Source organism: Cryptomeria japonica, chromosome 5 (genome assembly GCF_030272615.1).
Source record: "Cryptomeria japonica chromosome 5, Sugi_1.0, whole genome shotgun sequence".
NCBI classification, from domain to species: domain Eukaryota; kingdom Viridiplantae; phylum Streptophyta; class Pinopsida; order Cupressales; family Cupressaceae; genus Cryptomeria; species Cryptomeria japonica.
Genome location: NC_081409.1, coordinates 686,464,442 through 686,608,620, shown reverse-complemented (window position 1 = coordinate 686,608,620; position 144,179 = coordinate 686,464,442). Strand labels below are relative to the sequence as shown.

General features: G+C 36.6%; 1 protein-coding gene across 1 annotated transcript; it reads right to left on the bottom strand.

The window, feature by feature from the left end:
* Positions 1–44,197: 44,197 nt before the first annotated feature.
* Positions 44,198–114,975, bottom strand: LOC131040742 (uncharacterized). The gene is made up of 10 exons (XM_059221622.1): positions 114,909–114,975; positions 114,334–114,516; positions 113,161–113,253; positions 102,997–103,031; positions 102,329–102,446; positions 98,317–98,405; positions 44,919–45,033; positions 44,645–44,778; positions 44,495–44,543; positions 44,198–44,399 (listed from the first exon to the last, which is right to left on the bottom strand). The coding sequence occupies exons 2-10, from the start codon at positions 114,514–114,516 to the stop codon at positions 44,322–44,324; spliced, it is 894 nt and encodes a 297-aa protein (XP_059077605.1). The 5' UTR covers positions 114,909–114,975; the 3' UTR covers positions 44,198–44,321.
* Between the last annotated feature and the right edge of the window lie 29,204 nt (positions 114,976–144,179).

Sequence of the window (144,179 nt, the reverse complement as noted above, 5' to 3'; positions counted from 1 at the left end):
CATGATGAATGAAGGAAATGTTCCACATATCTATTGGAGAGAAGTTGTGAGTATTGTTGTATACACTCTTAACTAAGAGCATTTCAAAGGTGATATCGGTAAGACTCCTTATGAGTTATGGTTTGGTCATGTTCCTACAATTAGATATTCTAGATTTTTTGGAAGTAAATGCTACATTAGAAGAGATGAAGATTTAGGAAATTTTGATGCCAGATGTGATTAAGGAATCTTTCTTGGTTATTCTACTAAGAGCAACACCTACCGGTGTTATAAAAAGAGATTGAGAAAGACAGTTGAGAGTGCTAATGTGAAAGTTGATGAAAGCAATGTGAGATAGATCAAATCTTGTGGATATGATTCAGATGATTGGGATGTTAGTTCAGATAAAGGAAATCAAGTGCAAAACCAAAATCAAATTCAGATTAATCCAAAAAATCTTGAGAATGAATAAGGTACAAGTGCTAGTGCAAAAGAAAGAGCTCAAGAGTATAAATCAAGAAAATCCTAAGACTCTCAAGTATGTAAGATTGAATCATTTAGAGAATTAGATCATAGGTGATAAGAATAAAGGTGTGCAAAGTAGAAGAATAATTGCTAAACAATATTGCTTGATTTCTAAAATTGAACCTAAGGATGTTAATGAATAATGTAAAGATGAAAATTGGGTTAAAGAAATGGAAGAAGAATTAAACCAGATTGAGAAGAATAATACATGGATTCTTGTTCTTAGACCTAAGGATAAAAATGTGATTGGAACTAAATGGGTCTTTCGAAAAAAAATGAATGAGGAAGTTGAAGTGGTTAGGAACAAAGCTAGACTTGTTTGTAAGGGATATTCTCAGATAGAAGGAATTGACTTTGAGGAGACTTTTGCTCTGGTGACAAGAATTGAAGCTATTAGATTATTTCTTGCTATGATGCTTACAAAGATTTCAAATTTTATCAGATGGTTGTCAAGTCAACCTTTCTTAATGGTGAGTTGGAAGAAGAAGTTTATATTGAGCAACCAAATGGATTCCAGTTGACAGATCGGGAAGATATGGTTTGTTGATTAAATAAAGCACTGCATGGACTCAAGCAAGCCCCAAGAGCTTGGTATGCCAGATTGGATAAGTATTTGCTGAAGCTTGGATTCAATAAAGGTACTGTTGATAGTAATTTGTTCTTCAAGATTGACCATGATAACATTTTAATTGTTGAGGTACTTATTGATGATATTATTTTTGGTGGAGATGATAGTTTGTGCAAGGAGTTTACTAATGACATGCATAATGAGTTTGAAATGGTTATGATTGGTGAGACGAATTATTCATGGGATTGTAAATTACTTAGTTAGATAATGGCCTTTTTATATCTTAGTCCAAGTATGTTAAGGAATTGTTGAAGAAGTTTGGTTTGGATGACTCGAAGCCAGCTGGTACCCCTATGGTGATTGGATGTAAGTTGACTAAGGATGATGATTCTTTGAAAGCAAATTAGACTAGATATAGATCTATGATTGGTGGATTGCTTTATTTGACTCAGACCAGACTGGATATTATGAATGTTGCGTGTCTTGTTGCTAGATTCCAAGCCGACCTAAGGAATCTCATGTCACTAAAGTTAAGAGAATTTTCAAACATTTGAAAGGGACAATTGATTTTGGCTTATGGTACTGCAAAGATGATGACTTTACCTTGAGTGCTTTTATTGATGCTGATTGGGCATGTGATGTTGATGACCAGAAGATTACTATTGGTGGTGCATTTTTCTTGGGAAACAGATTGGTTTCATGGATGAGTGAGAAGCATAATGTTATTTATTTATCTATTGCATAGGCATAATACATTGTTGCTGCTAGCAATTATACTCAGGTGATGTGGATGAAGCAGATGTTGAAGGATATCAAATTTGTTTATGATGAGCCTACTACTATATACTATGATAATTCAAGTGCTATCAACATTTCTAAGAATCCAATGTTGCATTCAAAGACAAAGCATATATCGATCAAGTTTAATTTCTTGAGAGAAAAGGTGAATGAGAAGGAAGTCAGATTGGAGTATGCATCTACAAAGGAACAAATTTTAGATATCTTCACTAAGCATTTGCCTAAAGATACTTTTGAGTATCTCAGAGAGAAGCTAGGGGTAATTGCGCCTCCTGATGAGAACTAATATGCATTGAGTTGCATCAGTATGATGAATTTCACAGAGATATCTTGTGATCTGGATTGATGTGTGGTGGCTCTACTTAGAGGGAACGGTCAAATTTTTAGATATTTTATGATCAGTTGTGGGGAGAGAAAGTTTTGCTAAAGGGAGAGAAATGTGTGCCTTCAACATTGATGTCAAAGGGGGAGAGAGAACTATGTGAAAAACCTGTGTTGAGCTATGTACACGATCTAAGGGGGAGAGATGATTTTATTTCTTTGAATTGATTGTTTTTCACATTCATATGTTGCCATCAATGCCAAAGGGGGAGATTGTTGGAATGATGTGTTGTCATTGATGTCAACATATTCCTCTGTGTGTTTCAGAGTTGCAGTCAGATTAAGTGAGTTGGTTTGGTCAGTGTGTTGCAGCTGAGTTGTTATGGATCAAAGGGTTTTGAGATAAGTATCTCTAGTTAATTTAGCTCAAGTTTTAGAGGTTCACATGGAGATTTGCTTGAGTTATGAGATCTAGTATTGCGGTTGGTTTTTTCAGTTGTTTAGTGTTGATCAATGTTTTGGATTTTTCTTTGCATTGCAATATCTTATTTTGCGGATTTGACAGAGTGTTTGGGACATTTTAGTGTGTCCTCAATTTAGATGGTTCATGATTTGAAGGTCCGCAAGTGATTCTTCTAAGTTGACAGTCAGTTCAATTAGTGTTCTTGGAGTTCAGTATGATGATGATGAAGATTCTAGTAAGTGGTGTTGGTGCAATTGTTGTTGTGGTAATTCATGATGCTTGTGGATGTTTCTAGATCATGTGATATCTGTGTTGATGGTCTGCATTGATTGTTGTGCTCGTTATTGATGATTTTCCTTGATTTGGTGGTGTTCTTCATGTTTTTGGCCGACATGTTGATTGTAGCATGTTGCAGATGTTAGAGGCATAATTCTTGGAGGTGTTTCATATTTGAGGTGGTGATTTAGGTCCATGTTATGTCTTAGTCGACATTTTTTTGATCCGCATGTGATGTTGTAGCGTGTATAGTTATATCTTTGTAATTTGTGATGTGTGTTGAGCCGACCTTGAAAGATAGGTTGATGATGTGTATAAATAAATGTAATACTCATGCGAGATTATGATTTGTGTGTGTGAATAATGCTTTGATCTTTCAAAAGTAGAGAAGTAGTACACAAAAGTGTGAAGAAGTGAAAAAGAGAAAAATATTTGTTGTGTGCTAAACGAAAACTATAACCAAGCATGAGAAGACGGTATTCTATCAGTTCATGATCTTCCAGATGCAATCCGAATATGTTTGTAAGACATTGAGTCTTCCCAAGGGTTGTAGCCCTCCTTGTTACATGTTTTGAGCAATGAGCTCTAGGTAGTGTGCCTGAATGCACGTGCATTCCCCATTATAAATATTTCATATACTTCTAACAAGGTATCATCATATTGTGGGTAGGTTCCCGTAGACACCTAAAATTAATTAAATCAATATTTAATCAATTAAGCCTATCAACATAATTAATTGATTTAATTGTGTTATCCTTATTCCTCTTGGCGTTAATTAAATCTAATTTCATTAATCATGACACTATTAATTAATTTATAAAAAAAAAATAATTATTCCCCTATTCTTCTAAAGTACCTCCAATAATTATTTCCTCTAAACCCACTAAGTTAGTTAATTTTAATTAATTAACCTACTCATGTGATTCCTACAAATCACTTTCCCTAATCCCCACTCAACCTAATTAATTCTTCTAGAAACTCTCATAATCTCACTTATCATTATTCTCCAATTTTAAATTCCTTCACTCATGTCACATCAATCTTGAAACTCTTTAAGAAATTCAAATTTATTTGAATCCCCCTATGCATCCTTATTTTGAAATTCAAATCTCTTTCCCCCCTTTTCCCAAGGAATTTTATATTCCTTTTTGTTTCTCCAATGCATCCTTGATCCATGTACACTATCTTGACTCAATCTTGGCCCTCCATTGGCCTCCTCCAATCTATAAATTGGAGCCTCTTTTCCTCACAAAGAAGTCTTCCATTCTTCTATCATCATGCTGCTAATTTCTCCTCTCATCCTCTTCTATCTTCCTCCTATCATGCCATCATAATGTCCCCATAATACTTCATCCAAATCAAATCCTCAATCCTCATCCATCAATAATCCATCAACCCAAATCATATCAAATCCTAATCTTGTTGAGCAAAGGAGAATGATCCACATCCACATCAAGCAAGGAGCACATCAAGTGGAGCATCAAAGGGGCACCTTCACTTCATCAAGCTCAATCCAAGGGAGAGGTGAAAGACAAGGTATAAATTTGGTTATTTGCATTTGTATTGTGTCTTGTTTGATTTCTTTGCATTCTAGCCTCCTTTGTCCCTTCTCTGTCTTTTTCCCCTCTTCAGTTCCCACCATGGTTTTTCCCTTAATTGGTTTTTCCATGTCAAAAATATTAGTGTTATGCGTGTTATTGATGTGGTGATGATTTGTGCTTTCATTGTTAATTATTAGATCTAAAATTGTGTTTGAGTTAAGTAAAGTTTTTGATAAAAATGATTCACCCCCCTCTCAGTTTTATGCCTTGTTGCCAACAATAGGATCATAGCCTAGGCCAACACAACTATGTAGAAGTTGTGAAGATGCGACTTGACATCCATCTAATTGTCACTGACCAATCACAATATCATAGGTAAAAATAACAATTGTTCTTGATCACCGTGATGATGCGGCCTAGCATCCGCAATACCCTTTAGCAGTCCATTGCAACAATGCAAGGCTAATTGGTGGTTAACCTTAACCATTGCGAACCCACAATATAACATCCCTTGATAACCACCAATGGTCCATCACAACATTGCAAGGTTAAGCGACAGTTAAAATTAACTGTTGCGAACCATGCGGTCCGACATCCACGGTAACCCTTCTCATCGATAGCAAATAGGACGAGGCCAAAAAAAGTACGCATAAGTCCCCCTCCAGCCGGTAGCACTTAAGTGACATGACCGCTAAATTCGGTAAATGAAGGAAAAGAACAAGGCCGAAACCTTAAGGGTTCATGGTTTTAGGCCTTAGGGAAATATGTAGGGTTTAGCCATCGATGATTTTTCGGATCGGTTATTTGCATGGCTAAGGTTGACACAAAAAATGTCAATAGAGACAAAGGAGATATAAAGAATTAAAAGAAGAAGACTTTGATATCCTAGAGTGGACATTCAAATTTCTTGAGACAATGAAGAAGGCAAGAAAAATCTTGGTGGTAACAATTGATACTAATGGCCACCAAAGAGCCTAAATAGATGAATGAATCTTGGAGTCCAAACCTAGAAAGGCGAAAAACATTCATTAAGACAGGTAGTAACAACTATATTATGAAGAATTCAAAAATATTATATTACCAAAGAGGAATGAAGAGCACAAATCGAAGAGCTAATTAAATACATTGTCCATCTCCTAGGTCCTCTAGACTCAGTTGCACCTTCTACAAGCTTGCAAGTTGCATTGGCCCTAGAGGCTAGGTTCCATGGTAAAGACACTTTTGTTGCAACTATTTTAGAGTAGTGTCAAGATATTGAGACCATCGGTGAAGAGATAATCAGTAAAATCCTTAGCTTGTACCATTCTATAATAGGCGACTTGAAGATTTTGCATGACATGTAACATGAGAGGGAGATGGAACTAGTATAGATGAATGTATCCTCATATGAGAGGAATATCTTCCTATACTTTTCATCATCAAGGCTATAGGTGAAGACAAGCTACTGAAGAAAGTCATACTTGATTCAATTCAAATAGGAAAATGCCCAAGGAATGGATAAGAGCCATTAAGATGGTAATCAAGGGATAAAAAAGGGCTAAAAACAAGATAATAGAACAACATAATGTTGCAACTACATTATTTCAAAAAATAGAGGAGTGTATAATCTCTTTCATGTATATTCTGAGATACAAAGACTACGGTGAATGATGTTTAGAGTACAATGTGGTAATTTAGAAACAACCTTCACAAGGAGTGCACTAAGGAGATAATTGACCGCACATAGGCAAGAAACAAAATTCAGAATATGAAAGCATAACTTCCTCAATTTGAGTATAAGAAGAAGAAGTTAAAAATCTTTGGGAAGAGTCAAGTATTCAAGTTGAAATACATTAAAACGCCTAATTTAGAAGAATTAAATGGTATGGTCCAAGTTTTCAACCAGGCATTTCCCAAGGCCATGACCCATATTATAATTCTACTTTTTTTTCCAGCATTTAGTAAGGTTTTGCAACCAATAGATCGAAGCATTCTAGAATCATAAAAGTGTTTGGTTCACACTAAGTCTTTGCCACACAGATGAGGAAGAAACGTCACTTCCATCTTGATTTGGAACTTTTCCATGCAACCATTGTTTTTGAAGAAATTTTCCTTTGATGCAATAGTTAACTCCAATCTTTTGGCATAAAAATAGGGTCAAAATAAGCCATGTTATGCTTCCAAGAGTCACACAATAGAGAATCATGATTGAGTCCTAGTTTGACCCACAATAATAGGGAACAATTTTTCTTTTTGGCATGGGAAAAAATGGCCAACTCTCTTGCACATGGTGTAGTTCCATTTGTTTCCAATTTAGAAGCAAATTTAGTTTAGTTTCCTTTAGTTTCATTTCCAATTAAGTTAGTCATATTCCAATAATCATGCCAGTAAACCCTAGTATGGGTTGGTAGATTCAAATTGTAAAATCTATTTAAACACTTCATTTTAGCTTTGTTAAGGGTTGGGAAATTTATATGCAACCATTATAGTCAAATTGTATTGTAATTTTAGTGTGTAGTTTTCTATTGAACATTGTGAATCTTGAATACAAACATCACATTCAAAACATTTTGTTGTGTGCATTTATTTTTTAAAAATTCGTAGTTGGTATCGATGATTTTATATTTACTTGGCTCAAATTGATAACTTGGTTAGACCTCGTTTCAAAGTACTTAGAAAATGATTCATCTCATATGTGTGCATGGGTAATGGCCCTGTGATTTGATGAATTCTATAAATCAATTTTAGTACAATCTTCCTTTGGTGATTGCACTATATGTGCATGAATTGTGGTTTCTTGATTATGCATGTGTTGATTTAATATAATCATCAAATGTACCAAGTCATTGTGTAAATTTATTTTATTTTACTTCTTGTAACACTCTCCTCTTTTTCTATTTATTTCATGATCAATGTTAGAATAGGCTATTAGAATTGAATCATTTTGCTTTTAAATTTGGTTTTGTAGATATATAATAAAAAATACCAAAAAATATATTGTTTATTCGAGAGAAAGATTTGATACCGAGTTTTTGGATTAGACAAAAGTTTGGTGATACCAACAATGCCCTTTGTTAAACAATCATATTGGTTCCAATTGATTTATTCCACATGGCTAAGACTTGGCCTCATGTAACGTTGTGGTTAGTTTCACTTTTCAAGAGAGGAGGTTCATTTTTGAATCCCTTGTTGTTTGTGTTAACATCATAGTCAACAAGATTATTCCTTCATCGTTGCTGCAAAATGGGTTGATTGTTATGTAAGCTTGTATTTACTTATAATTCCTTCTATCTCCTTTCCATTGACCTTGAAATTGGATTTCACATAAAAACAATCCATCAAGTACAATAAATTATTATGAAAATATTTCAAGGATCACACCTGACCCAATAATTATGTTGTCATACATGGATTCTAATAGTTTATCTTGAGGGAATTGAAATATAATCTCTATTGAAACATCTCTCATAATACTCATTAAAGTAGTTTTTATAGAATTGAAAATATCATTAAAACCTTCCCTTGTAATATGTATATCTCTCAATCTTGTAGAGCACTTGCCAATAGATGTGGTATAGTGGTGCATTGGTATCTCACATCCATGTACACTGGAATTTAACTCCTTACTATTATTAAACTATGGAAAATTATGAGGTTTGTCCACAACTGACATTAGATGCCAACTACTAAATTTTGGATTCACAAATGTGCTGATAGATATAGATTATTGAGGGTCATGATTGTCGTTCTACATAGACCACTATATTCTCGAATATACACAGTTATTTCTTGGGATTTTTTTATAAGCACGCTTATTTCCTCTAACAAGGGCATAATACTAGCCAAAGTTAAGTGTGTCTCTACATCACTTAACCTATGTAAAAGCTCAATAGATTTGTCTTATGAGTCAATTGTTTGTATATTAGACCATCAAGGATTTATATTCTAAGAAAACTTGTTGCGCTATTCCATGCAAGGAGATCCATCTAGCATCAACATCCTTAAGAAGCTTATTTCCATTGGTTATTCCCTTGACAAATTTTTTAAATTCTACAAACCATTTAGGACTTTGGTAGAAGTATGAGTAGATCTTGTGAACAAGATTTTCAACTGTAGCTACTGAATCAAACTTGCTCACAATTTAAAATGCTATATCTAGTCTTTGGGTCATGTAGTGAATGCTAATCACGTTTGGTGAAATAGTAGTTTGTAGCTTTACATAGACCGTTCCTACGACCTTGCATCACTACAACTCCACCAACTTTTTAGAAATTGTTGTCATTCATACCACCAATTTCATTATTAAAATTCTTAACTAGCTCAAATAAATTTTTTGCTATGAAATTATCCTTCATTTTAACAACACAAAGTAGATAAGGTTGGCAAACATGTTTCTGTACAATATACACATGGATACATATTCAAGAAGTATTATCTACCACTATAACTTCATTTAAAGATAATGCAACAAAGTTTGACTCTTTTAGTTTATCTTGTACATCTAGTTTTTTCACCTCAACAAAACAATTGCCCATTCCCATCCGCTGTTTATTGATCAATGCGTCTAAGGATATCTAGGAACACTCAATTTTTTTAATAAATTAGTATGGTCAAGGTAGTCTATCATAGGACGACCTCTTCTCAAAATACGAAAAACAACACTCAATTGAAATGTTCTGGCCTTGTATGTTTTCATCATGATATGTTTAAATTGAGTTTCAATTGAACCTCCACTTTTAGCAATCTTTTATTCTCTTTGAATATGTTGTTTATATTCATCTTCATACCTAAGATGAAGACATTATTCCTTTGTCATCTAATCATTGATTATTCCTTTCCATCTATGATTTTTTTCATTACTTTAGCGATATGCTTTTCTATGGTGTCCAATTCAACTGCATCTTCTTGTCCTTATTAAATTTCCAACTATAGATTGTACACTTGCATACTGTTAGAGGTTCGTCTTTGTTTGGATTTGGCAGTTCTACAATGAATGGTACCTCGACATCCAATCTAATTGAAAATTCCAATTCATATCCTATTCAAACCTTGATGTTGATTTTTATTTTCTTTTTCCCTTCTGTGTACTTCGAGCAACATCATCTGTGGTTGTAGACACCTAAAAATGTCCTTAATTAATTAAATATTTATTTAATTTTTTTACCATCTTTTCTTCTATTAATTAATTACATATTTTAATTTATTTAATTAATTCACTAAGCCTTTTCTTTCTAAATTAAATAAATGTTTATTATTTATTTAATTTCACCTTCTTCCTAAATTAAATAAATATTTTTATGTATTTAATTTATCAACCCCTTTTTCCTCTATTAATTAAATAAATAATTTTATTTATTTAATTAATACGTTTATCTTTTTCCTCTTAAATCCCGACCATCCAACTTGTTTACATGGATCATAATCTAAATTCGTAGTCATGTGACAAGTGTCAAAATTCTCTTCACTCACCTTTGTCCTTTTTCCAATGTCCAAATTCATTGAATCTAAAAGTCAACCCAACACTTAATCATATCCCTCCATTTCAAATTAACCTCTTAATCCTATTCACTCTTATCTTGTTCCTTTCCACCTCTTAATCTCCTCCCTTTATCTTAGCCTACCCTCAAATCTTATTGATTCTCTTTCATCTATGTGATATAGGTCATTCACAATTTAACCTCCTAATCTAAGCCCTCATTTTTATGGCGATCTCTATAAAAGAGGCTCCTTCCTCTCATTCTACAACACACATAGCTTGAGCATACCTATACTCTACCAAAATTATCCTAGAGCCATATATCATCACAATCGTAGCCTTAAATCATCACAACCACCATACATTCCTCTTTGAGCTCTTGTGCAAGTGCATACAAATTTGAGAGAAAACACCATTAATACAAGATCATGGAGGATAGGAGACCAGTGTAGACAAGCCTCTCTTGCATGTGAAGGTATATTTTAGGTTTTGATTTATGTCATTTGCATGTGTTTGTAGTTCTCCATTGAAGGTTTTGTTGAATTAGTTTGTAGATATAGGTTAGTGGTTGGATTATTAGGGTTTACAAATAGATTCAAAATTCAACATACACAATGATATTGTCATCCAACTCAATTGAATTATTACGAATACCTTGAGTATCTATTGGAGTAGAATCTTTGGCATTGGCATCTAAGTTAATTAACTTATTTCAATCTTTCTCTGAGGTATGTCCTTCTTCATTAATATTTGGTACAACTATTGATGTTGTAAATTCGTCTGATAGATCACAAACATTGCCAAAGTATGACATTATATTTATTTTTGTGTTTTGATGGCCTTCCTTCAAGACTTTTAGGAGTCTTGTTGCTCGACATTTCTCACAAAATAGAAACTGCAAAAACAATGTCTTCTTGTTTAAGAAGGAATCATAGTGATAGTCTAAGAATATATATCATTGTTCCTTGGGCACCGAATGTCTCCCTACTAAATAATCTGTAACAATGAACTAAAAATGGAAAAGGCTATGAGATAAATAATCTTATAACACTATAAAATACAATTGTCACTTACCATTAGGATTTCACAAAGTTTTTTATACAACAATGCTTACAGTTGCAACTTGTCTATGATCTGAATCAAGAACCTCAAAATCGAACACAATGCGTTAATTTTTTTTTCTGATTTTCAATTGTATATAGCAATCTATATTTGGTGAGGTCCACTACATTTTAAAATGAGATATTAAAAATCTGGTGAATTTAGGCGAGGTTTTTACATGATAGGATAAAACTTTGGCATTTCCCCATGCTAATAAAATGATATGTTTCAATTTTCAAGACAATTATGGACCTACGATTACCGTTCACTTCTAAATTGATTAGTGAAATGGGCCCTCCTCCATGATTGTGTCATTGGTGAAATGGGTCCTCCAACGTGCGGAAAAAAATCAATATTTTTAGCAAAATTGGTCCTTAAAAATAGTGAACCGTTTGTTAGGTATTGATGAATACATAGGTGGACTAATATGCACATCTAATATTGTAGGCAAAAATATTAATTACAACATTATAACTATTTAGTCATTGCTAGCAAAAAATATTAAATAAGTATGATTCATCAAAAAAATCAATGGTGAATTCACTTGCATTGGGACAAAGTGCGTAAAAATCTAGTGATTGGACCAACATGCGGTGTTGTACGATTCACCAATTTTGAAATTCCCGATTCGAACTATTCACCGATTGGTGAAAATTTGCCACAAAAAAATTTGGTTCACTTTGTCTCTTGCCTATCTTATTGAGGTAAAGACTTCTCCTATTGAGGTGGAGATTGTTTGTGTGCGAAAGGTTGGGAGTTGCTACCCTTATTCTAGAATTATTTCCTCTCTTTCTTATTGAGGTGGAGACCAAGGAAGGAAAAGGGACCTTTTTTTGTAACTTTTGAAGGTTATTCTCGAGCCTTTTCAAAACCCATTGCTCCAATTTTTTAATTATTTTTTCTTTAGGTTGTTGGAGGCTTGACCCCTTTGTTTGGTTGTTTGGTTAGTTGGTTAGGGCCTTTGGCTCTTGTTGTTTGGATCCTGCCTTGTGGTAGGATGTTTTCTTGTTGTTATGTTGTACATTTTTCCTATTTTTTCTTTTGTTGTAGCTGTCCCAATATGGTCTCTTGTAAATGGTTTCGGCCCCCCTTCAAAACTTGTTTACCCCCTAATAAAAAACAAACATGGAGATCTCAAAGCAATGTTAAGTCACTTATCCCTACCTATTAAGATTGAGAAGTAGGTACATCACATAGAAATAGTTAATTCATGGATTAAAAAAAATAGTACTTGTATACTTTGACAAATTTGGGTTCTGGACATTTTCTTTTGGTTTTTCCTTTTATTTGGTACGAATTTCGAGAAATTCATAAGAAAAATCATTAATTTTTTTTAGAGTAGTTTGGGCCAAAAAAAGACCTCATTGTTGGCTTCCGAAGGGCGTTTCTAATCATTTTGATATATAATTTGACTTATTTCGGTGACAAGGGAATCTGGGCCATGATTTTTTTCATTGGCATGCTTTACAAGGCACAAAAAACCGTATAACTGTACCTGCAAATGCATCAAAAAAATTTTGGCAAAAAAAAATAATTTTTTTTTTTTACCCTCTTTATGCCCTAAAAGAAGGGTTTTTTTTCTTTTGGCCGTAACGTGGTCATATAGAGGCGCTTTTAAAAAAAAATTTATATTGGAGGAAAGCTCTTGTTGAGCTTTCTTCAAATCTGGAGGTTTGATCTTCTGATTTTTCTTTTTTGATGGTGTTTTTTGTTGTCAAAGCCAGAAGTTCCTTTTTGCACTTCGGGAGACATAACTTGAGCATCCGAACACCATTTTTTGAAAATTTTATATCGTTGGAAAACTTGTTCTGTTTTCTTTCCAGTCATATAAGTTTTCTTTCCAGATTCTACTCCAGGTACATTTTATTCAATTTTTTGGCTTTTCAGCACTCTTGTGAACATCTTGGATGTTTCAAGTCCTGGGATTTCCTTCTTTGAGAAGGATGTCTCATCTTTGGTTGTTCTTTTTGTATTTCCAACCTTATGTCTCTTCTGATCTTTGTATACATCATTTTGTAAGCATTTCCTTTTTTGCAAATGCATAGAGATAAAGTGCCACTATGCATTGTATACTTGGGATCTTGCACATCTTGTGCCTTATTGTACATGCACTACATTATAAAATGCCATGGGGGGGTTGATGTTTGCCTTTGTTTTCCATCTACCTTTGTCACATGAGTGTTCCTTCCATGATATTAGCCTCATGATATGTGTCAAGTGAGTGTTCCTTCCACGACACTATGTACTTTCTCTGCACCTTCGATGTTCCTGGTTCTTCGTCATGCAATTCTTGTTGCCCGTCCTTTCCAGTGAACCTGTCCCTCACCCTTGCCCGCATTATGGGGGGGGTTTCTCCTGTTGTTCTAATGCTTCCTTGGTTCGTTGGATCAACTCTTTAGGCTTTGGTGTTTTATGCCATCTGTATCTTCGAGTTCAGTTGTTTGCCTTTGTTTCACATCTGATTCGAGTAGTGTTATTTGAGGGCACTCATGCAGATTACAGTCTTCTCTACCTGATCATCTTCTCTTTCAGTGGAGGTTATTTAGATCGACAGTTATTCTTTGATAGTGTTTGCAGGTTCTTCATGCTTTAGCAATTCTTCTGCTCTTCTTTTGTTCCTATCTTTTGGAACATTCTTGTTTGGAGGCTTCTCCAGTCCTTCTCTTGCTTTTTCCATCTCTTTTTGGAGTAGATTTTTTTCCCACGTGGTTTTCTCTATTTCTCCGGTTCATAAAGATTTGGTTGTGCTTGGGCCTCATCAGGCTTTCTTGCCGGGACCCAAATTTTTTGCCTTCATCATGTAGTTGCATTTTTTGCTTAATGCATTTAGTTTTTTAGCTACTCCCTAAGTTCATCTTTAGGGGGGGCGGTGTGTGTAAGAGTTATCTTGTATTAGATAATAATTATTTATTTAATTATTAGTATATTATATTCTACGCTTAAGCTGAAATTAGGCATTTAATAATATTGTAGGTATTTAATAATTATTCTAATTATTAAATACACATCATCCTTTTAGGGTTTCTTTAGGGTTGCACACCTTTTAGGGTTGCTAATATTCTTTTATAAGGATTGTATTGTGCTTGTTCATTTAATTAATTCCCTCTCTGAATGATAATCTTTTTCTTCACAACCATTATTTCTTTTTGCCTCCATTCTTCTCTTGTGAGAGGTATTTTGCTTGCAGGTGTTCTTGGGATATCTGAAGTTGTATTTCTCAACTTCTTCAAAAACATAGCTAGAACACTTATAAAAATGTAAAGGCTTAGTTATGTGGTATATTGGAGTAATATACTTATTGGTAGAAGAAATAGGGATAGATTATTTGATGAATGTTTACATGATTTTAGCACAATATTTCAAGATGTAAAAACATATTTTGATGGTCATCATCCCACTTCTCCCAATATGCCATATTGGCATAAATTTGAACAAGAGAAACTTGTATTGTTGATAGCTCCACTTGTTGCACTTAAATGTGTAGTTAACCTCTCAAGGAGAGAAGAGAAATAACTCTTTTATTAGGGAAATTATATTGAGTAATATGAGCATAAATATGATCAATATGATGCATTTGAGTATGAATCTATGGGAGAAGAAATTGAATATGTTGATTATGATTCAACTAATCAAAGATTTCAATATAAAAATAATGTTGGTCTAACTAAGTACATGAGTTACTCACTGTATATGGTGAAAATGGATAACAATAATAACAAAATTGAAAGGCCAAATGAATTCAACCACCAAACCCTAGCCTAACAACAACAAAGATCCACCATAACATATGAAGATTACCTAAGACAACGCAAATCAAATGAAATCACAAAGATTATACCATCACATGTCCAATAGGGTTTTGATCTCCATTCTTCCTATCTCCATTGATCTTGTTCGATATATTTGCTCTCAGATTTTATGTGCACAAGAGCTCAACAAAGAACGGAATGTGGTTGCAAGTAGGATCGTAGTGTAGTCGAGTCCTCAAGATTGTCAATTAGGGCATTAGGGTTTGATAATGAAGGAGGCATCTCCTTAAATAGAAGACACTATATGAAATGGAGGGATAAGATTGAGAGGTGTAAAAAGGAGGTCGGCTAGGATTAGAGGGTAGGTAGAAGAAATAATAAAATAATGAAAGAGGTAGGTAATGTAAGAATTAAGAGATGAATGACATGTGTCATAAGTAGAAAAGGTTAATGAATTAATTAAATAAATAAAGATTTATTTAATTAATAGAAGAAATGGGATCAACTAAATAAATAAGATATTTATTTAATTTAGGAAAAGGATAATTTAAATAAATATATGTATTTATTTAAATGAGAAGTAAGGCTAGAAGAGGATAAATGAATTAATTAAATAAATAAAGATGTATTTAATTAATAGAAGAATTAGGCTTAGATAATTAAATAAATAAAATATTTATTTAATTAGACATGACAATTTTGGGTGTCTACATTTTGCCCCTCTTTGAGACAATGCGGCTTGTCGCGTTGTTTCAAAGAAGATAAGATGAACTGATACAGAGTTGCCCCAGGATGGGAATGATATGCCCCCTCGAGAGATTGGATGAAAATGTCTGAAAAGATCGCAGACAATCTCTCGATAAGAAAGATGGGATAGAATGGACCGACCGGATAAAGTGACAGAGTCACGGGATAAAGAAGACTGACTCGGGAAACGAGGGCGAGGGCTAGGGTAGGCTATAAGATAGACCACGAGCAAAAGACATCCTCATTGTCATCCACACATCCACGAGAGCAGAGTGCAGAGCAAAAATAGAGCAGTAGCAGTCAGCAGCGATGGCTTTCGTTCACAGATTCGACCGCATTCGCCAATTCCAGAGGCCAACAGAGGCAGGAGAGCCAGTAAGTACCACAAAACCTCCTTGTACTTTGATGCATTTATTGTTGTCATTAATGCATGGTAGATAATGTAATAAATGCATGTTTATGTCAGGAAAGCGCGTTTGTGTCCAAAAATGTGAATTTGTGTCTTCTAGGTCAAATCGACAGTTCTGTGATGAACGTACGCTGTCGATTGGATAAGCTGCTGAGAGGATACACTCAAATAGGTCCTCTAGGGAAGACTAGGATAGATCAAGGCACTTTGTGATGAACAGTGAGTACCAAGATAGAGTACTTTGTGATGAACAGGGAGTACTAAAATATGAGCAGCACTTTGTGATGAACAGTGAGTGCAAATGTTAGGAGCACTTTGTGATGAACAGGGAGTGCAAAACACGTAGTACTTTGTGATGAATAGGGAGTACCACTAGGATAGATAGCAACACTTTGTGATGAACAGTGAGTGTCACTGGGATAGATAGCCATATGCATTTAGATAAAAAGTAGCATTTTGTGATAAACAGTGAATGCCACTATGACTGACACGATTGATTTGCTTGACTATAGGAGTATTTGCTGATGCTAGAGTCACAGGAGAGATTTCCGTCGACACAGAGATTGCAACTTGAGTTGACACTTGAGGACCGAGCAGCGATTGAGGCTATGGGATTGAGACATGTTCTGTATGTGCCTGAGATTCGAGCGAACATGGGTTTGCTGACTACGCTTGCTGACAGATGGCACTCTGAGACATGCACATTCCATTTGCCGATGGGTGAGATGACAGTAACCTTGGAGGATGTATACAAGATACTGAGGATACTGATCAATGGGGAGTTAGTACTCTACAATCGAGATGGAGACAGGGATGTACTGAGACGAGTGTTCTAGGATCCGGGACTGGAGATGAGGGTGGGACATGTGGCATGGGATACCATGACATGGACAGGATTAGCACTACCAACAGTGTTGGCAGGAGTTATTAGTGGGTTCCTCTATCCGGATAGGGCGACACGAGGGGTGGTTGTAGGGCACACTGGGGCCAAGAGAGATGATCTTGGGGCGGGTCCTTCTAGGGCTCAAACTTCGTCGAGGCCAGCCGGCTCTGAGGAAGGGAATTCATCATAGCCGTAGAGGGCTCCCTATGTATCAGTATTGTACCGTTTTGTATGATGATGTAGACACCTGCGGGTGATTGTAGCCATATGATTTTGACATCATTGTATCATGACACTTTATATATATATATATATATATATGAGATGATTCATCTTTGCAGAAGCTATATGCATGCATACCTATGTGATGTATGTTTCTATGTGATGCTTATGATATGGATGCAAATATGTATATGATGCAATGCAATATATTTTTGTTCTTTTATGTTTTATATGTGTATGCATGATGCAAATGTGAATGTATGTAATGCAGATGAATATGATAATGCAAATGTAAATTGTGCTAACAGGTGTTGTGTGCAGGATGTGATGCAGTTGTGATATCTATATGTATGTATGAAATGCTTATATGTGGTAATGCACGTGCAAACTACATGAAAAGCAAATGTTTTTGGTGTGTCATTATATTCAGTCATGTGATAGCAGGCTACGCGGACTCAAGAAGGATGATGGAAGTCAATCAAGAAAGGGGGATGAAAGATAGAAGATATGAATGTGAAAGAGCTTCTTGTGCGTTATCATCATTGAGCTTTATTATGACAAGTAGGTTATGACAATCGAGGCATATGTTTGACCCAGAAAGTCATTGTACCTGTTTGCATGGAGATAAGACAATCACAAACAAGGAATGCCCCAATTCATACTAGACTCACAGTGTCCTCATATCCTTGGACAAGTCATAGCATTACTAAAAGACAATCCACAGACAACAAATACAAATAGGTGACGATACCCCATCCTCGTCTTTCTAGTCAAAGACATCCTGGAGATAGAATCTCTAGTCAAAGACATCTCAGAAAAGCTAAAAGACATGTCACCAGCAAGATAAAATCAAAAGAAAACCAAGACCCAACACCAACATTCACTGTAGTCCTCAAGTTTAGTGTCTCTTGTCACTTGTATAAGTCTTATTTGATTGTGGTCACAATGTTTACTTTCACAAAAATGATAGATAGCACTAAACCATATGTTGTCTGAGTCTGTTGAAAGATTTGATTTTGTTGAAGCCCATTGTTGTTGCTGTCTCATCTGAAACTGACTGAATCCATGAAACTGATACTTTATTGCGGAGAAGATGAAACTTTATTGCGGACTGGCAATGCAGATGTTGTTTTATTGCGGATTGTGCACGGATAGACTGAAGGAAGCTGGAAGAAAAAGTACTCCTCGAAACCTGTGATGCTCTCAGTTCCACACCCATTACTAGACGTAGGATTTGCCTTAGCCACAGATAGGATCTGACTTATTATGGATGGAAAGGGAGGTTTATTATGAATGGCTAACCAATCTTGGGTAGATCAATAACAAGCCATGATGGGAATGGGTAAGTTTATTATGGATGAATTGGTTATGAGTGTGTGCGAAGTGAAGTGATGAAAGAGAATCCTGAAGGAGGGAGGAGCAATGTCTCTACGCATGGCGCTGGTGACCCAGTTTTCACCATGGTACTTGCCCAGGGTGCCACCGAAGTGGTTTTCACCATTGGACGAAATTATTTCTCTTTACTTTTTTTGATTTTTCAATTTTTTTGTGTCACAAGGCGCCTATTTGCCAGGTTTTCACCAAGTAACAATTTTTTTTGTTTTTATAATTTTTTGTGTATTTTTTATGTAAGGACCAAGCCAATTTGGTTCGAACTTACCCTTCTTCTCTCTGTCTTGCTGATTCTTGGGGTTTTCTCTAAGAACCAAGTCACCTACCTCAAATGTGCGAGGCTTGACCTTGTGATTGTAGCTGCGACTCATTCGTTGTTGGTAAGCCTTGAGATGATTAAAAGCAGTTTGTCTCCGTTCATCCAGTAGTTCCAGTTCTTGTAAGCGAGAGACCCTATAGTCTTCATCATTGATAATGTTTTGCAAAGAGACCCGTAAAGAGGGTAACTCGACCTCAATAGGTAAGATGGCTTCAGCGTCGTAGACAAGTGAATATGGTGTAGCTCCTGTAGGTGTGCGAACACTTGTGTGATAGGCCCAAAGTGCAGGATTAAGTTGGATATGCCAATTACGGCCAGCGTCGTCGACTGTCTTCTTGAGGATTTTAAGGATTGTTTTATTAGACGCCTCAGCTTGGCCATTACCTTGGGGGTAATATGGTGTGGAGAAACGATGGGAAATATGGAAGCGGTCACATAGTTCATGAACATCCTAATTTTTGAAGGGACGCTCGTTATCAGTGATAATGGAAACAGGAATACCGTATCGGCAAATGATATAGTTAAGGATAAATGTAGCAATCTGTTTTCTAGTGACTTGTGTGAGAGGCACGACTTCAATCCATTTTGTGAAATATTCTATGGCAGTGATAATGAATTTATGACCATTAGAAGAAGGAGGGTGAATCTTGCCTATGAGATCGAGTCCCCACTGACAAAAGGGCCAAGGAGACGCAAGTGGTTGTAGTTCTTGTGCTGGCGCATGTATGAGGTCTCCATGAATTTGACATTGCTTACATTTCTTGACAAACTGATATGAGTCTTTTTCCATGTTGGGCCAGTAATATCCAGTCCTAATGAGTTTCTTGGCCAAGGTAGGACCACTAGCATGTGGACCACATATCCCTTCATGCACTTCACATAACGCAATCTGAGCTTCGTCACTTTCTAGACATCTAAGAAGAGTGCCATCTAGACCTCGCCGGTATAGGATATCAGCTAAAATGACATATCGAGAGGATTGGCGAATGAAGGTGCGACGTTGGTTATTTGATAGATCAGGAGGTAGGGTATTGTCGCGAAGGTATGTGAAAATGGAACCATATAACTGGGACTCGGGACCGACAACACATATCATTTTAGTAGGAGTGATCTCATATGAAGGAACCAAAAGGTTGTCCACCAAGAACTCATAGCCGGTCTCATTTTGAGGTAGATCAATCAATGGAGCAATTGTAGCCATGGCATCTGCGGCACGATTCTGCTCTCTTGGTATCTGCTCAAAATCTATCTTTGTGAAGTGTTGTTTCAAATCATCCACCATTTGCTTGTAAGGCATTAATTTTTCATCTTTTGTTTGGTAATCATCAGTTGCTTGACGGATGACAAGTTGAGAATCCCCAAAAACACGAAGTTCCTGGATCTTCCACTAAACTGCAATCCGTAATCCAATTGTTAATGCCTCATATTCTGCTATATTGTTAGTGCAAGGAAATGATAAGCGGTATGATTTTGGTATAGAATCTCCTTGAGGAGTTATAAAGAGGATACCAGCTCCTGCCCCATGCTGTGTGTATGAGCCGTCAAAGTATAGTTGCCATGGCTTTGTATGTGATATTGTTAAAATGGATTCATCTGGAAATTTTGAATTTAGAGGAACATCATCAATCATGGGGGCATCTGCTAATTGATCTGTGATTGCTTGTCCTTTTATTGCTTTTCTGTCCACGTACTTGATGTCGAATTCACTCAGGATCATTACCCACTTGGCTAGTCGCCCAGTAAGTGTTGCTTTATTGAGGAGGTATTTCAACGGATCTATCCTTGCAATCAACTTAGTCTTATGAGTGAGCATATAATGTCATAATTTCTGTGAAGCAAAGACCACGACGAGACATGCACACTCGATTGGTGTGTAGTTTAGCTCATATCCCACCAATGTGCGACTGATATAGTATACTGCCTTTTCCTTGCCTTCAATGCTTTGTTGTGCTAAGAGTGCCCCCAGTGCTGTTGGAGTGGCTGATATGTATAGTAACAGTGGCTGATCTGGAACTGGTGGCATCAAAACAGGCGGATTTAAAAGATAATCTTTGAGCATCCGAAAAGCTTGTTGACAGTTATCATCCCATTTGAATTTGATGTTTTTATGTAGCAGGTGTTGGAAAGGATTACACTTATCTGCAAGTTGCGCTATGAATCTCCTTATAGACTGAAGTCTTCCCTATAAGGATCGAAGTTGATTGATATTTCTAGGTGGTTGCATCTCCAAGATGGCCTTGACTTTTGCTGGATCAGCTTCAATTCCTCTTTTAGACAATGAATCCTAGGAGCTTCCCGAAGGTTACTCCGAAGACACATTTCTTGGGGTTTAATCTTACGTTGTGTTTTTCCAACCGATCAAAGACGACTGAAAGTATGTCCAAATGTGTATCTCTATCTACTGATTTACCCAAGAGATCGTCAACATAATCTTCCACCGTTACGTGCATGAGATCATGAAAGATAGTAGTCATGGCTCTTTGATATGTAGCACCTGCATTTTTTAGCCCAAAGGGCATGACATTCCAATAGAAAGTTCCCCAAGGACAAGTGAATGATGTTTTGTGTTGATCCTCGGGTGTAATCCTTATTTGATTATAACCAGAAAATCCATCCATCAATGATAACATCTCGTGACCTGCCATGAGATCAACAATCAAGTCAATATTTGGTAATGGGAAGTCATCCTTTGGACAAGCTTTGTTGATGTCTCTGAAATCTGTACATATTCTGATGCTGCGATCTGGTTTACTGACAGGTACCAAATTGGAGATCCATTCAGGATAATCAATTGGGTGTATGAATCCGACATCCAATAATTTCTCAAGTTCTGCTTTGACTAGTAATGCCACTTGTGGATGCATTTTTCTTAATTTCTGTTTCACTGGCTTTGCCCCCGGTTTGACTATCAAATGATGCATTACCAAATCCGGATCCAGTCTAGGCATATCAGCGTATGACCATGCAAAATTGATTTGTCGTTCCTTGAAGAAGCCTATGAATTTTGACCTTTCTGACTCTGTCAATGATTGAGCCAGGAATATGTTATGTGGAACCTCTTCTGTACCAATGTTTGTCTTGATAGTCTCCTCTACCAACATGGATGACTTTTCCTCATATGATGCTAGGAGAATGTCAAGCCTTCCATCTTCGGGTGCCTTAGAGAGGTTTTCGCCCTCAGATACGTCCTTTCTTTTTACTTTTTTGGGATCAAATAGTGCCACAGTGTGGTTTTCGCCATAAGACCCTTGATTTGTTCTTATTTTCACATTTTTGCGATTGGAAGGTCCGACACCCTCACCAAAATATGCCATGTTGGTGAGTTCTATAGTGTATCCTGCTTTGTGGTCCCCAGGGGGAAGATCATCTCGTATGCCAAGATAGTCAATAATAGCTTCATCATTTTGGAATGTGTCAAATTGTGCTGGTCCTTCATGATCCCAGTCAATGAGTTGGTGGTGAACAAGGGGAAGGCCTTTAATGTCTTCGGAGTTTGCAGGGCTAAGAGTGAAGATGTGGTTATATTCGGGTATATCAAGGTAATTGTCGAGGTCATCGATGGCACTCTCCTCATCAGTTTCGATCGCGAGCGAATCCAAATTGTCATCACTAGTAGCACATTTTGGGACAGGTGTTCTCATCCTATGTGATTTCAACCTAGAACCTTGAGACAAAGACTGTGTGGCCTCCTTATGGGTTGTTTCTTGACCAACTCTGAACTTTTTATAAAATTCCTCTTCTTCTGTGGGTTCATCTGGCTCTCTGAATGTCTCGGTGAGCTCGTAGTCGCTGGAGGATTTGTCTGAACCCCATTCCCATTCATTGGAGTCTGTGGAATAGCGATCCTCTTGTTGAATTTTGGCAACTTTGATTTGTGATGCTTTTTCTGTCCTTTTAGTGTGGATCTTGGAAGTTAGGAAACCAAGTCCCTTCGAACGTTCCCTTTTTACAGTCAATTCAGGTTGTAAAGGTTCAATGACACCTTCCTTTCGTAACCCAAGAGGGCTCTTTCCATCATACCCGAATTTTTGTAGAATCTTGAAGCCTTTACCATATCTGTCATAGGGTATATTGATGTGACCTTGTGTGTCATCTTCAATGTCTTTGTATAGCATTTTGTATAAACCTTCCTCTTCCAGTTCGCCCCATCTTTGAAAGGTAGTAGGGTCCCATTTGAATACCACAATAGATATTTGCTTGTTAGGATGTGGTCTTCCATATTCTTTTGGAGAGCTCATGACTTGTCGTAAGTACATGGTCTGATTTAAAGTGTATTCTCCCATGCCTTTGTCCTGAAATTTGCCTTTAAGCTCACCTTGTTTTGATGTCGAAGGTTTCAATGACTCAGGATCAATGTATGCCGAAGAAGGAACAACTTCACGATTACTGGGAATAATGGTCTCAGTATGTGATCTCAGGTTATTGCAATATATGAATGGATTAGGATCACCATTAACTGTTACCTCAACTCCATTGTGAGGAAACTTAATGCATTGGTGATATGTCGATGGGACTGCCCTCATTTCATGAATCCAAGGACGTCCTAGCAATATATTATAAGTGAGATCCAGATCCAAGACTTGACAAACCACATCCTTTGTAACTGGTCCAATTCTTAGAGGTAAGGTGACTGTGCCCTTGGATGAGCGTTCTTCATCATCATACGCCTTGATGGTGATTTGATTTGTTGAATTCACAGCTTTATCAGAATATCCCAATTGTTTAATGGTGCTGAATGTACAAATGTTTAGACCATCTCCTCCATCTATCAGGACTCGTTTGATTCTATGTTTGTGTATGAAGGCTTCAATGTGTAATGGTGCATTATGTGGTTGACTTACGGAGGCGTCATCGGCTTCTGTGAATGTAAGGGAATGTGGAACGGAAAGGTATCCCACCATGGCTTGAAACTGGTCCACATTCAGATCAGTAGGAATGGCAGTATCTCTCAAGATTTTATCAAGAATAACTTTATGAGCGGGGGATATGCGTAAGAGCTCAAGTATGGAGATGAGCGCGGGTGTCTTCCCTAACTGTTCTACAAGGTCATACTCAGGTTTGGTTGATGAAGAAGTGGTATTTTTAGTGGAGGCACCTTGAAAAGTGATTTTACCTCGATGAGTTGTAACATGACATTCAGAGGTAGGTTCGGAAGAAGATCCAACACCTCTTAGGACAATCTTGGGTTGCTGGGTAGAACCCTCAGGAGTTTTGTCCTTGATGATAATAGTAGAGACATGATTGTCCATCGAGATATGATTGATAGTTGAATCATAGTTGTAAGGTGCTCTAGTATAGTTGGCTTGATCATCTGTGACTTTAGCTTTTCCCTTGTCATGCTTTGGGAATGGTTCCTTAAACATCTCATGTTCTTGGTTGGATGAGTGTCCCTCAATCTCAATGTCACCTCTATCAATGAGATCTTGTACGATGTTCTTCAGTCGATGACAATTTCCTATTTTATGACCCTTGCTCTTATGAAACTCACAATACTCATCATCATTCCACCAATTTGGTTTAACCTTTGGTTCATATGGAGGAAAATCTGGAACTATGATCACTTTGTTTGCCACAAGCGTTTTGAAGACTGACTCAAGTGGTTCTCCCAATGGAGTGTACTTCCTTCGTGATCTAGAAGTTGTTTGAGTATTCACTTGATTGTTTGTAGAACTTGATCCTGAAAATATGAATTTGGGTCGCACTGTGTTGGCATCAACAACACCATCATTGACTGTGTTCTTGTTTTTATTCCAAAATTTTGGCTTGTCTTTTCCTTTAAAGTCATCTTTGTTTTCCTTGAATATCTTAATGACTCCTTGCTCAATTAGAACCTTTTCTGTTGCTAAGCCTTTTTCAATGACGTCCTTGAAGGTGGACAAACAAGATTTTCTTAGATCATAGCCAATGTCTTTGTTAACATTCTGGGTGAACATTTCTACCATTTGTTTTTGTGGAATTTCACAAGAGCATCTGCTGGCTAGATTTCTCCATCTTTGTAAAAATGATGCTAAAGACTCTCCCTCTTTTTGCTTGGTGTTGCACAAAGTAGTGACTGATATGTCTGTCTCTATGTTGTAGGAGAAATGTTGAATAAATGCCTCTGCTAAGTCACCCCATGACTTAATACCAGGTGGGAGTTGGGAGAACCATTCCATAGCTTGATCACCTAAGCTTTGTGGGAATAATCTCATCAAATATGTCTCTTCTGAAGCTACCTCAATGCAACTTGTGAAAAACTGTCTTATGTGTGCCTTAGGATCCCCTTTTCCTCTATACTTATCAAATTGAGGCATCACAAAGTGTGTAGGAAATGGGGGCATTGGAATGCTCTTGTCGAATGGATAAGGACATATGTCTCTCATTGTGTATGTTGGCTTCGGTGTATTTATGTCCTCCATTTTCTTTTGTAAGTCCCTGATTTGTTGTTCCAAATTGCTCTTAGGTGGCGATTGACTTCTTGGACCATACCCCATGCTTGAGGCACCAATTGGAGGAGGAGCATGTTGCATATATGGATGATATTGATCATACACATGTTCATATGGGGGAGGTCTATAATGATGTTGCGTATATGGACCACTTGGTATAGATTCATGTTGAGGAACACCATATCTATTTTGTGCATGTATACCATATTCTACAGGCATGTCATGTTCTAATGTGTTGCCCCCAAATTTGACACGGGGTTTCCTTGTGTCCAAATTTTGAGCATGCCTTTGAATATCCAATTGTTTTGGTTGATCCGTAGCTTGAGTATGTGATTGAGCATATCTATCTGCATAAGACTTCCATAATGGTCTACTAAGGTGAGTATCATATACTTGACCATGTGTACGTGGGACCTCTGGTTTTTGAAGCAAAGATGATGGTGATTCAGGTACCATATATGGTCCTCTATTTCCTCCACTATTAGGTCTCCTTTGATCCATGTTGGAGTGAGTTTGTTGCAAAGTCGATTTTCCATTATTTGAGACATGTCAAAATCATGAGGTATTTTGGCTCCACTTTGTGCCATCATTTGTAAGAAGTATTGTCTATCCCTCCTCGTTATTTCCTCAACCAACCGATTGAAATGGGGATTCATAATGGATTCTTCCACATCTACTGAATGTATTGACAAGTTGTCTATATTGTCATTGTGTGTAGCATTGTTGTTTGTAGTGTCCGTTTTCTCAACATTTGGAATGTTTCTATAGACATCCATGTCAGGTAATGTAGTGTGATCAGTATTAAAAAAGATATCATTATCATACTCATAAGAACTCATGTTTGCGGACTCTTGAGCCTCTTTAGTTTCTCTCCTAGATTTTTGAAGACAGGTTTCAACCATGAACTAGGTATTGACCAAGATGTGTGAGACTAGATGAAAATGGAAAAAGTATGGAAGACCAAGAGTTGGATGGAGTGTAAATGAATCTGAGGTGTACTTGCAATGTCCAAAGTGTAAGACCAAGTATGTATGTAGTAGAGTAGGTGTGGTTTCCAAAGAGAGGATAGTTTCTCTTGATGAGGTAAGTTGACCTTGACTCTAAGTAAGACCAAATGAGACCCAAAGGTAAGAAACCTTGATGAGGGACCACTTAGCAAAGTGTAATTGTATGTAGTGTGTTGACAAAGTATAGTGAGGACAAGCAAGTGACCTTTTGACTCAAGTTTAGACAATTGTGAATGTAATGAGAGATGTAAAGCAATGATGGACTATGTAAGACCCAAAGACAGGTTGAATGCTAAATGAAACCCCAGAGAAATGACCTAGGAAGCTCAAGAATTCCGAAACTGATTTCTTTTGTTTGCTGGACTGTGAATTTTTTTTTTTTTTTTTTGCAATTCTGGACACAGACGCGCCTGTATACTTCACAGACGCGGTCTCTAGACACAGACGTGTCTCTACTCAACACAGATGCTATTAGAAACACAGACGCGATTATGCCCTTCGCAGACACATTTAGATGACCCAGACGTGATTAAAACAAACACAGACGTGTTTCTGCAACTTTTGTGCAATTTTTCCAATCTGTGAAGTTGTTTTGTTGTGACCAAATCTGACTATTTGACTGTTTTTCGTGACAAGAGGACACAATGTTGATGAGGACTCAATGTTTGCAATTGTCTAGACTCAAAATGACTCCAAGAAAAGTGTGTTGTTTGACGTAAAATTGTTTTGCATACACTTGAAGACACAAAAAGACACAATGTTTTGCTGTTTGGTCTTGAATGTTTGAATGTTTAAAATAAGTCAAGCACAATTCTTATGGTTGGCTAAGACAATAGTTGTTGATCCCACATGGGGTTTTACCCCCAAGGCTATGCTATTCAGAGCGGATACTTAGATGCTTGACCTCATTGGCTCCACCCTCGGCACTCACTTCTCGGGTCAGCCAAGCATCAGTCCCCATGAAAACTCCCCATGGCGAACTTTGTATCTCTACTAAGAACCGTATGTGTGTGGGCCACTACCAGAGGTCTGACCTCCTGCCCCAACAACTAGAAGGATTTGGGCTTCTAAAACAAAAAGGTGCTAGTAAGGGCATCCGCTCATGTGGCCATACATGCGGCACTTTCAGCTCTGTAAATACATAAGGCTCCCAGCCGATAGGGGTTACGCCCTACAAATGATCAAATAAATTTGATCAAACAAGTTTATGGGGAGACATAGTGTCGGTATGAACTAATCAGCACATGTTATTCATAGTTTTCACCATGAATACATTTGATTATAGTGGTTCGGAAGAGGTGGGTTTTCCTCGCTACCACTTGGGTCGTTCTCTTCTCACTAGTAGTCCTAATGACCACACGGGAAGATAGGCCCTCTAAAGATTAAACAAAAAGAGCCTATTGCTCAAGACACAAAAGACAATGATTCAATTTTAGTGCACCAATGGAAGTGTTTGCTAGTCTATGAAAACAAGGCACACAATAAAAATCCAAAAAAAATACCCCTGCCGAGGACCTGCAACAAAAGGTTGTTAGTAGTTTGAATTGTTTCAAATGATCACCCCTTCCTACAAACACACAAGTTAGGTAAATTTTAAAACCCAAAAGACTTTGTGAAATAGGGGCCTTCAACCAAACAATTTAGCTTCCAAGGCAAGCTGCACCAATTTTGTTAGCTAGATCTGAAAATGTTAGCTCCAAATAAACCAGATCTGAAACCCTAAGTGCAAAATCCGAAAACTGAATCAATAAAACTTCAAAATTTTGAAACAGGTGATACACAGACGCGATTACCCTCTGCACAAATGTGACTCGGAGACACAAACGCGGCTCTGTGAGACACAGACGTGGGTAAAAACCACAGACGCGCTTTGCAGACCCAGACGCGAATAAAAATGACATAGACGCGTTTCCGTAACACAGACGCTCTTTTCTGAAACCTACAAAATAAAATTTTGTCAAGAACACAGACGTTGATCCAGATATCTCAGACGTGCCAGAAAATTAAAAACGCGGTCCGAAAGTGCGCAGACGCGGAAATACCAAAAAAATGCTGTCGAAAATGTCCGATCTACAACTTCAAAAACGCAAAATCTGCAACAAAGAGGTTAAATGCAAAGGGACAAGAGTCCCACCGGGCGTGCCAAAATGTATATGGTGAAAATAGATAACAATAATAACAAAATTGAAAGGCTAAATGAATTCAACCACCAAACCCTAGCCTAACAACAACAAAGATCCACCATAACATATGAAGATTACCTAAGACAATAATCAAATGAAATCACAAAGATTATACCATCACATGTCCAATAGGGTTTTGATCTCCATTCTTCCTATCTCCATTGATCTTGTTTGATATATTTGCTCTCAGATTTTATGTGCACAAGAGCTCAACAAAGAACGAAATGTGGTTGCAAGTAGGATCGTAGTGTAGCCGAGTCCTCAAGATTGTCGATTAGGGCATTAGGGTTTGATAATGAAGGAGGCATCTCCTTAAATAGAAGACACTATATGAAATGGAGGGATAAGATTGAGAGGTGTAAAAAGGAGGTCGGCTAGGATTAGAGGGTAGGTAGAAGAAATAATAAAATAATGAAAGAGGTAGGTAATGTAGGAATTAAGAGATGAATGACATGTGTCATAAGTAGAAAAGGTTAATGAATTAATTAAATAAATAAAGATTTATTTAATTAATAGAAGAAATGGGATCAATTAAATAAATAAGATATTTATTTAATTTAGGAAAAGGATAATTTAAATAAATATATGTATTTATTTAAATGAGAAGTAAGGCTAGAAGAGGATAAATGAATTAATTAAATAAATAAAGATTTATTTAATTAATAGAAGAATTAGGCTTAGATAATTAAATAAATAAAATATTTATTTAATTAGACATGACAATTTTGGGTGTCTACACTCACAATTTCAAACATTCAAGGGAACTCATAAAATGGAGGAACCAAAAAATACTAGTCCCTAAAGGAATAATGTCTAAACAAAGAGAAGAAGGAAAAAAAAGAAGAAGAGGTTAACCAACACAATGAAGATAAATTGTTCCACATTGTTGAGGACATTACATATAAATGAAGCACCATGCTTGGATATTATGATGAAAAACATCATGGAATCGTTTATTTTCTCTTTTTTTTTGCTTCCATTTAGAATATGATTTTTTTTAGTCACGTGGAGTGATGAACCAACTTAAAGAAAATGTGGAATCCCTTCAAGAAGCCCTAGTCATTATAAGTCTAGATCTTTTTGAGCCTTTCCAACTCTTTCCCTTTGATCCACTTTATACTATTAATGTTTTTTTATTCACAAAAAAAAGTATGATATGAATAATATGTTGCATTCATCAACAAGTCCTTACATGGTGGCAAATGGAAGTACAAACCTTGTGTTGATAAGATAATATCCAAAGAAGCTATTTGTAAGATATCATTTGGGTTATTTTGTGTAGTATATTGAAAGATACCAATCAACTTATGACTACTAGTGCATATGATACTACACGATATTGAAGGAGAAGGAAATGATGTAGTCTCTTCAAGAATGTTGGATCAAGTTTTTACCATTTAAGGCATATCCACCTAGCATGAAGCTTCAATAAAAAGGTGTAAATGGATCAATGTTTGATCCAAGAACATTGATATAGAGCTACAAGTTGCAAGGTTGGTTAGAGGTCAACACCTTAATTGATGGTTATAAGGATTAGGTGTTGTACACCTTGCATAATGTTTAATTTCTTATTATTTGTGGTTCACCTAGGGGACCTAGGGATATGCATATCACTAGGAGTTAACATTCTTGGGGCTAATTTATGTCTTGTAGATAACGTTGGTAAATATTTTATCTGGGGCCTCACATGGAAAAAGTGTTTAATTTAATATTGGAGGAATACATTTAATAAAGTGAAAACTTAGTTCCCAATATTAAATGAGGGGTTAATGCTTTTGTAATCTCATGGTTTTAGTCACATGGTTTTATGTAATACCACTTGGTGGTTTTATGTGAGCTTGTTTCTATAAAAGGAAACATGAGGGTTATCTAAGGTTGGGGTTTTTAACTAAGTTGCCATTGTATTGAGTCTTTTTCTATAGAGTGCATATGTAAAGTATAGCATGGGATGTGTGGATTCATGCACGAACACATGGAGGATGCATTGGAGAGGCTTGATGTTTTATAGGTATTCATGGAGGCTGTGTAAGTATATTATAATATCTTATTGTTGAGTAATATATTTAGCATAGATGCTTTTGGAGGATGGGTTTTTCCCTCTTGAGGGTTTTCCCAAGGTATATATTGTGTTATCTTGTGGCTTGTCTATATGATATTTGCATAATTCATATTTTATAATCTTCTATGCATGTTTTTCTCTCATGGGTTATCTAATATGGATTAAAGTAGCTAGATATTGATGCATTATTTCCTAACAATGGCAAGTGCAAGTTTGGATACGATAGAGGTCAATGAAGTATATTCTAATTGTCCATCCACTTTTTGTCACCTCAAGGATCATCTAGGGTATAAGAATGATATTTTTTTTGTGGAGAACATGAATTGTCCTTGGAATGAATGATAATCAACAAGGAATACCTTAGTTGTCATCCCAAAGTTTTGTGTTGATACATACTAATTTATTGTGGAAAAATCATAGTGGGTTGCCATTCAAATGCTTGAATTAGAGAAGAGTATGGCTTATGACATTACAATATAAATTTGTTGAAGAGTATGATCATAGTGCATGATACCTCAAAAGACTAACCAGAGAACTCATGGAGCTATTGGTTTATGAAACTTTAAAAATTGAGCATTACTTATTGTAAGTTATGTTGACATTATGTGAACCGGTATGAGGACATGAACTAGTATGAGGACATGATAACATTGTATGTTGTCATTGATGTCAATATGCTAAAGAAGAGAGAACCGGTATGTTACCAAGAACCGGTATATGTGAGAACCGGTATAACATTGTGAACCGGTACATGTGCCAAAGTGAAGTGGTATGTTTGTTCAAGGTGAATCAACATGTTGATATGAGAACTGGTACATGGAAGCTTTGTATGACTACTAGTTGGTAGTCTCAACTTCAGGGTTTCCGGTTGAAGTGCTTCAAGCTTGTGTGACTCAACCGGTGACTTTATGTGATGAGTTGGCATTGTAATGAAGAACAGATCATGTTGCCACGTCATCCTTGTGCGTGTGAAGGATCTTGCATGAAGGAGATCATTCCTATCTACCTCGAGAATGTGCAAAGTCCGTAAACGGTGAAAACGCGTGATGGGTTATCAGCCATCATGAAAGTGGTGGAAACTGAATGATGAAGAACGTCTTGAGATCGGTTCAAGACTGTTGCATTTAATGCAATGTGCTCAATGGTCAGGATTGAACCGTTTGAATTGCTTAACCTAATAGGTTTAGGTTTAGGGTTTATGATACCGACCAATCTATTTCCTATAAGGTCGATGGTGTGTTTCTTTTCTGAGGTTGTTGGCAAAAGTTGTGTGTGTGTATCCAAGTGAAGAGATACGTGATTCTTGCCAGACTAGAGGAGAGAAGTGATACCTGCAGAGTGTAAATGCAGAAGGTGAAGAGGAGCTAAAGCGGATCTGCATTGGCATTGAGTGCTGTTACTAGATCATTGTAATACCTATTGATCTCTAACCACTTCAATAGTTGGGAAATCCCTTAACAGGGTAGCTTTAACCGACTTATTGTAAATCGTTTAACAGGGTGACTCAAATTCATTGAGTTCTTGAAATCCTCTAATAGGGTAACCTTTAACAGGGTTTAACCCTTAACCGGGCATTCTAGCCATCCCTTAACCAGGTGATCCCTAACAGGATTGGTTCCTAACAGAACCTATTGTATCAGTCTTTAACCGGACAAGGCTCCTAACAAAGCGGACTTCTAAAGAGTTCAAAAATAGCTTGTGAGTATTCATCCCATCGTGGTTTTTTCCAGTTGGGTTTCCACGTAAAAAATTTGTGTGTCATGTGTGATGTTTTCATGTGATGGTTCAGTGTCTTATGTCTGTCAGTAAAACATGTTGAACTAGCTGTTATTATGTTTTTGATGATAGATTACTTGTTCATGCACTAGGGTGAAATGGAAATGAAGTATTGGATTGTATGAAAAGATAAGTGTCAACCGGTTTATGCTTATCTTAGTTATTCTGGGTTTTGCTGGTTGTACTTTGTTTAAGACCGGTGTTACTGTTTGTTTGTCAAAGCGCAGTGTCTATTGACAAACCGATTTTAGGAATGTGTTTTTGTCTGTACTGATTCACCCCCCCCTCTCAGTACCGGTTTGGTACTATCCGTTCATCATTGAGTTATCAAGTTATGCATTTTTTCCTATATATAATTTATTGTGTATGTTTTCCTCTTGAGATATTTGGATTCTCATTGTTCCTACATGAGGCACACATCTCCAATTAGGGCTAATGTTGGGGACTCAATGTAACAATGCAAAAAATTTCTTGGATCTCAACCCCCTAGTGTAGTAGACCTCATTTTTCCTATCATGTATACTTGATTTGAGAAATATTTAAATGGGTATGCATAGGTAAAATTCACTCAAATGTTGTACCTAATCATCCCTCATGTTCCTATAATATGTTGAAATTTGTGAAAAAGTTTGAAGTCTAGAAGGGTTTTGTTCATTTTCTTCAATTTTTGGAGTTGAGGAATTTTACTGGATTTCCAGACTTTTCTATTCATCCAACAACTTGTTTTTACTGTCAATATTGAATTATGTTTTTGCATAATATATCAAGTACCTTCTCTTTGTTTCCTTCATTCCATTAGTTTGTGGGTTTTTATGGATGTTCAAACTTATATTTACTTTTCATGTATGAACCTCTCATCCTCCTCTACATTACCATATTTCTCCAACTTGGACCTAAACATGACCAAAACCATAAATTACCATAGGAAAAACCTAGGACTAAGGAAAAATAAATATGCCACTAGGAAAATAAAAACCTTCACTTACACCCCCCTTTAAGTGTAGCTTAGGTGGGTGAAAAGATTATGGATCCTAACAAGTGAAGCCATGTTAGGTACCCATTATCTTTGTCTCAACCCTTGCCAAAACTTAAAGGGGGGTGTAAGTGAAGGTTTTTATTTTCCCAGTGGCATGTTTATTTTCCCTTAGTCCTAGGTTTTTCCTATGGCAATTTATGGTTTTGCTTGTGTTTTGGTCCCAATTGGAGAAATATGATAATGTAGAGGAGGATGAGAGGTTTAGACATGAAAAGTAAATGGAGATATGACAGATCTTGCATGGCCCTTGGTAGAGGTCTAAAAACTTGTTTCGGATCTTGGTGAAGACAATTTGGAGATTCACTGGCGCTGAGATAATGGATTTTATATTCGGTATCATATGTCGACATGCATTAATGTCAATAGGAAATTAGGGTTTTGCAAAATAAAAGGGAAATGTTGGTTTATTTTCAATCACATGACATTCATAGGTGTGCCTCCTTTGTCTAAATACTTTAAAAGAGAAAAATAATCTACTCCTTTGAATGAATATTTGCATAGCATTATGTCTAGGTTCATTCCATTAGTTTGTGGTTTTTTATGGGTGTTCAAACTTATATTTACTTTTCATGTCTAAACCTTTCATCCTCCTCTACATTATCACATCCTCTTTTCATTCTTTCTCTTGAAAGAAATATAGGTGTGCCTTCTTTGTCTAAATACTTTAAAATAGAAAAAGAATTTACTCCTTTGAATGAATCTTTGCATAGCATTATGTCTAGGTTCAATCCATTAGTTTGTGGTTTTTAATGGATGTTCAAACTTATATTTACTTTTCATGTCCGAACCTTTCATCCTCCTCTACATTATCATATCCTCTTTTGAAAGTTTGTCCTTAAATTCAAAAAAGTGATCTTTCACTATGTAACTTTTATACTCAACGAAAAGACCATGCAATATTAACAATTGACTATGGTTGTATCTAAAATGGCAAAAGAAAATCAGAAGTTGAGCTGCCTGAAATTTATAAAATGCTTCTGATTTCTCTCTCAAAAATGTCACCCACATCATTTTAGAATAGTCATCGGTGAAGATCATGAAATACCTATCACCGTAATAACTCTTTGTTCTCATAGGGCCACAAATATGAGTACCTATCACCGTAATGACTCTTTGTTCTCATAGGGCCACAGAGATCAATATGTACCAAATCTAAAACATTCTCTGAAATACAATTCTTGCTCTTGAAAGAAATAGAGGTCATCTTACTGATGACTATTCTAAAATGATGTGGGTGACATTTTTTAGAGAGAAATCAGAAGCATTTAATAAATTTCAAGTAGCTCAACCTCTAATTTTCTTTTGCCATTTTAGATGCAACCATAGTCAATTGTTAATATTGCACGATCTTTTCATTGAGTATGAAACTTACATAGTGAAAGATCACTTTTCTGAATTTAAGGACAAACTTGCAAAAGAGGATATGATAATGTAGAGGAGGATGAGAGGTTCAGGCATGAAAAGTAAATATAAGTTTGAATACTATATAAAATTTGACAAATGAAATTCTCAAATTGGAGATTTCTTTTATATTGAAAATATCATATGGATGATTACACCGAGTAGCATGAAATTATCAGAAAGATGATTACAATGGGTAGCTCAATTTATAGGACAAACTTGGTTAAGATAATCAAGTCAAGTGTTGTAAGAGGATTATCCCAAGTTGTCAAATCAGATAGTGTGATATGCAAAGATTGTCAAATCGGTAAGATGAGCTCTATTTCTTTTAAGAGAAAGAATTGTATTTCTGAGAATGTTTTGGATTTGGTACATACTGATCTCTGTGGCCCTATAAGAACAAATAGTTATTACGGTGATAGGTATTTGATGGTATGATGAAAGAATAAGGATCCTGTCAACTATTGAGAGGGGGGGGGGGTGAATCAGTAGATAGAAAAACTGATACAAACTTTCACCTAACTCAGAAACAACCTCTCAAAGTAAACTTTAAACTGACAAGTTAAACCACTAAACTATAAATGCAATATCACTGTTAGAATAAACTGTCAAGTTAAACTGGTTGACTGTTACAACAGATAACTAGTAAACAACTTGAAACTCACAAACATCCAAATACTTTTACTTGACATACGTAAAACCTTATTTCTAATTTCTGCCTATTAACATAACTTATCAAAGTGGATTAAGTAGTTAAGCAATTCAACCATAGAAAACACAACCACAAAAACATTCACCACTTGACACAATATTTTTGACGTGGAAACCCAAATGGGAAAAACCACGGTGAGATGAGACTCACAAGATAACTTTCTGAACTCTTCTGAAGTTTGCCTTGTTAGGAGCCAAGCCTTTTAAAGCTTTTACAAAAAGTCCTGTTAAGAATAGATCCTGTTAGGGACCACTCGGTTAAGGGATTGACTATAATGCTTTTTTAGAAGCAATACCCTATGAGGAGTAACCTCAGCAGAGGATTTGAAATCCAAACTAATGGACCACCTGGTTATAGGATTTGAATAACACTAAGCTTGTTAGAGCTTACCCGGTTAGGGGATTCTACTACTGTAATTGTTAGAAAACAACAGTAGTTTCTTGATCTGTTAGAATAGCACTACACTTGCTTGTTCAGATCCTTTTCATGCTCTTCTCTTCTTTTACACAAACTGCAGATACATCATCTGGTTCAACAACCACACACTCAATTACAACTTTGCCAACACTCAAAACAAAACAACTCATCGACCTTATAAACAAATCAATTAGGTCGGTAACACAACAAAAACCTAATTCTCTCTCATAGAGATTACAAACAAGTCGGTTCAGGTATGACCGTTGGATTACATAACAATCTATGCACATCATTCAAGAAAGCCTTGACCGCTCCTTGATCACCACTTCATCGAACTCAGTAACTCATCACGCGCTTTGTATTACATGTAATATACTTGCTCATTCACAAGATTAAAACCATTATCTCAATGCACCAAAAAACACTTTGAAACTCTCCTCATACTATATGCATACATGTCATAATCATTAATGCTCATCATCATATCATAAACCAATATAACCAATTCACCAAACTTAATCGGTTAGGGTTTATCAAGTCAACAGGTAGGGTTTACCGATTCAACTCTCCAATACTTAGCAATACCAGTTCACTCCACAAACTTACCTACCGGTTACAGTTCCCTTCACTAGCTCTTCCTACCGGTTATAAAATAATATTATAACAATATCATTACCGGTTAATTGACATCAATGACAACATAACAAATCATTAATGCAATCTTCATGCAAATGCCAACAATCGCCCCCTTTGGCATTGATGACAATAGAAATATCAATACCATTGACTGCTATGATTGTGAATAGGAATCTTGGTTTACATTTTACCATGTACTCTCCTTGTCTTCAGCTGGTAGCTGGCAATAGAACAATCATACAATTCTTGACCTCAAAAATCACATAGTTCTTCTCCCCCTTTGACAACAATGCCAAATCAAAAGTAAAACATGCAATGTCAAACTCACTGTTCAGCATCAATAGCCTACAACTTGATGCTCCCCCTATGGAATAACTCCACTTCTACACCAATCCTACTGTAAAATTTTGCAAGTAGCTTCGGGACTGATGTAATCTACATCATGCTCAATTGACCTCATGAAGGGGTACAACCCCTAGCCGACTTCTAAGATACTCAAAAGTAGTCTTAGGCAAAGGTTTAGTAAAGATATCTGCAAGATTCTCCTTGGTAGAAACATGCTCCAAGATCACATCTTTACTCTGCACTTTTTCCCTCAAGAAATGATACTTCAATTCAATATGCTTGGTTCTTGCGTGCAAAACAGGGTTCTTGGAAATATTTATGGCACTAGTATTGTCACTTAAGATCTTTACAGGTTCTGTAAACTTCATCTTGAAACCTTCCAAAATGTGCCTCATCCATATAGCCTGGGTACAATTCATATAAGATGCAACATACTCAATAACTCATTACATGCTTTGCATTACATGCAATATACTTGCTCATTCCCAAGATAAAAATCATTATCTCAATGCACCAAAAAACACTTTGAAACTCTCCTCATACAATATGCATACGTGTCATAATCATTACCGCTCATTATTAGATCATAAACCAATATAATCAATTCATGAAACTTAATTGGTTAGGGTTTATCAAATCAATAGGTAGGGTTTACTAGTTCAACTCTCCAATACTTAGCAATACCGGTTCACTCCACAAAATTACCTACCGGTTACAGTTCCCTTCACTATCTCTTCCTACTAGTTACAAAACAACATTATAACAATATCATTACTGGTTAATTGACATCAATGACAACATAACAAATCATTAATGCAATCTTCATGCAAATGCCAACAATATTTCATGATCTTCACTGATGACTATTCTAAAATGACATGGGTGACATTTTTGAGAGAGAAATCAAAAGCATTTAATAAATTTTAGGTAGCTCAACTTCTGATTTTCTTTTGCCATTTTAGGTATTTAATGATTACAATGAGTAGCCTTCAACTTGCAAGGCTTGGGGATTCTCGTCTTCTTTCACAATATCAACTTCATCAATTTCAAGTAGCTCAACTTCTAACTTTATTTTGCCATTTTAGATACAACCATATTAACAAAATATAATAAGGGCATTTAATGTTGGCTATAGTGGGAAGTGCTATATATATGACAAAAATGCAAGTTCACATTTGATTTAGTAGTTTTTTTGTAATCTATAGTTGCAAGAAGACAACTTGTTTTTTACTGTCAATATTGAATTAAGTTTTTGCATAATATACCAAGTGCCTTCTCTTTGTTTCCTTCATTCCATTAGTTTATGGTTTTTTATGGATATTCAAACTTATATTTACTTTTCATGTCTGAAACTCTCATCCTCCTTTACATTATCATATTTCCAAATCTCAATCAAGTCTCATGTGCTTCGTATACTTGTAGGTTCATGCAAACTACTTCCCATTCCTTTCCTTTGATATTTAGTCCTTCTCCACTCTTGATTATTGCAACCCTTCCTTCCCTCCAATATACTTGCATATGTCATTTGGAATTCTTCTAATCCTTTTCTATTTCTAAATTTGTTGAGCTCCTAACAAGTGTCACTTTTCATCCTTGTGCTTTGTTTCCTTTTCAAGCTCATGGAGTTATGACTAACATATTCCTTCATCCATTTTTGCATCTAAGCATCCCAACTTCTAGCATTTTTTACTTTTTTCATTTCAATATTTTTTGGACCTGTCAATTTCTAACAAACTTCTTTCATTTCACATCCACCTCTAGACCTCTCAAACTTTGGTTCCCTGATCATTTTGTATGTTATTTCTAGTTCCACTTTTTGTAGAATTGTTGCACTTCCAGTCCTTTGAAATTTCTCTAGTTCTACCTCCATTTGCCTTCATTAGTTATGCATGTTTTTCTAACATCCTTTCTAATCCCTTGTCTAGACTTTCAACCCACTTCTTTCATTTTCTATTTGCCTCCAATCTCTAAACCTCTTTTCCTTCCATATTTTACTACATTCCCTCTAATCCCTTTTAAATAAATTTCAATGGAGTTTTCGACTTCTATTCCAAAGTCTCATTTAACTTCCACTTTCAATCCCCAGTTTTGCATTGAATTTCCATAAAGTGTTCCAATGCCTTTGCCAATTTTTTCCTATGCAAAGTTCTAGTTGACTTCCAAAATTCCATTCTTCAATTTAGATATCCAATCATGATCTCAAAACTTGCAACAAAATCCTAAATCTCCCATGCTAACCTCTCATCCTACATTATATTCTCACATTGCTTCTATCACTTGCTAGATCTTCCTAGGATACCATTAATGACTAGATTTGTTTTTTACAACTATTCCAATGACTTTCCTAACTAAAAACCTTTCTTCATCTTAGGGATGCAAATACACATAGAATTTCTACGATGGATTATGAAATAATTCCATTTCTCCTTGAATGTGATGGTTGAGTTCCAATTGTTGATGATCTTCATGTATGTTCCAAATCTTCCATCTCATGTATTTTGTGGAATTTCACCATTCTCACATGCCTCATTTAGTGACTTATTATTCTTAGTTGAATTCTCACAAGCAGTTGAGAAATAAGTAAACAGATATAAATACTACTCCCTTTTTATCTAAAGGGACTGTCATTTATGCATTTCCACATGACTACATGTGTAAAGGATTGTCTAGGGTTTCAATTCCTACAAGTCTAGTCACTTTTAGAGCAACGTGTTTTGTAAATCACAATGAGATCATAAATTTATAAATGTCTCCTTGACCATTTTTAGATCTTTAGGAGATCTTCTATGTGATGAATTGTGATAGGCATTCTAACATATAGTTTCCTTTTTCCACATTTGTTGGTTGTAATAAATTTAATAAATATCACATTATAAGTCTCTGTGATGGTCTCTTCTTTATTTAAAATGGATTTTTGGAGTTTGGAGAGAGATAATTAAGTAGTTCAATTTCTTGATATCATATCTTTGGTGTATGTGTATGCATAGCTTATATTTAATTGTGATTTCAATGTCTTGTTTCTATTTAAAAAGCATGACTATAACCTTGTGGATTAGGCATCAGTCTTGAAAGTTTACGGTCAACAAGAAATTCAATGAAAATCATCTTTACTAGTAATTTAGTAGTTTGTATGTACCTTATGATTCAATGATTCATCTAGAAAAGTATCCATAGAGAGCCACACAAGTTTTTATCCTAAAGAATCATATTTTTCATGCCTTCATCTTGCACTTGTGCAATGATGTCTTTATCAACTTAAGAGATTTATGTATAGTAGGTTAGTCTTTGGTCTAGTGACAGCCCTTGAGGACAAGCATATGTTAAATAGTATCACAACACTCTTAGTTTTCTTATCTTTGGTTGCGATTAATCATGTTAATGATATCCCTAAAAACACCCTCTTGAGTCTAGTTGAACTCAAAGTGGAGCGAATGTTCACTCTCAACAATTGGACTTAAATCACTTGCATTACATTGATAAGTTGATCATTCCCTCTTCAAAATGACTTTTATCAGGCCTTAAAGTGTATTGATTCCTTTAGGAGTGTGAGAAACAATTTGTGACCCATCAATGTATATGATGTTCGACCTTATAGAATCATCATCCAATTATGCAATAGAAAATACAAGATACTAGAAGTGACAACCATTAAGCTATTGTATTTGATCAACATGAAACAATGTCCAAACATAATTTGATCAAACTTTCATCCCACTCATGATCGACTCTTAGAAATGGAAGCTCATAAAAACTACATATGCAACAAGACCCATTCTAACTATACACCAAAAGGAGATGAATCCCCATATGTCAAGATGCAATATTATGTTCACTTCATTGACAAGTGCACCTCTTACATTTTTAGGCCAAGATTTTGATAAATCTCATCCCTAGTACCTCATTGACAAATGAACCATTATATAGAAGATTACTTTTGGAGATATAATATCAAGCATAAAATTAAAGAGTTAATCTAGAAAGGTAAATTAATTGGTCAAGTGCCTCACTGTTTTAAAATTCTTATTGTACTCAACCCAATTAAAGATGGAACATGGAATTTTTATTGAATTTCAAGTATGAGTAACATCATTATAAAAATAGGCATTGAATCCATTAGATTGATGATCTTTTATGATATAAAATGATTGTTTGTTCCCAAGTTGGTTTGACCACACCAATCATATTCTCATGAATGATGAATTCAGTTAGGGCCTTAATAGTTTTTTTAATTTTTTACTTCGATAGAATTCTTATCTTTAGTAAGACATAGAAAGAGTACTTAGAATGTATGTTCAATATATTCATCCCATTCCATGCTAGTGTAAGCTCTATACCAATATAGATTAGTTATCTTTTAGAATGAATAGGATCTAGTGCCTTGGATACAATATTGGTAAAGATGGTGTAGATTTTGACCTTGAGAAGATACAAGCCATTAGACACTTAACAATTCTATAAACTCACATCTTAAGAATTTATTGGTTCTAAAATAAAATACTACAAATGTTTTGTACATGGATTCTCTCACATTGCATGGCCTCTAAGCCAAGTCGTAAAGAGAGCCAAGTTAAAGTTTATACAATAGAGGACCAACAATGGGCATTCACCCAACTAAAACATAAGCTGTATTTGGCACCAATCCTTAATTTTTCTAGACTTATTGGATAGTCATTTGAAATGGAGAGGAAGAGGATGCCTTGAAGGACATTCTCAGTGTGCTCCTCACCAAACCCTTATACTTGCTTGCATAGTGAGATCTTCTTTGACAAAGTGCATAGGTATCCAAGATGACAAAGATCTATAATATTGTTAATCCTACATGTCATGAAAGCATTACATTTTGGGCAAGGAGACAATTATCCATGTGGATCACATGCCTCTATAATTCATGTAAAATGAAGAAATGTTTGATAAGGACGAGCACCAAAGGTGGTCCCCATACCTACAATATTTATACCTCTACAATCAACAAAAGAGAGAAAGTACTAGAAGTAAGTCAACCTCCAATTGTAGCCCCAAAAACACTACTTGATAGTAGTAGGCACGAGACATGAAAATAGCTTCAACTATAAATTAAAGATCTTAAAACATTGACAAGTACAAGAGATTAGTAGTTTGATGATAAATTTTTGATCACCAATTAGGGAATGCATATCTATTTTCCCACTAACATGCAACACAAGATGATATGAGAATCTCATTACAATTGGGTGGTAGGTTACTTTGGGCCAAAAAGGCTACGGTAATTCTACTAGCCAAAACTACATCATGGTTTTGAAGGATATGTTAGCATTGCAAAACTTACATAATTGCCAAGCTAGCTAATTGAAAGCATATCACTTATACATCTCTATCAATACCTAAAAAAATTTGAGAAGTTTTTTCTCATTGAATTTATTTAGGTCTCTTGATGACCATGATATTTATTGCGTATATGTTGTGGTGGGCAAGTTTTAGAAAATGAAAGTTTTATGTCCCATAAGAAAGGCTCTCTGAGGAACACATTACCAATTTACTCACAAATGTGTGGATCAATTTTGATGTGACAAATAGGGACAAAATATTCCCAAACAATTTTTGTTCTACACTATGGTCCTTAATGGATGCAAAACTAAGAAAGTCACAACATTCCATTTGCAAACATACAAATAGACAAAAGTTGTAAGATGGGTGATTTCACATATTCTCCAAAGGTACTATAGTTGTATTAGATGTTTGCTTAAAATTCCATCCAATAAATTAACAATGATGTTTGCTTAAAATATCTCAAAGAAAAAGTGAGATGTAGGATATATAAGAGATCCATATTATTATTCTATGTAAATGTATCAAGAACAACATATATTTATTAAGAAGATACCTTCTTTCTTTAACTAAAATTAAGCTTTATACTTAACACTTAAGTCACAAGGTTTGTCAAATTTTGGCCATGAAGTTCAAAATTTGATGGACCTCAAAACAATATCAAAATTCATTAAAATTTGTCAAATGCTTATATGGATGAAGTACACTATGTTTTTATTAAATTATATTAAATAAAATATGTTTTCTTGGGTTTATTTTGAATTTATATAGCATCACATGTTTAGCTTACATGAGTTTGGAATTACATGAAGTATTCATGAGTTTCAGTTTGTACGGCATGGTCCAAATCTCTCACTTCCTCTTTTGCTTTGACATCGACAACTTCCTTACCCTCGATAACCCTTGGGACCTATGATTTATTATTTTTAATATGTTCTTAGTATCATTTATTTTATTATGTTTTTATATATAATATGCTATATTTATTTCTATGAATGTTTTTTATTTTATTAATAAAAAATTATGAATCAAATTAAAAATAATAAATATAAATATAATATTATAAAACTATATTTATATTCAATAAAATAAATAATAATTTTCGAGTGACAAAAATTAAGAAATGTTATTGTGGAGGGACCCTATACTCTATTTTAAGTCCAAACTCAACATTTTTAGATGCCACAAACTCCAAGCATTGCTTTGTCAAAGTTTGGCACTTTATTTGCTCTAGGTTTCTTAAGAGACTTTATCTAGAGCTCATAGAGTGCAATGATTGGGATACTTGGGATAGAAAACAAATGTCCTAACCACCTTGACATGTTGATGTAATTAGTTAAGCCTCATGAGGCAAATGAACAAAAAATATGGCTCTTAACAAGGTTATGTCACACACACAAACACATATGGTTAAACAAAAAATTGTCTTAGTTGAAACTTATTTATTCAGCAATGTTAAACTATTTTGATAATATTGTGGATATATTACTTATATTTAAAAAAAAATTATATATATATATGTCAAGGACATAAGGTTCTCAAGATAAAGATCCATGTTTGAATCTCCAAAGTAACATCTAGTTCCATTGTGGCTTCTAAGTCAATATGAGTTGATTAAGTGGATTCTAAGTTGAATAAGTGGCTTCTTAGTCTAATATGTTGATTGAGGAGAAGGTCTTTATACACACTCACAAACTCACATACCTAAACAAAAAAACTGTCATACATAAAACTTAATTATTTAGCAATGTTAAACTATTTTGATTATATTGTGGATATATTACATTTATACAAAAATCAAATTTATAGAAGACATTAGGGGGGCCACCCCCGCCAAAATGTCACGGCCGTCTCCCCTTTGTCTATCCATCCTCGAACAATCTTAGAATGCATACATTCAGTGCATCAATGGGTTCATTCTAGTCAGATTCCGGAAATAGATGAATCTCCTTTTAATGGTGAATTTATTTTCAATTTTTTTCCATTGTCCAACTTCATTTATTGTTGCCGAACACAAACTTGAACTCATAGCTTACACTGCAAAAAAAAGATAAGTACTTGAACACTTCCAGAGGATTGATTCCATATGATCATGATATTTGCACGATTTTAGAACCCATGCAAAGAACCCAAAAACAATAAATAGGCAGAAAAATATTAATAATTAAATAGTTAGCATTTGGTAAAATTACAACCTCATCACTATAGCAATCGGGTTGCAACCAGTAAATACATGGCTGAATTTGTACATGAAATGTTTTCTGGAATCCTACAAGACTGCTCTTCCATTCTGGTGCACTGTTGCTCTATGTAATATAGTCCCCTTCCAATCTATGAAATACATTTCCTGCAATCCAAAAAAACATGTGTTTTGAATACTAAGTGTTGACTCAAAAACTAAGAAAATGACAAAACAAACAGAGCTAGATTTCTCGATTGTACCATTTCCAGTGCGCATACTCGGTAAAGAATGAATCCACTAGGTGCATTCCTGTCAAGAGAGGTCATTAATAGCTGCAGTGTGTTGCCAAAATCTTTGAAAATATGTATCATTAATCTGGAAGTGATTAAGGAACTTTGAAAATAACTTACTTGGCCCAGGAATATGTTCCATTTTGAAGAACATGGTTGTCATTCACAAGATTATGAATTGGATTTCCAATGCAAGCAATACCTTTGTCTTTCATATGTAGACTGAATTGTTCTTGACCGTGCAAATAAACATGCTGAAAGATATGCAGAAACAGGCCCTAGCTTAAAGATCTTTCTCTTATATAAGAATATTTTTATAGTAAAAAAGAAATCTTGCTATTTAATTTGAGTAAAAAAAATTGTATCCACAAAAGAGAGCAAAGAAAGAGTTTACCACTCCATATTTCATAAACATGGGTAAGAGCATGTTATGAAGCTGTTGCTTAGGATCTCTCACAAATCTTTCAACTTGACACTTATTCAAAGGATGCCATCCAATGACTATGCGCCTGCATATGATGTTTACCATTCTCAGTCTAAGGCCAAATTTAGTACAAAATTAACCAGCTGAAGGCTCATTGCAAGCATGAAATTGGTGGTAGCAGCTAAAGGAAAATTACATAGAGTTCAGTGCATTAAAGCAAGAAGCCATATTAACCATATCAAACATGATTACAGCACAAATTCAGCATGTCAGATGATAGAGTAATTGGCCCAAAATAACTACACCGCTTGCAAATAAATGTTGGGATTAAGGTGTCTCAACCTTAGAGTCCTAACATGCCAAATTAATTAATTGTTGCCTAATTGATTTATTCTAAGATATAAATTTCCTAAGTTGGCATTCACTTTGTGGGAACTCTTGGTGAGGTGGCATCCTACATGGCAGGTGATGAAATGGCATATTCCTTATTTTCTAGGAAGTTGGTACCCACTTGGAAGATGCTATGTTGGAGTGGAAATTGATTTGGTATTTTCCTATGTTGACTAAAGAGTCTTGGTTTCCGGCTTCTATTATGTATTGGAGTTGTATTTTGGCTTTTGGCATTTATGGTGGAGTTCACTTGTACAAGTGGTGTGAGGTAAGGAAGGTGTCTATTCTTGGTCATAGTAAATTCTATGTTGTCTTTACATTGTATTTGGCAAGATGACCGTTATGGATGAGATAGGTGTTGTTGCCTTGGAAGTTGCTATGAGCAACGTGTCATGGGATTAGCAAGATATTGTTTATGACACAACTTACCTCTTAGGCTTTGAAGTTGGTTTTGGAAACCATGTAAGCCTTCCTCTTTTTGTTGAGCTCTATTTATATGTTGATGCCTTAGCTGATTTAAGAGGAGAGGAGAGGAGTTCATTATTACAGGGTTATGTTGTTAGATTTTCTCCAAGATGGAACAAGATGAAAATCTCCATGTAAAGGCTTAGCGCCAGTAAATGTATTGTAACTTGTTGCTGAATAATACATTGGCTCGATGTTTTGGAGAGTGGGGTTTTTTATCTGAAAGGGTTTTCTACACATATATTTGTGTTCTCTCTTCTGTCCCATTCTTCTTGTTTCATGATTCTAAAGTATTAAATCTGCATGTCGTAATGCTGCTGAAATTTTCTTAGATCTGTAAATTGCAATCACTTTCCTCTAAGGTTTTAATCGCGAGAAATCAACTACGTCTGTTTCCGCTTTTATGGCATAGTAGCATGTGCTTGTATCAACATGTTGTAATTTGTATTGAAGAAGATACAGGATACTAGAAGTGCATACTGATCTCAGATGGCTTTCTGGGATGCCCCATTTCCCTTCAATTGGTATCAGATCTTTGTTCCATGATTTGCATGGTTCTTGCATGTGAAAATTCATGGTATTTCTGGTTCTGGGTATTTCTTCTGTGCATATTTCTTAGCTTGGAATGCTTGAGGAAATTTGTTTTGAAGGAATTGACTGATGATTAATCCTTTGATGAGTGGAAGTCTTGCAGTTGATCTAGTTTTTCAGGCAATAGCAGACATTTTGAAGGATGGTGAAGATGGAGTTTTGTGGATTTGATCATGTGCTTTCATTTAATATGATATTGATCTAGAGCTCCTATTTGATAGTGTTATAACCCTAATGCATGGTGTTGATGTTTCATTTCATGGTTGTGGGCAGTAGAGTTTTCATGTTGGGTGTTTGTTTTTGGCTCCCTGGCAATATGGAGAAACTTGGGTTGTCTAAACTATGGTGTGAATGTGCTTATATTGGGTACTTGTTTTAGTTCCTGATATTGGAAGGCATTGTTTCATTATCCCCGAATGCATGAATGCTATGGAGTTGATCGTTTGATGATCTGGAAGCTTCTAAAATAGTCTGTCTCTCTCTCGAATGCATGTACTAGTGATGGTTGTGGAGTTGGCCTACAAATGGGCCTGGAGTTCCTAAACTATTTTTTCCTTATGGATGGTTGTACTTGCATGGCTTAGATTCATGTTCCTTGGATTTGAAGGTTTTATAGATTTTATGCTCAAAATCTATGATGATGCTTGATGGATTCCTAGACTATGGTGCTCGGTGCGAACATGATTGGCAAATTGGATCTATGCTTGATTTGGTGCTTGAGCCATGTTGTCGACATGATTATTCTCTTTGAGATCTCATTTTGCATGTCATTAATGTGATAGCAAGTTTGAATGTTTCAGTGATTTGATCTATGAGTTGTGTAATATTGTGGACTGTCTTTACCTACATGTTTGCAATGGGAGAACTCAGATGCAGACTGTCTATATCCATGAGGTTTGATTCAGTGTTAATGCAGACTTGTTAGTTGACCTTGTTTGTGGTCACTTGTGCATTGGTGTGGTTGCTTTGAGACGAAAGGATGAATGATAAGTAAATACTTGGATAGTCGGTTATGGGGTCTTGTAGCATGGTGTATTTCCTTGGTTTGGAAATCTTGGTTTCACTTGGAGTGATTAGTAGTACACTTGTATGTGTGTGGACCTGGATTTTTTTAGATTTGGGAGATTTTGTGTCATGTGCTTGGAGAGGTCGGTATCACAGTTCAGTGGGAGCTATAGTAGTGATTGTGTATTCATCAGTTGGTGATGGATGATCTTCTTTAGTGATGCAGATGGTTTGGAGGGACTCTTAGATCCCGTTGCTGCAGAAGGGTTCTTTCATCTTTTGCATGTACACTATTTGAGGATGTGTAACATCTTGCGGCCATGGAGGGCTCTTACAGTCTTTGGTGTGAGGTGTTGGTGGTGCTTGACAGGTGATTTTGGTTTAGAGTATGTTGGTGTTATGTCATGGTACACTCTTGATTGTGCATTAGAGTTTGACATGATACATTGCTCTTGAGACCATGGAATGTTCACTTGGAGCATGTGATCTCTTAGGAGAGGATGGTTAGATCATGATGTCATGACGGGTTTCTGATTCAGCTGATTGGAGATTTGATAGTGGTTTGGGTGGTTCTCTTTGTATTGGGTGCATTGGTCATATGCCTAAGAACTTCATGGGAGTGTAGAGATGTATTTGGAGTTTGACATGGATTGATCATTTGCTGGTACTCATGGATACATGAAGACTTAGTGAGGTTGTAGTTCTCTTGAGATGAGAGACATGTGCTGAGATGGTTACTCTTGATGAGATTTCAGTTGAAAGTCCAAGAAGCCTACACCTTGATTGGACTTGAGTTCAATAGAGACCTATGAGGAGATTGCTCTTGGATGAGTCATGATGACTTGGATATCTTGGAAGAGCATTCTCATTCCCCACTCTTGGTCTACTTGGCGGTTTATCACTTGAGAGGTTTTGCCCATTGTTTCTCTCAGGTGCTTTATGCTTTTCTTCATATTCATGGATCTTGAGCTATGATTAGATGGTTCTGGAGGACTCATTGTGAGAGATGGATAGCATGGATATCTCCTTGGGTATGTACTTTATTTTATGATGATCATTGGGGATGGTAGTGGGTTGATTTCCTGAAATAGGAAATGGAGTAGTTTAATCTTCTTTAAGAGGCTTACATCCATGCAGATTCATGATGCATATGCTATGTTTGATCTCTTGAGGTTGAACGGGTTTGGATGCTGTTATGGCTTTCACATGGGGATGTAAAGGAGATCTTACTTGGCACAACTGGCATTTAGAGGTGTTTGTAGAAGGACATGCTACATGTTTATGATTTGCAAGTTCTCTCTTTGGTCTTGGTTATCTTCCTGGATGTTTGGATTCACATAACATTGTTTTTTGAGATTTTGGGTGGAGATATGGTGATCACTAGTTGGTGGTCATATGTTGTCACTTGTACTTTATTGTTTTTTGGTGATGACATGGAGGTTCCTTTATCTCTTTCCTTTGTTGGATGTGGAGAACTTGGGAGAGCTATGAGACTTGTTGAGAGAGATGTTTCTTGCAACAACTTTGTTTGCAGGATGTGCTTATCTTTGTGGATGGTCCTTGGTACTACATGGTTATATTTTCTATATGTTGTGGTTGGTAAACTCAGTATGCCTTTGATCTTTTAGATTTGGCAGTACCCATGCAGTGCGAGTTTCTGGATGTGTTTGGTCTTCATCAACTGGTTTGCACATGGAGCTTGTGGTTGCAGTTTATGGGTTGGTTATGCTGGTGGTGTGAGTTTATTGGTGGATACCTTTTAGGTATGTGTGATTGGATAGGTTAGCACTTGCTGTGGGTGCTATTTTCAAATCCTTTGGGTTTATCAGTTGGATGGGAGCAGTCATTTTGGTTGTTATTCTAGCTGATATTCTATCTTGTTCTTGGAGAACTACATTGTAGTTGTGTTCTAGTTATGGGCTTTGAAGTTGATGTTGATGCTTCTGTATAGCTCGTGAGCACATTGGAGTGGTGGCAGTATCCTGTAGCCTTTGTTATCACTGGGATCTTATGCTTGTATTCTTTGGATTGGTGTCTTGATGGAGCACGAGAGCATGTTTGAGATTCGTGTGGTTTCATGGATGGCTGTGATGATGTGGTTTCATCATTTTGGCTCCTATGAAGTTGATGTTGTAGACCCTTGACAGGTCTTTGACAAGTGGGAGAATGTTGGGATTAAGGTGTCTCAACCTTAGAGTCCTAACATGCCAAATTAATTAATTGTTGCCTAATTGATTTATTCTAAGATATAAATTTCCTAAGTTGTCATTCACTTTGTGGGAACTCTTGGTGAGGTGGCATCCTACATGGCAGGTGATGAAATGGCATATTCCTTATTTTCTAGAAAGTTGGTACCCACTTGGAAGATGCTATGTCGGAGTGGAAATTGATTTGGTATTTTCCTATGTTGACTAAAGAGTCTTGGTTTTTAGCTTCTATTATGTATTGGAGTTGTATTTTAGTTTTTGGCATTTATGGTGGAATTCACTTGTACAAGTGGTGTGAGGTAAGGAAGGTGCCTATTCCTGGTCATAGTAAATTCTATGTTGTCTTTACATTGTATTTGGCAAGATGACCATTATGGATGAGATAGGTGTTGTTGCCTTGGAAGTTTCTATGAGCAACGTGTCATGGGATTAGCAAGGTATTGTTTATGACACAACTTACCTCTTAGGCTTTGAAGTTGGTTTTGGAAACCATGTAAGCCTTCCTCTTTGTGTTGAGCTCTATTTATATGTTGATGGCTTAGCTGATTTAAGAGGAGAGGAAAGGAGTTCATTATTACAGGGTTATGCTGTCAGTTTTTCTCCAAGATGGAACAAGATGTAAATCTCCATGTAAAGGCTTAGAGCCTGTAAATGTATTGTAACTTGTTGCTGAATAATACATTGGCTTGATGTTTTGGAGAGTGGGGTTTTTTACCCGAAAGGGTTTTCCCCACATATATCTGTGTTCTCTCTTCTGTCCCATTCTTCTTGTTTCATGATTCTAAAGTATTAAATCTGTATGTCGTAATGCTGCTGAAATTTTCTTAGATCTGTAAATTGCAATCACTTTCTTCTAAGGTTTTAATCGTGGGAAATCAACTATATCTGTTTCCGCTTTTATGGCATAGTAGCATGTGCTTGTATCAACATGTTGTAATTTGTATTGAAGAAGATACAGGATATTGGAGGTGCATATTGATCTCAGATGGCTTTCTGGGATGTCCCATTTTCCCTTCAATAAATTCAAAATAAAAACTCTTTAACATGAATATCATAACTATCATGACTACTTATGTGGTGTCTTAGTGCAGCCATAGCATAACAAAGCAAAATAAATTGAAGTCATGGTGTATAAGGCTAGAGCATTAGTCTTATCAAACTTATCAAAAGAAAAACCATGAAATACAAAGCTTTTAAGAAATAGTTTCTCTGCCTTTCACCATCCTTAACAGAATGTAATACAAGATGTTCCTAAGTTATCAAGGATTGTAGGAATTCTTTCCATATGCCTGCCACTAATGCCCAATGTTTTCCCATGCCATAAGCTCACTTGGGTCCTGTTGATGGCTGTTTTATGACCACACCAACACAGAATAAAATACCAATGTATCTTATGCTCTCTTGAGAAAAATCCCGTGTATGCTAAGATTGCAAAAGATCATTCAAGTGACTCCAAGGTTCTTCACTGTCAAAACCTGACGCGTGGATAAGCTCAATGGTCGATGTGATATGCTGGTAACACAAAAGGACTTACGTTTGAATCATTCTTCACTTCTTCTGCAGTGATGGCTGGAACTTCTTCATCAAATATTGCAATCTTGTGATGCTTCTTCGAACGGACACAACTGAAATGAACTGAAATTAAAGGGGAAAGGGTTAGTGAATCTATTCTACTCCTAAGGGCAATGATGTCAATGGATAGTGCTCTAATGGACGAACTCCAAATAAACCAAGTTTTGCTTTGCCAAGATTAACTACAACTCCACAAGAATTGGAACAATCTTCCAAGGGTTATGCAAAGAATTTTCATATCACAATTAACACCATCATAACGAACAATGCACATTCAATGATTGAAGTTAAGCATCCATATGAAAGGCTTAGACTAGCTTTACACTGCAACTTATAATCAATAAGATGCAAAAAGTATGAGCCATGGAAATTCATCAAACACCATTGCATTCTCCATTAAAACCAAAGTACTTCATCTAACAATTGAGAAATTGGAAGAGCACCTTGCAACAAGTTGAAATAAACATGAATCCACCATATCTTCAATTAAATCAAACATTCTTTCTCCAAGCCTTACAACAATGTCTTCTCCTTCTCCTATTCTACTTCTACTCTAAGGAGCAAGAGCTCTCTACTTCTAAAGAGTTAACTATCTAATGAATTACAAATGAGAAGGTAGGGCCTTTTATAGAGATCCTCCCATAAATGAACGACCAAGATTGATTTGAAATCAAGGGCCAAGATTACACCATGCAAACCCTAATTAGGGTTTTGACCAAAATGAACCCGTTGTGGCGCCAAGTAGTGGGCCTATCAATTAATAAGGCATCACACCCATCATGTATTTAATTGCCCATCACTCCAAATGAGGCGCCCACTATGCATTAAATAGCCCACCACTCCATTATGCATTTAATAGCTCATTGCCCAAAATAGGGTGCCCACTATTCCTTTCCTTGGTGGCAAATGCAATGAATTTGTTCATGATGGTTGGGAGACATTTGATTGGCCGAAGAAGGTGACAAGGGACCACCTCAACATGCTAGATGACATGTGGACCCGGTAACTCATCATCAACAATATTCCATTTTGACTGATTGTGACAGAGTATATTCCCAAATTGTAGCATCTGGACCAAAGGTTCTAACTTTGTTCAACTCTTCTAAAATTATCCTTCCTTGATCATTTTCTTCTATCCATGTACTTGGGTTCAAGAATTCATCTTCTTGGAATATCTTTCCTTGTCGACGACTATCATCCCTTGAGTCTTTTCCTTTTGACTTTTGATCTTGGATTTCCAAAGGAAATTCAAGATGTTGTAAATTCTTTTTATTTGTACTTGCTTGAATCTTGAGGTCTAGAACTAGATTGCTTGAAACTGGAATTCCTTTATGCCTTCCGAACTTCCTTGTAATGATGCCCTTGAACTAGAGAGAAGAATCTTTGATGCTTCCTTTTTGTCCTTTGACTTGCCAAATGCCACCTTAAGCATTAAATTCCATGCCTCATGTCATTTCTCCACCTTGGGCACATATGAGACAGGTGGAAGGAATTTTCAATGCCTTAGCCAAATTTCCATGTCTTGAGTACTTGAGTGCATCCTAGAAGGACAGGAGGAAATTTTTCATACTTAGCCAATTTTTGTTTATTCCATGACTTGATGAAGTTGGGTGCACTTGAAGCTTGGAGAAGGAATTTCTCCATGCTTAGTCAAATTCCTTCTTGCCATTTTGGAGATGGGTGCATTTGGAAGGGAAAGAAGGAATTTTTTTCTTAGTGAAATTTCATCTTGTCTATGCCTTGAAAATGCTTGGGTGCACTTGGGAGGAACAGAAGGATATCTTTGCTTTGGAAAAAATTTCATGATCTTTTCCATTTATGAGGAATCCATAAGCGCATATCAACCTTGGAGAAGGAAAAAATTCCTTTACTTGTGAAGTTCTGCCATTTCTTGTTTTGTGAATGCTCAAGCGTGCTTTGTCCTGAAGGAGGATTTTCTAACATTCAACCACTTTTTCCATCTTTCAAGAATTTCGTCCAATTTGGAGTTCGGAGGAGAGGAATTCTCAACACTTTGTCAAATTTTCACTTTCTTGGAATTTTGTGTACTTGGGTGCATTTTGGCATGGAAGGAGGAATTTTGGCATTTTTGAAAAATCTTTCACTGCTAGTGAAATGCGCTCCCTTCTCTCTTGGGCGCAAATTTGTGGTGGAGCAATTTTCAGTGAAGGATGAATTCCTTTATGCCCAAAAATAGACTTTTCATGCCTTTGCCATTTTGGGAAAGAATTTCAGACTTAGTCAAAATTTTGAATGCTTGCTTGCTTTTTCCAAATTTAGAACTTGGATGTTCAGGAATGTTCTGCCATCAGTATCTTGCTAAAAAAAGTAAGTTCTTCCAAACATCAAATTAGGGAAAACCATGGCACAATGACACTTACTAAAAATAGACATTGCTAAAAATAGTAAGTTTGTTTAAATGCAAAATTAGGCCAATCCAGGATGCAGCGAAACTTACTAAAAATAGTAAGTTCTCAGAATTCGCTCAAATTTCACTAGTAGCTTCCTTGAAGGGTTCTTATTTCATTGATTCATTCAAATTTCTCAAAACCCTAAGTTACTTACCTCATTTCTAAGTCTGAAGGGTAAAAACCCTAAAATAGACAACACAAGCTTCCAGACTTAACCAGAATTTGGCTGTTTCTCTTTCATTTCTTCATATCAATTCTCAGGGTTATCTGAACACTTAGCCAGATATCCATCACTCCATTCGTTTGCATGTGCATTCTTTGTTCTATCACTGCAATCTCTTCCTTGGATGATGATATCATCCACTCAATGATGTCCTCCTCCTAGCATCCAAAGTCCTACTCCCTGCAATGTACCTGGAAAAGACAAGGAAACTTTGTGAAATACAAGTATCAATCAAGTTCATAGATAGAAAAATGCAAAGTTCGAAGGATAAAGCAATAAGCACAATGCATTTCTCAATACATCAAAATCCTAATTCTTGACTTGACGACAATATTAAGACTATATCCCGTCTAGGCTATATATTCCTTAAGCATCCATTCCCTGCATAGTCATTTCATCACCTCCAAAGGCCAGAATATAGACCAACAAGACCTTACAACTCATTAGGGCCGAGAGACGATATTGATTGCAAAAGACTTGGTTTATTTAGCAAAAAGAGGGGGTCCCCATTTGCAATGGGGCGATGTGTGAAAACGTCACAACAGGTCCTTGATCACAATCCTAGGGACAAAAAAGATATGAAAGTTTGAATATCCCCTTGATATTATTACAACTAGGTGTCTCGTACACCTTGTAGTCCTTGAATATTTTAATATTTAAAATATGTTGTAAATTGGTCCCTAATGCAATTGGGTGCCACCCTTGGGCACATCCATGAGATTACTTGTTTGACACATTGTGCCACTTTGATTGTTTTATAAATTATGACAATTGTAAGAGAGCATTGATATTGGGAATTTCAAGTGGAAGAGGTTGATGAAATATCCCTTGCAGTAGATAGACTGAAAAAGCAAGGAATAATTGCAAACAGTTGGCTGTCAATTGCGTGCTATGCGGTTTATGTAATTTGCGTGTTATGCTGTTTGGTTGTCTCAGAGTTTTCAGACTTGTTTAGGAGTTATTAACCATACATACGCATCAATGAATGACTACCAAATAGCTTCTTAATGATAGAATAATTCCCTAGGATGATTATGCCACAATTTATAATGTCATCATACCAAATTTGGATGCAAACCATGAACCTACGGCTGACTATAATTACATCGAACAATTGGCATGAAACCATTTAACAATGAGTTGAGAGATGCAAGCTAATTACTCCTTGATTTATGTGACAATAGATTCACTACAATGCAACAAACATGTGCCCAAAGGCCTAGCAGCCTATCAATGAATACTCAGAAAATCTGAAGGTACATGGAAGCCATGAAAGTCTGCACACAACATGAGATTACAAGGAGTAATGATGCTAAAAGAATCTGTTCAAAATCACCTAGTCTTGCATTTGAAGAAGCAAGCAATATTCCAATCTTTGGAGCCTCCAATATGTCAAAACAAGCTATCTTCCAAAATCGCCCCTGTTGCTGGTCTGCAGATCATTAACAATTGTTGATCAGCAAATCAATCTCCTTCCAGTCACTAAACTCCATTGTCGAACTTCCCTAATAACGTCACTCTCGTCCAAAGGTAGATTTGATGCTTTGAACAAACTATATAAGCAAATTCGTAGGTACAGGTGAACTGGTTCGAATTGCTTCTCAGATATGATGTGGCCACTGAAATCCTCTTTTTCCTCCTCCCAATTACTCCTAAGAGGATCGTCCAATGTTCCCAATGCCAGCGCTTTTCTCAAATGGAAGTCTTGATGCTTCCACAAGATGATTTTTACAAAATCGTGTGAATGAAGAGCAGACTTCGATTTTTGTTCAAACTTGCAACACAACCAGCTTTCGTCCAAATTCACCTTCAATTGGTCTTCTAGGGGAATCGTCTTCCCTTTCCAATAGGAATCGGTGTACAAATAGAATAGATATGGATGGTCTGAAAATACCATGTAATGTTTACCATGAGATGCACAAGAAACTCATTAAGCACAATGTGAAGGACTGAAGTTATCCTCCACTCTCAGCTGCAACCCCTCAGAGGATCTCTCACCACCTCAGTTATGCAAATCATAGGGAGTTTTCGTTCCCAAATGATCAAGTCTGCAGAAACCCCTTGGCTCTATAAAACTTAATCAATATCAAAATCAATTCCCAGGCTGATGAGAAGCTGAGCTAGATCCCCTTTTATACCTTTTTAGTCCATCATCCAGAAGCTTCTAGAAGTAATATTAAAATAATATTATTTCACTTAAGTGACTTTATGATATAATATTTAATTAAGTCACTTTATTAAATTAATTAAATATAAAGTCATCTTTTAATTTTTAATTTATTTGATAACTTTATAAATAATTAACTCAATACTATTAATTAAGCTATCCATGAAAAATAATAATAATTTGGACAACTTAAATAATTAAATTAATTAATTAATTCCTCTCCAAAAATGGGGACATTACAGTTGATGTGGAAGAGGTTGTTGACGTGGAACCAAGGAAGTGTTATGCCTTAGATTTATAGGTAAGTGACAACCAAGGAACCACAATAGTTTGTCAGAACCATTAGCCATGTCTATGATCAAATCGGCACAATTGGATCCATGTGCCCCAAGATATGAATTCATCCTCCTAAAATAAAATGTAACTTTCAATTGAGTATATTGACCCCTGCAAACAAGAGGTTAACTAGTCAGCTCAAGTGCTTCACATTGGAGCACTAATTACTCTTACACAACTATATTTGTCGTGGGGGTATGGTGAGCCTTGCTTTTAACTCTTCATAGGCAACATGGCCTTCTTCCTACACTCCTTTCAAAGGTAAAATGAAAAATGGAGGGCTAGAGCCCTATCGGTCACTTTGGCATAAGGAGATTAGGTGAGAATTCTAATGAGCTAAGTTTAGCTGTCAAAAAAGGGAGATCGAAACTCTAGTTCAGCAATTTGGGGAGAAGAATAGAAGCAAGTATTAGAGCTCTCTTGATCTCTATGGGTTTAAATTGCCTGATTGGTCTCTTTCTCGACAAGATGTCTTGTTTTGTATGTTGTAGTGGTGCTACTAGTGTTGTGCTGGTAGCTTTTGTTTTGTAGCCCACGCGCTACTCATCCTTGTGGTTGTTTCATGTATGTTTTGTTGGGATTTAACACCCTACCTGTTCTTGCTTTTTTAAAAGGGTTTGGACCCTTTTAGAAACCAAATTTTTACCCTTCTAAAAACAATGATAGGAGAGGTAAAATGGTAGAAATATTACAAGTGGAAATGGACAATGTTTGTTTGACATGCTCTTGATGCATGACTTGCCAAGACACGTGGAATGAAAACATGAAGAATAACTCAGTGGTAACAAACCCAATGAGCATCAAGGCATTAAACCACCTAAAATAAAATACTTTACACATTGAAAGGAGATCTACATTGAGGATGATAATACGAATAAGAAGTTGGAAAAATGGTTATGGGAAGTGTCAAGGGTAATAGTAAGATGGGTTTAAAAAGGGGGATATTAGACATGGAACAATAGATTACAACAAGATAAGGAATAGACCCAATAGACATTTAGACATCAAACCCCTTAAAATAAAATACTTCACATATTGAAGAGAGATCCACATTGAGGTTGACCCCAACAATAAAAGATTGGGAAAAATGACTGTGGGAAGTGTCATGGGTAATAGTAAGATGGGTGCTAGTAGTCCATAAATTTTTATCACTGGGAAAGGGAGGGATATTAGACACGGGACAACCAATTACTTTTATAACATGATAAAGAAAGATACTATGTAAAATAGTCAAGTGGTAACAAATATAATACCACCTATGGATAATAAGGATGAACATCAATGTCAAAACAAATAGGTTGTAATAACCACCCTCTTTTTTTATGAAAATATGTTAGCATTCAATTGAAATGAAATGAATAACAACCTTTTTTCCACTTTTTGATCGCCCAGATCCAGGAAAGGGCAAGGTGAGAGCATATGATGTTTTGGACCACAATTAACTAAAAGATAATTTCTGAAAGGAAAGCATCAGGCAGGAAGTTGGCAAAACCACTTAATTAGTGGAATGCATATACTTGGCTGGAAATAAAATTGCATCTTCCACTTGTTTAGTGGTGAGTGAGGGGGGCATCTGCTTATTCAGTGGGAAAGATTATACAAACTGAAAGTAAATAAAAAACTTTCATCATTTCCACTACCAGTGGGAAAGCTTATACAAATGCTGAGAATTAAGCAAGCTCCTTCCACTTATCCAGTGGTGGATGATTACAACAACCACTTATTTAGTGGGGTAAGTATCAACAATAAACTTGAGCAAATCACTGGTAGAACTACCTGTTGATGTGTTTTTTAGGCACATGCAAACAAAAAATAAAATACCTAAAAGTATCTTATCCTCTTTTGATCAAAGTCTCTCAAATGTTGAAGATTTGCTTAAGGATCACCTGAGATAACTCCAAGGTTCTTGTATGTCGGGTCACGACTTGTGGATAAGCATAGTTAGTCGTTGTGATTGCTGTTTCATCAAGGGGCCTTACGCACTCTTAGAATATGAATGCTTGAGAAATGGTGCTTAAGTGATATGCAATAAAGCTCTTTCCCTAGTACTACTAGATGTTGATCAAAAAATGGCAAATGATTAGGGTTGAGGAATGCTAAGCTAGACTTAGGAATGCAAGGATGAAAGACGATTTTAGTGAAACTCAACTAGTCTTAGTTTTGCCAAACAAGAACAACTCCACTAAGGCTAATGCAATCTTCTAAGGAGATCAAATGAATTTTCCAACCATTATCAAACACATACACCATCAATTGAATGCATATCAATGTTTGAATAACAATGAAAATTTAAACACGTTTAGGAATTCCAGTTAACCACACAAGGCATATTTGCAATCAACAAATAGCTAGTGGTATCGATTAAGAGTTTCACCATAAATCATACACAACATTCTATCATTCAATTCTAACACTTGAACAAAATTCTAAAAGCATAGATTGAGAAGATGAATAACCATGCATATGCTCCAAAGATTGAATAGAAAACACTACACTTCAATGTCTTTATTAATCTAGCAGCAAAGTAGCAACAATTGTTCAAGTCTTTCTCATCTATCGATCTCTAAATATCAATATCTCCAAGTATCTATATATATATATATATATTACAAATAAAAAATGAAGCATATATAAAGCTCCAAAATGAAATAGAGGGCCTAGATTGCCCTAAAATGAATGGAGATCAAAACCCTAATTAGGGTTAGTTGTAGCCAGCTAATTCATTACATAATCAACCAATAGAAATTTGGCATTTTTTTTGGCACAAACTTTGAGGAGATCTCCTCCAATGGGAAAATGGACATCACATGCAGCTCAAAACAAACTTTCTTCTAGAAGCTCGTTTCCTTGGTCCTTCTCTCTGATGGTGAAAGCAACGAATCTAGACATCATTGCGTTGAGCTCCTCCATGGACAAGTTAGGCAAATTATTGAGTTTGAACTCGATCACCTCCAATGCATCAACACAATTAGTGAAGACTTTTTTCCATTCCATTTCTCGTTTCCGAAACATTCCCATGAAAACCATAAATGAACATACTCCAATTAAAACAACATTTGAGAATGCTGTAGTTGGCAAGAAGATAAACTTTATCTGATTATGCAATTCATCAGGACCAAAACCATCTTCATCAAGCATATCTTGAAGGAACATTTCTCTAGTTGAAATGATGAATTGTTCTTGAATTGCTTTGAGTGATTCCTCCATCTTGATGCTGTCATCCTTTGTCTTATCAATAGTTTCTTTCTTAGTCACCAAAATGCAATACCATCTATTGAAGTCATAAACTGTCTTTGCATCCATCACTCCACCATCAATTAGCATTTGTTTGGGGACTTCCTTCAATGCTTGCAAATGTGGAATGGTCTTATCTCGGATAAACTGAAATTAATCCCATGTCTCCATAATGTTTTGGATTTTGCACAAGAACATGTTGACCCTATTGTAAGTTTGTAGGTACTCTTGAGTGAATGCACTAGCTTGTTGAAAAGCATTCTCAATCCATGTCTAAGTGGTTTGAGCTATTATCCTTGTTTCTTCTACTCCTTCAACTGCTTCTTTGGAAAGTATTTGAGGTGGAAGAGGTGCATCTTCCTCTTATCGGGAAGACATATGGTGGATGTGGTCTTTCAATTGCTTGTTCTCTTCTTTCAACTGCCTTTTTTTTCTTACCTCAATCTCCAATTTCTCTTCCATGTTAGAGGTTGATCCTCTTAACTCTTCAATAACCTATGTGCAAGTGATAGGACCAATGTCTATCTCCCTAATGTCATAATCCTCTGTTGTGATTTGATCCCTCAGCTTATCATATTTAGGAACAACTACTTGCACCTTTCGTGAGCCAGATACATCATTCACAATGTTGGAATACTTCTTAGGCTTCTTTTCTTTGTTTTGTTCTACTCTTGCAAGTAAAGTATCCAAATCTCTAACCTCATCTACTATTGTCACTAGTTTCTTCTTCATTTTTTCTTTCAACCATTCGGGTGCCTGATCATCTACTTCTTCTAAATCAGATTGCTGCTGATTGCTCTTGGGGGCCATGAATGTGTCTTCGTGATGTCCTTGATTCTGATTATCAACATCCATGCCTTGTACTTCTTCATTGGTGTTGATTTTCTGATCATAGATAGGTTCTTCATCATGAGGTGGTGAATTAATCTCTTGCTCCTCTTGCTGATTGGTGTCATTGGATTCATTGACACTCCTCCTATCTTGTGTATTATGAATAACTCTTTCATCTTCTTGTGAGATTTTTTTCCTTTTCAATGCTGCATTCATATATACAAAGATATTCACTTCTCTTACAAAAGGAGTACTAGTGGTAGATGGAGTTCTTGTTGACTATTTCTTTTTTTGCTGAGCTGAATCATCCATCCTTTTCCTTTTCTTTGCTTGGGCTTGTGAACTTTCAGGAATGTCTTGTTAATTTCTCTCCCCTTGTGTGTTTGCTTCATTTCCTATATTTTCATCTTTGGACTCCTCTGAATCTTCATATTGATAAGATGATGATTCTTCATTATCCATCCGGTTATATGTCAAAGTGGTGCCTTTTGCTCTCAACTTATCTGATTGATACAATATCCATTTCTTGGTGTTGTCCAACACTATTTGATTTACAACTTCTATTTGATTAACCTCAGAAGCATACCAATCTATTGAAGGAAGGGGCTTGTCCTTTTCATTTTTGTAGTGTGGTAATATCACATCTTCATCTCCTTCAATCTGATCCGGTATTCACAATACTCTTGTTTGCCAGATCAGCTTAACAGATAATCTTGAGTATGTTCTTTCTCTTATCTCAAAATCATCAACTGCATTAGTCCAATGATCTTCTATATGCATGATGTGGGGAAACCTCTCTTTATTTATTGTTTGGATGTTATGATAGGGATCAAAATTGCTCCTTGAGGTACGAATCTTGAGATTATAGTACTGGAGCTCTTCCTCTGATCCTTGTGCTATTAAAAGAGTGGGGCATGTTTCAAGTGATTTTTCCACCATGACTGGGAAAGTAGTCTTTACTTTCTTCCTTTTCTTCTTGATTGCATCATATTCTAGAAGTTGTCTAGATACTTCTAACAACAACATCTTGTCTGTAGGATATCTTGGTAGTCAATAGGCATGTGAATTTTGGAAATTGAGTATACCAACACCCATACTTCTTTATCAGGTTCATTGACTCCTTGGATAATCTAATATTAGTGCCTCCTTGCAATTTCCTCACAATGTGCACGGTGAATGCATCATTCACCCTCCTGAAATGAGCAACACTATTTTTCAATTGCAACTATGGATATGCATCATATGAGAGCATTTATCCTTCTGTCGGCCCAACAGGTGCTCTACAATTCAAACCTTTGTATTTCCTATATCTTGCCAAAAGGTATATCACTTATGAACTCATATAAAATGTTTTAGTTTGCTCAACATTCTCCAATTGCTCATGAATATTATCACTGACTATCTTGGCCCAATTGATTATGTTGGCCCCTTTCGTCACTTCTTCTATGTAATAGCACATCCAAAAGTCGTAGGATGCAGACTGTGGGGATCCCCTAACTCTGTTCAGCATCATTATAAGCTCGACTATTCCTTCCTTGAAATCCAATTTGAGGAGCATCCTCTTGGGCACCCTCTTAGTACTACTATATGGTTCAATGATCCAATTCTTGTTGAGGATATCATCGCATACATCTAGTTTGCTTTGATATAAAGCTAATGCATCATCTTTACTCTTGTAATGGAGCTTGTCATGAGTAGGCACATTGAATACTTCAGCTATAGATAGCTCTGTGAGGTATGCTATCTTGCTCCCATCTGGTGCTGCTATGATTCTCCTCTCCCGGTCATAATGCCTTGCACATTCTAGGACCAATTCGCTACATTGCACTGCTGGTGGGAAACTTGCAATGTGAGAAATGCCATTCCTTGTGAGCTTCTTCACCATCTTTGAAGTGGTGCATTTGCCTTTCCCAAAAACTCGATCTCTAAAATCTTCCATGTCGGTGTGTCCGAAGTTGGTGTCGCCAATCTTTTGCCACTTGGAGGTGAGCTTTGTTTCTAAGAGTGTATCTTTGAATTCATTCTTCATTTGGACCTGCCTCTTGTTTCCTTGTGTCTTTGCTTCAGTCATTGACCTTTGCTAAGGCAAACAAAACCTTTGCTAATTCTTGAAAGCTACAGCTCTATGACAAAATCAGACCTGAAAATAATAAAACGAGCTTAAACTTTCAACCTTTATAGCAATCTATCAAATCCTAGGGTTTGTAAAGGTGTTTTGCATAGGAATGCGTTCTTATAAATGACAATCTACCAATTGCTAAGGTCTGCTTTGATCTTATTTCACCTTTTATGTGCAGATGTAGGGTTGATTACACACTGATTTTGATCTGAAAATGTTTTAAAATCAGAATAAAGATCTTCAAATTGATTCCTCTCTCTTTGTAAATGTGTGTTTGATCAATGAAATAGTCAAATCTGCTCTCCAAAATCGCCAATATAGGTGAATTTGTCCCTCTTACAAATGTGTTTTGATCAATGCAATGATCAAACCTGCTATCAAAATCGCTGATTATAGATAAATTTGCCCTACAAGATCGTGATTTCAGAGATGAAAATCTAAATGTTGGTCTTCAAATTGATTTCTCCCCCCTTGTAAATGAGTGTTTTATCAATGAAATGATCAAACCTGCAATCACAATCGCTGTCGTAGAGAGAATTTGCTCTCCTTACAAATTGTGAAATGATCAAATTCACCTTGCTGATGTAGACAAATTCACTGATCTTCTTAAATTGCAGAGCAGATCGTGTTATTTGGTTTGAATGATGTCTTTGAATGAGAATTAACACCCCTTTATATAGGCGTTGAAAGCATAGGGATGTGTCTCTTCATCTCCTATTTCCCTTTAGGCCGACTTGCTCATTGAAAAAAAAACTTTTTAAATTGTTCTTTAAGCTGGGCGCTCTTATACTTTGAAGGCTGACTTTGCATTTTGTTCATAATTTTGACCTTTTATAACCTTGGCGGACTTTGAGAGCACCTTTGCAATTTTGTTCTTAGGCGGATTTTAGTGTCACCTTTGCAATTTATCACCTTGGCGGTATTTTGAGACACCATTGCAACTTAATCACCAAGTCGGAATTCTAACTCACCTTTGCATTATTTGATCTTAGCAATATTCATTAGCACCTTTGCAACTTCAATACTTGGTCGGATTTTTGAATAACCTTTGCATCATTTGCTTTCTTGGTGCAAATTTAAATGACCCTTGCATCTCTTTCCTTGGAGGCAATTTCTAGGATCTTTGCAAGTCAATCATCAAGTCGGATTCCTTTGACACCTTTGCAACTTCATCAAGTCGGCATTCTAGATGACCTTTGCAACATTTGTTAGTCACGGTCTTTTGAGGGATCATTGCAAGTTCATCATGAAGGCGGCTTTTTGAGAGGCCGTTGCAATCTTTGATCTTAGGCGGCTTTTTGAATGAGCATTGCAATTCTTCACCTAGGCGGCAATTTAGGGGGCCTTTGCAATTTAACACCTTGGGTGGCATTTTTGATGACCTTTGCAAGTTGATCACTAAATCGGAATTCTAAGGGAGCATTACAAGTTGATATCTTGGTAGCATTTCAAGACACCATTGCAACTTAAGATTAAGTCAGTAATTTTGAGGACCTTTGCATTCCATCTCCTAGGTGGCATATTGAGGTACCATTGCAAGATTAGCATCAAGTCAGAATTTTAAGAGACCTTTGCCATATTTGCTTCAAGGGGGAAATTTGAAGTAGCTTTGCATCTCAATCTCCAAGTTGGATTTTCTTGACATTTTTGCAATTTCATGGTTGGGGCGACCTTTCTTGACACCTTTGAAAGATATGATGGAGGTAGCATTTGGACTTACCTTTGCAACTTATTGACAAAGGCGGGTTTTTAAGACCCCTTTGCACCTCAACACTTGATCAACCAACTTGACTAGTTTTGCAATCCACTCCTTAGTTAGCCAATTAGGGGATCTTTGCAATCCTTTTGCATCCAAAGCTTCATTAGGATTCTAAGACTAAGTTTGCCAAATTTTCATTTCTAAGACAAATCTTGATTCAAACTTCATCCTTTATCAAAATATTTTCTCACCAAATTGGCCATCTAAGGTTCCTTCGCACTAGATCCTGACATTTGAACACGATTGTGACAAACCCTCACTTAAACCTTAATTGACCTAGGTTAGGCGACTTCAATGATCTTAATCCTTGGACACACCTCTTAACTCATGAAAACCATCCTTAGTTATTAAGGTCAACAATGCTCTAAGACAAAGGAAACTTCATTATGGAGTCTAATCCTAGTGATACTAATCACTTGACCAATTGACTGCAACTGCTAGAAGCAAAAAGAGGGGGTCCCCATTTTGATGGGGTGATGTGTGAAATGGACACTACCATCTAGTGTTACAATACTGAGTGCATGTAAATGATAGCTTTTACAATATAAGTTTATAACCATTTGAAGCATTACAAAGTTAGCACATATGCATCAAAATCATCAAATAAGAATACCAATTGCTAATAACAAGTGCTGATGTTTAATAGAACTGTTGAAACAATTCGGAATAGAGCCAAATGCCATGATCTAAGCAACTTATTAATCAACCAACTGGTAAAGTACCTGAATTAGATGCAAAGTGCTGATAAAGGTCATTATATAGTTTTGTACTCACTATTTAATCCAAAGATGTAAAAATCTTAATCGGCAATAAATCTTTTGGCTGAAAATTTTTAAAAAATGGGGAAAAAATCGGCAATAAATCAGCAAAAATAAAAAAAACATTTGAAAATATATAATTTCTTAAAATATTCTAAAAAACACTGTAATTTATATTTAATTTAATACCACATACATAAAATATACCATATATTTAATAAAATTGAGTACACGATTGATAAATTAAATTATATTAAAATTTAAATATATATGATGTTATATTTATTTATTAAAAATATTAAAATTTACATTAATATTTTAGACAAATAATATTAGACTAATAAATTAGATGTATTTAACTTTAAATATAATTTTATTAAATATTAAAATAACAAAATTTAATTCTAATAAATTCATAAATTAATAATAATAAAACTATCGTTTTATGTATTGATTCAAAGTAATGTTGAGTAAATATTTCGAAACAATCTAAGTCATAAATTAATAATAAAAAAACTATTCCTTAAGAAAACCTTGCCATAATAGTTCGAATGGTTAGGAATGTTTTCTGCTGCCGTATTTCAAATGCTTCCAAATGCCCATCTTGAAACCCTCGATAAAGTTGGAGCCATAAAAAAGCGAAAAAAATCCTCAAGAACAAGATTTTTTCTAGGGCGCGATTTTTTATTTCGAACTCGCGATTTCAACCGAAAAAATCCCGACTTTTACAGCTAAAAAACTGCGATTTTTTAGAAAAATTGGCTGCGATTTTATCGCTGATTAAATCGGCCGCCTATATGACTCTCGATATATCGTGATTTCAGCGATTTTTTGCCGATATTTTCATCCTTGATTTAATCCACTCAAAAATATCTGAAAGCCATGAAGCATAAAGACAAACATCTCCACATGTTGATTCAATGCTCAAAATTGAGAAGAACACTTCCAAACCAAGTCATCAGCCAATATGCACTTCAAACTACTCCCAATTAGTGCCAGACTGCACCCAAATGAATGACTCAAGGTTTGTTATACTAAACAGAGGCTTTTGATCAGAGAAACGAAAAATTACCATAAATCGACCAAACTCGATGAGTCCGAGTCTGAGTCACCCCCCACAAGTCCAGCAAACTCAGACTCGGACTCAACTAAGTCCATGGGAAAACTCGCCCAACTCGCCAACTCGGCGAGTCCCGTCGTGCAGACTCGGCTGTGTTGGGCATGAAAAAGGGCAACAAAAAAACACATTTTTAAAAGTTTTTTTAAGTTGTTTTTTTTTGCTTTATTATCCTATGCCCCTAAAAGTGAACTTCATTTCATTCATTTGGAAAAATAGGAGGAGAAAAGTGAGTTGTGAAGAGAAACAAGGCTTCATTGAAGAAAAACCAGCAAGGAGGAAGCTCAAGATTTCATCCATTCATCACATTGGGGCCCCATTATACTTTGATTTGGTACATCAAGAGTTGGAAAGGAAGAGTTTGCAGCTCATTTCAAGCTTGTTGTAAGAGGTAAGATTGATTTTTTGAGCTTTTTTTGTTTCTTGTATGCAATAATTTCATTTTCTATTCATTTCTTTTGAAAGTTTTACATTTTTTTCCAAAATATTTTGTATGTAGGATTTGTAATATTTTTTTTAAAAAGTAGGGCTTGAAATTTTGATCAAACCCTACATTTAAAAAAAATAAAAATTTACAAACCCTACCTTAGATTTTAAAAAAAACTGTACAATGAGAATGAATTCACAACAAAGAATGAATGTATTAATTTTTTTTTGTATTTCTAATGTCTTATGACTCTTATTGCAGCAACCTTCACTTTCTTATTTGCCTCAAGTTTCACAAAACTATCATACAATGTCTTCTTCTAGACCCCCAATTAGAAAGGACCTTGCTTGTAAATTTCATGAGGATTTTCCAAGGCAAAAAAAGGGGCAGACAAAGTGTTTTTTTGCAAAACAATATTCCATGGAGGCATATATAGATTGAAATACCATATTGCTAGTGTGCGTGGGCATGATGCCGACTGATGCATTGAAGCAACAATTGAGGCCATACGCGAGTGCTATGTAATGTTTGAAGCAATTGAAAACAAAAAGAAGCAAAATGATGATCTCACGGACATTGGAAGTGGGACAGCTTTAGGTTGTGTTGGAGGGCATTCTTCCATGCCTCCGTATCGTCCCACTCACTATGCTATTGCTGGTGCTAGTTCTTTTGCTTCTGTATGTGCCACTACTCATGTTCCTAGCACTGCCAGTGGTAGTGGGAGTGTATGTAATGGTTGAAGCAATTGAAAACAAAAAGAAGCAAAATGATGATCTCACGGACATTGGAAGTGGGACAGCTTTAGGTTGTGTTGGAGGGCATTCTTCCATGCCTCCGTATCGTCCCACTCACTATGCTATTGCTGGTGCTAGTTCTTTTGCTTCTGTATGTGCCACTACTCATGTTCCTAGCACTGCCAGTGGTAGTGGGAGTGTTAGCATTGGACCTAGAATTCATAAATCTAGGTTGGATACCTTCTTTGCGCCTCGCACTACTCCTGGGTCCCAACAGTCGCTTGAGAGCATGGGTTGGAACAAAGAGGTCCATGATGCCGCTAAAATGGTAGTTGGCAGGTTTTGGGTCTATGGCAGTGTTCCATTCTTTATAGCCAGGTGAATGTTTTATGTTTGATTGTTTTAATTTTTAGACTTTGATTCTTCGTTTTATTTTTTCCCGTACATACTACATAGTACATACTTAACTTATCTCATTTAATTTATTTGTGTCAGGTCTCCTTATTGGCAAGAAATGGTTGATGTCCTTACCATATGCGGGGCAGGGTTCAAAGCCCCTTCTGAGTCTAATTTGAGGGGACCCATTTTGACTCAATTGGTGAATGATGTGAAGAAGGAATTAGGTGAACAATGCCAGATATGGAGCACTAAAGGTTGCACCATCATGACTGATGGTTGGACATATAGGAGAAATAGAACTCTCCTTAATTTTCTTGTTTCTTCCGCAGGTGATTGATTAATTTTAGTTTCATTTAGTCATTATTTTTTTATTTTTCATTTAATGATTTATTGATAGATCATTGATCTTGCTTTATTTTTTATTTCAGGGGGCACCGTTTTCATCAAGTCCATTGATGCCTCCGCTCATTGCAAGAATGCCACCTACCTATGTGAGCAGATAGAGGAGGTGATTGATGAGGTGGGTGAGGAGAACGTGGTACATACGATGACCGAGAATGCAACAAATTATGTTGCTGCAAGTAAAATTTTGATTACAAACTAATTTTGTTTGCAAATTAATTACTATTTTGTAACTTCATTAATTACAATGCAACAAATTATGTTGCTGCAAGTAGACTATTGATGGAGAGGCACCCATCTATAGTTTGGACTCCATGTGCCACCCATTGCGTTGACCTCATGTTGGAGGATATTGGAAAACTCCCATGGGTCAAGAGATGTGTAGAAAGGGCCAGAAATGTGTGCAAACTTGTATATAATCATTCATGGGCATTGGCTCTTATGAGATAATACACAGAGCAAAAGCAGTTAGCTTGTCCAGGAATCACAAGATTTGCCACAAACTTCATCACATTGCAGTCCATGCTTCGCTATAAGTTGGCCTTGAGACGTATGATTGTTGGTGAGGAGTGGTCTTCCTCATCCTATGCTGCCACCCCTGCAGGGAAAGATATGGCAGATTGCATTTTTGATCAACGAGACTTTTGGATCTCTTGTGATGAGATAGTGAAGGTAATTTTTTTATAAATTCTACAATTTTACTTTTTGTTTTATAGCTTATTCATCATATTCTCTTATTTGCTCATTTTTCTAAATGACACAATATTTTCAATTTTGCAGTTTGTTAAGCCCTTGGTGGTTCTGTTGCGAGTTGCAGATGGAGAAAACCCGCAATGGGCTACATATATGAGGGCATGGATAGGGCGAAGGAGGGCATCAAATCTATCTATGGAGGAGATGAGAGAAAGTATGGTCCCATTTGGGAGATCATTGATAGGAGATGGCATCATCAGCTTCGTAGGCCCATCCATGCAGCAACCTATTATCTGAATCCGACATTCCATTTTAGCCCTACTTTCAAGGTTGATGTGGAGGTCCTTAATGGGATATACTCAATCATGGAGAAGATGGCACCTGCTGGTTCTACTTAGACAGAGCTTATTCGAGAGCTATAGTTGTTCTCAAATGGACAAGGGGAGACCTTCTCTCATCCTATCGCCAAAAAAAGTAGGACAACTATGATGCTAGGTAAAAATAAATTGTAAGGCTTAATTTTAGTTTTATTGTATATTGTTAAACGAGTTTATGAGTGAGATTGATTTTATTTATTTTTCTCATTTCAAACTCAGATAATTGGTGGAGCTTTTTTGGCCCAATGACACCAAATCTTTAGAAGTTGTCCATTCGCATCTTGAGCCAACCATGCAACGCATCTGGTTGTGAGCGCAATTAGAGTATGTTTGAGCATATACACTCCAAGAGGCGCAATAGATTATCCGTGGAGAAGATGAATGATCTCGTCTTTGTTCACTACAACCTCCGCTTGAGAATGAGAAAGAATGCATTAGCTGACATCTCTCCTATCATTCTAGATGAGGTTGATCCTGATGCAGAGTGGGCCATTGAGACAGATCCTGCAGCTGTCTTTAGTGATGATGACACTGATTGGATTGATCAGGTAGATATAGAGGCTAAGGTTGAGGCTGTAGCCATGGCAGAGGAGGAGTAAAGAGCACGAGCAAAGACAGGAGATTCAGAAGCAGATAGTGACACACATGTTCTTGATGTTGGTGAGCATGGCATGGTGTCACGGGGAGCGGCTATGGCTGTCGAATCATCCAAAACCTACCTTAGATGCCTTCGTAGGGGGCCGGGGCCAGAGGGTGCACGCTCCTCTGAGCCATAGGCTTGTAGTTGTATTTACTTTTGGTATTTGTATGGAACATTTGATGATGATGATATGATGACATGGATTTTTTATTCCATGAGTTTTGTAATATTGTATACATTTGACAATATTTATATATCTCTGTTTGTTATTTCCTTCAGCTACAATTTGCATTTATGCTTATGTGATTGATGTATACTTGTGTATGTAATCAAATGAGCCGAGTTTGATGATGTTATTGTGTCTTTAAGGTGTATTCAGTAAAGGGTGCATGAAACAAGTTTTAAATCTTTAAAAATCTCTAAATTTCTTGAGTTTTTCACTTTCTAGAGTCCAACCGAGTCTGAAGCCGAGTCTGACTCCGAGTCTCGAGTCCAAGTCTGAGTCGGCCTTTCCGAGTCCGAGTCAAGTCCGAGTCCTGTTTCTTTGGTTTTGATGCTGCTGCTATGACTGCAACACTTAGAAAATTCAACAAACTTCACGAGAATGACCTAAGATCACCTCCAAACAACATAACCTTCCCACATCAATCCTTGGTGCCTCCAACCAGCTCAATAAAATCCAAAAATGATGGGAGATTTCATTCCCAGTTCTCACACCATTCACTTAAAGTTTAATATGAACTTTACAACAAATAGCCTAAAATCACTTCAAAAAAAGGTAACATTGTCTGCAATACTCACTTGCCTACCCTCCATAGTTGTATAACAACCAAGGAAAAAGGGGTACAACCTCACAAAATCAACAATCTTTTCATATGAAGCTGTATGGTCCTTCAAGACAAATTATGGTGACCAAATTGCAAGTATTATAATATCAAAATCAGCAATATACCTTCACAAATTACACAACATGATGCTGAGGTGTATGAGCAGCATTAAAATGGCTTCCAAGTTGCCCAAAAGCAACAAAAAACTTCAATTTTTTTTTATGCAAACAAAAATCAAATTTTCAACTCAAACTCTACAAAGATCTTCAAACGTGCAACCTAAGAATAAATCTAAATTATCCATCACGGAAAAACCCAACCTGAAAATTCAATTGATACAACAGTGGTCTCTAGATGAAACCACACTAGTCTAGCTAGGGATTTTCTTTCAAACCCAAAACTAGAAATCTTGAGAGGATTTTTGTCCTCAGAAGTTTGTGGAAGAACTCAAGTTTGTTCCAATAGCATAACAATATCATTCATAAGCATATCCACAAATGAGCTGCAACACCTCCTTTTATAATTTTTTTTGGAGGGAATTTGCAACTTATAATTTATTTTCACTTCAAAATACCTTTTTAAAATATAAAATAACATTTCATTGGCCCCCTTATCTCTCCTAGGTGTCCATTTTGAGGCGAATAATCACCTTATCAAATGATATTACATTGAAGTTGTCAATTAATCAAATAAACATTAGAAACTTAAGTTATCATTAAAAATATTTCACCCAAGTTGTGAAATGTATTGCAATGATATTAGAATCCAAACTCTGACCACACCATGATGTAACTAAAGCAGTAGGATGACGATTGGAGCCAACTCAAAGACTAACTAAAATTAGACATGCCCTCCAAGAAATTTGGAGAGCACCCCAAGAGTCTAGAAAACACTTTTGAAAGTGTCAATGCAGTCCTCATTGCTAATTGGGCTCATTGCTATAAATAGAAATCCTGCAATACTGAATCTGCATCTTCCAAGAAGTTTGGAGTTCTCCGCAACTCACTAAGAAGCTTCCGAGAAAATGCAAGAACTAAGCTAAAAGCTCACAAATCAATTATGCTCCAATTGGGGACATTAGTCTTCCCTCCTCAAAATTGCTTGCCCTCAAACAATTGCAGTCTCAATCAATTGATCAATTTTGAATGTTGAATGTAATTCCAGGATCCCAAACCAATCTTGGACGTTTCTGCACTCTTTTGTTTGAAGCACTATACTGCAACACAACTGCATATAAACTTCATTCTTACTACAAAAGAGAAACAAATCTTTGCAAAATTTCAGCGAGCTCCTTGAAAATTGCCCTCTTTTATGACAATTCCATTGCACCATTTGAACCTTAACTAGAAATGTTGAGTAGTCATACACTAATTTCATATTAAGACTCCCCAATTGATGGTCATAATCATGCACCAATCTGCTGTCCTGAAATATCTCAGAGGGTATTCTATTACAACTTCCAACACATTCCTTGGCAACATACCCTTCATTAATGATGCTGGAGGGGTTTCCTTCCAAAAATAGATCCACAACAACATTGGTGCAAGTTGGAAACATATTCTGACAGTCATAACAGACCTCATTTTCCCCCCAAATTAGGATTGTGTTGGCTGGAGAATCCATTTGCTTCAGTTGGAAACACTTACCAACATTCATCAATGATCTTGTGCCCTCAAATGACCATTCTTATTGCTCTCCAAGTCTGAAAATAACATATACTGATCTGATTTCTTCAAAACCAGCAACCTGAAAAGGGAACAACAGCTACAACTTTGAAATTATCTTTCCAAAATCAAGGATGAAAGCATGATATCGACTAGGAACCCTTCTACAAGGTTTGAAAATACTCCTCAAATGTTCACCCATTGAAATTTGCTCCAATCCTTGCTTAAGATTTCTCTCCATTCCACTTGTAAGTATACAAATGGAATCATATGATGGTTGTTTGAATAGAAAACAACAGTATAAAAACTGAAATTTCGATCTTTAACTTCCCATTGTACATTCCACCCATCATCATTAATCTCCAATAACCCTTGATGATGATCTTTTACACTCTCACTCAACAAATAAGTAGCTCCACCATGCTAATGCTGAAGTACTCTGATTTTCACGTGGACTTCATCAAGAGAGCATTTGGTGATGATTGAAGCCTCAACACCAGAACAATTTCTCTCCCAACAACCAATCTCAAAAACATGATTGTACTCCTCTCCTTGTGGAAATTTCACAACGTCTACCATCATGCCATGATGAATCAACTCATTAAGATTCACAATAGGAAGCCAAACATCATAGGAAATTTGTTATTCCACCAGACTATGAACATGCATTGCAACGAGTGGATTATGAAATACTAACTCATCATTCATATCAAAAAGGGGATTATCAAAATATTGGAAGTTATTTACATCCTCTTGTTCATGCCAATCTTCTTCTTCCCTTGGCTCTATTTCTTTCTCATGATGGTATATTATCTCCATCTTCTTGCATGTGACAACATGAGATCCTTTTGTGGACATCCCTCTTAACACAATCAAATTCAAAGTGATCTCACCTAAAGAACAAAGCCATTAGATGCCAAGAAGAACACCGGTATCTCTAGTATTCACAAGAAATTATCATTGACTTCGTAGCTTCCCAGAAGTAGATTCAACTATGGAATCCTCCTCGAGAAAGACCTAGTGAAACCATTCGCAATCATGACTCTAAAACCTCCAAATTTTTCAGTCTTGAGCCCTTTTTGTGCTACAACTTCTTTGTCAATGAAGTTGTGTGTAGCTCTAGTATCAACAAGAGCACCAATTTGCTGCCCATTCAGTATCCATTGAACCCTGAAAGAATCATTCTTTTGTAGACTTGAGAGCCTAGGAAGGGTACCTTCACTTCCCCTTTCTTCCTCAGACTCTTCTAATGGTTCTTCATTTTTCTCCATATCAGCACACTAGTCTAAATTTTCCGATCTAGAATTATCAACTGAATAAACCTCCAATTGTTGATTTTTACCTTTCTCAAAACATTTATGGCCTGGGGCCCATGGCTCCTTGCATGTAAAATAGAAATTCTTCTTTTCAGAGTTCTTCATCCATTTTTTTGAAGAGAGATCCTTGGACTGATTTGACTTCCTATTATCATGCTTCTTTTTCTTCTCACGATGAAAGGTCTTAGATGGAAATTTACTTTTTGGAGCAGCAAGCTCCATACCTCTTGGCTATTTGCTTCCTGGAAAGTAGGTGGGTCAAAGGCTTTTACCCATCCTCTAATTGGTTGCATTACCCCTCGCTGAAAAGGACTATGAATCTTCTCTCTATGATGTTTGGAACCATGAAGGAGAGTTTTTGAAACTTTCAGATGTAGGCACCAATAGTACCATGTTGTCTCAGTTGTGCAAGCTCTCTAAATTGCATATCTCAAGGTCCTTATCAAATCTTTCAATGATCTTGTTTGCAAACTCATCATAGGTGGTTATCAAATTGTGGCCTAGTGTCACCAAGCCATGGTACCACAAATTTAATTGCATCCTCCTTTGACATTGGTTTTAGGGACAACTATTTGTGCAACTTCTGGAACCAAGAATGAGTTGTGCATTTATCAATCCCATCAAAGCGTGCCAGAGTCACCTTCCCCAAAGCTTTTTGATAGTTTCTCTACACAATAGGACCTCTATTCTCAACTCTACCACCACCCCTCTTCATTCAAAATTGATCTAGAGACAAAATGTTCCGAATCTCAGTTGAAGTGTCACATACTTTGCATCAAAGAAACGGGACTGGGGACTCGGACCCGACTCGGCGAGGCCTGCTCGTCTCGGGACTCAGAGTCGAAACTTGGCGCAGACTCGGGTGGACTCGGCAAAGTGAAAAACTCAAGAAATTTAGAGATTTTAAAGGATTTAAAACTTGTTTCATGCACCCTTTATTAAATACACCTTAAAGACACAATAACATCATCAAATAGAAGCTAATTTGATTACATACACAAGTGTACATCAATCACATAAGCATAAACACAAATTGTAGCTGAAGGAAATAACAAACAAAGATATATAAATATTGTCAAATGTATACAATATTACAAAACTCATGGAATAAAAAATCCATGTCATCATATGATCAAATGAGATGCAAACTCTTCCTTTCCAACTCTTGATGCACCAAATGAAAGTATATGTTATATGGAGCCTAATCAGATTCGGAGGTTAAAATTTCCCTACTTTATCGGCACAGTTTCCCCCTAATTTTATGAGGGGGGTTTGGAGGCAGTGCCCCCAAGTTGAGGTCAAGGGGCAGTGCGCTTGGCGCGCTCCCTGTCGTGATACAGGACGGGATCGAGGGGCAGTGCCCCGCGAGGCCAAAAGACTTTTATTATTTGATAAAGGCGTCGGGTGTTATTTTTCTATTGTTTCTCCTCACAAATCATTTTTCTCCTCCTATTTTGCTAAATGAATGAAATGAAGTTCACTTTTAGGGGCAAAAAAAAAATATAAACAAACAAAAAAAAGTTAAAAGCATTTTTTTTTGTCTTTAAGTTTCCTTACGTCGGCCGAGTTTGGCGAGTCTTGACTCCCAAACTCGGTGATTTTAGGCGAGTTTGGAAGATGGTGATTTTGGGCGAGTTCAAAAGATGGCGATTTTGGGTGATTTTTGAGGCCAAACTTGTCGGAGTCAGAGTCCGAGTCCGAGTCCAGTAGACTCGGCGACCCTAACTCGACTCGGGAATCGCCCAAACTCGGCTATTTTGGGCGATTTTCTATTTCTCTGCTTTGCATAGCCAGCCCTCACTTCATCTACCATAGGAATCTAGACTTCTGGAACAACTCGATCCTCCTCCCTACATGGAAATGTAGGTTGGAGAGGTCTAGGAACAAACCTAGAAGCTGCTCCGATAGTGTGTCCATTAGTGTTTTGTTGATTCTTGGTGTTAGAGGAACTAGTCTCACCATTCTGAATTGGGGAGGCCTGTAGTATATTTTGATTCATATTTGCTAGCATTTCTGACTTCATATCCACATAGCATCAAACTTTCTCTATACTTTGGAATTAGGACTATCTGGTGGGGTTGTTCCCTTGTCTTTCTTCATGCTTTTTGAAGAACTATCACCATCACTATAACTTTGATGTGCTCTCTAAACTTCTGAAAAGGGGTTTATAACTAGGGTTTGTGGTTTTGTCTTTTTCTTTTGTCTGATGTAATATATCAATTCTTTATCACTTACAGAGAAAGTTGCAATTGCATGATAAGATTAAAGGCACAAGCTGGCAAGATCTCCAACTCTGATAGCACTATAATAAGCACTCTCAAATTTGTTTACAAAAATATGTTAGCTTTCAATTGAAACGAAATGCACAACAACTTTCTCTCCACTTTATAATCACCCTGATCCAAAAAAGGGCAAGATGAGAGCATATGGTATTCTTGATTACAATAAATTGAAAGAAAATTGCTGAAAGGAAAGCATTAGGTGGCAAGCTGGCCAAACCACTTATTTAATGAGATGCATATACATGGCTGAAAATAAAATTGCATCTTCCATTTGTCGAGTGGTGAGCGAGGCTGCTGAGGGGACACATCCACTTATTCAAAGGAAAATGTTAAACAAATTGAAAGTAAATAACAACTTTTGGCACATCCACTACTAGTGTGAAAGATTATAAAAATATTGAAAATAAAGCAAGGTCCTTCCACTTATCCAGTGGTGGGAAATTACAACCACTCATTTAGTGGAGTAAATATTAGCAATAAACTTGAGAAAATCACTAGTGGTATTACCATCCAATGTTACAATACTAAATGCATAGAAATGATAGCTTTTGATGGTATAACTTGTTGACGATTTTTCTTGCTACCTTAATCCTAAGAGAGATTATGAGAACCTAAACCATGGGATTGTGTAATGTCCCCTTCTCATTAGTCCTCAGATATTCACAGGGTTGGCCTATCACCTGACCCTTGTAGGCCAAGAGGTTTGGTTAGGGGGTCAATTTACAGTGATTCATGGCTTCACATTTCCTGTCTACTTGATTCCATGGCGAAATAAGGAGATTACACGTATTGCGAGACGTGTGCACTTTAATTATAATATAATAATATTTTTAAAAAGTGCAATTAAATTAATGTGTAATAGAATAATAATAAAGTGTACCTACAGGATAAGAAGAGAATCTTCTAGAAGGAATCACATGATTGGATATGAAAAGAATAAATAGAGTAAGGTGATTCATTGTTGGGCATCAGTTGTTGTGAATATCTCTTCTTGTGTAGACTTGTGGAGCTGAAGGCTTTTCTGCAAACAATCATTTGGGAACGAAAACTCCCGATGGTTAGCATAACTGAGGAGGTGAGAGATCTTCCGAGGGGTTGCTACTGAGAGAGGGAGACAAACAGTCTTCCTAAGTGTGCTTATCGAGTCTGATATATTTCCATGGTGGATGGGTTAATGCTATCATCAAAATTTTCAGATTGGAAGCCCATAATACATCGATTTGGTTTGGAATAGTGAGGCGAATCTATGAAAGAATATTTTGAGGAAGATTTGTGAGTCGCTGTTATAAAATTGCAGGTTTAAGACAGGTTCGAACTTCATCTCATATTCCACGATTTGGATTAGATCTCATCAAGAAGTCACTCAATCTTCATCCTAGGACCAGCAATATCCTTGAAGGAATTAGGCGATTCATTCCAAGACAATTTGGAGGTGTTCTTATGTAAGATTTAGTGATACTTTTCAGTCTGAGTCAAAATCGTGGTAGGCAGTTTATACCTTCGAATTGGCTCATATCTCTTCAATTTGGCTTTGAAACACATCATTAAAGACAACACTCTATTTGTGGAGGAAGGGCGATCATTTTTGGAAGAGAATGGAGAACTTGCAGCCATCAGTCATTATTGTTTCAGACCTTTATTAGCAGCAGCAGGGGTGATTTGTGTAGGAGGGCGAATTGGCTCATTGGAGGCTCCCTAACTCTTGATATTGCTTCCTTCTTCAAGGCGTCCAACTCCAGGTTCTCTTGGCATCGTTAAACTCTTTGTAATCTCAGTCTGCATTTATGACTTAATTGCTGTCATTTGTCTTCAGAAGTCTGGAAATGGTCCATGATTACAGCACATGTATTTAATCATATTGCTGCCAATATAAGGTCTCATTTGTTCATCATATGAATAAATAAGAAAGGAGTTTGTATTGCACCTTCATTACATTTACATTCATGATCATCTGAGGATGTATGACAAATGTTTGTCATAATGTTAGTTTGCTGTTAGTTATGATTTTGTTGACCTTGACTCGTATATATCATCAATAGATAGTTGCTTATGCATCTCTAGATAACTATCGGTCAAGGAGAGTCATTTAGAAGTTGATTATTCATTAAATATTCATGTGTGATGATCTTCATTATAAACTGAAAACCCTGTCAGCATAACACAATTTTCAGAACAGCATAGCATGCAGATTTGGGCAGAAAATATTCCTTGTTATCAGTCATAAAAGTACAAGGGATATTTCAGATTGAAAATATAGGTTAGATAATCGACCCTATGTAATATTCCCACAATTTTTTTTTTGATTTTTACAGCAAGATCACAATCACACCAATCACCCATTAGGGTTAGAACAATGTAATCCAAACAATTGAAAGGAACCCTACACCTTTTGATCACCGAGAGCCCAAACTGGGAGGGTGAGAGCATACGGTAGCAGGGGATCGTTAACCACAAACTACGATAAAGGGCGGCAAGCCAGCCCCTTCTGCTTATCCAGCGGGTAAACAAGATACTTGGCAGCAAACCAGCCAAGGCAACAAGAGCACACTCAACACGAATCACTCTACCGCAATGTTTCAGCGGGAGGACTGAACACAACAACAAAGATCAACTCGACCGCTTATGCAGTGGGAAGACCATTACAAACAAAATATCACTCTACCGCTTATGCAGCTGGAGGATCATTACAAACATAATATCACTTTACCGCTTATGCAGCGGGAGGACAAAATTACAAAATATCAAATGTAGGCAGCAAGACAGCCTCTTCCACTTTTCAGCGGGGCATGCTTTACAATCCATAAGTGGTTGTTAGTACTACTAACCAACCTTACAAATAAGAGATGCAATGCATAGGAAAGAGAGATTATGCTGTCTAATACTGCTGAATATATCCAAACTTATCACAACTAACAAACTCAAACCCACCCACAAAGAAATAACACACCAATAATCACTAAACTGAAATTACAGTCTGCTGTCCGAATAACACGCAAAAAAGAGCCACTACCAAATTCACTATTATGCTCATAACTCACCCAAAACAACTTAGAATGACACAAAAATGGAAACAAATGAAAGCTATGACTAAGGCGATGCAACCAGAGACTCAAACCTGCACCGTGAACACCACAAACAGCCAACATGCAACTCAAGGCAGCCAAGAGATGGTATGACCCAGCTGAAAAGTTCAATTTGCTGCCAAAAATCAGAAAGTACACCAACAAAAACGCCAAGGTAGAAGAATGGTTGCCCTCCAAATACGCTTCCAACAAGCTATTACCTAGAATGATCGATTGCACAGGCAGGGAGATACGATCAAATCTTCACTTCAGCCACACCAAAAACCAACAACACTGAAATCCACACCACACATTAAAAATCTGAAAATGCACATAAAAAACTTCACCACAATCGAACACTCAGCTAGGTACTCTGTTTCAAGTACGAAACTGGCTAAACTAGGGAGCCACAACTCCGAAGCTCAAGTTCACTCACCATTCTGACAGCATAACAATATGATTTCTTCGAGATATCAAAACCCCAACACTCTTATTTATAACTTTTTGGAGCCCCAAATTCAAATTCAATTCCTTCCAAATTGCCATGAAATGAAATGAAATGGCATTACACTTGGGCATCCAAACCAAAATATCTTTAACTTGGTAAAAATCATACCCTTCCCCTTAGTGGCCACCCAAATAATCAACCATCAAATGTAAAGTTAAGTTGTAATTCTTTTTAATTAAAAAAACCTCCATGGGAGTCCAGACTGAGGAAATAAAACATTAATCTATCCTCAAAGTGGTCATCAAAAGCATAAACGACATCACAAGATAAATCAAATTTATCTTTTTTAATTCAATCCCTTATCTCTCCATAGTGGCGTCAAAATATTCAACCACAAGCTAAAGTTTTGCTAAATATTTCCCAAAAGGAACGCCATAATTAAACAATTATTTCAACAATAATATGTGATGCCAAAAATAAGATATTGTCATTTAAATGATAAATGACTAAGACCATTAAACTGCACTCTGAACTCAACTTTGCCTGCTAGAAATAGAACTGAGTCGCTGAGTCATCCCCAAACCTACCAAAAAATAGCCGATGCTGCCTGGCTCAATTGAAACCCTAAGAAAAACATACTTACTAAAAATAGTAAGTGACTCACAACTTTGTTAGGGCACAAACCGAGACCAACTACTACTTACTAAAAATAGTAAGTCCACTAAAGACTAGTCATATGAAGTTGCATGTTATACTATAGAAAAACTCTTGAAAAACCCAGAAAAATGTGCTATTTTGATCCTACTTACTAAAAATAGTAAGTATGCAAACCTCAACTGAATGCAATGCATGTATCATCACTGCGAAGCTCTTTGAAAATCTAGAAAAAACCCACAATCAAAAGTCCCAAACTCCAACTGCTTCCCACTCAAAATCCTCTCGGAAGATGAAAACCCTAATTCTGCCAAAAATAGCCTACAGGCCTCCGAAATAGGCTATTCTCCACCAGGAGTGATCACTGGCTAGAAGGGGACATTACACCCTATCCACAGATCCAGGACAAGAAAACACAACATAACAAGGCTAAACTAGCCTTCTTCACTTCGAGCCCCACCAAACTTAGGAGACACTCATCCCTAAACTGCATCCGAAGGCTGTTAATGGTGGACAATTCTTAGGTTTACAAATAATGGGTATTTATAATTTACCATTATTTAGCATTAATCCCATTTCTCTTCGATAGTCACTGAGAACAATTAAATAAACATCTCCACTCTATATTCTTAGAAAATAGGTGCATATTACCCTTGGAGATTTAAATAATTCAAACAAGAAACAAAGAAACATGAAATAAACAAGACTTTGAATATTTTGAGATTTTTCTGAGTTAGGTTTTTTGAGAATTTCATAGATCATTGCCTAATATTGGGTATAGAGTCAAAACCATAACCAAACGCAGACACCAAACAATAATTTATCTTAGTTATTGAGCTTTTATGGGATTAATGCTTGACATTAACAGAGCCCCTGTTACTATTACAAAAATCATCCTTATCAATCCACATTATACCCCTAAACTTACTATAATACGCATGCAGGAATTTAATCTTTTCCTTGAAGAGAATCCACAAACAGAATTACACATTCACAAGATCTTGCAAAGATGAATAACAAAACCCTTGGTAATATTATTCATATAAGATGAAGAAGTACAATCTAGAGATCATTTGTGCAAAATTCTCATAAAAATTCATAAACAAACATTGTTGAAGAGATATTTACATTTTTTCACTGTTTGAAACTTTTTTCCTTGCCCTAGACACTGCTACTAACGTATCCTCAAGAATTCTTTGTCGACCAAAATCCCCTTCTTATAGCCCTGGAAGTCCTTTTATATAAGTAATGAATGCAACAAGCTCCAAGTTGTTTACAACTGGTGAGTCTTCATTTGACAAGTATTTGGCTTATATGCATTAAAAAAATATTCCCACTACAAAACCAGAAAAAGGACAAAATATTAAATTATATGCGCTAGAAGCCATCCTGGTGAAGAATAAATGTCATTGAAGTCCAACTGCTTGAGTCATGCCACCATCACATTGTTGATGACTTTGAGCATGCAAATTCCTCACTATACAAACTAGTAGAGGAGTTCATAGAACTAGAAGGCAAGCTATAAGAAAAATGTTATAATCAAAACATGGGGTCCAACTTTAGCTATCAATTTTAGCTAAACAGGCTCCTTGCTAGAGCCGACTCTCCCTATCCTCATTGTTCTCCTCCCCACTCCCCTTGCCTCTCAGTCATCAGACAATGAAGGGATGATGATAGGTAGCTTCTGAAAGGCCTTTTGCAACTGCAGCTACCTTTCAATATCCCTTTAGCTACCTTTTGCAATTTCAATATTTCTTTAGCTACAAGGCAGTTTACTGAAGTATTCTCCACTTAGCGTCGTTGAAATTATATCTTGTAAGCACATAGTTTGTTTTTGCACATAGGAACTCCATTTCTGAAACCACTCTTCGAACAAGTGCAAAATGAAATATTTATAATGTTGCTTGACCAATGCATTAGTCATTGACTTAGAAAAAACTTGAAGTTCTAAATTCAAAATCTCTAAATATAGCCAAGCTTATTGTATCATGCATATAAGGCATCCTTTCTGCTTTTGTCTTTTCAAAAGATTAGAACTTATCCGCTATAATTGTTTATGTAAAAGGGAAAATTAGGTGACTTGGTAATTTGCAAGATAGAAGGAGAAATCACCAAATCACCTATTTTAGCTTGATGATGGGAGATATCCTTTACATTCAAAAGAGGGGGAAAATCCACTAGATTCAATCACTAATCAGATTAGGATTGAATATTAATTAGATTGATTAAAATAGAATGTGTTTGACCCGCTTTTGTAAGTTGACTAGTTGAATTAACACCAATTGCTAGAAATGAAGACAAATATGAGAAAACAGTGAGCTACAGAGTTGAGATTTCGTCATGCACCTGGATCTGAGAAGTTTGAGATGATTCGAAGCTACTCTATGAAATCTGCCAAAAGTAGTAGGGATCGTGTGTTCGGACCAGGACGCCCACCCTCTTGGTCCTCTGAACTTTCCGTGTGTCAAAATGGGTTTTTTTGTCTCTGCAAATAAAGCTTAATTCCAGAGGTACAGCTACGGACCTATTTCCTGCACACAAAAGGAAAGGGAAATGTGTTGGGAATAGGGGTTTGCCTTTAGGTCAAACCCCTGTTTTGGAATTAAACAAGTGGTTGAAATAATGTAATTGAAAGTAGAAATCCTCCTCTTTGAGGGGATGTTGAATTGACTGAAAATGAAATGCTTATACCTCCTTGTGAAGTTTTGCTTGCCTCCACATGGAATTAGGACTTCATGATTAGAATGATGATCTCCTCTTCAATGCTTGAAATCTTGACTCTATTGCTGCTCCAAAGCTTGAAGGAAGACTGAAAATGTTCAATTGCTCTTGAATACTTGAATGCTTGGATGTTTGATTGATTTTCATGATATATCAAATGAGAGGGGAAATCCCTCTTATATGCTCACCCGTAGGATGAATTAATTAATTTTCTGATATGAGCCGACATGGAGGGGTGTTTCCCGCTACAAATTTGAGATAGGTCAAGGGGTCCAATTTAGGTTCCCATTAAGGAGGACCATAGCGCCACGCCCTGGTCCTGCCCTATTTTGGGGCAAGATCAAGGTGGCAATGTGGTGCACCTTTGAGTTGAATGAAGTTTTTTGTCATGTATTTCGATTAGGTCGAGGGGTGCATTCACTAAGGTGAAGACCCAAATGCGATCAAAAATTGCAAGGGGTGCAATTTTAGGACACTATAGTTTAATTTCTAGTTCATTTCAATCTTGAAAATAAGCCAACATCTGTACCCATGCAACTTTCCATGCAACCGCATTTCTCTCTCGATCTTATCACACATTAGGTCTTTTGATTATCCTATCTGGTGATGATCTTTTGCAGGTGATTCGCTAGGATCTTTATGTTTTCAGGCCATAATATTTGCATTCCCAACCTATTGCTTTGTCGACGCTGTTTGCATGTTTCTTCCTCTACATCTTGTTTGTCGATCTTCCTCTTTGTCTGGTGGAGTCAAAAGATCTCGATTTGTCTTCATCGACATTACATTATCCAGCATGGTGCCATATCATAGAAAACTGCTTGTTTAACCCCTCGAATCTGCCATAGAATCTGAACTGGAGCTCCTTCTTAGTCCACACATGCACCAAATCATTTAGTGGGGACCACTCTATATCAACCTTCACCACCTCCGCATGCCCGTGGTAAAAATAAAGTCCTACAAACTATCTTGTGAGGGTGTGGGCAAAGGTGATACTTGCTGACAAGGAGTCCCACACGCCCTCACAACATCTGAGCTTATAAAAAAAACTACACGGGAATGCAAGAGAACATATTTCACTCCTCACATACCTGTAGGCTCTTCACTAAATTTTTAAAAACTTTTCCTGCGGGGGCACGGGTAACACTCGGAGCAAGGACACTTTACCCCACACGCCCACATAACATTTGAAGCATTGGTGTAAATGTTGCGGGGGTGCAGACATGAGCATGAGCATCAAGGATTGAACACATGCATTATTTGAAGGGTTTAATGTCGTAAAATGGGGGGGAGGGCATTCTCAGTAAACAATTAACCTCGGGGCATGATGTTCGCACTTGAAAGATTAGGGAAGTCGACCAGTTAAATAAAAGTTTCCAAAATATAGGGCCGGTCATCTCCAAAATGTATAACTCAAATGGCCAACAGGCTTAGCAAGTCACCAAGCAAAAATAAATACCTGCCAAAGGTTGATTTGAATACCACCTTTTAAAGCCATAATGCACTCATAGAAGCTTTTGCGGGGGCACATCTGGATGTCTTAATTAGAATTTCATATTTGCACCTTCAAAATTTCTTCTGAAGGTGTCAACAATGGCTTTGGTTGGGGATGTTTGCTCCTTGCGGCCATAGCAAGAATTCAGATCTTTGGTAGAAGAAGACCAAGTACTTTATCCATTGGGCTCCTTATTCAGAATTAAACAAAAACTAAATCAAATCTTCACTTGGCGGCCCCAGGCCACCAAAAATGAAAAACCAAAATTTACCTTTATCAAAAATATGATTTTCATCACACATTAGTAACACTAGCTTGTAGTTATTGCTAACAAACACATGAGTGCACACAAAACAACCAACCCTCTCTAAAACAACATTGCACTCATCATCATTGGTGTTTTCTCCGTAATTATGCAAGGTGTAATCAGGCCAAAGCTGAATACATTCACTTTCATATAGCACACCTTCATTGCATTCATCAAACAAAACAATTTCATACTTAACAGAGCATTCTTCTCTATGCATCTTAATGCCATATTCTGTAACATGATCATCTAGCAGAAGAAAGTTAAAGCATATTCACATTCTACCATACAACTAGCCTTTTCAAACTTATCTTTATCATCAATTTGTAGATAACAAATGCATTCATCAACAATGTGCTTCTGCAAACCATGGCTTGGGCTGTCAAGTGCATCAAAAGAAAAGCACTCATATACTGATCCATCTTGTATCTACATCATATCATGCTTGCAAGAATATATACCCAAACCTTCAGACTCAATCACTTCATTGCATACTTCAATATCTTGTAGGCGCAAACTGCCTGTTTTATCAATATTCTCATCACATGTGAATACTTCTAATTTTGGTTTCAATATGTAGTCAGCCCTTACTTCTTTACCATAAGGTTTGTCCTCATAAAAAACTTTGAACATTGGCTCATATAAGTCTGAGACTGCTTTGTCACAAACATTCCCATAAAAATTCTTTTCCCCATGGACCATTCTCTACTCTGCATTATCATCACTGATAGCTTCATCGAATGCATGGGTTTCAACATATTCACACAATATCCTCATGTCATTAGCAATATTCATGTCTTCGGGTTCATTGCTATAGTGCACCTCTATAGTACTAATGTCATCAAAGAAGCATCCATATTTTGAATCATTCTTCGTGATGTCAATTGGCTCAGCCTCATCCTCATTCAAACTAAAAGATCCAATGTCTAAAAAATCTTCTAGATCAGCAAGACCTGTCAAGGAGATTGACATTGACTCCTAGTCAATATTGTCTACATACACATCTGAATCATTCATCAATAAACAAGCATTGCCAATCATCCTGATATTAATATCACTGTGGCATTCAACAAATGATTCCATCTCCACTTCATACAAACCATTATCATTTTGTAAAGTCACACGAGGTGAACTAAGGGCATCCGAATTAAGGCTCTCATAAGTGGCACACACTAGATCATTGTTAGTCAATTCCTACCCATTTGTCATAGGGTGTGCCCTCTCAATTGCATTACTTTCCTTACACTCTCCTTTTGCATCACTATTAACACAATGCTGCTCCTGAACCTTTCTTGGTGTAATGTCTGTGCTATTTAAGAGCTTCTTGGTCTTTTGGTCAATCAATGCCTGCATATACACTATGGAATGCATCACCTCTAAATACTGCTCACAAAGGTTTTGAGAATCGATCTGATGTGTACCAATGGATTCTATATGATTAAGGATAGCGAAATGAGATTCATTTGAAGTAGCATCTTCAAGTACTTGCACACTAGACGACTGATCATGCACACAACCTTGGATTGACACATAAGATGTAACTGGATTTTGAAACAAGATTGATTCACTCATGTATATTTCATCATCGCATGGCTCATGAATAACACTTGAAAGACTACTAGCAACATTTTGAGATAAACTAAAATTCATTGCTATAGGCTGGCAATTACTAGAAGTACCATTGCTATCCCCTGAACTATACCTTTTACTTTCATACGGAGCCTAATTTCTAGGCTTGAGACTCCTGATCATTGCATACTTGGAGACTTTCTCAATTTGCATTCCAATCTGAAAAGCCTCATGCAAACTTGTTGGCTCTTCGTTCCTCAATCTATAGCTCATCTTTGAGTTAAATGGATCCAAATACACAACCAAAGCCATTTCATCTTGAAGTTTGCAATTCTCAGGAATCTTTTTTAATGCTTTCATGAATCTGAGGTTGAACTTAGAGACCAACTCATCATTTCTAATATGAATGTTCGTGAAATTTTATAGCATTGAGGATATACAAATCCTTTCACCAAACTGCTCATTAAAAATTAATTGAAACTCCTTCCAAGAGATAATTGAACCTGGTAACAGATCTGAAAACCATTCTCTAGCTTCATCTTTCAAAGACTGAACAAACAATCTTATAATCACATCTTCAAAATCTACTCCATAATTATCAATCAAATCATTAAACTACCAAAGATGTTTATCTGCTGATTCATCTTTAGTACCACTGAATCTTGGAAGTCTGTCTCTAATCTCAGAGGATATCACATGTCAGAAACCATTAATGCCACTAAAATCTATAGCCCCATACCTCTCAATATTGAAATCACACTTCTGACTACACAATTGCGGCTGATGACAAAATATGGTCGCACTAGGAACCATATGTGGATATAGATAATGCTGATACATCCTAACAATTATGCTCTTACAAAATTTCTTTTACAACATGAGACATTAAAACTACATAACACGTGACCTACTATAGTAAATGCTAAGGTCTCATTCAATGAGCATGAATTAAAGAAACATACATGCTTCTCTTCATACAATAAATTCAATCAAATATATGAGAGGCATAAAGGACTACCACCTATATTTCCTTATATTAGTGCTACTTTTCACCTATTAGAGAACTTTGCTACTTTATGAAAACTTGAGGAATACTTGGGAATAAATTGCAGCAGCCATCTATCCTCTTTGTTGACTGAGAACTCTGTAAATCTGATACATTTCTTCATACATTAAGGTTCTTCTTGCATAGAGTTGCCACCTCTCTTGGAGAGGAATGAATTTCCAAAGACTTGAAAAAATCCTTAAAGATTATTTTGCTTTTGAGCTCTTCCACAGCAAATCCACACACAAATACTTTAGAAATGGTACAATAAAACTTCCAGATCTGAAAATTTCAAGTTCTGAGACAAATTTTTAGAATTCATAACACTTTGGACTCTTTCCTCAAATGGACTTGGCATTCCCCAACAGATTCGCCATTTTGCTGATGATTTTTCTTGCTACCCTTAATCCTAAGAGAGATTATGATAACCTAAACCATGGGATTGAAAATCTAGGTTAGATAATCGACCCTATACATAGATTGAGGACAAGAAAACACAAAATAACAAGGATAAACTAGGCTTCTTCACTTCAAGCCCTGCCAAACTTAGGAGGGTATTTCCAACTCACGGGTTTGTGTAACGTCACACACTCATCCCTAAACTGCAACCGCAAGCCGTTAATGGTGGATAATTCTCAAGTTTACAAATAATGGGTATTTAATATTTATGATTTACCATTATTTAGCATTAATCCCATTTCTCTTGGATAGTCATTGAGAACAATTAAATAAACATCTCCAATCTATATTCTTAGAAAATAGGCACATATTACCCTTGGAGATTTAAATAATTGAAACAAGAAATGGAGAAACATGAAGTAAACAAGACTTTGAATATTTCAAGATTCTTCCGAGTTGGGTTTTTTGAGAATTTCATAGACCAATGCCTAATATTGGGTACAAAGTCAAACCCATAACCAAATGTAGACACCAAACAATAATATATCTTAGTTAGTGAGCTTTTATGGCATTCATGCTTGACATTAACACAACCCCTATTAGTATTACAAAAAATCATCCTTATCAATCCACATTATACCCCTAAACTTATTGTAATACGCATGCATGAATTTAATCTTTTCCTTGAAGAGAACCCATATACAAAATTACACATTCACAAGATCTTGCAAAGACGAATAACAAAACCCTTGGTATTATTATTCATATAAGATGAACAAGTACAATCTGGAGATCATTTCTGCAAAATTCTCATAAAAATTCATAAACTAACTAACATTACTGAAGAGATATTTACATTTTTTCACTATTTGAAATTCTTTTCCCTACCCTAGACATTGCAGCTAATGTATCCTCCAAAATTCTTCGCCAACAAGAATCCCTTTCTTACAACCCTGGAATTCCTTTTATACAAGTAAGGAATGCAACAAGCTCTAGGTTGTTTACAACTGGCGAGTCTTCATTTGACAAGTATTTGGCTTATATGCATAAAAGAAATATTCCCACTACAAAACCAGAAAAGGACAAAATATTAAACTATGTGTGCTAGAAGCTATCCTGGTGAAGAATAAAATGTCGTTGAAGTCCGACTGCTTGAGCCATGCCACCATCACATTGCTAACAACTTTGAGGAGGCAAATTACTCACTATACAAACTAGTAGAGGAGTTCATAGAACTAAAAGGGAAGCTATAAGAAAAATGTTATAATCAAAACAGGGGGTCCAGCTTTAGCTATCAATTTTAGCTAAACAGGCTCCTTGCTAGAGCCGACTCTCCCCTATCCTCATTGTTCTCCTCCCCGTTCCCCTTGCCTCTTAGTGATCAGATGATGAAGGGATGATGATAGGTAGCTTTTGAAAGGCCTTTTGCAAATGCAACTGCCTTTCAATATCCCTTTAGCTACCTTTCGCAATTTCAACATCCCTTTAGCTACAAGGCAGTTTATTGAAGTATTCTCCACCTAGTGTCGTTGAAATTATATCTTGTAAGCACATAGTTTGTTTTTGCACATAGGAACTCCATTTCTGAAACCACTCTTCGAACAAGCGCAAAAGGAAATATTTATAATGTTGCTTGACCAATGCATTAGTCATCGACTTAGAAAAAACTTGAAGTTCTAAATTCAAAATCTCTAAATATAGCCAAGCCTATTGTATCATGCATATAAGGCATCCTTTTTGCTTTTGTCTTTTCAAAAGATCAGAACTTATTCGCTATGATTGTTTAATCGCCAGTTCATTCATTCTTCAAGAATAAGCCAACATCCATACTTGTGCAACTTTCCATGCAACTGCAATTCTCTCTCGGGCTTATCACACATTAGGTCTTCTGATTATCCTAACAGATGATGATCTTCTATAGGTGATTCGTTGGGATCTTCCTATTTTCAGGCCATAATATTTGCATTCCCAACCTATTGCTTTGCCGACACTTTTTGCATGTTGCTTCCTCTACATCTTGTCCGTCGACCTTCCTCTATGTTTGGTACAGTCAAAAGATCTCAACTTGTCTTCATCGACATTCCATTATCCATCATGGCGCCATATGATAGCAAACTGCTCGTTTAACCCCTCGAATCTACCATAGAATCTAAACTGGAGCTCCTTCTTAGTCCACAAATGCACTAAATCATTTAGTGGGGACCACCCTATGTCAATCTTCACCACATCCACACGCCAACAGTCAAAATAAAGCCCTACAAACTATCTTGCGGGGGTGTGGGCAAAGGTGATACCTGTTGAGAAGGAGTCCTGCACATCCGTGCAACATTTGAGCTTATCAAAAAAACTACGCGAAAATGCACGAGAAAATATTTCACTCCCCACATACCCGTAGGTTCTTCGCTAATTTTGAAGTTTTCTTGCAGGGGCGCAGGTATTACAGAGCTACGACACTTTACCTTGTGCGTTTGTGAAACATTTGAGGCATTGGTGTAAATGTTGTGGGGGTGTGGGCATGAGAATGAACATCAAGGATTGAACAAATGCATTATCTGGAGGGTTTAATGTTATAAAGGGGGGGGGGGTGGCGCATTCCTAGTAAACAATTAACCTTGGGGCATGATGTTGACACATGAAAGATTAGGGAAGTCGACCAGTTAAGTAAAGGTTTTCAAAACATAGGTCCGATCAACATGATGACATAAGAGCCTCCAAAATGTATAACTCAAATGGCCGATCGACTTAGCAAGTCACCAAGCAAAAATAAAAACTTGCCAAAGGTTGATTTGAATACACCTTTTAAAACCATAATGTACTCGCAGAAGCTTTTGCGGGGGCATATTTGGATGTCTTAATTAGAATTTCATATTTGCACCTTCAAACTTTCTCCTGGATATATGAAGTTTTCAACATAACCATCTGAAACATTGCAAGGTTAGCACATATGCATTACAATTATCATAATAAGAATATCAATTGCTAATAATAAGTGTTGATGTTAAATAGAATTGTTGAAACAATCCAAAATAGACCTAAATGCCATTTACTAAGAAACTTATTAATTGACCATTTGGTAAAGTACCTCAATTAGATGCAAAGTGTTGGTAAAAGTCAAAATATGGTTTTGTACTTGCTATTTACTTTGCTCAAATAGATCTGAAAGCCTTGAAGCATAAAGACAAACACCCCCACATGCTGATTCAACACTCAAAATGTGATATCCCCTGCTCATAAATGACTGTATAGACAAGGAATATCATCAAACAAACAGCTGACAACCTGCTGATCTAAGAGTCAATCTGTATAACCTGCATGTTATGCAGTTTCTGGACTGCAGGATAACTTGCGTGTTATGCTGATGTGGTTGTCTCAGAAGTTTCAGATTGGTATGGAGGTCATCAAATACATATTCCTCATGAAAGATCAAATATAAATGGCTTCTAATTGATAAGACAATTATCAAGGATGCATATGCCTCTAAACTATAGAATTCAATGCCAATTCAGACACAATTATACACCTACAGTTTTCTGTCAATTCGTCAAACAGTTTTCATGAAGCCTCAGATTATCATGACTCTGAATGCAACCTTACTTCTCCTTTATTTCAATAGATGATAATCAAATAAATCATACAAAACACTTTCACCAATGGCTAGACACTTGTTATCTTATACTCAGAATTTTCTGAGGACAATGGACAGCCATGTTGATCAGCATATAACATGTAATTACAAAGAAATGATGCCCAAATAGAACTTGATTATAAATCGCCTTGTTTGGTGGATGAAGAAGCAACAATGTCTGAGTTGATGTACCTTTACCAATTGCCCAAATCGAGTAGTTCTGCAAAATCGCCCCTGTTGCTGATGCAGATGAAATATAAAATAATTCCAGCAGTCCTCAGTGCCAAATATGTAATGAAAATGATTGTCTCGGAAAGACAAATCCAAAGCACCAATACCCACAAAAATCTACCTCTCGAATCAAGAGATATGAATGAAAATATGAGGTTTAGTAGGTCTGTTCGATCCCCATAGCAGACCTGATTTATGTCTGAAAACTCCTTCCAATCTTCTCGAAATCACCTTCAATCTGCTCCTAAGGGAATCGCCTTATGTCTCCAATCATTGCACTGCAATCAAATGGATAGTATCATAGTTCATTGCATAAACTAAAGGTTATTAACAAAGTCGTGGTAGATAAGGGACTGATGCGATTTTGTCTCAGTACTGAAATACACCTGCAAACACCACAAATCTCTCCAAATGTTCCTACAAAAAAATCATTTGTCTTCTTCCACAATGCTGAAATCAAATAGTCTTCAAAACTCTACGAATCTGAATGTGTCTTCAGATTATTCACCATGGACAATGCTGCAACTTGATGAGTTCCAATGTGAAAGACTGAGATGTCCTTCACTCCCAAAGCAACCCCTCAGAGGATCTCTCATCCCCTCAGTTATGGGAATCAAAGGGAGGTATCGTTCCCAATGACCAACAATCTGCAGAAACCCTAGGCTCCACAAACTTCACAAAAGCAAATATCAAATCTTGGATGCCAAGAAGCTGAGATAAACCTAATATCATTTAATATTATTTCACTTAAGTGACTTTATGATATTATTTTAAATTAAGTCACTTTATTAAATTAATTAAATATAAATTCATCTTTTAATTTTTAATTTATTTGACAACTTTATAAACAATTAGCTTAATATTATTAATTAAAATAATTAATTAAGCTATCCATGAAAAAATAATCATAATTTGGACAACTTAACTAATTAAATTAATTAATTAATTCTTCTCCAAAAATGGGGACATTACACAAAATTGAGAACACTTTCAAACCAATTCAGAAGCCAATATGCACTTCAAAATACTCTCAATTAGTGCTAGGATACACCCAACGACTGATTGCAGTTCTGTTATAGTAAACAAAGGGTTATGTTGCTGCTGATATGATTGTAACAACAAATGCAACACTCATAAAACTCAACAAACTTCATGAAAATGACCTAAGATCACCTCCAAATAACATAACCTTCCCACATCAATCCTTGGTGCCTCCAACCAGCTCAGTAAACCCTAGAAATGATGGGTGATTTCATGTCTAGTTCTGACACTGTTCACTTACAAGTTTGATATGAATTTTACAACAAATTGTAAGTATGACAATGCATAGAAAACCCATGCCTGGGTGATAGAGGAATGTTCAAAAGGGTGAGGCACCATCCATTAGCCTGAAACCACTCTAGAAATGGTGGCACTTGGCTCCAATACTCACTAGCCTAGCTTCCAGAGCTATACGACAGCCAAGGAAAATGGGGTACGACCTCAAAAAATCAACAATCTTCCCATATGAAGATATAGCATCCTACAAGACAATTAATGGTGACCAAACTACAAGTATTATAATATCAAAGTCACCAATATACCTTCACAAATTACACAACATGATGTTAGGGTGTATGACCAGCATTAAAATGGCTTCCAAGTTACCCAAAAGCAGCACAAAACTTAAAGAAATATTTTTGCAAAACAAAATCAAATCTTCAACTCAAACTCTAAAAATATTTTCAAATCTGCAACCTCAAATACATCAAAATCATCTGTCATTGTAAAACCCAAACTAAAACTTCAATCTACGCAATAGTGGCTTCTAGATGAAACCACACTATTCTAGCAAGGGGCTTTCTTTCAGACCTGAAACTAGAAATCTTGAGAGGGTTTCCATCCTCAAAATATTGTGGAAAAACCCAAGTTTGTTTCAACAACATAACAGTATCAGTCATCAGCATATCCACAAATGAGCCCCAACACCTCCTTTTATAGCTTTGTTTTGGAGGAAATTTGCAATTTAAAAATTATGATAATTCATTCTCACCTCAAAAGATCTTTTTAAAATAGAAAATAACATTTCATGTGCATAGGCCCCCTTATCTCTTCTTGGCATCCAATTTGAGGCAAATAATCACCTTTTTAAAATGATATTACAATTAAGTCATCAATTACATAAATAAACATTAGAAACTTAAGTGATCCTTAAAAATATTTCATCCGAGTTGTGGAATGTATTGCAACCATATTGAGATCCAACTGTGACCACGCCATGATGAAACTAAAGAAGTAGGACGATCAGAGTCAACTTGGAGACTTACTAAAAATAGACATGCCCTCCAAGAAGTTTGTAGAATACCCCAAGAGGAAGAAAAGACTTTTGAAAGACTCAATGCAATCCTCAGTGCTAACTGAGCTCATTACTATAAATAGAAGTCTTGAAATACTGAACCTACGCCTTCCAAGAAGTTTGGAGTTCTCCCCAACTCACTAAGAAGCATGTAGGAAAGCTCGAGAACTGAGCTAAAATCTCACAAATCAATTCTGCTCCAATTGGGGACTTTACATATGGGAAGGGCAAGTGGGTAAGACTATATCTAGGATAAACAAGCAATATAGCCAAACAAAGACAAAGCAAAAATTAAGGGTAGAGAATTAGTAGAATATGAAGGGAGAAGAGAAAACAAAATATAGGATAAGGACAAAAGGAGACTCACACTAGTGTGTCATTATCATGAATATTTTTTAAAACAAAATTTGACAAACCTGATAAACAAGCCAAAAGTCAACTTGGCCATGGTAACAAGTTCAAGAGAAATGGTGGGATGAGTGAGTGGGTAAAAATATATAAAGGTGTAGTGTGCTAGATACTGGGCACATAGGGGCAAACAAGAGAGAGGGAATGTCAAGATAGTGAAGAAAAGAGAAAACAATTGTCTTCCATCAGATTTAATACAGATGAAATGTGCAGAAATTTCTGAATATTGTCATGTGAATGACCGGAAAACCATGATCTTGTTCACTTCATTGTTTGAAAATATAATCATCAATAGATCAGAGGGGCCTGACATTTTTTGCTAAGAACACCAATGCTTTGATCCCCTAAGGAATTTCATCCAAACCTCGAAACTACTAAGCTCTCTTTTATTCCCATTTTAAATAGCACAATTAGCAAGTGGTCAGGTTGTGACTTTTCTGATTATGAAAATGGTTGTCAACAAACTGGTTCATACCATCCGGAATGCAAAGAATGTCATTTGCCATTTTCCAGCGAGTTTCAACTTTCAAGCTTACCATGGACAATATTGGGAAGGTAATGACATGCCTTCTTCACCAAATTGAGATTAAATTTGGAATGACCTTCTATGATGTCAAACATGACAGCTAATTCAATCCCTTTGAGAAAGGCCAGAACTTCTGAATAAGTAATGGTTTCAATCCCAAATTCTTTGTGAATAGCTTAGAAGTGGATGACGTTGGGAGTCTCCAATAATCACCCTAGTGCTTGCAATCCTGTGATTTTTTTTGGCTGTCCCATCAAAATTTAGTTTGTAGAAGTGAACAGGTGAGGAAATCAATAGTGGGTTGATCCAACATGGAACCTGACCAGTTTATGAAGATAAAGAATCTTCCATGTGTTACAAATTTGTAAATTGAGCAAGTTGTCATAATCCCGAGGCTCTGATAAGTAGGCATTAATATAAGAGTCCTGCTCCTTATTTGGGCTTTAAGAATAACGATCACATCAGAAATTCTATGAGCAGTACTTTCAAATAGTCAACTATTTCTTTCCTGTATTATGTGCCTTTGAATAGCAGCCATTTGAGTAGTTATTTTAGACCATTTGGAAAAGGTTTTGTGTATCCTGTTTGGAGCCTAAAAATGAGTGTTGAAAAGTTTTCATTGCTTTCCATATAGACTGAGAAAAGGGGCAATTGATAAAAGATGTTAGATAGTTTCACCATTGTGATGGCAACTGGTCTAGAAAGAGGGGCCAAACCATCCTCTTTGCAAAGATTATCCACCGTCAAGACTCTGCCCTGATAGAGAGGCCAACTGAAGGTTTTGATCTTTAGGCTATATAGGCTGAGACCACACTTTCCCCAGATCTTATCACCAATAACATTATGAGAAGAACCTTGTAGGCAGAGGGCATGGTGGAGATGTTAATAGCTGCATATGAGGCCATATAATCCTATATCTGAATTAAGTGAAAAGGTGTGTCAATTGGATGGTCGAGAAGATAAAGTGGTTAACTAAGCAGGAAAGCAAGTGACAACCTTGTTAATCACATCCAGATTCCATCCCTCTACAATCCTTTTCTAGACTTCAATAATCGCCCACCTTAAGATAGCCTTGGCTTTAGATAGCAGAGGATCACCTACGAGTGTTGGCTTCCCAACTATCTTCCCAGAACTATATGGTGTCATCATTCCCTACTTGCCATGTAGCCTGTTTATTGAGAGATTCAATAATACTTATAAAATATTTTGCAGACTCTAATATCACAATTTTTCCAAGCAACTCATAATAGGTACTCCTCCAGATTGGTAAGATTTTTTGCCCTGATAATTCTTCTCCAGGTTGATGATGTAGAGTATTCTTATAGTCACTATGCAGATTTCATTGACAAGAGAGGATGTTTTTGATAGTGAGCCTACCTCAGACATTATCAGGATTCAGAAAATATCCCTTGGAGCAAAGTTTGTAAGATTTTTTATGCATCCACCAAAAGAGAGCCATTTATGGGTGCATCTGGAGAGTTTCATGGTAAGCTTGCCTTCCTGAAATTACAGAATAGTGAGAATCTCTCTTTTGAAAGTGCAGGAATGTTTGAACTTTGATCGTCTGTTCTGTAGCCAGCATGTACAAACTAAGCAGTTTGTTGAGGTGTTCTATTTCCCAAACAAGAAGAAATACTAATAATATAGAAATAGAAAAGTAGAACAATATCCAGTTTCTCACTGGACAGCTGGCAGTTTATGACTTTTAGCTTCCTGTTTTGAGTGTATGATCAAGTGACTCATTCTCTCTAATGATTAGGAACAAATATGGACTAAGCAGCTCCACATGTCTAAGTCCTCTAGTAAGAGTTAAAAATTGATCAGTATCACCATGTAAGACAATAGAGCATGCAAGTATTGTGAAACAGCAATTAATCCAATTTGTCACAGGCTCTGTGAAACTGAAGTCCAGTGTAGCTTGTGCTACTATATCCCAGCTGCACCAATCAAAAGATTTTGACATGTTTATCTTGCTGATGAATCCAGGCTTGTTCAGAGTTTGGCAGGAGTGAATAAAACCCTAGATAGCTAAAATATTATCTATTATTAAATAATTATTGACCTAGACAAAGCCCAACAAAGAGTAAGATTTTTTTTTGCAAAAGTGCTTATACTCTGACTGCTATAAATTTGGATTAAATTTTATAAATCATATAAAAAATGACCATCAGTCAATGCTGATCAATATGATCAAGCTCAGCACCTTTTTTGGCACAGCATTTCTAGTTAGTAAAATAGAGCATTGTTTCATCGAGTCATCAGGGTGGTTTCACAACAATAAAGGCTTTCCGTGGGGTATGCAGGTTATTTTTTTTTTTTGTTGAATTCCAGCAACTTCAATGTTTTAAATTTAATGCCGATTCCTATTTTTGAAACTTCTTGGAAAAGGATCATAGCAATCTGATCAGTTCTCACATTATTCCTAAGAAATTTAGCTTTCTAGTGTAAGTGAATGGCATGAACATTCCACAATAATATCCACGTTACTGAATGTGGGCAGAATCCTTATTGCCTTTTCTTGGCTCTAGCTTACTCAATCTGCTCTTTCTTATCAGAGATTTCCCTAGATAAGCTTCCAGAAGGGAGTCTCTAGCATCTATCGAGGGCTTCCTCTGCTTCATTGGGTGAGTGGTCTAGGTAAGCATGGGGATAAGACCATCAAGCATCTTGGATACTTTTTAGAATTTCTACCTTGATCTGCAAATTTGGGCTGGCAGTGGTGGAGCTGAATTGCAACTTTTCAGAAACTTAGGATATAAAAGACGAGTGTTAACCAAGAAAAACTGTAACAGGTTCATCTAGCTTGGTTTGACATTTGCATAAAAAAGTGGTCATGAGTTGCTTGTGCTGCCCCCTCAATTTTCTCTGTTTCAAGTTCAGCTAGAGCAGAAGAAGGATCAAAAAGGTAATCTACTCACCAAGTTGTTCTGAGTTTCTGTTGCTCTCTTGCCTTATCCGAGTTTCTTGAAATTTATGTTTCATTTGAGTGTTGGTGTTCTTGAGGGGATCATATGTAACACCCAAAGAATAAGGGTGCTCATATTGGTCCGACTGAGTAATTTCACTTCAGTTGAGCTTCCTAGAGTTTGATTTTGGTCCATGTGTTGGACAAGTTCTTGATCATTGCAAACCTAAGAAAGACATACTCCTGCTAAATGGCCATCCTTATAGCAGATTCTGTACCAAAATGTTTTGTTCTTATAGTCAATAGGCTGTTCACATTCAATATTTCCTAGGTCTATGTTGATTTTGTGTGGCAAAGGATTTTACATATCTACGCTAATAAAGATTGGGGCACAATTCAAATCCCCTAGGCTCTCAGCAAACATTGAAGCTGTGGCCTTGTTCTTCTATAGTGCCCATGTTCATAATGAGGGGAGATTCTTGCTGGTATCCCTAATAGAAGCAGTGCTCAGCAGATCCTCTGTTGGCTTAACAACTGGTGATCAATTCTCTGAACATTGAAAAAGCCTGAGCCAAATGTGATGGGCATTGTCATTAATTACTGGAGATGAACAAGCATCTAAACACTAATATAAAAACTCCAAACAAAATTCAAAATAACTATTATCAGCTTTTAAAACAGTCTGAACACTTTACCAGTCTGAAGTGGTGTCCGCTAAAGTTTTCATGAGCCACGTCACTTGATCCTGACCTCTCTTCTCCAATGAGCTATTTTTACAAAAATCCTGTGTTTACAAGAACACTGTATTAGAAGATTATCCAATGTGATGTTTCTGTTTTTCTTCTTCATTTATTAGAGAGAAACATTCATTACTTTGTGACTTCTCCTTTCCCGAAAGCATGTAACTTGGATGTTTTGTGCCAGACCAATGCAAAGAAAATAAAAGAGTTTACAATAGAAACTTTACTACCAAACAATCTGGATATAGTTTCTTACAAGCAAACATAAAGAAGAACCATGTTTGTACTATATTTGTGACAGGAGAACATGAAGAAGTACTAAGTTCCCAATTTCATTAAAGTTGTGTACTAATTTTGGCATTTCCCATGATTGATGGGATGGAACAACCTTAGACTATTAGAGGTGAAATGCTAGTTTATACCTGAATATATCTAAGAATATTATGGCATAATCATATTCTCATAAGATGTCTTGGAATCCAGAGATGGGAAATGGGATGGGGATTCAATTTTTTAAAAAGATGGTATGAGGGTACATAGAGACAGAAAAACACAAAAAATACATCAAATATTCTATAAAATACTATACACATTTATACAAGTTTTACTTTCACAGCATAGAGTTTATAAGCACAAGCTACTACCACTGGATGCCCTCAAACAATTGGTAAATAAATTGTGCACAGACATCTTAAGCCTTCTTATTGTTCTCTCTTCTTACTAATACCACTTTGAGCTTTGATAAGAGAGTTTTCCACTGCACAAAAACTCACAATTTCATGCAAAACACACACAATTACATGTTTATTTGTGTTCTTTAATTCTTTCAACTCTTGCCAACTGATTATTAGCACTTGAGAGAGAAAAACAATGTAGTTTATATGATAATCTAAGAAACTTCTCAACGTTTCCCAATTTCCAATGGATACTTCAATAGACATATAGATGCTATAAAACACTATCTAAAGTGTCTTAATCTCTGGGGACATCTCCATAGGTGTCTTCCAAATAGAACGTATTTCTAATCATAGTTGTAAAACAGGACTCGGCAAGCCAAAAAAAAAATAAAATTTGGGACCCAGCAAAAACTCGGCAAGGACTTGGAAATTTTATAGAACATTTTAAAAAACATAATTTTTAAAAATATAATTAAAAAACACATATTATGAAATTTAGAACATATTATTGATTTCCATCATATATAAAACTTTTAACATCCCATGAAAAAAACCAAAATTATACTCATTTAGGAAAGTTTTTCAGAAAAAATCACAAGTTTTTAGTGAGTTTCTGCGAGTATTTATTAAAAATGTGGTATCTCAAAACATCATGGCAAGTTTTTTAAAAAACTGCTGGCGAGTAACTTGTCAAGGCTTTTGGCTCACAAGTAATCGCAAGTTTTGCAAGTTTTTCAACTATGCTTTGAATATCATAAACAAGTCTTAGAGGTCAAGGTATGAATCTCCAAGCAACTATGTTAGAAGGCTACCAATAATTGCCTGATTTTCATTTCTAATTGACTTTTTTTGGGATCAGAAAAACCTCTTTAGGGAGATATCTGCAAAATTCTACCATGATACGAATATATCAATCTTAGGTTGGGGTCACATTAACTACTTGTTAAAAGGAGAAACTAGCTATTGTTAGCTGTCTATAACATGACTACAGGGTTTGGCTAATGGAGATGTGACCCTAGAAAGGATTTGACACAAGAACATGTGATCCCAAATAGGATTTGACTCTCAAGAATTTCAATAACACTAGTGCTTGTGATGATGGCATCACCCATGATTATGACGTCTGTAACACATGATTAGCAAAACAAACTTTTGGAAATAGTTTTATAGAAGAGAAACCAATTCAAAGTTTCAGGCCACATTTTGTGACCCATCATCAAGTTGAATGATGATATTACAAGTCAGAGCTCCTTAAAGGTACATGAGTTGGGGATACATTGAAACCACCATAAAGCATATTCTTCTATCATTTGTTATTTTTGTCCTAAAAACTCTCAAGCTTGTGAACAATGAATTTCCATGACTCATTGAGTTCCACTCCACATCTCTTAGGATCCTTTGGATGTTTTCCAGTCCTTTTTCTACTTTTTTCTTAACAATGAGTTTCCATGATTCATTGAGTTCCACTCCATATCTCTTAGGATCATTTAGATATTTTCCAGTCCTTTCTCTACTTTTATCTTCATGAGAAGCTCCTCTTTTACAAGAATTTTAGCCTATTCCATACAATGTTTTTCTATGGAAGAATGAATTTCAATGCTTTGAAGATGGAACTCTATGCCCAAATAGATGTCTGAATGGCGCTCCTCAATTCTTTGTTAGAAACTTTTTGTTTCACCAATATAAATCCAATCACAAGAGTAATCAATGCTATACAACCCATTGCTCAACTTCAGATTAAAAAAAGGTTACAACATGAAGCAGATCAGAAAAAGAAATCTACTCAAAGACAAGTTGAAAATGAGATAAAGGATCATCTTCCTAAGGCACATCTAACAGCTGAGAGGTAATATCAAGTCAAATAGCAATAATTTTAATACAGCACAACATAAAATCCCTTCTTTCCACAAAATAAAATTTTGGACTCTGCCCAAATCTATGAAAGGCCCTCTTGATCTAAAGTTAAGCAGTAGGGTTTATCACATTTTTTTATCTCGCAATCGTCCTTACATTGGTAAAACAAGGAGAAATTTCTAACAAATAATCAAGGATCAGTATCCGGACATCAACCATTGTCAGGTAAAGAGCTCTGCATTAGCAGATCACTCCCAGTCTTTCACTGATGAAGTTTGTATGAAGTAGGCCAAACTTTTGGTAAAAGAGGATCACTTCAAGAAGAGAAAACTAATGATGAAAGCTATAGAGATTGGAAAACACTTTGATAATCTTATTAAAGATGAAGGAGTGGAACTCAACTACTCAAAGAAATCCATCCTTCACAAGCTCACGAACCATCAGAAGAAAATTTATTATTGATAGGTAAAAACTAATTAATGAAGGGATAATAACTAATGCATGTGAGATGCTGATTAATTTTTGTATGCTTTATTTTATATGCTATTGTGATTTTAATGTATCTGCACCTCATGATATACTACAAGTTACTGATATAGAAGCTCTGATTTGTAATCTTGTCATTTATGATTTATCCTAATGATGGGCCACATTTTTTGACACACTTTTTCATCTACACAATTAGTTCCAAAAATCTGTTTAAGCACATGCAAATTACAGAAACTTAAAGTTTAACCTATGATTATTAATAATTACATTAGATGGGTATTCTGAGAGAAATTCCATCAATCATCACAGTTAATAGAAATTTCCAGGAAAAGGAAAAACCGTGCCATCTGACATGCATTAACTTTGTAATCCTCTCTCTGGAAGGAAAAGGAAAAACTGTGCCATCTGACATGCATTAACTTTGTAATCCTCTCTCTGGAAGGAAAAGCCTCTAGTGAACCACAGAAGCTATCATGTACTCATAATGTTATATATTTTTTTGGTTACAATATTGAGTCACTAGAAACTAAGATGGTTTAATGATGTTCATTATGTGGCATCTCCCATATAACACCTTTCCCTATTTTGTAGGTTCAACAAAGGCACAACTCAAAGCTTGATAATTATCTACTCCTAGATTAGTTGAATCATATAACCCAAAAGAGCACATTGCATGCCAATGTTATGAGAACAAAGTCTGGCAAGATTTATGTTGAGACTTATGCACAAGATCCCAGTATAGAAATCCATGGCATGTATTCTTGAATTGTTGGAAGTGCATTTCTCAAGAAAATGGCTTGCGATTCAAGACAGGACTGCTCAGAGTGATAATATAAACACACACGGAACAGATGCCATTGTAAATAAAGTTTGGGCCGTATTCAAACATGACAACTCTAAACCTTCAGACTAGAATTCAATCATATAACTTCAGAAAGGTAGAAAACCTGCAACTCAATGGTGTCAATGCCGATAATATCCATAGTATGATGAAGTGGAATTGGAATCTGCTTCCGAAAGTATCTAATCTTGTCCTCCTGATGATGAGCTCCAACAATAGAGTGCCTGCACATAACTCAGATTTTCAATATGATCAGGTTAGAACTAGGAACTTGTTCTTGTGCCAAGCATCGAAGAAGAATGATGAAGACACCTATAATGATACTTTTTCATAACAATTAACTTTTTGAGAAACATACCATTCTGAATCTGCCATGTAAACTAAATATTGAATAGTTAGCTCTATTTTGTGGAATTTGACCTCCTAGTACAAGTCATCCACTACGGCCAAATTCTATGGGAAACCATTTCCATGACCTTTCTTTCATTTGTATTGGTTATAATCGCAGATTCACAAGGCAAGAGTGCCCACAAAGCACACAATCATCTATAATCAATATTACATTCCTTAGGAGGACAAATGCTAGCACTCAACCCAGAGGCTATCTCCTCAAAGCCAGTTTTTGAATTGGCAAAATTTTTGGTGCATTGAATGCCTTATAAGCCTACTTAGCCTCATAGTTATTACCAATGTGGGGAAATCAAACACCCAACAATATTTTTATTTTAATTAGTCAGAAGAATAACACACACAAAAGCATTATCATGGTATTACCAGGGTACTTGCAAAGGTGGATATGAATGAAATGCCTGCAAAATGTCAAGGGCATCTATTAGTTTTAGAAATTTTGTTAAAAAAGCATATTGTGCATAAAATACATTAAAATCATGTTTTCATATCACACTCGTGGTAGAATATTTTTCAGTCTAAAAGAGAGAAGGAAATTGTCCTAGAGCCATAATTCTAGTGAAAAAGGGGTATTGTGTTTATCAACTAAAGAATGCGTTATAAAATTATAAGAGATGTAGATTTATGAAGAGGCTACATGGTACTTGGAAATGAAAAAAAGAAAAATGAATGTTCTAAATCAACATGATCTTCAAAATCTAAAAGACAATAGAAATTGACCTATGCTTGACATTTGTATCAAATTACAACTCCCTCTAGTCTTAGAAGGGATATTTTTAAAGGGATATATCTAGTCTTCATTTAATTGCATTTATTTTGAAAATGTGAAGGCCTCTAAACAAGCAATTTAGACAAGCCAAGATATCCTTGATATCAAAAAAAAAATTGCAGTTACAAGCCGTGCAAAACATGTATAAAGAAATACACATACCATAGACCAAACTTAGTACATACAAATAATTGTATAATGAAAGCTATGTTATTTAATGAAGACGAGTGAAGGCATTAGTTGCCTTAAATACCAGCTTGCATGGATTGCTAACTGCAATATCAAATTGTGTCCAGACATTGAGCTAGAGGCTGTAAGGAAGATGAATGTGGTCCTTATTTTAATAGAGAACAAAAATGGAGAACATGAGGACAATCACAATCAGCAGTAGTGATGCATCCTAGCATGGTGTGAAAATAAACAGAAAAAAAAAGAGATGGAGAACGTGGGCTTCTCTCATGGTCCACAAATTTGTAGCATATCCGTTTCATCATGCTATAGTTGACTATAGTCGCAATGATTTTTTATTCAAAAAACCATGCTATGTTTGCAACCTTCACTTGAAGGTACAAGTTGGAACAAGGAGAAATATGATGAAGCAAGCACAAATTGTGTCAATTTTGGTTCTACAACAACCTTCGATTCCAATGGCAAGAAGCCTATATCAAGGGAATTTGATCACAACCTTGATCATTGTAAGGAAAGTATTTTTAGCACATATTCTAGATGGCTTAAATGGGTCATTGCTCCATAAACAATTGTGGAATAGCAAATGAAACATTAGCGCAAAGATGGATGCACTATATTATTAGATGGATGGACAAATGGAATGAATCGCATATTCATCAAATTTTTAATGGCTTTAAATGGTCAAATGGTGTTCTTGAGGTCTAATGATGCCTCTAACAAAGTAAAGAATGTTGAGAACCTAAGTTGAATGTTGGATGAGGTTATTTAGAGGTTGAAATTGAAAATGTGGTCCAGACTCCAAACTGTAAAAGATAATGTAACAATGTATGTGATGGCAACGAGACTACTTGAAGAGAGGCACCCAACACTTTTTTGGAGCCCTTGCATTTGCCATTGTGATGATCTTCTATTGGAGGACATAGGAAAACTTGATTGGGTGAAATTCATGGTGGAAGATGCCAAGAACATCACCAAGTACATCTACAATCACCCTTGGGTGTTTAGCTTCTTGAAAGAGCACATCAAGGGGAAACAAAATGTACAAGTGGTCACCACATGGTTTGCGACTAACTTTATCTCCTTGAAAAGAATTTATGGTTTGCTAACACCTTTAAAGTAGATGTTTGTGACCCAACAATGGTTGTAATCTTTGTATGTGGAGACTGAAGACAAATAGAAAGGGGATCACAAAGACAATTTTTGATAATGTCTTAGCAAAAAGCACTATGAAATCATTAATGTAACTTCAAAATTCTATTTATATTTTTTAAATTGTATTCTTTAAGTTCACTTTTTCTAAATTCAAATTATTATAACATTCCATTTTTTAAAGTTATATTTTGAATTTCAAGAGTTTTGTGCTTGGTGGATGGGGAGTTAAACCCAATGGGGTATTTTCATGTGACCATGGAGATAAAAGATAGCTTGAGCCTATGTTTCACAAAGGCTTGGGATGAGGGGACAATGGGATAATGGGGATAGGTCTCAAGGATGGGGGGACTAGGGGCCTAGGTTTGGGGTTGGTATATATATATATATGAGAATATTCTTAGAGGTTATTCAATTGAAAAAAAATGGAATTCTCTTGAAAATCAATTAGAGGGAGGTCCTAGATTAAAAATAAAAAAGGCTTATGCTTCTCTTATTTCAGTAGGAACAAATGAGATCATTATCAACATGATTCAAATTAGCTTGCTGAAATACCCTTTTTTCAATATGGCAAAAAGGGAAAATATAGCAAGTTCTCCATTTTTGTTTCACAACATATATATATATATATATAGCACTTAAAAGAATAATTATAAACAAAATATACAAGGAATAACATATGAAACTTTGAAATACTCAAAGCATATTTGATATTGCATTGAATGAACAATGAAAATGCCAAGTATTTACACATTTATAATATATTCGAAATCATGATTACATTAAAAAATACAATTGGCTGGTCGTCCAATGCCACAAAAACATCACCCATCCCCAAAGTTGCACTGATCTCCTCATCACTTGAATTGCTAGATTCCTCAAGCTCAAGATCCTCCAAAAAAATACCAACCAATCTTGTGTATGCTACATCTTCATCAACATGTGTTGGCTCCTATGAATCTACATACCCTCGGATTGCTGGCCTCTCATACATAAACATCTTTCGATCAGCGAGACACAAAGCATTAAGTACAAATACAACTTCTCCATTCTCTTAGAGGTAATTTTGTTCCTCTTAATAGAATGGATGAAACTATAAGTAGATCAGTTCCTCTCAATAGAAAAAGAACTAGAAACCTAGGACAATAGATGAATAGCTATGTGGTAGTCAAAGAATTAAGCCCATGCATAGTCCACCATAGAATTGGATCTTTTTGTCCAACTTGGCCTCTTTTGAATATCCCCTAATGCTATAAATTTTTGTCCAGCTTGAGTAGAATCATTAATTTTTAAATGGCCTTCATGAACCTTGCCTTTACCTCAACATCCTATAAATAGAATCACTTTGCTTAGCCTTTAAACATACCACTTTGGTTTCAATGCACAACAACATGGTTGAGCTTCTCCACTCAATGTGCTCATTGTATAACTCTAATGAGAATGACCTTTGTTTGGCTAAGCATGTTGTTAATGCACTCATACACCTCTCCAATGCTAGGTGCATTTGTGTCCTCATATCTAATAAATTTAAAGATTGGTGTAATGGTGGCAACATGTATTTTGCATCAATCCAAAAAGAATCACTCTTCACCAGCTCCTTCATCCTCCCTTGCTCTAATTAGAATTAGGCCACTGATTCCACTCCGTTGTCATAACTATTAGTTGCAATGTCTCTTGCAACTCAAGCATCCTCTCCAAGCGAATGAAGTATGGTGCATATCTAGGCTTCATAGGTTTCAAAAACTCCTCCTTAGCGAAGGTCCTGAAGAGTGCATGTGAAGTATAGGGGTTGTAGATAAACATTTGCACGTCTCTAACATCATTGACAAAATATTATCCATCTAATTTTTCACATATACTTGAGTGCAATATTCATGGCATGCACACAACAAGGATTCCACCAAATATGTCATCCTGTATACTACCTCAATCAATTTCTTGCAACTTTGCGCACATATGCTTCAATTGTCACTACTTACAATGCATTCTTTGGCCCGAACTCCTCAATATCAGCTTTAAGGATTTGGAACTTTGAAGGAGTATTCTTGTGGTGTTGTAAACAATCAATAGCCCTAAGTAAGGGCCCTTTATACATGTGACCATACTGTTGATGAGTAGACAATGACTAATATCCATCCACCCATCCATGATTATGTTGCACTTGCATCTACTAGAAACCTAGTTAGCTTTCATTTTCTCCATTATAATATTAATCTTGCAATAGTTCTCATCCATGATTATTGTCCTCAATGTTGTCTCCCTTGGTGGCACATATGATAGTCCAACTTCGATTACTTTTCCCACAACCTCCTTATAGTGAGGAGAGTGGGCCACATGGAATGGAATGCCATTAGCAAAGAAGAATTTGTATATGGCATCATTTGTCTTATCTCTATTTTGCACATTGAATAACTTTGTCACCGTGTTTGCAACATCACTATTGGTCATTCTACATTTCCCTTTAGACTTTGTTGTGGCTGTCCCTAAACTAGATGAAAAAACATAAATAGAACAGACTGCAACTTGTGGACTTCGGGTATTCCTCATACTACTAAGAGTAGGGAGTAGGAGTCCTCAATGGAAAAGTGATAGCTACAATACTTTGGTCATCGACAAAACCCCATTATTGATTCATTGTTTTTTTCAAGTGATAATTTTGAGCCGACTCCTACACCCTTGCCAATGACATAAAGAAGGTGTGCATTGACTCTTTTTTGAGCACATAATCATACTGAGGGGAGGTGAATCAGTATAAGATAATCTTTTACTAATTAGAATTTTAATACCCACAATAAAGAAATCACATAAGATCTAAGATCTGGCAACTAGGAAAGACAAGATTTATGTGGAAACCCTTTCCGGAGAAAACCACGAAGGACTGCTTGGATCTGTTGTTCAAATCCAGCCGCAACAAAAATTAAATGATCTTACAATATTTGCAGGCACTGGCCCATTAGAGTCACCAATCCCCACTTATAGAATTTGCAGGCACCAACCTATTGGAGACACCAATCCCCGCAACTAAGCACCAACTTAGCAAGAAACACCAATCTCTTCTTTTAGGAGGCACCAACCTCTTTAGCAAAATTTCACCTTCGGGATGTTGCTTCTTCTATAGATGATGAGCATATTTTTATGCACTTTCAAAATTCACAAAATTAGCTCTATATTAAACCTGCTTTGCTTTAAATCTGCTTTGCAATAAATCTTCTTTGCTCTATATTCGAATGATAAAATTTTTTCACACCCTACTAACACACAATCTTGCTTCACCATTTTATGCCACTTCATGCACCAAAATCAAATGCATTAAACACATAGGTTGGAAAATATTAAAAACTCCATGAGTTGGCCTCCAATTACATTTCTTTCAAATAATAAAATTCCAGGAGTTGGCCTCCAATTGCACCTCTTTCAAAATAATTTAATTCCTTGAGTCTCCCAAACAATTGAAGACGATATAATAATCTCCCAAACTTTGACATCAATGACCACATTTCCAACAATCTCCCTTCTTGAACAAAACACACTTTGACATCAATGAAAACATTTCCAATACCCTTATGATGCTACCTTGAAATTAAAGTTGACAATAATGACATCTCCATAGCCTAGTTCCCCACCATTGACCCAAGTTTTGCTTGCAATTTAGCAAAAAATAATCCAAGATAGAGGATATTGTAAATTGGTCCAAACCTTCCAATTTAAGCAAGATGAGGATACTTGAGGGGTTTTCCAATATTGAAAGAGTTTGTTGCATCATTCTATAGTAGTTGCTATTAGGAATTATCACATATAGTGAGTTTAGTATATAGGTTTAATTTATTAAATCTATTATAAGTTATGTCATTCTACAAGTGGTTATTAACACAATCATGTAGATCGGATTTGATTGAGAAATCAAAGGGAAGTGGTTAACAATAGTCTGCATTTGGACTATTTGTTAGACTTCAGGCAACACATAAATATTCCTATCACTTTTGAATAAAGTATTGTACATACGTTGGAAACACAAAGGGTTGTGATGTGTTTTTTACATTGCCAAGGTAGTGTGAAAAGAGGTGTGGTACCATTGATTTTTGTGATAGACACTTTTTTGGAGATTGCTTGTTGTAAGTGTTGAAGAGTTATGTGGGTGTGCAGGGCAGATTGAAAGAGTATACTAGAGGGGTGTGATAGGGAAGTGGCATTTGGTGAAGGCATTGTCCAAAAAATTATGTGCATGGGTGTAGAGAGATCATTTTGTAGAAAAACTACTATCTTGTGAAAATCAATAAATACATTAAAACTTAGAGATCAACTCACTATAGGGTGAAAATTTGTTGAAGATAGAAATGAAAGAAGCCAAGATAGTAAAATTCCCTCCAACAGGAATAGATAGCAAAATCCCCTTCAATGGGAACTACTAAAAGGCTACTAGAGAAAATCTGGGAATAGATAGTAAAATTGCCTACATTTTTTCTAGAGTCTCCTCAAGTAGAGATGCTAACTATTGGAAATAATCCCCATGATCCTCTCAAGTTTAGTTGGATGAAGTTGTTGCATTTGACATGGAGGTATTTTAGTAGCCATGGTAGTTGGTAACTTGGAAGAAAAAAAAATGATTCAGATGAAGACGAAGAATTGGTCACCTTAGAGATCCTCATCATCTCCCAGATCAAAATTTAAATATTCCCCTCTGCAAGAGAAAATTTCCATTGTTCTTGAAGAGGGATGATTACAAGAGAATATTGACTAATAAAAGGAAGTTCCCCTTGTTGGTGTCGGACATTGTTTATACCTTTAAAAAGTTGGTGGAGCTAGTCTCAAAGATATCATCAAACAAAAACTAGCTCTAGGTGCCAAGTTAGCATGGGGACTTTCCTCTTGCCAAAATGCCAAGTGGCACTCCTTGCTTTGGAAAGATATTTGGACAAAAATGGATCAGGGTAGAATTCTAACAATTGACAAGCCTCCAAGAGGCTCCCATATGTGAACTTTCTAATCCAGTGTTGACCTATAATTATGAATTACATCACTTGGGAAACTAGAAACAATGAGAGTTTTTTGGTGGATTCATTGCCAATTTCCCTCCTCTGGAATTAAGAGAGGAAATGCTAGAATCCATCAAAGTTTTGATTGTAGAATGAGGCTCAAAGGTTAAGGACTTCTCTCTAAGTTGGGAAAACGGTTTGACAAAGGCTATTTTGAAGGACTTTCTTAAAACTAACACCCCTCTCTATCAAAAAGAAATGCTCAAGGCTGAATTGGAGCACAAGATCATCTTTTTTAATGGGGAGGAGGAATCTCTTAGATGGGTGTGCACCAAATCTAGATCTTATTCAACAAAGCTTAGCTAGCCTTTATCATAAGAACCCAAGGGAAGTAATAATGATTGACCTACCTAAAGCCAATGCTTTTTCTTGGCTAGACCTCCATAAGAAAATTCTCATAGGTGATAGAATTATGCATTACGATTCTCAGGTCTATTTAGATGTGTTTTTTGGGCTTGCAATGTTGAATCAACATATGGCATTTTGATCCATTGCCCCTTTGATATGAGTGTTGGTCATGGTTATGTTCCCAATTCAATTGATTTGGTGCCCTTCCTATCACCTTACTTTGATTGTTCCAAAGTTGTTTGATCATTTTCTCCAAGGCAACCATAATTTGGCATTTTTGGAAAGAAAGGAACAAACATTAGCGTAGGAGACATTATTATGTTGGAAGTAGACATCTCAAAATTATAATGACCAAGGTGTTGTATCAATCATAGAGAAACATGTGCTTCACCTCTTGGTGAAAATCAAGTTTACACAATTGGAAACATCTTAGACTCCCTCTCGTTCAAGGGGCTTTGGGGGTTAAGCATGTTTCTATTGGCAAATTTCCTATAGATCCCTCCTCCAAAGGGTCATACAAACTTCATTTCAATGGAGCATCCAGAGGAAACCTTGGTTTGTCTAGCATTGGATGCAACATTCAAGATTTATCAAGAAATATGATCATGGCAGCATCAAAAAAGTTAAAAGATCACAAATAACAAGGCCAAAGCTTAATATTGGTTACAAACATCTCTATTGCTATTCACAATGGAACTCCTTCTTTGATTATTGAGGGGGACTCAATGGCCATCATAAACGCTATTGAGCTATCAACAAATGGGCAACACAAAACTAAAAGTCGGGAACTATTTCCAAGTAGGCTTGGAATCTTTTGGACTCAGTGGTATTTTTTTCATGCATGCATTGTTTTAGTCAGGAAAATTCAATACTAACCACCTGCCAATGCTGCCATCGACCATCTTGAGGAGAGAATCATGCATGCATTGTTTTAGTTAGGAAAATTCAATACTAACCACCTGCCAATGCTGTCATCGACCATCTTGAGAAGAGAATTATTCTAATAACATAGAGATGTGGAGCAGCATGGTGGTCAAATGGAATAAGGTTGATATGGTTTGACATATCCCTTGTGCATCCCTGAAACTTGTAATCATCCCTCGTGCTTGAAACAACAAAAAGGTAAGTTTCTTTTCTTTAAGATGTTTTTTTGGAAAAGTAAGGTTGTAGTCCTAACCGTATACGTTCTACTGGCCCACATCCTAAATGCTCACATTGTACAAATGGTTAGCCTTGGAAGAAAGAAGGAATCCCTATTTGGCATTGGAGGCAAAATGAAAATGGATTACTAAATCAGCTGTTACTCTTTTTGTTTACTTGGATGCACACACTCATCTTAACTGCATTCAAAAAATTAATTTCTTAAACTGTATGTCATCAACAACTTGGGCTTAGTAGGGAGTGGAGAAAGCAGTGAGGTTGGAATGGTGTTGGATATTCATTGTTATCAAGTTTATATAAATGTTTCTGAGTTCTATTGACTGCTATAAAGAATTTCTAAAAACCGATTTACTATAACTAAGAATATAAGAAAATTTATAATTTTTTTAAAGAATGATGGTATTCTTGTATTCAATGTGTATCTCTCATCATTTAGACCAGTCAAATTCTCCACCTTCACTGGTAGCACTCAAACTAATTCAGATTGGTAAAAAATAGTGAGTATTTGGTGTTGGAGAAAACATAGTGATAAAATTATGAAAAATGTTGTGTGCCATGAGGGTCTGTGTGATCTAGAAAGCCTTAATTTGTGCGTGGTGGCAAAGGCTCTGCCCCTTGACCCCATCTTGCATTACAAAACAGAACAAGCAAGGAGCACTACCCCAAACCCTGCAAGGGGAGCTACTCTTCAACCCCTCTAGGGGCTCTGCACAAGATCCCCACCAGTGCACCGCTAGTTGCTGCCCCTGCCACCCCTTTGTCATCCCCAAATCAAGGTCTCTGGTCCTTCTCTCCCCAAAACCGATCCCCACTTTTGGAAACTCAGTGGAACTATGGAATAGATATAGCACTTGAGGAAGACAAGAGGAGGATTGATTTGATGGATGAAAATTGCTGTTAGACACTTATGTGATCAGTAGCACCCATAAGTAAAATATTAAATGAAATTGCAAGAGAAGGGTGGTATTGTTTCAGAGATTGCAATTGTGCTTCCAGATCTTGTGGGATGACAGAAATCTCAAAGTGAAAGCCAATCTCCATGTATTGTAATCAAGAGCAGCGTGGAAGAGGAGTGTTCAAGTCCTTAAAATAAAAATTTTCTTATAAAGTTATAGACTTAGTTTAGGGCTACAGGTAATTTTCATTTAATAAGAATTGATGCTACAGAAATTTTGATGAAGTTAAATCGGTAGTCATGTGAACATCATCATTGGGAGATGTTCTGCAAGTAGGTAAGTTTGTTTGCTATCATTCATAGCTTTTTCATGAGACCGTTTTGATATATTTCAATACAAAAAAGAATTGCTCAAACAGTTTAAAAAAACAAAGAAATATTTCATGGGTAAGAGAATAAATGTTCACACCAAAAAAAACATGATTTTTTTGAAAACCCCACTTTGCTTGGAGTTAAAATTGGCATCATGCTTGTAGAGAATTGACATAAATCATAACCAATGCACTGGTTTTGGCATCACTACCATCTGGGACAGGAATGAATGGCAGCGATTATGCTACTGGAGATGTTCTATGGAAATGAGATAAGTTGGTGATATCATTGAGAACTTCTTCATGGACCAGTTGTAAAATATTTCACACACGATAAAGAATTGTATCTACTTGCTCAAGCAGTTTTTAAACAACAAGAAAGAACTATCTGATGGGTAAAAGAACAATAGTTCACACAAGATTTTTTTCTTTTTTTGAAGAATAAAACACATGAATGGAAAATAATTGATAACCAGAAAACAGCAGAAACACTTTCAAGACCTTTAAAAATATGTTCCATCGATGAATTTCAATATTGAAGAAGTAATTTAGATTGCATATCATTAGTTGATGAACAAAAAATCATTATAATGGCTCGTACAACTGAGAACAAACCTCGTGCACACTCTCCAACAATCCATGATTGGTATCAGCATCACTGATGCTTACAACAAACTGAACATCATACTCCAATGCAGTTGCCTTTATCTGCAAGTTGCGTAATTTCAGATGGTAAGCTCCAGAAGCTAAAGGGAGTCAGTACATATTAAATGGCCAATATTGATCCTGAAAACAACTCCACATATTCAAACTCAACTTTTTTTTAATATATTTAAAAATAAATAGCTTTCATAAATCAAGGAATATAAGCATCAGGTTTAAAGCAGTTTGATTTATTTGATTTGATTTGATTTGATTTGGATATTTACGTCTATAAGTTGCCATTTGGATATTTATATCTGCAGGATACCAAGAATGACCAATGTAACTGGAGAGAAGCACATACCAGTAAAAGTACACAATGGAGTGCCTTGTTCATCTCAATGAACGCAACCAAAGTAAAAGAAGAACAATAATTTCAAAAGAACAATGCATAAAAACATAAAGCTATGTTTCATAAAGTGAACATAATCAGAGCAGAACAAGAATATAAAGCAGCCGGATACATCAAAGAAACAAAATCTTGAACAACAAATGCATTGCCTTAAAAACCAAATCTATGTCAATTAACCAGTCTCCTGACAATCAAAGTTGAGTAGAAATGGGTGATGGTATGGTCAAAATAACAAAAGCTCATTAAGCATAAATCTAAATAAACATTTAGAAACATATGATGAAAACACGACCAGTACATGTTGTGCAAATATCAAGAATTTTGGCATTGGCATGATGTGATGGTTAAGTTATGGTGTTGTTGTTCTTGCCATCAAGGTTCAAACACTGCTGGGGTGCTATAGTTGAATGTTTAAGTGGAGATGAAGTCCTCCATTTATGATCTCACCGGTTTTTAGCTCAGGATCAAATAGTTTATCCCTCTTAAAAATAAAATAAAATATAAAGAATTAAAAATCAAAACTTGATTAATCTCAAATGGCGAAACCTTGAGCTTATCATATGTCCTGATATAACAATTTCAAAACAACCAAAATTACATGTTTTTTCTGTTTGGTGATTAAAAAAATAAAACATATCATGAACTATGAACTATGAAATTTGATCTGAAAAAAGTTCACAGAATCAAATTTAGAAACAATTCATAACAATATCTTAGACTGAAAAAAGACATACCTGTTTAGCAAGGGCTCTTCTTTCTAACAATGGCCTTTCTGCATCTCCCACACTGATAAAATACAAATCCAAATTACTGTGTGTCGTTGCAGGTCTCAAAAACTTAAACGCAATCATCAGCATAAAAACAGAGAGACAGAGAGCTGCCTGAGTGAGGACTGTTACACGCCAAGATTTTGCCATCTGTACAATATCACAAATTGTGCTTAATTTTGGTTAGATTCGGAATAATGCTTCATTATAGTAAAATTCGGAATTATGCTTAATTTTACCGAGGCTTTTATAGCTTACTGGGTGTTGAAGAAAACAGATTTCCAATTCATAAACTGAATTGAATTAACTGGGATCGAGTGCATAAAAAAAGCATAATCATCCCTGCTAACCGGTGTCTCTAAAGATCAGCGCAAAACCCCAAGGCAAAAAAATTGGGAAGAGAATGAAATGAAAGGATAGAATTTTAATGACAGTTAACCAGAACAAACAGTTCAGAGGACCACAAGTCGCAACTTTTAACACATTTTTCAAGTCTTCTTATTTTGAATCTTATCAAGAAATCAATTTTTTTCAAACTTTACCTTCTCAAATAATTGATTTAGAATGTCTACTTCATGGATAGTTTGTTTTTTATTTTTATTTTTTTCAAATTTTACCTTCTTAAATAATTGATTTAGAATGTATACTTTTACTTTTTTTTTTTAGATAATGAAATCAGAAAAACATTATTTTTATTGTCATGTCTATTAGAACCTCAAAATTAAGATTAAAGTAACATTTTGATTGATACCTTCAATAACAGTCAAAAATGTATTCTAGATGCTGCATAGACAAGAACATCAAGATCAAATAGATACTGCTTGATGTAATTTATTTATTCTAAAGATAAAAGATTTAATTAGTACCTTTTTTCTTTAATAGTCAATACTTTTAACACTAGTAAAATGACTATCCTGTCACTGAATAGCCATTCCATTTTTTTATTCCATATACCTTAAAAACTATAGTAATCCATTATATTCTAAAAGTAATCTAAAAGCGTGTGGAAGTGTACAAGTCCTCCTTCACGGTAGGGTCAGAGCAGTCGTTTTCACAGCTACCCATGACCATGTGGCTGCATTGGATTCGGACTTCTTGAGGATCTCTGATGGACATCTTAAAAAAAACAGATTTGAACAAATATAAAGAAAACCCGTATAGAATGAACATATGCTTAGATTATAATATTTAGAAACCCAGTCTTATAATGTTTGTTTTTTCCTATGTCAAATTATCTTTTCTTTTTTTAAAATAAAAGTGGATTATTCTACTAAATTTTTTTATTAATATTTTTTTATTTTTTTTATTATCATCTTGATTCTTCAAAAATCAATAAAAAACTAAAAAGACTTGCTTTTTGGTTACGAAAAATAAATTCAAAAATCTTTTTTATAATTTAAAAAAAATAAAAGTTAGCATTTCCACCAGTTTATATTAAGTTAACATTTTCAATTAAATAAACTAATAAAAGTTAGCATTTCCATTAGTTATATTGTTACAGACTTGTTTCTGTAATCTAGCATTCTTTTGGATGGAGTTACCTACACTAAATCATTTCGCATGATTTTGTCTTATAGTTTTTAGTACATGTGCACATGCACACTTCTATTTTTAAGTCCCTCTGCACATGCATATTTAAAGATAGTTTGGTGGGAAAGATTGTTTAGAGTAGAAAGGGAAAGTGTAAAACTTTCTTAATAATTAGTATCTTTTTAATAATTTTTATTATATATTAAATAAAAAAGTAAGATGTTTAAATAATAAATTAATTATAGATTATTTAGATATTTAGTCAAAAGTAAGATGTTTTAAATAATAGATTAATTATGTACTACTTAGATATTTATGTGTTAATATAAGTTTTTAGTTTTTATATAATGTAGTTAGAATTAACAAATTGTTACATAATGATTGATTTTTATGATTGTAAAATGTTTAGAAGTACAAATAATAGTAATTGTTGTTAATAATTAATCTCTATTTTCACAATTCATCTCAAGATTTGTTTACAAGTATTGCTTCTAAAATCTCTTAATTAAAAACTAGTTTGTTTTCATTTCATTTGCTAGTTTTAAATATTTAGCTACGTGAAACATATATATTATAAACCCTACAAACCTATTTTTCAACAAGAAAATAAAATACAATTATGTAGTGTGTAATATTTTTGTAGGGTAAAGTCATGGTTCATTTGGTTGGGAGAAGTTTAACTGGATCATAAATTTGTAATATAAATTCTTGAGTAGGACGAGGAGGAGCGAAATTTGATACCTAAGTTGGAGGATGTCATGCTAAGGCTAGAGAACAAGGATACATATGTGTTGATAGATGTGGAGAGGTTGAGGGGCTTGCTATTTAGGCTCATTCTTGACAACATCTCTAATTGCAAAAGTTAGATTAGAAATTATGGCAATAGATCATATTGTAACTCGACATTAATGTTGTTGCTAATGTCAAACATATTAGGAAGCTTGGAATAAAGTGTATTCATTATGAGTCCCACCACTAGATGCAAATTTATCTTTTTATTTTGCTAATGTCATTTCAACTAAATACGAATAATTAATAGAGTTGAAATCTTAACATTGAATTAATATTTGAATAAGATGTGTGCATATAGTAACTGTATACGGTGAAAATGGATAACAACAATAATGAAAGGCTAAATGAATTCAACCACAAAACCCTAGCCTAACAACAACAAAGATCCACCATAACATATGAAGATTACCTAAGACAATGCAAATCAAATGAAATCACAAAGATTATACCATCACATGTCCAATAGGGTTTGGATCTCCATTCTTCCTATCTCCATTGATCTTGCTTGATATATTTGCTCTCAGTTTTATGTGCACAAGAGCTCAACAAAGAACGGAAATGTGGTTGCAAGTAAGATCGCATATGAAAGTTCAAAGGCGTAGTGTCGTCAATTGATCAAGTAGTCAGGGTTGATAATGAAGGAAGCATCTCCTTATATAGAAGACACTATAAGAAATGGAGGGATAAGATTGAGAGGTGTAAAAGATAAATGGTCGGCTATGATTAGAGGGTAGGTAAAAGAAATAATAAAATAATGAGAGGGTAGGTAGTGTATGAATTAAGAGATGAATGACATGTGTCATAGGTTGAAAAGGTTAATGAATTAATTAAATAAATAAAGATTTATTTAATTAATAGAGGAAGTGGGATCAATTGAATAAATAAGATATGTATTTAATTTAGGAAAAAGGATAATTTAAATAAATAAATGTATTTATTTAAATGAGAAATAAGGCTAGAAGAGGATAAATGAATGAATTAAATAAATAAAGATTTATTTAATTAATAGAAGAATTATGCTAAAGTAATTAAATAAATAAAGATATTTATTTAATTAGACATGACAATTTTAGGTGTCTACATTTTGCCCCTCTTTGAGACAATGCAACTTGTCGCGTTGTTTCAAAGAAGATAATATGAACTGATACAAAGTTGCCCCAAGATGGGAATGATATGCCCCCTCGAGAGATTGGATGAAAATGTCTGAAAAGATCATAGACAATCTCTCGATAAGATAGAAAGGCTAGAATGGATTGACTTGATAGGATGGAGTGACAGAGTCACGGGATAAAGAAGACTGACTCGGGAAACAAGAGCTAGGGCTAGGGCTAGGGTAGTCTATAAGATAGACCACGAGGGGAATACATCCTCATTGTCATCCACACATCCAAGAGATTAGAGTGCAGAGAGAGAATAGAGCAGCAACAGTCAACAGCGATGGCATTGGTGCATAGATTCGATCGCGTTCGCCGATTTTAGAGGCCAGCAGATGCAGGAGAGCCGGTAAGTACCTCAAAAACCTCCTTGTACTTTGTCGCAATAAATATTGTCATTAATGCATGCTAGGTAGTGCAATAAATGCACTTTAGGATAATGTCAAAAAATGTCAAAAACGTGTAGGCACGTCTGCGTTGGTGCCAGGCGCGTCTAGGTTGGCTAGACACGTTTGTGTTTGTGCTAGGTGCGTCTATGCTGGGAAAAGCGTTTGTGCCAGATGCGAGCGCATTTGTGTTGTGCAGGTGCGTTTGTGAAATGTGGGCACGTCTGTGTAGGATAGGCACGTCTGTGCAGGACAGGTGCGTCTGTGCAGAGCATAGGCACGTCTATGTATTTCAGGCGCGTCTGTGCAGAGAAGGCGCGTTTATGTCTTCAAGGTAAAATCGACAGTTCTGTGATGAACATACGCTGTCGATTGGATAAGCCACTGAGAGGATACACTCAAGCAGGTCCTCTAGGGGAGACTAGGATAGCAGATAGGGCTAGGATTGACAATTCTGTGATAGAACATACGTTGCCAATTTGGAAACTACTCAAGAGGATACACTCAAGTATAGCCCTAGGATAGGATAGATCGAGGCACTTTGTGATGAACAGTAAGTACCAAGACATAGTACTTTGTGATGAACAAGGAGTACCAAAATATGAGCAGCACTTTGTGATGAATAGTGAGTGTAAATATGAGCAACATTTTGTGATGAACAGGGAGTGCTAAAACGTAGTACTTTGTGATGAACAAGGAGTGCCACTAGGATAAATAGCAACACTTTGTGATGAGCAGTGAGTGTCACTTTGATTGACATGATTGATTTGCTTGGCTGCAGGAGTATTTGCCTATGCTGGAGTCACGAGAGAGATTCCCATCGACTCAGAGGTTACGACCAAAGTTGACATCTGAGGACAGGGCTACCATTGAGGTTATGGGTCTGCGATACATTTTGTATGTGCTTGAGTTTCGGGCGAACATGGGTTTGCTGACTGCTTTAGCCGAGAGATGGCATTCTGAGACATGCACTTTTCATTTGCCGATAGGTGAGATGACAGTCACCTTGGAGGATGTTTACAGGATATTAAGGATACCGATCAACGTGGAGCTGATACCCTATGATCGAGATGGAGACAGGGAGGCCCTGAGACGAGTGTTTCAGGATCCGGGACTGGAGATGAGGGCTGAACACGTGGCATGGGACATGATGACAACGACAGGACTGGCACTACCAGCAGTGCTAAGAGGAGTGATCAGTGGGTTCTGGTGTCCAGACAGGGCGACACGGGGGTTGGCTGTAGGCTGGGGGAGCACCTTGGAGACACTGGTTACACAACATACCAGATATGCCTGGGGACCGTGCATGCTGGCACACTTATACTATGAGCTGCATTAGTTTGTTTATCATAGATCTGTAGGATTGGGCTGTGAAGTTACCTTGTTGCAGGTTTGTTCATATGAGCATCTGTCGGTGACCCGACCAATTTATTTCAGAGGCAAGGGCCATGGGCGCAGTTTTGTGCATTTATATGATATGATTACCTCGCAGCCGCGGATTGGGAGACTAGAGCACTAGCACAGGGTCATTGATGAGATTGACACTGTGGTATGGAGATCGTATCGAGAGTGTGAGGCGTGGGAGGATGACGCAGTGGAGCTGCCATACACCTTCAAGAGTAGCTATCTGATTGGGCGGACGCCCTATGTACTGGAGAGGTAGTTGGTTGACAGGGTATGTAGGTAGTTTGGCAGGGTTCAGCAGATGCCACAGGGTTCAGCAGATGCCACAGGGTTCTGGGATGTATGCTCAGACAGTCAGGGATCAGGCACACTTTGGGTCGTTGCTATCATATGATCAAGCAGTGATGCAGCTGGTAGAGATGGTGCCTATGCCTTGGGATATGTGGCCAGAGATAGAGGATGCAAGGATGGATGCAGAGTACACTGCATATTGGGCTGAGCATCCATTTCCATGACTGACTGACCCAGGGGAGCAGATAGATGGAGATGGTGGGGGGGATGAGGATGATGATGGAGATGGTGGGGGGAGAGGCCGACGGAGGAGGTGGGGTGCAGTTGGAGAGAGGAGGGTGGTTCCGTGGAGAGAGGGTGGAGAGGAGAGGTAGGCTCAGGTGGTGAGGGTTCGCGGTGGATTGCCAGTACAGGTGCCAGCAGCATAGGGTCTTAGACAGGTGCAGGGACAGGGACAGAGGCAAGTACAGGCACAGGAAGAGGCATAGGCACAAGCATAACCACCAGTACAGGGGGAGCCACAGGCACAGGCACAGGGGGCTGAGGAGGAGGAGGATGAGCTGCTTGAACTGAGGGAGATCTGCCAAGGACAGGCAGATGAGACCCAGGATCTAGAGAGGGAGACGGCTAGTCTCAGGAGACAGCTGAGGGATACTGAGCGGGAGCAAGATCAGGCTAAGCGTTATACTGAGGCTGAGACAGCACTGAGGGCTGGGAGGCAGGCGACATAGGACATAGGGGTTGGATATGCCTATGTTCTGTAGGCAGGGGAGGAGATAGGGTATTGGCGAGACCTTTACTACGGGGCAGTGCCACCAGAGCAACGAGCGAGGAGCTTCCGCAGACCATCACGGACAACGACGACTACTGGAGGGAGTCAGAGGAGACAAGCGTCTAGCTGTGGGGTTATGGGTCCTCCACCACCACCAGATAGAGGGGACAAAAGGGATGATCCTGGGGTGGGTCCTTCTAGGGCTCAGACTCCATCAAGGCCAGGCGGCTTCAAGGGAGGGAGTTCATCATAGTCATAGAGGGCTCCCTATGTATCAGTTTTGTACTATTTTGTATGACGATGTAGACACCTTCGGGTGATTGTAGCCATATGATTTTGACATCATTGTATCATGACACTTTTGATTATATATATATGAGATGATTCATCTTTGCGGCAACTATATGCATGTGTACCTATGTGATGAGATGTTTCTATGATGCTTATGATATAGATGCAAATATGTACATGATGAAATGCAATATTTTTGTTCTTTTATGTTTTTAATATATTATATATGAAATGCTAATATGAATATATGAAATGCAGATGAATATGATAATGCAAATGACTATTTACATGATAAAAATGTAAGATGTGCTAACATGTGTTGTGTGCAGGATGTGATGCAATTGTGGTATCTATATGTATGTATGAAATGCTTAATATGTGATAATGCAGGTGCAACTACATGAGATGCGGATATTTTTGGTGTGTCATTATACTCAGTCATGTGATAGCAGGCTACATAGACTCAAGAAGGACGATGGAGGTCAATCAAGAAAGGGGGAATGGAAGATAGAAGATATGAAAGTGAAAAGAGATTCTTGTGCGTTATCATCATTGAACTTTATTATGGCAAAATAGGTTATGACAATTGAGGCATATGTTCGACCCAGAAAGTCATTGTACCTGTTTGCATGGAGATAAGACAATCACAAACAAGGAATGCCCCAGTTCACACTAGACTCACGGTGTCCTCATATCCTTGGACAAGTCATAGCATTACTAAGAGACAATCCACAGACATCAAAAGAAAAATAGGTGACGATACCCCATCCTTGCCCTTCTAGTCAAAGACATCCTGGAGATAGAATCTCTAGTCAGAGACATCCCAGAAAAGCTAAAAGACATGTCACTAGAAAGATAAAATCAAAAGAAAACCAAGACTCGACACCAACATCCACTGTAGTCCTCAAGTTTAGTGTCTCTTGTCACTTGTATAAGTCTTATTTGATTATGGTCACAATGTTTACTTTCACAAAAAGGATAGATAGCACTGAACTATATGTTGTCTGAGTCTGTTGAAAGATTTGATTTGTTGAAGCCTATTGTTGCTGCTATGTCTCATCTGAAACTGACTGAATTCAGGCAACTGATACTTTATTGCAGAGAAGATGGGACTTTATTGCAGATCTATGATGCAAGTGTTTCTTTATTGCGGTGTAAAGCGGAAAAATCGAACCCTAGTCGTTCTCCCCTCCCCAACTCCGAGGAGAGAGAAGGGAGAGTCACTAGGGTTGATGGTTTTCACTTAGGGGAGACTTTACATTCAAAAGAGGGGTTGAAACCCACAAGATCCAATCCCATGCAATGCAAGATTGGATGCTAAATGAGTTTCAAGGGTTAAGACAGCAAGGCTACCCTCTTTTGTAAAGAATGTTGATAGAAAGATTGAACTAGGAATGCATAGAAAGTGAAAAAGATTCGCTTATAAATTGAGTTAGGGATATAGGATGAAGCTGCAGACCTGGAATTAGCTGTAAAATGTCGATACAGCGCTGTCCTGCAAATTTGAGCAAAAGTTGACGGGACGATGGCGCCCGACGTGCACACGGTCCTCCGAAAAATCCGCGAAACGAAGGGGGATCTGTTCGTCTCTGCACAAGGATTCCAGATCTTCAATTTCAGCCGCGTACCTGCAACCTACACATAGAAAAGTGAAGACAATTGGGGGGTTAGGGATTAGGGGTTTGCCTTTAGGTCAAACCCCGGTTTTGGAATTAACCAAGAAATGAGAAATGCTGTAAATGTAAATGTCTGTAATGTAAAACAAGTACTAATACCTTGTTGTAAGGATGTTTGTATCCTTATATGCGAAGGTATAGATGTTGTTGTTTGTTGTATGTTGTATGTTGTAGCATGTAATGTGTTGTAAGTGATCTCCTCTTCAAGGGTTGAATCCTTGTCTTGAATGCAACACTTAGCCTTGAATGGAGACTTAGAATGATCAATTGCTTGAAGGAATGCTTGAATGCTTGAATGTTTGAATATCGTTTCCAACTTTTTTCCATCCTTCCTCCCCAAATGAGAGAGGAAAAGTAGTTTATATACTTGCCAATTAGGGTTAAAAGACTGATTTTCCCGACCTTAGGCCGACCAGGAAATGTTATTTTCCAAATTGCAAACAAAAAGGCCCGAAGTCCCATAGGAGACCGGGCCCAAAATAGGGCCAAGGACCAGGGCGCTGGGCGCTCTGGTCCCACCTCCCGGGACAGCAGGGTGCAAGGAGGATCATGCTAGGGTGCTGAGAAATGCAATTTTTGATGTCATGAGCAAGTTTCGGGGTCTCCATTCAGGTTTAGTGTTGCGTCGCCATCGTGAAGACCCAAATGCGGTCGAAATTGCAAGTGTCACAATTTTAGGACGCTACATTTAGCCCCCACTTTAGCGAGAGTATAAGCGTACGCTCATACTTCCGGTAAAGTACAAGGAAACAATATTGAAAAACTTTCACCACGTCAAGGAGGCAAGATACACCAAGCCCCCAGTGGACTAAGGATCTTACGACTTCGATTGACAAAGTAAAAGGGAAGATCATGAGGGAGAACCATGACTGTCAGTAGTAAGGTTCCCTCACTATGAGTCATGCAAGAAAGATATAAAAAATTTTCAAGGCAAAGCTAAATTTGTCAAGAAATTTTCAAGTATCTTGAAAAGATATGGACGGGATGTATGCCCCCCTACATTAAAGCGATCGCACACGCCTCACCGGGGGTGATTGCTTTAAGGTAGTGATACCTATAAGAAATGAGAAAGGAGCACGTTATCACAAGGATTTAGCCCCCAAGTGTGAGATAAGCCCAAGGATAATAGACACAAAACACAAAGCACAAGGTGACTTCGCTTTCCTCGGGGTTAGTATGCTGTATGATAATTCATGTATATCATATGTATGTATGCATAATTGTTCTTCAGTCCCCAATCAAGGAAAGGTCACCTAGAAGAAGGGAACACATGTGTCTTTTGAGTCAACATGAGAGAGATCGAGAGATCTCAATGCCTTGCATCATCCTCAAGTAGACAACATTAAGGACAACAAATAGAAGAATGAGAATAACATATAGAAGAAGTAATAAAAGAAATAGAGGAGGAGAGAATCTGCTATGCTAATGAAACTAGTCTAGCACGTCGATCTTGCTGATCAATGTTTCGGGAAGGTAGGGAACACGCTAGAGGAGGAACATCCAACACAGCAGATGGAGCTATCACAAGATCCAAACAAGGGCTATGTTCATGTTCCGAGCCACGTTGTTCTTGTCTAGGAGATAGGATAAGTGCTTTAGAAAATTCATTAGATAAATGGTTATCAACATCAACAAGTTCATATTCACTATCAGAATGAACAAGAGTAACATTTGCATCATGAATAACATTTTCATCTATATGATCATCAAGATTTATAAAAATAGGATCTTTAACTCGCACAGGATCAAGACCATCATGCATCTTATGTTTAGGAGATTTCGGTTCAATCGTCGGCTGAGGAGAAAATGGAATAATGCTTGTTGAAGGTGTTTTTGGGAATTGCGAAGTTTGAGCTCTAAGATGACGCTTTCGTCGGCGTTCACATGCAGAACGATTTCATCTAGTCTTAGTAGGAAGTTGCGAAGATTGAGGAGGAGGAATGTTCTCATCCTTATCACTTGGGTGTTTAGGTTGTGGTCTTTTAGGTTGAATAATAGGAGAAGAGGAAGGTCTCTTCTCTCCATAAGAGGAAGGAGGAGGAACTGCTCCATATAAGGGAGGAATATTTGGTTTAGGAAGGAGACCAAGTCCATCATGACGAGGAGGTATAGGTCTACTCTTAGGAAGTTTATTAGATATAGGCATAGTCACATCCATAGGAATGGGTTGGGAATCTTCTTGAGGAAAGACATTGGTTTTATCTTTCAAAGGAAGAACTTCCTTCTCAAGAATGATAGGAATGTCAAGTTTGGGTGTTCTAGGTTCACTTAGAGATAGGATCATATCTGTTTTCCACTTTTGATAAGATTTGAAAAGATGATCACTTCGCGGAGGAAGAGATTGGAATTGTTTAGGCCAAAAGTAATCAATAGGAACGCTAGAAGTTCTTTCAGCTGGTTTAAAGAGACTATGATTGACAGTAACAACTTCACCATTATGGGGAAATTTCAAACACTTGTGAATAGGAGAAGCAATAGCTTTCATGGAAGATAGCCAAGGATAGCCAAGCTTCACACGAAATTGTTCGGATGATGGAATAATAGCAAAGTCCACATCAAGGGATTTGTTATGGACCTCAATAGGTAATGTAATAGAACCAATTGCAGGAGAAGAAAATGCATCAAATAGTTTCACAACCACATCTGTTTCATCATAGATTACTTGATTCAATTGCAAAGTAAAAAGAAATTCTTCAGTAATGATATTAACCATACAAGAAGGATCAATAAGCACTCCACGGCAAGGTGTGTTCTTGACTTTTGCAACTATATATAAAGGACCATCAGGTGCCCTGATAGTTTCACTGGAATCAAATGTGATGGAAGGTTCTTTAGGGATTTTCTGTTGCTCCACAAAATTAATCACATTCGGAGTCATAGACACGAGATAATCAGGTGAGACAGAGGAATCAGTAGTATCAATCGTATTAGAGGTATGAGAAGGCAATGGATCAGTAAAAATCTGAAGATTTTGGTTAGGAAGAGCTACAGATTTGTTGCCTTTATCAGTCACACCAAAAACAGAGATAGTATTATTATCAATCAAATCTTGAATTTTGCCCTTTAAAGCAAAACATTTTTCAGTATCATGCCCAGGTTGACGATGAAATTGACAAAAAGATTTGTTATCAAAATAGGGTGAATTAATCTTTGCAGGATCAATTTACCTTATAGGAGGAAGAGTAAGCACATTTTGTTCCAATCACTTATTCATAATACTATGCAATGATTCATTCAAAGGAGTAAACTTTCTTTCTCTCTTGAAAAACTTAGAAATAGGGGACACACCTGATGCTGCATTCACATTGTTGTTGATGATGTTTTCATTGAATTTAATGGACTCTCTGTTCAGTTTAAACTTCCCAAATGGTTGTTGACTACTATCACCCTTATCACTCGGAGCCATAGGATGTGATTGTTCCATTTGACTCACAGTCAGTTGATAATTGTGAAGAGTTGCGCACAACTGTTGGAAAGAAGTAAACTCAGAAAACAGGTGTTTTTCTCTAATGTCTTTTTGTAAATTAGAAATAAAGATTCTTTGAATATCATTGTCAGGCACTGGAAAAGAAATTTGAGCATACAAATGCTTATATCTACCAATGAAATCAGTCACTTTTTCTTTAACACCTTGTTTACAATGCATTAAATCAATCAAAGTAACTTTAGGACTTATATTGTTTTGAAATTGTTGAATGAAAGCATTTGCAAGTTGTTCGAAAGAAGTAATAGAATAGGAAGGCAACGAGCAATACCATTGTAGGGCTTTGTCTCTTAATGTTCTAGTAAACAGTTTTGCAAGCAACCTTTGGTCATAAGCAAAATCAGTACATATTGTTTGAAAGGTCTTAACATGTGTTAGAGGATCACCCTTACCATTATAAAGCTCCAAATGCAGAATTTCAACATGTTTAGGGGGAATAGCTCGAACAATGTCAAGAGAAAGTGGGCTTGCAACATCAAATGTGGGCACACTAAACTTAGATTGATTCATAGAGGCAATTTGTTGCTGTAAAGAAGAGACAGTTTGTGCAAGATTGTTAATGGTCGCTTCAGTCGAAGAGTTCATATTAGACGTGTTAGATTGTGATGGAGGTGTTATGTTATTGAAAGAAGGTAGAGAGTAAGGTGGTGGGACACTATGATAGTTAGTCATAGGAGATGATTGGACAGGAGGAACACTACAAGGAGGAATGGAAGGGTTAAATGAATTGCCCCCTTGCGTCATGTTCATTTGTGGAGATATAAGAGGAACACTCACTGAAGGAATGAATGAAGGAAGAGGGTTGATTGAATAAGAGGGATTGCCCCCATGATTAGTAATCATAGGAGGAATGTCTTGTGTTGAAGTAGTCATTATGTTTGATGTAAAAGTAGGTATACTAGCAATAGGAGTCGTCAAAGGAATAGAATGATTGTCTTGAGTAGGAGGTTGTGTATAACCTAAGGTTTCGGCACAACTTTTCATAGGCATCACATTTGAATCCACAATGTGTGCAATACCACGCAAAATATCAATTCCATTCTTATCACTTTGAAGCATACGTTTTAGACCCTCAATTAAAGGAAGAGCTTGACTATCAGGGTATTCTTGAGACATCCATTGTCGAAAATCGTCAAATTGGTTATCCAATTTTGAAAGTTGTTCTACAGAAACCTCATGGAGAGCTTCTTCATCATTAAGAGGATTAGAGGAATTACCCATGTCCTCGTTAAAAAGACCATTCAAATTAGGTTCCATCTCCTCAGTAATTAAACCTTGGAAGGACTTAATTCTAAGGCTTCGTCTAACGGGAATAGTGTAGGTAGGGCTTATTGTTGTAAAACTCATGCACTAAAGAAAGAGAGAAGATTTTGAATTTTAGAGGTAGCAAATTTCAGTAAAACCAGCCAATCTTCCAGATTTAAGCTGTTAAATACAATCAGGACAATCTCCCGAAATTTCAGAAAAAATGTCCGGGACCGTGGCGCTCGGGGTGCACACGGTCCTCGCAACTTTTTTCGAAATTTGTAGGGATGAAAGTTATGATGATTTTACAGCTAACCTGAAAAAATTGAGTGATTTTACGATCTGTAGATAGGCCAAATTAAAGTTGCAATCTCAAAATTGAACCCTACCAAGATTGTCGAAAAATGCAAAATTTGAATTTTGAAAAAGAGAGGGAAACTGAAATTTTGAATTTTATGATTTTAGAGGGAATACCAAAAGCAATGTAAGTTTTGAAATTTGAAAGTTGACTCAATTTCACACAAAATTCAATTTTGAAAGCGGAAATCAAAGTTGTTGTAATTAAGCACTTAATTTCAAAAGTCACAAATTGCAAAAATTTGAATGAATCACTGAAATTTTGAATGAATGATAACACACTTTTCAGATTTAGGACTGTAAGAAACACAATTTCGACACAAATTTCAATTTCAACAATTTTTGAATGATTAGAAGCCTCAATCCAAGCAATCGCTAGACCAACTTTGACTGTAATTTTGAAGGTGTTAAAATTGATAAAATCAGCCAAAATTCTGGATTTTAGCAGGAAAATACAGTAAGATCTAGCTCCCAAAATTTCGGAAAAAATGTCAGGGACGATGGCGCTCGGGGTGCACACGGTCCTCGTAACTTTTTTCCAAATTTTCAGGGATGAAAGATATTGTGATTTTATTGCGGAATCCAAAGTTACAGCTGATTTGGAGATGTTTTGATCAGTGAAATTGTCGGACAAAGGTTGAATCAAGAGGGTTTCAAAAATTAGGGTTTTGACACTTAACCACTTAATTTTCAAAATTAAAGCACAAATATGAATTGATAATTTGTAATAGAAGGGCAGATCTGAAACAAGCATTTAACAATTAAACATTTCACAAGTTTAATTACTTAAAAAGAAAATTTAGGGTTTTTATGCAATTAACCTCTAAAATTTTGCAAAAGATCAAACATGGAAATGTAATCAAGGAATCCAATTTTCAGATCTAACTATGAATAATCAGAAAGGATGTTCACGTCGGGTTCACCAAAATGTAAAGCGGAAAAATCGAACCCTAGTCATTCTCCCCTCCCCAACTCCGAGGAGAGAGAAGGGAGAGTCACTAGGGTTGATGGTTTTCACTTAGGGGAGACTTTACATTCAAAAGAGGGGTTGAAACCCACAAGATCCAATCCCATGCAATGCAAGATTGGATGCTAAATGAGTTTCAAGGGTTAAGACAACAAGGCTACCCTCTTTTGTAAAGAATGTTGATAGAAAGATTGAACTAGGAATGCATAGAAAGTGAAAAAGATTCGCTTATAAACTGAGTTAGGGATATAGGATGAAGCTGCGGACCTGAAATTAGCTGTAAAATGTCGATACGACACTGTCCTGCAAATTTGAGCAAAAGTTGACGGGACGATGGCGCCCGACGTGCACACGGTCCTCCGAAAAATCTGCGAAACGAAGGGGGATCTGTTCGTCTCTTCACAAGGATTCCAGATCTTCAATTTCAGCCGCGTACCTGCAACCTACACACAGAAAAGCGAAGACGATTGGGGGGTTAGGGATTAGGGGTTTGCCTTTAGGTCAAACCCCGGTTTTGGAATTAACCAAGAAATGAGAAATGCTGTAAATGTAAATGTCTGTAATGTAAAACAAGTACTAATACCTTGTTGTAAGGATGTTTGTATCCTTATATGCGAAGGTATAGATGTTGTTGTTTGTTGTATGTTGTATGTTGTAGCATGTAATGTGTTGTAAGTGATCTCCTCTTCAAGGGTTGAATCTTTGTCTTGAATGCAACACTTAGCCTTGAATGGAGACTTAGAATGATCAATTGCTTGAAGGAATGCTTGAATGCTTGAATGCTTGAATGTTTGAATATCGTTTCCAACTTTTTTCCATCCTTCCTCCCCAAATGAGAGAGGAAAAGTAGTTTATATACTTGCCAATTAGGGTTAAAAGATTGATTTTCCCGACCTTAGGCCGACCAGGAAATGTTATTTTCCAAATTGCAAACAAAAAGGCCTGAAGTCCCATAGGAGACCGGGACCAAAATAGGGCCAAGGACCAGGGCGCTGGGCGCTCTGGTCCCACCTCCCGGGACAGCAGGGTGCAAGGAGGATCAGGCCAGGGTGCTGAGAAATGCAATTTTTGATGTCATGAGCAAGTTTCGGGGTCTCCATTCAGGTTTAGTGTTGCGTCGCCATCGTGAAGACCCAAATGCAGTCGAAATTGCAAGTGTCACAATTTTAGGACACTACATACGGATTGTGCGCGTATAGACTGAAGAAAACTGTACTCCTCGAAACATGCAATGCTCTCAGTTCCACACCCATTACTAGACGTAGGATTTGCCTTAGCCATAGATAGGAGCTGATTTATTATGGATGGAAACTAAGGGATTATTATGAATGGCTAACCAATCTTAGATAGATCAATAACAAGCCATGATGGGAATGTGTAAGTTTATTATGGATGGATAGGTTGTGAGTGTGTGCAAAGTGAAAGGATGAAATGGAATCCTGAAGGAGGGAGGAGCAATGTCTCTACGCATGGAGTTGGTGACCCAGTTTTCACCATGGTACTTGCCCAGGGCGCCACCGAAGTGGTTTTCACCGTTGGACGAAATGGTTTTTCTTTACTTTTTTGATTTTTTTTTTGACTTTTTTGTATTTTTTGAATTTTTTTGTATTTTTGAATTTTTTTGATTTTTTTTGTATTTTTGAATTGGGATACTCTGAAGAGCTATGTGTAAAACCTGTGAAGGTGCATGCTGTTGATAGGATCCTCCAAGGATTCACCCTTTGTGGTTGAGAGTTGATATGCACTAGATCCATATGCTGTTGTGATGATGTAAGGACCAAGCTAGTTTGGTTCGAACTTGCCCTTCTTCTCTCTGTCTTGCTGATTTTTAGGATTTTCTCTGAGAACCAAGTCACATACCTCAAATGTGTGAGGCTTGACTTTATGATTGTAGTTGCGACTCATTTTTTGTTGATAAGCCTTGAGATGATTAAAAGTAGTTTGTCTTCGTTCATCCAATAGTTCAAGTTCTTGCAAGCGAGAGACCCTATAGTCTTCATCACTGATAATGTTTTGCAAAGAGACTCGTAAAGAGGGTAACTCGACCTCAATAGGAAAGATAGCTTCGGTGTCGTAAACAAGTGAATAGGGTGTAGCTCCTGTAGGTGTGCGGATGCTTGTATGGTAAGCTCAAAGTGCGTGATTAAGTTGGATATGCCAATTACGGCCAGCGCCGTCGACTGTCTTTTTCAAGATTTTAGGGATTGTTTTATTAGACGCCTCAGCTTGACCGTTACCTTGGGGATAATAAGGTGTGGAAAAATGATGGGTAATATGGAAGCGGTCATAGAGTTCATGAACATCCTGATTTTTGAAGGGACGCCCATTATCAATGATGATGGAAACAGGAATACTGTATCGACAGATGATATAATTGAGAATGAATGTAGCAATTTGTTTTCCAATGACTTGTGTGAGAGGCACAACTTCAATCCATTTTGTGAAATACTCTGTGGCAGTGATGATGAATTTATGACCGTTGGAAGATGGAGGGTGAATCTTGCCTATGAGATCGAGTCCCCACTGAGAAAAGGGCCAAGGAGTCGCAATTGGTTGAAGTTCTTGCGCTGGTGCATGGATGAGGTCTCCATGAAGTTGACATTGCTTACATTTCTTGACAAACTGATATGAATATTTTTCCATATTGGGCCAGTAATATCCAGTCCTGATGAGTTTCTTGGCTAAGGTAGGACCACTAGAATGTGGACCACATATCCCTTCATGTACTTCACGTAACGCAATCTAAGCTTCGTTGCTTTCTAAACATCTAAGAAGAGTGCCATCTAGACCTCGACAGTATAGTATGTCGGCTAAAATGATATATCAAGAAGATTGGCGAATGAAAGTGCTACGTTGGTTATTGGATAGGTCAGGAGGTAGGGTATTGTCACGAAGGTATGTGAAAATGAAACCGTATAACTGGGATTCAGGACCAACAACACATATCATCTCAGTAGGAGTGATTTCATATGAGGGAACCAAAAGGTTATCCACCAAGAACTCATAGTGGGTCTCATTCGGTGGTAGATCAATTAGTGAAGCAATTGTAGCCATGGCATCCGCAGCTCGATTCTGCTCTCTGGGTATCTGCTCAAAGTCTATCTTCGTGAAATGTTGTTTCAGGTCATCCACCATTATTTTGTAAGGTATTAATTTATCATCCTTTGTTTGGTAGTCATTAGTTGCTTGACGAATTACAAGTTGAGAGTCCCCAAAAACACAAAGTTCCTGGATCTTCCACTGAACTGCAATCTGTAATCCAGTTGTTAATGCCTCATATTTTGCTATGTTATTAGTGCAGGGAAATGATAATTGATATGATTTTGGTATAGAATCCCCTTGAGGGGTTATGAAGAGGATGCCAGCTCTTGCCCCATGCTGTGTGTATGAGCCGTCAAAGTATAGTTGCCAAGGCTTTGCATGTGACACTGTTAAAATGGATTCATCCAGAAATTCTGAAATTAGAGGAGAATCATCTAACATGGGAGCATCTGCTAACTGATCTGCAATAGCTTGTCCTTTTATTTCTTTTCTATCCATATACTCGATGTCGAATTCACTCAGGAGCATCACCCATTTGGCTAGTCACCCAGTAAGTGTTGCTTTATTGAGAAGGTATTTCAATGGATTGATCCTTGCAACCAACTTAGTCTTATGAGTTAGCATGTAATGTCATAATTTCTGTGAAGCAAAGACCCCAATGAGACATGCACACTCAATTGATGTGTAGTTTAGCTCGTATCCCACCAATGTGGGACTGATATATTATACTGCCTTTTCTTTGCCCTCAGCAACTTGTTGTGCTAAGAGTGCCCCCAGTGCTATTGAAGTAGCTGATATGTATAGTAATAGAGGTTGATCCGGAATTGGTGGCATCAAAAATGGTGGATTCAGAAGATAATCTTTGAGTGTCTGGAAAGCTTGTTGACAATTATCATCCCATTTGAATTTGATGTTTTTATGTAGCAAGTGCTGAAAAGGATTACACTTATCTGCAAGTTGTGCTATGAATCTTTGTATGGACTCGAGTCTTCCTTGCAAAGATCGAAGTTGACTGATATTTCTTGGTGGTTGCATCTCTAGGATGGCCTTGACTTTTGCTGGATTGACTTCGATTCCTCTTTTTGATACAATGAATCCCAAGAGCTTCCTGGAGGTTACTCCAAAGGCACATTCCTTGGGGTTTAATCTTACTTTATACTTTTCCAACCGATCAAAGACGACTGAAAGTATGTCTAGATGTGTATCTCTGTCTATTGATTTACCCAAGAGGTCATCAACATAATCTTCCATAGTCACGTGCATGAGATCATGAAAGATAGTAGTCATGGCTCTTTGATATGTAGCGCTTGCCTTTTTTAGCCCAAAGGGCATGACATTCCAACAGAAAGTTCCCCAAGGATAAGTGAATGTTGTTTTGTGCTGATCCTTGGATGCGATTTTTATTTGATTATAACCAGAGAATCCATCCATCAAAGATAACATCGCATGACCTATTGTGAGAGCGACAATCAAGTCAATATTTGGTAATGGAAAATCATCCTTAGGACAAGATTTGTTGATGTCTCTGAAATCTGTACATATTCTGATACTACGATCTGGTTTAATGACAGGCACTAAGTTGGAGATCCATTCAGGATAATCAATTGGGCGTATGAATCTGACATCCAATAATTTCTCAAGCTCTGCTTTGACTAATAATGCCACTTGTGGATGCATCTTCCTTAATTTCTGTTTCATTGGTTTTGCCCTCGGTTTAACTATCAAATGATGCATTACCAAATCCGGATCCAATCCAGGCATATTAGCGTATGAACATGCAAAGTTGATTTGTCGTTCTATGAAGAAACTTATGAAATTTGACCTTTCTGACTCTATCAAAGATTGAGCCAGGAATATGTTGTGTGGAACTTCTTCGGTGCGAATGTTTGTTTTGATAGTCTCCTCTACCAACATGGATGACTTTTCCTCATATGATGCTGGGAGAATGTCGAGCCTTCCATCTTCGGGTGCCTCAGAGAGGTTTTTGCCCTCAGATACGTCCTTTCTTTTTACTTTTTTGGGGTTAGATAGTGCCACAATGTGGTTTTCGCCATAAGACCCTTGGTTTGTTTTTATTTTTATATTTTTGCGACTAGAAGGCCGGACACCCTCACCAAAATATGCCACGCTATTGAGTTCTATAGTGTATCCCGCTTTATGGTCCCTAGGGGGAAGATCATCTCGTATGCCAAGATAGTCAATAAAAGCTTCATCATTTTGGAATGTGTCAAACTGTGCAGGTCCTTCATGGTCCCAGTCAATAAGTTGGTGGTGAACAAGGGGAAGGCCTTTGATGTCTTCGAAGTTAGCAGGGCTAAGAGTGAAGATGCAATTATATTCAAGTATATCGAGGTAGTTATCAAGGTCATCATTGGAACTCTTCTCATCAGTCTCGATCATGAAAAAATTCAAATTATCATGACTAGTAGCGCATTCTGGGACAGGTGTTCTCATTCTATGTGATTTCAACCTACTGCCTAGAGGCAAGGACTATATGGGATCCTCCGGGATTGTTTCTTGACCAACTTTGAATTTTTCATAAAATTCCTCTTCTTCTGTGGGTTCATCTGGCTCTCTGAATGTCTCGGTGAGCTCGTAGTCACTGGCAGATTTGTCTGAACCCCATTCCCATTCATTGGAGTCTGTGGAATAGCGATTCTCTTGTTGAATTTTGGCAGCTTTGATTTGTAATGCTTCTTTTGTCCTTTGAGTGTGGACCTTGGAAGTCACGAAACCAAGTCCCTTCAAGCATTCCTTTTTGAATGTCAATTCAGGTTGTAAAGGTTCAATGATGCCTTCCTTTCTTAAGCCAAGAGGGCTTTTGCCATCATACCCAAATTTTTGTAGGATCTTGAACCCTTTGCCATACTTTTCACATGGTATACTGATGTGATCTTGTGTATCATTTTCAAAGTCTTTGTAAAGCATTTTGTATAAGTCTTCCTCTTCCAGTTCACCCCATCTTTGAAAGATAGTAGTGTCCCATTTGAGTATAATGATAGATACCTGCTTATTAGGATGTGGTCTTCCATATTCTTTTGGTGAACTCATGACTTGTTATAAGTACATTGTTTGATCCAAAGTGTATTCACCCATGCCCTTGTCCTGAAATTTGCCTTTAAGCTCACCTTGTTTTGATGTCGAAGGTTTTAATGACTCAGGATCAATGTATGCAGAAGAAGGAACAACTTCATGATTACTGGGAATGATCATCTCAGTTTTCGGTCTCAAGTTATTGCAGTAAATGAATGGATTAGGATCTCCATTAACTATTATTTCAACTCCATTGTGAGGAAACTTAATGCATTGGTGATATGTAGATGGGACTGCCCTCATTTCATGAATCCAAGGACGTCCTAGTAATATATTGTATGTGAGATCTAGGTCTAGGACTTGACAAACCACATCCTTTGTAACTGGCCCAACTCTGAGAGGTAAGGTGATTGTGCCTTTAGATGAACGCTCTTCATCATCATATGCCTTGATGGTAATTTTGTTTGTAGAATTCACAACTTTATCAGAACATCCCAATTGTTTAATAGTGCTCAATGTACAAATGTTCAGACCTGCTCCTCCATCTATCAGTACTCGTTTTATTTGATGTTTGTGTATGAAGGCTTCAATGTGTAACGGTGCGTTATGTGGCTAACCTACGGAGGAATCGTCAGCTTCTGTGAATGTAAGGGAGTGTGGAATGGAAAGGTATCCCACCATGACTTGAAATTTGTCCATGTTCAGATCAGTAGGGACAAAAGTGTCTCTCAAGATTTTGTCAAGAATGGCTTTATGTGCGGGGGATATGCGTAAGAGCTCAAGGATTGAGATAAGCGTAGGTGTCTTCCCTAACTATTCTACAAGGTCATACTCAAGCTTGGTTGATGAGGAAGCTATGTTTTTGGTTGGAACACCTTGCAAAGTGAATTTACCTCCACAAGCTGTAACATTACATTCAGAGGTAGGTTCGGAAGAAGATCCAATGCCTTTTAGGACAATCTTGGGTCTTTGGGTAGAATTTTTAGGTGTTTTGTCCTTGATGATAATGGTAGAGACATAATTGTCCATTGAAATGTGATTGATAGTTGAATCATAGTTATAAGATGCTCTTGTATAGTTGGTTTGGTCATCTGTGGCTGCAACTTTTCCCTTGTCATGCTTTGGGAATGGCTCCTGAAACATCTCATGTTTTTGATTGGATGAGTGTCCTTCAATTTCAATGTCACCTCTATCAATAAGATCTTGTATGATGTTCTTCAGTCGATGACAATTTCCTGTTTTATGACCCTTGCTCTTATGAAATTCACAATACTCATCATCATTCCACCAATTTGGTTTAACCTTTGGCTCATATGGAGGAAAATCTAGAACTGTGATTACCTTGTTTGCTACTAGCTTTTTGAAAACGGACTCTAGTGGTTCTCCCAATGGAGTGTACTTCCTTCGTGACTTTGAAGTTGTTTGAGTATTCCCCTGATTGTTTGTAGAGCTTGATCTGGAATTTTTTTTTTGGGTCGTATTGTATTGGCATCAACAACACCATCATTGACTGTGTTCTTGTTTTTATTCCAAAATCTTGGCTTGTCTTTTCCTTTAAACTCCTCTTTGTTTTCTTTGAATATTTTGATGACTCCTTGTTCAATTAGGACCTTCTCTATTGCTAAGCCTTTTTCAATGACGTCCTTGAAGGTGGACAAACAAGCTTTCCTTAGGTCATAACGAATGCTTTTGTTGACATTTTGGGTGAACATCTCTACCATTTATTTTTGTGGAATTTCACAAGAGCATCTGCTGGCTAAATTCCTCCATCTTTGTAAAAATGATGAAAAAGATTCTCCATCCTTTTGCTTGGTGTTGCACAAAGTAGCGACTGATATGTCTGTCTCTATGTTGTATAAATAACACTACTAAGTCACCCCAAGACTTAATTCCAGGTGGGAGTTTAGAGAACCATTCCATAGCTTGATCACCTAAGCTTTGTGGGAATAATCTCATAAAATATGTCTCTTCTGCTGCTACTTCAATGCAAGTTGTGAAAAATTGTCTTATGTGTGCCTTAGGATCCCCTTTTCCTCTGTACTTATCAAACTTAGGTGTCACAAAGTGTGTAGGAAATGGAGGCATTGGAATGATTTTGTCAAATGGATAAGGACATATGTCTCTCATTGTGTAAGTTGGCTTTGGTGTATTTATTTCCTCCATTTTCTTTTGTAAATCCTTGATTTGCTGTTCCAAATTGCTCTTAGGTGGAGATCGACTTCTTGGACCATACCCCATGCTTGAGGCACCAATTGGAGGAGGAGCATGTTGCATATGTGGATGATATTGATCATACACATGTTCATATGGAGGAGGTCTATAATGATGCTGCGTATAAGGACCACTTGGTATAGAGTCATGATGAGGAATGAAATATCTGCTTTGTCCATGTATACCATACTCTAATAGGCATGTCATGAGTTTGATCTAATGTGTTGCCCCCAAATTTGATGTGGGGTTTCCTTGTGTCCAAATTTTGAGCATGCCTTTGAATATCCAATTGCTTTGGTGGTTGGTCTTTAGCATTAGCATGTGATTGAACATATTTTTCTGCATAAGACTTCCATAATGGTTTGCGAAGGTGAGTATCATATGCTTGACCATGTGTGTAAGGGACCTCTGGTTTTTGAAACAAAGATGATGGTGATTCAGGCACAAGATGTGGTCCTCTACTGCCTCCACTATTAGGCCTCCTTTGATCCATGTTGGAGTGAGGTTGTTGCAAAGGTCGATTTTCCATTATTTGAGACATGTCAAAATCATGAGGGATCTTGGCTCCACTTTGTGCCATCACTTGTAGAAAGTATTGTCTATCTCTCCTCATTATTTCCTCAACCAATCGATTGAAATGAGGATTCATAATGGTGTCTTCCACTTCTGCTGAATGTACGGAAAAGTTGTCCATATTGTCATTGTGTGTATCATTGTTGTTTGTAGTATCCATGTTCTCAACATTTGGAATGTTTCTATAGGCATCCATGCCAGGTAATGTGTTATGATCAAAATTGAAAAAGATGTCATTGTCATACTCATAGACTCATGTTTGCAGACTCTTGAGCCTCTTTGGTTTCTCTTCTAGATTTTTGGGAATGGGTTTCAACCATGAACTAGGTATTGACCAAGATGTATGAGACTAGATGAAAATGGAAAAAGTATGGAAGACCAAGAGTTGGATGGAATGTAAATGAATCTGAGGTTTACTTGCAATGTCCAAGGTGTAAGACCAAGTATGTATGTAGTAGAGTAGGTGTGGCTTCCAAAGAGATGATAGTTTCTCTTGATGAGGTAAGTTGACCTTGACTCTAAGTAAGACAAAATGAGACCCAAAGGTGATAGACCTTGATGAGGGACCACTTAGCAAAATGTTGTTGTATGTAGAGTGTTGACAAAGTATGATGAGGACAAGCAAGTCACCTTTTGACTCAAGTTTAGACAAATGTGAATGTAATGTAAGGTGTAAAGCAATGATGGACTTTGTGAGACCCAAAGACAGATTGAATGCTAGATGAAAACCCCAGAGAGATAACCTAGGAAGCTCAATAAGTCTGAAACTGACTGTTCTTGTTTGCTGAATTATGAAAGTTTTCAATCCTGAACACAAATGTGCCTATATACTTCATAGATGCGCTTAAAGGACACAAACTCTATTCTGTCAGACACAGATGCGCTTAAATGACACATACATGATTCTGTCAAACACAAACGTGTTTCTGAGATGCTGCAATGTTGCTCAAAAGACACATACGCGTTTCTGTCCTTCACATAAGTGTTTAGATGACACAGACGCGGGTCTGTCAGACACAGACGTGTTTCTACAAACTTTGTGCAATTTTTCCAATCTATGAAGTTGTTTTGTTGTGACCAACTCTGAATGTTTGACTGTTTTTCGTGACAAGAGAACACAGTGTTGACGAGGACTCAATGTTTGCAAGTGTTTAGACTCAAAATGACTCCAAGAAAAGTGTGTTGTTTGATGTAAAATTGTTTTGCATACACTTGAAGACACAAAAGACACAATGTTTTGGTGTTTGGTCTTGAATGTTTGATTATTCAAAATAAGTCAAGCACAATTCTTATGGTTGGCCAAGATAATAGTTGTTGATCCCACATGGAGTTTCCCCCGAGGCTACACTATTCAGAGCGGATACTTAGATGCTTGACCCCACTGGCTCCACCCTCGACACTCACTTCTCGGGGCAGCGAAGCATCAGTCCCCACGAAAACTCCCCGTGGTGAACTTTGTATCTCTACTAAGAACCGTATGTGCATGGGCCACTACCAGAGGTCCGACCTCCTGCCCCAACAACTAGAAGGATTTTGGCTTCTAAAACAAAAAGGTGCTAGTAAGGGCATTCGCTCATGTGGCCATACATGCGACACTTTTAGCTTTGTAAATACAAAAGGCTCCTAGCCGATAAGGGTTATGCCCTACAAATGATCAAATAAATTTGATCCAACGGGTTTATGGGGAGACATAGTGTCGGTATGAACTAATCAGCACATGATATCCATAGTTTTCACCATGGATATAGTTATTTATAGGCTTTTCTTTTGCTACCACTTGGGTTGTTCTCTCCTCACTAGTAGTCCTAATGACCACACGGGGAGACATGCCCTCTAAAGATTAAACAAAAAGAGCCTATTGCTCAAGACACAAAAGACAATGGTTCAATTTTAGTGCACCAATTGAAGTGTTTGCTAATCTATGAAAAGAAGGCACACAATAAATATCAAAAACCCTTGCCAAGGTCCTGCAACAAAGATCTATTAGTAGTTTGGATTGTTTGAAATAATCACCCCTTCTTGCAAGCACACAAGTTAGGTAAATTTTAAATCCAAAAGACTTTGTGAAATAGGGGCCTTCAACAAAATGAATTTTCTTTCAAGACAAGCTGCACCAATTTTGTTAGCTAGATCTAAAAATGTTAGCTCAAAATAAACCAGATATGAAATCCAAGTGACGAAAAACTGAATCAATGAAACCAAAAATGCAACAACTGAACACAAACGCAATTGTCATAGACACAGACGTTGCAAGAACACACAAACGTGCCTAGATCTGACACAAACACGGCTCTTGAATGCAGACGCGTTTCCCTATCGCAGACGCACCTGAAGACTTCATAGACGCGACTGCAAAACACAGATGCGTTTCCTGAAATCTGCAAAAAAAAATAAAAATAAAATATTGTCGAAGATGTAGACGCGGTTCCAGATGTCACAGACATGGCAGAAAATAAAAAACGCAATCCGAAAGTGCCCAGATGCGAAAATATCAAAATATTGTTGGAAATGTCAGATCTGAAACTTCAAAACAAATTCTGCAACAAAAGATGTTAAATGCAAAAGGGACAAGGGTCCCACCGAGCATGCCAAAATGTATACGGTGAAAATGGATAACAACAATAATGAAGGGCTAAATGAATTCAACCACAAAACCCTAGCCTAACAACAACAAAGATCCACCATAACATATGAAGATTACCTAAGACAATGCAAATCAAATGAAATCACAAAGATTATACCATCACATGTCCAATAGGGTTTGGATCTCCATTCTTCCTATCTCCATTGATCTTGCTTGATATATTTGCTCTCAAATTTTATGTACACAAGAGCTCAACAAAGAATGGAAATGTGGTTGCAAGTAGGATTGCATATGAAAGTTCAAAGGCGTAGTGTTGTCAATTGATCAAGTAGTCAGGGTTGATAATGAAGGAAGCATCTCCTTATATAGAAGACACTATAAGAAATGGAGGGATAAGATTGAGAGGTGTAAAAGATAAATGGTCGACTATGATTAGAGGGTAGGTAAAAGAAATAATAAAATAATGAGAGGGTAGGTAGTGTATGAATTAAGAGATGAATGACACGTGTCATAGGTTGAAAAGGTTAATGAATTAATTAAATAAATAAAGATTTATTTAATTAACAGAGGAAGTGGGATCAATTAAATAAATAAGATATTTATTTAATTAAGGAAAAAGGATAATTTAAATAAATAAATGTATTTATTTAAATGATAAATAAGGCTAGAAGAGGATAAATGAATTAATTAAATAAATAAAGATTTATTTAATTAATAGAAGAATTAGGCTAAAGTAATTAAATAAATAAAGATATTTATTTAATTAGACATGACAATTTTAAGTGTCTACAGTAACATAAAATCAATATTTGTCATCTACGGTAGACATAATGGGAAATCACAACAACTATAACTAATTTTAAACACAAGATAACTCGTTTGATGCTAAAAGTGATTTTCATATTAATTTAACCTTCCACCTCACAATACAAAGGGATTATGATGATGATGATGATAACAGTTTTCAATATCGTTGTTTGAACATATATGATATGGTGAAAAAACACGACAATTGTATAAGTTTTTTAGTTGAGAAAAAAAGGCATTTACATGATTGGTCATTAAAATACTAAATTGAGTAAATAAAAATAAAACAAAGAGAAGACATAAAATTATCCTTTCATTCAACGTGGTCAATAAAGCATGAGAGAAATACCTCATAAATTGCTAATTTTTAGAATATTAATATTAGAAGATATTTATCAAAACTTTAGATGAAGAAAAATGTAATGATATGATTGGCTAGTTGACAATAATTCTCATTTGGTTTGGCATGTTAATGGGCCTGTTTGGGTTAATCTAGAAGATGATGAGGTGAAGGTGGTGGAATGGACCAAACCAAGGAAAGGTTGGGTATAAAATAAACTTTGACAAGGCCTTAAAAGGCAACCTAGGGTCATTGAGGTCGATATTTGTGGTGAGAGATTGTGAAGGAAAAATTGTAGCTTTTGGTGCCTTGATGCTTGCAAAGGGAACAAAAAATGAAGCCGAGGCCTAGGAAGCTATTGAATCTTTGAAAATGGGGAAAAAATTGGGCCTTTCAAAAATATACCTAGAGGAAGATTCATTGATTATTATAAATGCATTAAAGAAAGGTGAAATGAATACATGACAATTAAACAAATTCATATCAATTGCCAAGCAAATAATAGTAAGCTTCGAAGATTTTGAAATCGGCCACGTGAGGAGAGTGGGGAATGAGGTGGCAAATAGACTGTCCAAATGGGTAGTGCAGTTTGATGAAGGGACATAGTGTATGATGGAAGATCAAGTCGTAATCTAGAGCTTGATGTGTGAGGTGAGGTGGAACACCACCATTTTAGAATGACATTAATGGAAAGAAGTGGCAATTAATTGATGTGATAGGTGTCGTATGGATAATTAAACTCGCAGATGGTGTTTTGGAGCCCACATTTATGGACGGGTGGTGAATGCGAGTCAAGATGGATGCCACCTTTTTGTTGGTTACACCAAGATGACAATTAGTGTAAATATGGGAAGTATAAACAAAAAAGGATGAATAACCTCTTTAAATTTGGTGATGATGCTTTCTTATAGATTATGGAGGTTCTTCTTAGTGAAGATTTCATGATGACATCGCTTAGGTATCGATCGAATGTTGATATCGTCTCAATGGTGTCGACATGGGGATTAGAGGTGGGATGGAAGGAATATGCAAAATGGGTTCTAAAAGGTTGTGTAGTAGAATATTGGTTGTATGGACTTTAGTTTATGTTGGAGAGGGCATATTGTATGGGTGGGCTTCATGCTGACAAAGGGAAACAAATTCCTAGATGATACTCCCCTACAATTCATGTATTTCATTTGGTGGGAAAAGGGGATGAACAAAGATGAGTGTTGAGCGAAAGAGTTCATCTGTTGGGACTCTGATGAAGTTTCTATGTGAGAAGAAAAAAGAGTGAGATAGAGGCAAGAGGAAGCTTTGAACGAAGGAGGAGCCAAGTATGAGATTCGAGATGAAGGACTACTGGGTCAATGGACCTTTGAAAGCTATGAGGAAAAAACTAATTCAGATAATGAAAATGTTTTTTGATCAATGACGTTAATATTTTTGTATGGATCCTTTGTTTAAAATTATTATAGCGTATGTATGGATGGATAGGGAAGACTGTAGAGTATAGGGGGTGGGGTTTGATGAGAGGCTTTGGTAGCTCATGTTTTTTGTCCATGACATTAATTTCAAATGACAATATGGATATGGGTGTATAGGGTATCTAGTTGAAGGGGTTAGGATATGGGTAATATTTTTACCTATTTTTGGTTATGTCCTTTTTAAGCTTTTTGATACAATTATCTGAAGAATGGATAGATGATAATTCAAGTTTTGTAACATGCTTTGATTATTAATAGAAATATATTATTACCAACCAAAAAAAAATATTCTCATTTGCATTGAATATTATAGAGTCCTTGCCATGGTAGGGAATAATAGTAATTGTTTATATTATTTTTTATATTAATAAAAAAATGGGATTTAATGAAGGCTTAGGCTCTATTACAAAGAAGTAACCAAAAGGAAAATAAAAAAGTATCACAAGATATGCAAAAGAAATAACTAGAAAGCATTGAGACCAACTAGTCTAGAGGGCTAGCAAAAGTATAGTAGATAAATAGAAGTAGGAAATAAAAAATAATAACTATAAACCAAATGTTGTAGAACTTTATCCATTCACCAATTCTTGGAGAGAAAATTAACCTTGTCTTCAAAAGTGACTTCCAGGTAATCAAATGTTTGAGTGCCTATGTCTCCAACTTTGGTTCATTTTGTAGGACCCTCTTGAGATGATACTTCTTCTCTTTTATGAACTTCCCCTTGAAGGATGAAAAGGTTTTTGATAATGTTCTTGATGGTCTCTTAACTCATGACTAGGAGGATAAGGAGGTTCTTCTTGACATCCTCTTGGTTTTCTTTCATTTTAAGAAATTATGGCTCAAGTTTTTTTTAATTGTTGAATTAGGCTACACATTTTTGTACCTTTATCTCCAATTTTATTATCCATTTGTTTCTTTTATAGTTTTAGGTAAAGATCAAACACAAATTTTTCAATGTCTTAAAACCTTAGATTAGTGATATGCAATTATGCAAGAAAACATTTCATAACATTATTATAGAGATTGAGAAATTCTTGGAGGTTTTCCAATTTTTCTAAAAGTCCCAAAAAATTATGGCATTCAATTGTTGTTCTTATGACATTGAGAAATTTTAATTCTAATAATTATTTTGTATTTTTTATCTAGACGTGTTTATAAAATGTAATATTTGTCAAGGGAGATTATTGGATTTTGGCTGATATGTTGTCACTGATGTCAACATATGTGAAGTCAATATGTGTTTATGTATTGCAGTCAGATTGGTTAAGTTGGTTGAGCCTGTATGTTGCAGATGAGCTGATGTGATTTGATGGGTTTTGAGATACTTATATCTAGTTGATTTAGTATAATTTTCAAAGGTTTGCATGTTTATTTGATCGAGTTATGAGATCCATTATTGTGGCTATTT

Excerpts from the sequence above, each read along its gene's own strand:
- LOC131040742 (XM_059221622.1), bottom strand. The coding sequence starts at position 114,516 with ATGGCAAAATCTTGGCGTGTAACAGTCCTCACTCAGGCAGCTCTCTGT. Across the intron at positions 102,447-102,996 it reads CCACCTTTGCAAGTACCCTG|GCACTCTATTGTTGGAGCTC; the intron begins GTAATACCATGA and ends AGTTATGTGCAG. Across the intron at positions 45,034-98,316 it reads GCGGACACCACTTCAGACTG|GCGCATAGTCATTGGATGGC; the intron begins GTAAAGTGTTCA and ends CATCATATGCAG.